The sequence below is a fragment of the Nymphaea colorata genome, chromosome 7, assembly GCF_008831285.2.
Source record: "Nymphaea colorata isolate Beijing-Zhang1983 chromosome 7, ASM883128v2, whole genome shotgun sequence".
NCBI lineage: Eukaryota > Viridiplantae > Streptophyta > Magnoliopsida > Nymphaeales > Nymphaeaceae > Nymphaea > Nymphaea colorata.
In genome coordinates, this window is record NC_045144.1 from 6,786,622 (window position 1) to 6,907,557 (window position 120,936).

General features: G+C 36.7%; 9 protein-coding genes across 16 annotated transcripts; 2 read left to right on the forward strand and 7 right to left on the reverse strand.

The window, feature by feature from the left end:
* Positions 1–14,375: 14,375 nt before the first annotated feature.
* Positions 14,376–17,315, reverse strand: LOC116257704 (receptor-like protein 54). The gene has a single exon (XM_031634659.1). It carries the CDS (start codon positions 17,313–17,315, stop codon positions 14,376–14,378), a length of 2,940 nt encoding a protein of 979 aa, XP_031490519.1.
* A 1,653-nt stretch (positions 17,316–18,968) lies between these two features.
* LOC116257705 (receptor-like protein 54) lies at positions 18,969–19,451 on the reverse strand. Its single transcript, XM_031634660.2, has one exon. The coding sequence runs from the start codon at positions 19,449–19,451 to the stop codon at positions 18,969–18,971; it is 483 nt and encodes a 160-aa protein (XP_031490520.2).
* Positions 19,452–28,229: 8,778 nt separating this feature from the next.
* On the reverse strand, positions 28,230–31,614 carry LOC116257315 (receptor-like protein 47). Its single transcript, XM_050078853.1, has one exon. The coding sequence runs from the start codon at positions 29,859–29,861 to the stop codon at positions 28,470–28,472; it is 1,392 nt and encodes a 463-aa protein (XP_049934810.1). The 5' UTR covers positions 29,862–31,614; the 3' UTR covers positions 28,230–28,469.
* LOC126410248 (receptor-like protein 43) lies at positions 29,910–31,378 on the reverse strand. Its single transcript, XM_050078841.1, has 2 exons — positions 30,270–31,378; positions 29,910–29,967 (listed from the first exon to the last, which is right to left on the reverse strand). The coding sequence occupies exons 1-2, from the start codon at positions 31,376–31,378 to the stop codon at positions 29,910–29,912; spliced, it is 1,167 nt and encodes a 388-aa protein (XP_049934798.1).
* Positions 31,615–42,215: 10,601 nt separating the features above from the next.
* Positions 42,216–45,611, reverse strand: LOC116257314 (receptor-like protein 7). Its single transcript, XM_031633931.2, has 2 exons — positions 45,593–45,611; positions 42,216–45,478 (listed from the first exon to the last, which is right to left on the reverse strand). Exon 2 carries the CDS (start codon positions 45,464–45,466, stop codon positions 42,761–42,763), a length of 2,706 nt encoding a protein of 901 aa, XP_031489791.1. The 5' UTR covers positions 45,467–45,478; positions 45,593–45,611; the 3' UTR covers positions 42,216–42,760.
* Positions 45,612–48,678: 3,067 nt separating this feature from the next.
* LOC116257927 (acyl-CoA-binding domain-containing protein 6-like) lies at positions 48,679–56,227 on the reverse strand. Its single transcript, XM_031634949.2, has 12 exons — positions 55,705–56,227; positions 55,418–55,567; positions 54,021–54,188; positions 53,136–53,288; positions 52,509–52,661; positions 52,185–52,346; positions 51,882–52,055; positions 51,705–51,785; positions 51,174–51,357; positions 50,858–51,074; positions 49,263–49,395; positions 48,679–49,097 (listed from the first exon to the last, which is right to left on the reverse strand). The coding sequence occupies exons 1-12, from the start codon at positions 55,910–55,912 to the stop codon at positions 49,018–49,020; spliced, it is 1,863 nt and encodes a 620-aa protein (XP_031490809.1). The 5' UTR covers positions 55,913–56,227; the 3' UTR covers positions 48,679–49,017.
* Positions 56,228–63,296: 7,069 nt separating this feature from the next.
* Positions 63,297–72,565, forward strand: LOC116257933 (cleavage stimulation factor subunit 50). Of its 2 annotated transcripts, XM_031634955.2 has the most exons (14): positions 63,297–63,939; positions 64,035–64,118; positions 64,218–64,345; positions 66,455–66,527; positions 66,780–66,863; positions 66,947–67,039; positions 69,082–69,152; positions 69,242–69,293; positions 69,413–69,470; positions 70,309–70,409; positions 70,537–70,691; positions 70,879–70,987; positions 72,056–72,112; positions 72,281–72,565. In XM_031634955.2, exons 1-14 carry the CDS (start codon positions 63,841–63,843, stop codon positions 72,434–72,436), a joined length of 1,320 nt encoding a protein of 439 aa, XP_031490815.1. In that variant the 5' UTR covers positions 63,297–63,840; the 3' UTR covers positions 72,437–72,565. The 2 variants fall into 2 exon arrangements, with proteins under 2 accessions (XP_031490815.1, XP_031490816.1); XM_031634956.2 differs by lacking the exons at positions 63,297–63,939; positions 64,035–64,118 and having other exon boundaries at positions 64,220–65,151.
* A 12,250-nt stretch (positions 72,566–84,815) lies between these two features.
* Positions 84,816–88,387, reverse strand: LOC116257302 (cytochrome P450 78A5-like). Its single transcript, XM_031633917.2, has 2 exons — positions 87,327–88,387; positions 84,816–85,795 (listed from the first exon to the last, which is right to left on the reverse strand). Exons 1-2 carry the CDS (start codon positions 88,281–88,283, stop codon positions 85,148–85,150), a joined length of 1,605 nt encoding a protein of 534 aa, XP_031489777.1. The 5' UTR covers positions 88,284–88,387; the 3' UTR covers positions 84,816–85,147.
* Positions 88,388–102,742: 14,355 nt separating this feature from the next.
* LOC116258013 (RHOMBOID-like protein 12, mitochondrial) lies at positions 102,743–112,111 on the forward strand. 7 transcript variants are annotated; one of them, XR_004173561.2, is made up of 10 exons: positions 102,744–103,147; positions 104,505–104,625; positions 106,853–106,972; positions 107,917–108,027; positions 108,342–108,380; positions 109,939–110,043; positions 110,121–110,162; positions 110,487–110,597; positions 111,228–111,322; positions 111,436–111,725. XR_004173561.2 is itself a non-coding variant. In XM_031635070.2 (9 exons), exons 1-8 carry the CDS (start codon positions 102,813–102,815, stop codon positions 110,574–110,576), a joined length of 963 nt encoding a protein of 320 aa, XP_031490930.1. In that variant the 5' UTR covers positions 102,744–102,812; the 3' UTR covers positions 110,577–110,597; positions 111,766–112,111. The 7 variants fall into 7 exon arrangements, 3 of the variants coding, with proteins under 3 accessions (XP_031490931.1, XP_031490930.1, XP_031490928.1); XR_004173564.2 differs by having other exon boundaries at positions 102,743–103,147; positions 110,436–110,597; positions 111,228–111,725; XR_007573948.1 differs by lacking the exons at positions 111,228–111,322; positions 111,436–111,725 and adding an exon at positions 110,834–111,160 and having other exon boundaries at positions 110,487–110,740.
* The last annotated feature ends 8,825 nt before the right edge of the window (positions 112,112–120,936 follow it).

Below are 120,936 nucleotides of genomic sequence, written 5' to 3' on the forward strand. Positions count from 1 at the left end.
ACTAATATGTTAAAAGTGAGGGATGTAAGTGAGTGGGATTTGAATGAGTTAAATACAGCTACAACCGCTGCCAGATTCTACTTGTTTTGACAGAAACTTGTGATTTTTCATTTAATTTTTTTTTTTTTTGCTATCATGGAGGCCATGGTGGGCTGCACCCTATATGAAGGTCAACAGATCAGGTTTAAATAGGATGTACCCTTAATTGTATTCATTTTTCTGGATATTCACAAATTCTGATTTGAATACAGATAAATGAAAATCATATCCAAGTCTGAAATCCAATTTCATAATCTAAATTATATCTGAATTTGACTTTATATTCATATCCAAATTTCAATTTTGAATCATAATGTGGTCGATTTTCAACATATAAGAACATTAGATTTGGGATATTTATTTAACATTAAAGTTGAACGATTCAGTCGGATATCCGATTAAAGTCAAGTAGATTGACATCTCTAGAACAAAACAAACGATTCTAAAAAAATGTAGCTCTCTGCGATGCCTCTATGGCTGTACTGAGACGGCCCCCTCTCTTCTTTTTACTATTCATAAGAAAATCCAACCCGAAACTCTCAGTGTATTCAATAACCGATACTTCATCTAGTTAGTTTCTTTTGGATTCATTCCCCTTTCTCCTTCTCTTATAGCAAATAAGTCAATAAAATTCGAGCAGATCTAAGTTTGGTTTCTTTGGTTGTGTGAAATTCGAAAGGACCTAAGCTTTGGTGTCTTTAGATTACTGAAATCTGAATTACATCCCCTCCAAATTAGCTTGATTTTAATAGAAACTATCACATGTTGATAGACATGACAACTTTTACTTACTTGGAAAAAAAAAAAGTTACCACAGGAAACAGCGCAGCAACGGGTGTTGGAAATATTATTATTCCAATAATTTTACCTTTCATATAAAATTTTCCCTAAAATTTGAGGAGAAACATCACCTACCTCCACCATCACATGGTATATTATAATTAATGTTCATAGACGCCCTAACTTTTTAGGAAGAGATGAAAGAGTATGTTACCGTTTCACTTGTCAAAACGACCCCTAAAGTGTTAATGAGAATGATCAAATTAATAGAGTACATGGAATAAATAACCCCCAGTTATAAAGGTTTTTGTGATGTAGTAAGAGCACCCGGCTGGGGTTGAAGACACGGCCACATTGCAAACGGATTATAGTTTCTATAAATTATTCTTACCAAAGAAAAAAAAAAAAGTTTTTACTCCAAGAACCGTTTCTATCTATGTGGGAGGATTCACACATATGTATGCCCGGACAACTGTCAGTCCTACATATCATTCAGCATTTTTTGGAAGCAACCACATATATATTATTTCATGTTACAAGGCCTGAGTTACATTTTGGTTGGGATGGTATGTATTTTTTAAATCGAAAGAGTTTGGCAACTGGTTTTTTATTTTTTGAGAGAATTTGATCTATACACATCATAAAATATAATTACGTATACACTTGAGTATAGATCTCTCTCTCTCTCTGGAATATATATATATATATATATATATATATATATATATATATATATATATATATATATATATATATATATATATATATATATATATATCATAAAATTCCTGACAAAATGATTGTACAACAAAATATGAATATTCTGTTATGTTTATAAATGCTAATTCAATATAAAGCATTGAAGTTGCTCACAAGAAAAAAAAAAAACTTATTTTTCTACAATTAAAAATTTGATGTCATAAGAGTCCTTCATTTTTTTTTATTACTATAAGAACATATTGAACTCAAAAAAAAGACTTAGTGTAAGATTCTCATCAAAACAATATTGAGATAATATTTATAAAGTTCGATATGCGAAAGAGCACAATCAGTTATGAAAACGACCGTTCGGCTTTGTATTAGTGGTATCAATCAATTTTGGGTGGTTTACTCTTTGTGTCTTATATATATATATATATATATATATATATATATATATATATATATATATATAGAGAGAGAGAGAGAGAGAGAGAGAGAGATGCTTCTGTTGTCATGAAAAGGTGTTCGGTCATAATTTTTTCATGCACTCAGGTGTGCACATATACCCACCTTTAGTCTGGAGTGTGAAATCGAGGGGCAGAGGGAGGGAGTCAAGATGGCATTAATGCATTAGTTACAGGGCATAATAAATGGTTTGGAACTTTTAAAAGATGTTTCTCTAGCTACTTGTATAAACTGTAGTGTTACAAACTAGTCATATACAAGCTTATTCCTATTGATTTCAAGCCTGAATATGAAGTTTTATTATTATATGCAAATCTAAGCCTGGATGAAGAGATGATCCAACAAATGGTCGAATCTTGAAATCGAACATGTGGGCTATAAATACAATGATAAATGGTGACAAAAAATAATCTATTTAAAAACATTAAAAATGCATTTATATTGTGTAGATGCAGCCTCAATCCCACATTGGTTATCCAAATCCAATAACAGTTGATTGGTTTTGGATTGGATATTACCCAATTGTAATCAAATATTACTAGGAAATGTCCTACCATGCTCAGTTTCCGAAAGGTTTTTGTCTGCTTTCAACAGCAAAAGGTATTTCAGAAGAGGAATGATTAAAATGTAAAATGTCTTAAACTGCTGGAACTTGGCAATTCTTGAGCTGGAAAAATATGTAATTGCATGCAAGTTAGAATGGCAAATCAAATAAATACATACTACCAGAAGGAAAACACAATTTCATTGGAAAGTTATGATTAGGTTAACATGGAAATAATTTTGCTAAATAAATTTATGAAAATGACGGTCTGTTTCCAAAGTGTTTTAATTTAGAATGATCAAGGTCAATGTTACTATAAAATGATGAAATGTGAAAGGCAAAAAATTTAATAAAAAAGTTAATGTCCTTTTGATTTTTCTCTTTTGTTACATGATTTTCTTCTGTCACGGTCAGACATTCTAAGGGTTTTGACATAATGGTTAGGAAAGCAACTGATAGGTGGCTAGTTACTGGTTCAAACTTTGTTAGTGTCTTCTCCTTAGGAGCACACGTACCAATACAAATAAGGGTATGAGTCATAAAATGACCTTGAAGGTTTTACACCATAAGCCAGTAGAGAAGTCTCTCAACCTGGGTTGGTTTCCACATTAAAAACTTGTATTTCATATTTTTTAGTTGTTAAGTTTGATCCCAACTGTCATAAAAAAAAAAAAAAAAAAGAAAGAAAAAAACATGGTGGTCTCAATTGGAAGAAGGCCGATCTATATTTTTACAGGGGTCAAAGTACATTTTTCTAAATCTAACAACGGCCAAATAAAAATTCTTTAAAGTTATAATTGTAAAATTTTGTTTTCACGAAATTTGAAAAGGATGTGGGGGTGAAGAAACTGCTTTATGAAAAGACAAAAATACCCCTAACAAAAATAAAAATGTGCAATTAAATGGATAAAATAAATCCTCCTTCTCACTTTCTTTCCGGCCTTTGCACTCCCAAATAAATAATATTGCAGTTAAAGAGAGGTGTGCATGTAACCTCTGTGGGTTAAGAGCACAACTTGATGCACATATGGAATGAAACTGGAGGAGGTTTTGGGCCATTTTTGAAATTTTTATAAAAAAAAAATATACTTCTTAGATTTTTAACATTTTCATAATTCATTTTTATCCTCATAAAAGGCTTCATTCTTACTATAACCAATGGCATTTTGGTCATCCCTGTGCGCAAAAACACCAGTGTGCACATTACCAGTTTTGTTGGTTAAAAGACATTGTAAAAAGTCAGGACACCCTTACTTCGCACAACGACACATATATTATTATTATTATGAACTTTTACACAAACTGCACATTTTTAACCCAAAACAAACCAATTCTTAAAAGAAAAAGGAAAAGAAAAAAAAAACAGCACACGCACAATTTTTAAAGTAACAAAATAATAAAACAAAGGGATAAAAAGACTCTACATAGACTAGACATCAAATTTGTTCTTTGAAAGGTGGAGATTGTGCAAAAATGGTCCATGGAATAAACTAGAAGGACTTGGCCCTACTAGGGAGCTGTAAGAAACATCTAACCGTTCCATATTAAGAAGATTGCATGAATTTGGGATCGGGCCACTAAAGTTACTGTTGCTGACATAGGTAATAAGGATAGAGTGAGGTAAAGATGGTAAGAAGCCACTGAAACTGTTTCCCAAAATATCAAGGTAAGTTAGTCTGAGTGAGGATGGTGAAAATTGAGGAGTCTGACAATCTAATATGACTTAGGTCCAAGGGAAATAAAGCTGTAAGATTTGCTATTGAGAAAGGATAAGATTTGCTATTGAGAAAGGAAGACTGCCGGACAGACTAGTATAAGAAAGATCCAATGAAGTTAGGTATCCAAGATTACCAATGGTGATGCTACTAAAAAATTAGCAAGAGAAAGTCTAAGAATTTTGAGGTTATTCTTTGGTAATTTGGTAGGTAATGAGCCCCTCACGAAATTATTGTCTTCACATCAAGAACCTTTTCAAGAGAGGAAGTTCAAAAATTTCATGTGGTAGGTGGCCGGACAAGTTGTTACCTTGTAAATATAAAGATTGAAGTTTACTTTCTGCGGGGGAAAATGACGGCATGAATTCTCCTTGTACATGAGTATATGACAGGTAAAGAGCTTGAAGATGTGGGAGCTTGAAAATATGAAGAGTGAGGCTTCCTTCAAGATCAAGTGAGTGAAAACCTACCACTGGAGAGACTGAGATGAGTCAAGTGGGTGAGCGGAGCAAGCTTTGAAGGCATGGTAGAGAAATAGAAGTCACTACCACTGAGGTCAAAGTGCTGGAGCAGGTGAAGATAAAAAAGAGCAGGAGGTATTCTTGATCCTATAATATCACTATTATAATTGGTAGCTTTACCAGGAAGTCCAAGGCCAATGATTTGTCCACTGTGAGGATCGCACGTGCTTACCAAGAGTAGTAGTAGTAGCAAATGTTCCATTGTGATTGATATAAGAGAGGGAACCAACATGGACAATACTGCATTGGTTAGAACACATGATTTCAATTGCTAAACTACCAATGAACATAAAATTACCAAAAGTGTTGTGATAGAAAACAGGAAGCTTTTCCTCTCTCTCTCTCTCCAACTCATTAAACCGTGTGTAGTACTGAAGTGTCTGATTGAGGCATGCATTTAGGGCCCGTTTGATGGGCGGGTGAAAGTTGGTGGGGAAGGGGAAATGTGTACGGGCGGGTGAAATTTCACCCGCCCATCAAACGCGGTGGAATTCCACCCGTTTAACCTAAAAGGGAGCGGGTGGAATTTCACCCGCTCGAAAGTCCGAGCTCCGAGCTTGGACTTTCGAGCGGGTGAAATTCCACCCGCTCGAAATGGACTCCTTTGCACTCCACTCGACCTCCCTCCGCAGGACATCGCAGCGCTCGACCTCACTCCGCTCGACCTCCCTCCGCAGGACCTCCCTCCGCAGCGCTGGACCTCCCTCCGCAGCTCCTCCACTGCGCCGTCGCGTCTCCGCCGGTAGGCTTTTTCCTTCGTCTCTTTGATTCCCTCCCTTTCCCCCTTTCTCTGATGCCCTAACATGTCGCTCCTTCCCCTCTGCCACAGATTCCGTCTGCCACAGTTACCTCTCTGCGCTGTCGCCTCTCTGCCACAGTTGTCGCTCCTTCCCTCTGCTACTGCTCGGTGAGTCTCTCTATCTCTCTTGCTTCTACCACAGTAACCACTCTGCGTCTGATTTGGGCATTTGGGCTTGTGGGATTACATTGAAATGTGAAAGGGGATTTTGCCATTCGCTTCTTCTCCCATTGAGGATCTTCGACGAGCTGCTGCCAATACTCTAACATTACAGTTTCAAACAACTATGCTTTCTTTCTTTCATTCTTAATATGTTTCATATAACTTCTTGGCACTCTGTCTTTATTCCAGAGGGCTTCGTGATGATAAATACACATATCCTTGGTGCCTGCAGCCATGCTTTTTGTTGTGAAATAGCATGAAATTACTTTGCTTTGCTTGCATGAAAAAAGACAATCCTGATTGTGCGTGTTGTTGTTTACATCTTGTGCCTGTATGTTTTCATCTAACATTAACATGGGTTGACCATCTAACAAAGTATGAAATCGTTCTATTCTTTTCTTGATGGGGCTTCAGAAAATGACTCCCTGCACTTCTTTGGGACCGCTTCTGGGTTGCCTTTCCTCATCATAGCAACAAATTCATCATAGTTGATCCTTCCATCCTGTTCACAAGAAGAAGCAGTTAAACTGTATCGAGGGCATCGTTATCATATGTCTGAGTTTAACACTCGGGGAGCACGCTCACCTAGAACTGAAGAAGAATTATTTAACCATAGGCATTCATCACTCCGAAATACATAGAAAGAACTTTCGGCATGTTGAAAGGTCGTTTTCCAATATTAAAAATGCAAGTCCAGTATCCATTCCAAAAGCAAGCTCAAATCATTCTTGCTACATGTGTATTGCACAACTTCATAATTGAACACAATCCAAACGCCGAGCAATTTGATGATGAAGATGCACCTTCAACTGATAACTTTGTCTTAAGCGAACCTGAAATTGCAAGCCAAACACATGAGCGAGGAAGCAACAATGCTATGAGAGCAGCTATTTCATCTCAAATGTTTACAGATTATCAATTGAATAGTAAGTTTACTTTCAATGTTCATAATTTGTTTTGTTTGATTGTTTGACATTTCTTCTGTTTTGAATAGGACAACGAAGATGACGCCTCGCCAAAAGTACTATGTGGTTTTCGAAGGTCGTGAGCGAGGCATATATGACAGTTGGGAGCGGTGCCAACCATTAGTCTATCGGTACAAGGGTGCCCTCTTCAGATCGTTTGATTCATTGAAAGTAGCTGAGTATCACATGCATGAGTATGTCCATAACAAGTATGGTGTGCAAGTATGTAGGCCTCCACTCATTGAAGATGACATCGCAGATGAAGATATAGAAGACACGAAGCTTGAAGAACGAAAGTGCAGCTACAAATGTTGGATTACTTCTTTTGCGATTCTCTTTTTTCTTTGTTGGATATGTACTCATTAAACTAATGTTTTTCTGGACAGTAGGGAATACACTTTTTTGTGGGATTGTACTCATTAAACTTATGTGGACATGTACTTTTGTGGGTACACCTTTTGTTCTTGTTATAAATTTTATTTCGACAACTACATTGCACTGTTGGATGTCATGGTTTGAACAGTGTTTTTTTTTTTAAAGATAAATGTGTTGTTCGTACCTTTTGCGTCTTGTTGTTTACTGGATGATAGGGATTATGTGCTCAACATGTTGTTCTTGTTGTTTTCTGTATAATATGGAATACACCATCAACATTCACACAAATTTACCACGTTAAATTCTTCTTATGTATCAAACAGGGTTAAATTTACCATGTTAAATTCTTCGTGTGCATCAAACAGGGTTAAATTCTCCGCGTTAAATTTCACCAGCCCATCAAACAGGGCCTCAGATTGGAAAAAGGAGAAATTTCATCCTGTAAATTTTTCCAGAAAAATTTACCATGGTAAATTTACCGCGTTAAATTTCACCCGCCCATCAAACGGGCCCTTAAGGAGGATGAATTGAGAGGTCATCTTTTAAGTCTTTGAAAGAGACAGAATCAAAAAGGTGAAAAAGTTGCTTTGTTGTTTAACGGTACAACAGGCAGAAACTTCAACTCTAGAGTGTTTGGTTTAATTGGAAATAAGCTCTGTGTCGTGCCCCTTAGGGTGTAGCATAGGTGGTTGGGCTAGAAGTACATTAAAGTGACTCATTCCTAGTTTGATTTCCGTCCATGCATGCCACATTCTTGTGCTAAATATGATTATCATGTGCATGGCCAATGCTTTTTGGTTTCAGATTCATAATATTAATTTGTTTATGAAAAAAGGATTATATTTAAAAAAAAAGCAAAAGAAAGTGATGAATTTTGGTTCAAATTCATATTTTTAAAGTTATTGAATGTCTCTGAGTTCATTGATCGTACGCAAAAGATTCAAATGAAATCTGAATTGCTTCCGATTGGACCGAAGTGTATAATTTGCAAGATTTCCTAAATCAAACTGCACAAAACTAGAAAAATTAAAAACAAAGATTAAAAAAACCCCCAAAAAAATTATTATAGGTGCTTCCGTTGAATTCTTGGATGTTGGAAGCTGATCCATACTGACTTTGAACGTTGTACGGTTTTTTAGGGAAAGTCCGCCTAATTGTAGGGAATGTTATCAGATCCCTTACCAGTGAAAAAAGTTTATATGATTTATCTGTATCCAAATTCAATAAGTTAAACTGATTTGCAAATTCTCAACCAAATTAGATCCAGCTTTAAAGATGTATTAAGAACTGAATTTGAAAATGAAAGGGTATTAGATATCGTATATTTGTTTAAAACTAAATATTAGTCGGATCGCTTGCATATTTATTGAAATCCAGATCTAAATTCAAATTCAATCGTATGTCATTTTATAAATTTGAATTTGAGCTAATTTCTTAAATTTTTTCTTTATCCCATTTTTTCTTTACACAGTTTGGTTAGTATCCGATCGATTTACTAACATTCCCATTTCATTACGCAACGTGGCGGAGAGACATAGAAAGAGGGATGTTTATTGCCACTTCATTTTATAACATATCTGGGTTGAAAAATAACACGCTTCAATTATTTTGTCTGCCCTTTAAAGAACATTTTACTGTCTCGTATTCGGATTTGAGATCATTTATATGCATAGATTTAAGGTCAGAACCTCCCATTCGCCTCAGATCTCAAGATAGCTGCGGATCCAAAAATCTTCTTTTTTTTTTCATATAGTGGTAAAATCTGGTGTTTATTTACATTGTAGGTTCCACCCGCATAAAAGAAATCTTAAATGAGCCATTGATTTGAGAACACACTGTTTCAATTTTTTATGACAGGTTCATTGGACACGTCTTAGTATGTATGAATTTGTTCCAAAAATTAAAGCAGGTTCAATGAAACAGTATGTAAAACATTCTATTAGTCAAACACCACTAAAAGTGGGTTTAAGTAACACCATTAAAAAAAGTTGGTAAGTACAATGTGAGTAATTGTTGACACATACCCACAAAAAAAATCATATTTTTATATTAATATTTTGGAAAATTTTCCTTCATTTACATAATGGTGGTGCTCCTTAAAAATTTAAATGTTTATAAATAATAGCCCTTAATTTTCTGGCTTGGTCGTCACACGCCTACGCCGAAGGGTGCTTTCATCTTTTGGAAATTCTTGTGGATATGGAATGAGCGGAAGATGCACGATCTGTGAAGATCCAATAGTTGCCGTCATGGAAGGGATTTAAGCACCGCCACTTTCTCTTTGCTCGAGTGATTGCAAATGACTTGTTACATTAATTTGAATGACTAAAACTGATTCAAAATCTGACAAGAGCATGTAGGATCCCAATTTTACATGTAGTTGGATCCGGATCGTTATCATGTCCTGAGTTCATATTCGGATTTGATGCCCAAACCCAACTGTGATTTCAACTTTTCTTTTTCCTTCACAAGATCTAAATAAATGCTGCTGGCCTTGGGTCAGTCATCAAATTTTTACTGACCCGTTGAGGGACTACGTACACTAACAAAGGAATACAAACTAAGAATTTTTGTGAAAATTCTGGTTAAGGAGCACATTTTAAGAACTGAATTCGAAAATGAATGGATATTAGATATATAGTACATTTGTTTAAAAGTAAATACTAGCCTGATCATTCGCATATTTATTGAAATCCAAATCTAAAATTGAATTCAATCAGATGTCATTTTATAAATTTGAATTTGAGCATGTTTCTTGATAGGTTGTTGATTTAAATTTTTCTTTATCCCTACAAAATAATTAAGAAGTCATTTCGCTACACAAATTATTAAGAGGTTGTTTCGCGCTAATAGAACAATTACATACCATTCGATGAACCTGCTCCAATTTTTTATGACAGGTTTATTGAATACGTTTTAGTATATTTTGAATTTGTTCTGAAAATTGAGGCATGTCCATTTAGTCAAGCAACCACTAAAAGTCTGTTTGAATAACAACACCCTTAAAATTCTGTTTCACTCAAACCAGGTTCCTAAGAAATTACACCATTTCCAAAAAGGAGTAAATAACATGCCCCTCTTTTCCTGAGTCATTTATTGAAAACATCGTTTCAATCTTATTAACGAAGTACAAAAACCAGTCGAATAATCAAGTGTTTATAGAACCCTATTTTCACAAAAAGTCACTTATTGGAAGTGTCATCCACCCACAACCTACTTACAAAAAGTGGGTAAGTACAATGTGAGCAATTGTTGACACATAACTAGAGAAAATTCATATTTTTATATTAATATTTTGGAAAAAAAAATTCTTCATATATATATATATATATAAGGAAAGAGAGGAAGGTACCGGGAGGGAAGGTAGCCAGTAGCAAGCAAGTGACAAAAAAAAATATTAGCCAACAAAAAAGTGGTGTCTAGACTCCATAACAGAGAAAGAGAAGGAAGGAGGAGAACCAAAAGTAGCCAGGTGAATGAGGCAAAAGAAGAAATGGGCCAAGTAGGTGAAAGTCGGCATGGCAAAGAAAATGTTGGGAGAAAAGCATATTTGGGCAAAAGATAAGAGAAAATGGGCTTGTCAGAAGTGGCTACATGCCATAACCAATAACAAAAAAGAAAAAGAAGTATTGTTGGAAGATCCCTAGAATTTGAGGGTCAGTCACCTCCCCAAACAAAACAAAGAAAGAAAGAGAGAGAGAAAGAGATGATAAAATAGAAAATACACATCATTTGTCTGTCCATCCCTACTAACTGTTGGGCTCTAATTATCAATTGATAATTTGGTAGAACCAAATGGCTCCATATATTTGGAAGTTTCACCTCTTTAGCTCACTTGCATTATTAAGGGGTTGTTTTGAGGCTGGAATTACATATAATTAAAATTCTCATTTTTATGAAATAAAAATTGTGCTATTGAATAAAAACAATTATTATGGAATTATAGGCTTATTATTCAATCAAAACTGCAAAATTGTGACTCTACCCTAGGGGTGGAATTACGATTCTAGAATTTTAGACTGTCTTTTGTTTCTCTTGGGCACATGTCATGATGGTTTTAATTCATAGATTCTATAATTTTAATTAAGACACATCATTTTCAATTATAGAATCAAAATTTCATAGTATCAAACACAAAGGGAAACTAGAACTAGAATTTTTCATTCCAATTCCAGCTTGAGGTGAAATATCGTTTCAGAATTTTTAATTTGAAGATGAAATTATGATACTAATATGTTAAAGTTATGGATGTAAATGAGTCAGGATTTGGATGAGCTAAATATAGCCACGACCGCTGCCAGATCCTACTTGTTTTGACATCAAGGGGCCAGGCCATAATCAGTTAGGGGCTTGGGCTGCAGCCTATATAGGAAGGTCAACAGATCAGGTTTAAATAGGATGTACCCTTAATTGTATTCATTTTTTTTGGATATTCCCAAATTCTTATTTGAATACAAAATAAAGAAAATCATATCCAACTCTGAAATCCAATTTCATTTTCAAAATTCGATCTGATTTTGATTTTTATATGCATATCCACATTCAAATTTCTAATCACAATGTGGTCGATTTTCAACATGTAAGAACATTGGATATGGGATATTTATTTAACATTAAATCTGAATCCGAATCTGAATCAGAAACCTGATTGGCTGTTATTTCTTAAGTCTAAATTCAATCTGATTTTTTAAACAGATATTAAATTTTTCATAGTATCCAATTTTTTTTGGGAACCATTCAGTCGGATATCCAATTAATTAAAGTCAAATAGATCGGCATCCCTAGCACAAAACGAAAGATTCAAAAAAAAAAAAAAAATTGTAGGGTCTATGCATGCCTACATGGCAGTACTGAGACAGCCCCCACCCCCAACCTCTTCTCTTTTTACTATTCATAAGAAAAATCAACCCGATGCTCTCATTGTATTCAACAACAGATACTTCTTTTAGTTTGTTTCTTTTGGATTCATTCCCCTTTCTCCTTCTCCTATAGCAAATAAGTCAATAAAATGCGTTTCTTTTGGATTCATTCCCCTTTCTCCTTCTCCTATAGCAAATAAGTCAATAAAATGCGAGCGGATCTAAGTTTGTTTTCATTTGGTTTCTTTGGTTCTGTGAAATTCGAAAGGACCTAAGTTTTGGTGTATTTAGTTTACTGAAACCTGAATTACATCCCTCCAAATTAGCCTAATTTTAATGAAAACTATCACATATTGATAGACTTGACAACTTTTACTAGGAAAAAAAATTACCACTGTAAACAACGCAGCAACGGGTGTAGGAAATATTATATTTCAATAATTTCACCTTTCATATAAATTTTTCCTTAAAATTTGAAGAGAAACATCGGATTTGCTATTCAGATAATATTCTAATTATGACATATAAAATTGGGCTGAAAACTTGATTTTGGATTAAGTAATGCTGAATTTTAATGTGAAAATTATGTCTCTACTGAATTTTACAAAAACCATCTTTACTCTAGTTTTGGTGTACTAAAAGAGGTCTGTCAAATATTTGGACGATTGCATATGACTCCTTAAGAGGCTGTTCGGATAATGAAATGGTAACATAAGGTCCCACAAACCGTAGACGAAGCTAGAAAATTCTGGTTAAGAGTTGCTAGTTACAAAATTTTAAACTTTTAAGGGGAATCAATATATAAATGGAAAAATTTTCTGTGAAGTATGAAACATGAAAAGAGAAATCTTTCGTGGGTATATGTGATAGTTTTTGAAGAAGGTTAATGAAATAGTATGTTACCGTTTCACTTGTCAAAACGACCCCTAAAGTGTTAATGAGAATGATCAAATTAATAGAGTACATGGAATAAATAACCCCCAGTTATAAAGGTTTTTGTGATGTAGTAAGAGCACCCGGCTGGGGTTGAAGACACGGCCACATTGCAAACGGATTATAGTTTCTATAAATTATTCTTACCAAAGAAAAAAAAAAAAAGTTTTTACTCCAAGAACCGTTTCTATCTATGTGGGAGGATTCACACATATGTATGCCCGGACAACTGTCAGTCCTATATATCATTCAGCATTTTTTGGGAAGCAATTTTATTAACTGTCAGTCCTATACACACACATACATTATTTCATGTTAAAAGGCTTGAATTACATTTTGGTTGGGATGGTATGTATTTTTTAAATCGAAAGAGTTTGGCGACAAGTTTTTAATTTTTTGAGAAAATCGAATCTATACAGATCATAAAATATAATTATGTATACACTTGAGTATAGATCAATCTCTTTCTCTCTCTCTCTCTCTCTCTCTCTCTCTCTATATATATATATATATATATATATATAGGGCACAAAGAGTAGACCACCGAAAATTGATTGATACCACTAATACAAAGCCAGATGGTCGTTTGCAAAACTGATTGTGCTCTTTCGCATAATCGAACCTTATAAATATTATCTCAATAATGTTTTGATGAGAATCTTACACTAAGTCATTTTTTGAGTTCAATATGTTCTTATAGTAATAAAAAAAATGGACTCTTATGACAACAAATTTTTAATTGTAGAAAATTAAGTTTTTTTTTTCTTATGAGCAATTTTACATGCTTTATATTGAATTAGCATGTATAAACATAACAGAATGTTCATATTTTGTTTCACAATCATTTTGTCAGGTATTTTAGGAGGTCTGGTTTCACACACACACACATATATATATATATATATATATATATATATATATATATATATATATATATATATATAGAGAGAGAGAGAGAGAGAGAGAACCCCATCTTGAGTAAAATTTCGACATGCTATATGCATCATGCTTTAAATGATCAAGATGGTACTATAAAATTATGTAAATTTGAAACGGCAATAGAAATTGATAAAAAGTTAATGTTATTTCTCAAAACTTCAGAAAGAAATTCTTGTAATTGATTAACAAAGAACCGGTCATTCACTGGTAGGAACGAAGAAAATAGTTGGTAGTTTAAACTTTATATTTTTGTGAACAGAAAGGACAATATTTAATGACCATTCTGGTTTAATAATAGAAAGGAAGGACAATATGCCACCGAAAAAAAAAAGAAGACAAGAAGTTTACAAATAGGAAATGATCACTTTGCTTAACACCACCATGAATTATACGAGAACGCGCAATGGCTTTACATTTAAAGATGGCTAAACACACTATAAAGTTGAGCTTTGTCAACCACCATGTTTTCCTGAACTTCTAATTGAGCGAGAGGCGCACTTGCAACAATTAAAAGGAAAAGTAGCTGCCTGAAAACCTTTGTCACTGTCACCGTGTTGCCTCTAGCTTTGCGTTTAGATTAAGCCCAAGGACAGTAGCACCTTCTCCAAAAGATATCGAAGCCCCTTCCATTATTCAGAAAAAATGAGAAGCTTATTGCTGTGCCAAAACCTACACCAAAACCTAGTGCCACCGATGTGTTCTTCCACATTCTCTCTTCATTTGCTTGCTTCAGTACAAGAAATGGAATAGATGTGGTGCTCTCATTGGCTTCACAGGCAAGCAAGAGTGGAGGGCCACAGAGACTTGGATTCCCTTCGAAGCTCCAATGATCGAAGGTGGAAAATTGTGGTGATTGAGGGATTCTTCCAGCAAGGTTGTTATATGAGAGATTCAGGTACTCAAGAAAATTCAGTTTAGAAAGTTCTTCTGGTATTTCACCTGAAAGGTGGTTATGAGATAGATCCAATGATTCCAGTTGTTGGAGGCCACCAAAATTCTTAGGAATTGACCCTTTAAGCTTGTTGTTCGAAATTCTTAGTGCTTGGAGCCATTTAAGGTCTCCAATCTCTTCAAGAATCTCACCCTCAAAGTAATTGTTGGAAAGGTCAATTGTGTTCATGAGGAACAAATTTTCATCTTGGTAACTTAATGTTTCTCCTTTGATTGTCATTGCCACTTCCCATTTTGTACCAAAATCATTAAGAAGAGCCACATCCCAAAGAGCATGGGAGATGTCGAAAGTCTTCATTGCATTGAGACTTAACAACAAGCTCATTGGAAATTTTCCACTAAATTGATTGGTGGAGATGTCAAGCATGAGCAGTCCTTGGAAAGCAGTCTTGTCAAAAGAGAAGTTAATAGCACCACTTAGAAAGTTGGAACTTAACACGAGAATGCTTAGTTTTGGCAGCTTCGAAAGCCATGAAGGGAAGTCACCACTTAATTTATTCTTCCCTAAATTTATGAACACAAGCCATTTGCAGTGACCAAGGGATTTAGGGATATGACCTTCTAACATGTTGTCACTTAAATCCAGTATATCCAATGAATCTCTTGCCTTGCCAGTAACCTCTGGGATTTGTCCTTGCAATTGATTGTTCTGGAGATGGACATTCGCCAAACTCATGTTAAAGATGCAAGTAGGTATCTGGCCGCTGAACTTGTTGTTTGAGAAGTCCACCACCCCAAGTTCAGTGAGGTTGCACAAGAAAGCTGGTATTTCTCCTGTCACACTATTATTCTTGATTGAAAAAGACTGCAAATAATTAAAAGATAGAGAATTTGGAAGGCTATTCAACATGTTATAGCTCAAATCAACTAAATCACCGTTGAGAACAGTCCCTGGTACAAAGCCTGTTATCATGTTGTGGGATATGTTCAAATAGCCGAAAGTATTTAACCATTGCGGAATTTCCTCAGTGATCCTGTTCTTCGAAAGGTCCAAACCATCCATGGGCATCTGGTGACGAAGGAATCGAGGGAACTGGTTGATATTGCACGAGGCCAAGCTCAAGTCTTGTAGTCTTGAAAACTTAAGAGTGGGGTTGTCAATGCCTACAGTCAAGTTATTTCGAGAAAGTGACAATGACCGAAGCTTTTTGAAGTTTGTAAAAATTCCAAGGTCGAGATAGCCATCAAATTTGTTGTTTGAAAGGTCAAGGTCTTCAAGCAGAGATTGGGCAAAAGATGGTCCTTGAAATAAACTAAAAGGAAAAGGCCCTACAAAGGAGTTGGAAGAAAGGTCCAATTTTTCTATATTAAGAAGATTGTATGAATTTGGGATCGGGCCACCAAAATTATTATTGTTGAGGTTGACAATACGAATAGAGTGAGGTAAAGATGGTAAGAGGCCACTGAAAGTGTTTTTAGAAAGGTCAAGGTAAGTTAGTCGAGTGAGGTTGGCAAACAATAAAGAGTCTATGCAACCTGACAATCTAGTCTGACTTAGATCCAGGTGAGTTAAATCTGTGAGGTTTGCTATTGAGAAAGGAAGACTGCCTGACAGATTGGTATAAGAAAGTTCTAACTGTACTAAGGATGTCAGATTAACAATCCAAACACGAAAAAGGTCTCCTAAGAGCTCAATGCCACCAAGATTAAGAATTTCGAGCTTACTTGTTGGTAATTTGGTAGGTAATGAAACCCTCAATAAGTCATTGCCTTCCACATCAAGAACCTTCAAGTGAGGAAGTTCAAAAATTTCAATCGGTAGGTGGCCGGACAAGTTGTTCTGACTAAGCCTTAAAGATTGAAGCTTGCTCTCTGAAGGGAAAAATGATGGCATTAATTCCCCTTGTAGCTCATTGTATGCTAGATCAAGAGCTTGAAGATGTGGGAGCATGAAAATATGAGGAGTGAGGCTTCCTTCAAGATCACAACCAACTAAACTAAGGGACCGTAGATTGGGCAATGCCGATGCTAAGTTGGCTCCCCACTCTTGCGAGTTGCGGAGATTGAATATGACAAAATTCAAGTGGAGGTATTTTAATTGCTTAAAGTTCCCCACGAAGCCTTCCAGATCCTCTTGTATTTCCAAGCCACCCAAAAGAGGGGAAAGGTCTAAAGCAACCAAATTAGACAAGTTTGAAATCTCGTATGGTACCTTGCCCGAAACCCAAGCTCTAGAGAGATTGAGATGAGTCAAGTGGGTGAGCTGACCCAGTTGTGAAGGTATGGTAGAACTATTGAAGTCACAACCACTGAGGTCAAGGTGCTGGAGCAGGTGGAGATCAAAAAGAGCAGGAGGTATTCTTGACCCTGCAATATCAATATCAATTGTAGCATCAAGTTCAAGGCCAATGATGTATCCAGTGTGGGAATCACACTCTACTCCCTCCCACAAGCAGCAGTCAGACTCATTTCCATTTCCACCCCATGAACTTAGCCTTCCATTGGATAGATGGAGATCCTCCTTGATACGCAACAGAATGGAGGCTTGACTGCTGAGGCACGAAGCACTTGCAACTCCGTCTACAGTGCTTACCAAGAGAAGCAGTAGTAGTAATAAACATCCCATTATCGTTGTTGTAATAGAGGGAACCAACATCGACAATCCTGCAGGTCTGCAACTTCTTCTTGTCTCACACACCATGGGCAACCTCCTCTGCAAGGAAATTAGAGATTGGTTAGAACACATGATTTCAATTGCTAAACTATCAATGAACAAAAAGTTACCAAAAGTGTTGTGATAGAAAACGGGAAGCCTCTCCTCTCTCTCTTTCCCTCTCTCTCTCCAACTGATTAAGCTGTGTGTATTTCTGAAGTGAGGCATGCATTTAAAGAGGATGAATTGAGAGGTCATCTTTTTAGTCTTTGAAAGAGACAGAATCAATGAGGTGAAAAGCTGCTTGGTTGTTTAACGGTGCAGCAGGCAGAAATTTCAACTCGAGTGTACATCAACGCGTCTAACATCACTATTGGTTTAGTTGGAAATAAGCTCTGTGCTGTGCTCCATGGAGTGTAGCATAGCTGCTTGGGTTAGAGGTACGTTAAATGACCCATTCCCAGTTTGATTTCCATCCGTGTACGCCACGCTCCTGTGCTAATTATGTTGATGATCATGTGGAAGCACTGTTCTAGTTGACACACATTAGACCAGCAGTAGGCACACAAGCAGCCAGGCATATGGGTTTCAGATTCACAATATTAACTTGTTTCTGCAAAAGGATTTTTTTTATAAAAAAAAAAAGCAAAAGAAAGTGATGATCGAATATTCACTGCACGAAATTAGAAAAATTAAAAAGCAAAGCTTAATAAAATAATAACTATTATTATTATAGGTGCCTCCGTTGAATTCTTGGTTGTCGGAAGCTGATCCACACTGAGTTCGAACGTTGTAAGGCTTTTTAGGGCACATCCGGGTAATTATGGGGAATTTATCAGATCCCATACAAGTGAAGAACAGTCTATATGATTTATCTGTATCCAAATTCACTATGTTAATATGATTTGTAAATTCTCAGCCAAATTAGATCCAGCTTTAAAGATGTATTAAGAACTGAATTTGAAAATGGATGAATATCAGATATAGTATATTTGTTTAAAACTAAATATTAGTCTGATCGATCGCATATTTATTGAAACCCAAATCTAAATTCAAAATCTATCAGATGTCATTTTATAAACTTGAATTTGAGTCAATTTCTTAATTTTTTCTTTACACAGTTTGGTCAGTATCCGATCGATTTTTTAAGTTCCCTACAAAATTGAAGCAGGTGAAATTGAATTAAGATGAAGAAATAATGATCATCACGGTAACAATATTCCCATTTCATTTTCAGCCAACGAGGGGGAGAGACATAGAAAGAGGGATGTTTATTGCCACTTTATTTTCTAACATATCTGGGTTGAAAAATAAGACGCTTCAATCATTTTGTTTGAAGGTGACAACATTTTACTGTATTGAATTTGAGATCATTTATATCCATAGACTTCTGTCACTCTCACCATCTAGCTTCTGCTATAAGCCTTCATGATCCTGCATCTAGATTAAGCCCAGGGCCAGTAACACCTTCTCCAAGAGATATCGAAGCTCCTTCCATTATTCAGAAAAAATGAGAAGCTTAATGTTGTGCCAAAACCTAGTGCCACCGATGCATACTTCCACATTCTCTCTTCATTTGCTTGCTTCAGTACAAGAACCAGAATCGATGTGGTGCTCTCATTGGCTTCACAGGGCAGCAAAAAATGGAGGGCCACAGAGACTTGGATTCCCTTCGAAGCTCCGATTATCGAAGGTGGAAAATTGTGTTGATTGAGGGATTCTTTCAGCAAGGTTGTTATATGACAGATTTAGGTACTCAAGAAAATTCAGTTTAGTAAGTTCTTCTGGTATTTCACCTGAAAAGTAGTTATGAGACAGATCCAATGATTCTAGTTGTTGGAGACCACCAAAGTTCTTAGGAATTGACCCTCTAAGCTTGTTGTTTGAAATTCTTAGTGCATGGAGCCATTTAAGGTCTCCAATCTCTTCAAGAATCTCACCCTCAAAGTAGTTGTTGGAAAGGTCAATTGTGGTCTTGAGGAACCAAATTTCATTTCGGTAACTTAATGTTTTTCCTTTGATTGTCATTGCCACTTCCCATGATGGACCAAAACCAAAAGCATGACCTATTATATCTGCATGAAAATGCCAGATCTTGGAAGTCGTCATTGCATTAAGACTTAACAACAAGCCCATTGGAAGTTTTCCGCTAAATTGGTTGGTGGAGATGTCAAGCAAGAGCAGTCTTTGGAAAGCACTCTTGTCAAAAGAGAAGTTAATATCACCACTTAGAAAGTTGGACCTTAACACAAGAATTCTTAGAAATTGCAGCTTTGAAAGCCATGAAGGGAAGTCACCACTTAATTTTATTTTCCCTAAATCTATGAAATGAAGCATATTGTACTGACCAAGGGATTTAGTGATATGACCTTCTAACCTGTTGTCACTTAAATCAAGTGCATTCAACGAACATCTTGTGTTGCCAATAAGCTCTGCTATTTGTCCCTGCAATTGATTGTTCTAGGGCTTGACTATCACCAAACTCAAGTTAAAGAAGCAAGTAGGTGTCTTGCGGCTTAATTTGTTGTTCGAGAAGTCAACCAAATAAATTTCAGTGAGGTTGCACAAGGAAGCTGGTATTTATCCTGTCACACTATTATTCTTGATTGAAAGAAACCACGAACCGTTAAAAGACTGAGAATTTGGAATGCCATTCAACATGTTATAGCTCAAATCAACTAAATAAGCGTTTAGAACAACCCCTGGCTTGATGCCTGTTATCATGTTGTGATATATGTTCAAACTAACAGAAACAGTTAACCATTTTGGAATTTTCCCAGTGATCATGTTCTCTGAGAGGTTTAAATCAACAATGGACTCATGGTAAAGAAGGAATCGGGGGAAGTGGTCGATGTTGCACGAGGCCAATTCCAAATATTCTAGACTCGGAAGCTTGAGGGGTGGGGTTGTCAACTACAGTCAAGTTATTTCCAAAAAGTGACAATGAGTTAAGCTTTTTGAAGTTTGGAAAAATTCCAAGGTCGAGGTATCCATCAAAGGACTTCAAGTGGAGATTGCACAAAAGATGGTTCCTGGAACAAACTTGGAGGAATTGCTCCTACCAGGGAGTTGTAAGAAAGGTCTAAGCTTTCCATATTAAGAAGATTAATTGAATTTGAGATCGGGCCACTAAAATTATTATTGTTGTGGTGGATAATACGGAGAGAGTGAGGTAAAGATGGTAAGAAGCCACTGAAACTGTTCTTAGAAAGGTCAAGGTAAGTTAGTCGAGTGAGGTTGGCAAATAATAAGGAGTCTATGTAACCTGACAATCTATTCTGACTTAGATCCATGTAAGTTAAAGCTGTGACATTTGCTATTGAGAAGGGAAGACTGCCTGACAGATTGGTATTAGAAAGATTCAATGAAATTAGGTGTCAAAAATTACCGAAATAATTTGGTAGGTGGCTGGGAAGACAGTTCCCACTTCTTTTGAGAGGGGCATTGTTTTGTAATTTTACTAGAAAATGTTTCAGGTTCCAGTTTTGTCCTTATTAAGGGGGGAGTCTTTGTATTTAATTAATAGAGGCATTTGGATCATATCTATTCCATAATGCATGGCCCCTTGTTAAAAACGGCATTGATTTTATCAAAATTGCAATACAAAAAAAATTATTATTCCAAACCCCGTAATTGTTGGAATATCTTTACTTTGGTACAGGTAATTTATTTTAATAAACTCAGTGCATTCAAAAAAATGAGGAAGAAAAATTACCTCCCACTGTGTAGCTCAGTTAGAGCCATGAATTCGGCATTCTCACCAGCACCCTTAATCAAGATAGTGCGTGGCTCGAGATAGCCCGTTCAAAATGTCGTCCCTGCTCGGACGGATTGAACCTTGTTAGTTTCATTTTTCTGAATAGTGACAAAAACAATACATTTAAAAGCATTAAAAACCCCAATAACAATAGATTGGTTTGGAATAGACATCACTCGATTATAATCAAATATTACAAGGAAACGACCTAACATGCTCAGTTTCTAAAGGTATTTATTTACATTGGACAGGAAAGTATTCTAGACAGGGAGTGATTAAAATGCAAAATTTCTTAAACTCTTAGAACTTCATATTTCTTGAGCTGCGCAAATATGTAACTACTGCATGCAGGTTGGCATGCAAACTGAAATAGTACATGCTACCAGAAAAGAAACAGAATTTTCTTTGGAAAATAATAATTAATTAGGTTGGCATCGGAGTAATTTTGCTAAATAAATTTATAAAAAGGATCAAGTGTTTCTGAAATATTTTAATTTTGAGATGCTATATGCATCATGCTTTAAATCATCAAGACGATTGCTATAAAATTATGGAAATTTGAAACGGCAATAGAAATTGATAAAAAGTTAATGTTATATCTCAAAACTTCAAAGAGAAATTCTTGCAATTGATTGACAAAGTACCGGTCATTCACTCGTAGGAACGAAGAAAATACTAGGTAGTTTTAACTTTATATTTTGGTAAATAGGAGTAGCTATATTTAATGACTCATTCTGGTTTTACAATAGAAATGAAGGACAATCACCTTTAGTTTTGTTTCACACTATGAACACATACAAGAACACTGAACACAAGAATCCTTGTATACTACATGAGAAAGCAATATGTCACCGAAAAAAAAGACAAGAAGTTTACAAATAGGAAATAATCCCTTTGCTTAACACCACCATAAATTATACGTCAACATGCAAAGGATTTTAAATTTAAACATGGCTAAACACACTATGAAGTTTAGCTTTGTCAATTACCAGGTTTTCCTGAACTTCTAATTGAGTAAGAGGCGCATTTATAACAATCAGAAGGAAAAGTAGCAGTTTGAAAACCTTTGTCACTCTCACCATGTTGCCTCTAGCTTCTGCTATAAGCCTTCATGATCCTGCTCCTAGATTAAGCCCAAGGCCAGTAGCACCTTCTCCAAAAGATATTGAAGCCCCTTCCATTATTCAGAAAAAATGACAAGCTTATTGCTGTGCCGAAACCTACACCAAAACCTAGTGCCACCGATGTGTACTTCCACATTCTCTCTTCGTTTGTTTGCTTCAGTACAAGAAAAGTTATCGATGTGCTGCTCTCACTGGCTTCACAGGGCAGCAAGAATGGATGACCACAGAGACTTGGATTCCCTTCGAAGCTCCAATCATCGAAGGTGGAAAAGTGTAGTCATTGAGGGATTCTTCCAGCAAGGTTGTTATATGACAGATTCGAGTACCCAAGAAAATTGGGTTTAGTAAGTTCTTCTGGTATTTTACCTGAAAGGTGGTTATGAGACAGATCCAGTGATTCTAGGTTTTGGAGGCCACCAAAGTTCTTAGGAATTGACCCTGTAAGCTTGTTGTTCAAAATTTTTAGTGCTTGGAGCCCTTTAAGGTCTCCAATCTCTTCAAGAATCTCACCTTCAAAGTCGTTGTTGGAAAGGTCAATTGTGTTCATGAGAAGCAAAATTTCATCATACGAGTCCCGCACAACAGGTGTCCTCTTTCCTTCAACGGATGCGACAGCGTGTCCGCGTGTCCTGAGCCTCTGAAGCACTAGTCGGGGTCAGGACACTGCCCAATCCTTCTCTGTTCACCTTTCTCAATCGTCTGAAAAACCTGAATCTTCATCAACTTCAAATCGCCAGTGTTTTCAGCTCCAAACTCCGATTTGGTCAAGTAGATATGCGTTGGAATTGTCTTTGTGTTGGCTATCTGCTCACCAATTTTTAGATTTTTTGGTGAGGGCACCATGGCGCAGTGGATTTTTGAATAAGAACCTGTTCTGAGGAGTACCCTGTGACTGAGAACCTAGTCTGGCGTGTGACTTTGGGGCTCAATGAATCTGGATAGGAGACAACACTGACAGCGAGCTTGGAGGCGTTGAATTCCTAAAGATGTCTTTTATTTTTTGGTCCAAGTTTCTTGAAGTTTGAACCACTCTATGAGAACAATTTTAGAAGAAGTAAAGGTCCCTGGAGCAGTAACAGCGAGTTTGGGTGACCAATGTGTCACTAATAGGTAAACTAAGTGTGGCAGGGTATAGCATAAGACCCCAGCAAACGGTGAGGATCTATCCGGGTGAGGCTCTCCAAGTTGGGAACTCAAGCAGGAGCTTGGTGCTAGAAGAGATTCCTTTTGTCTCTAGCCAAGAAGGAGGGAACCATGAAAGAAAGCACCATGAGCCGTATGTGGATATTTCACCAGCACGAGCAATGCAGCAGCTTTGTGAGAAAATCATTGAGGCCAACAACAGACTGCAAACAAAATGGAAGCAAGATAAAATCGCCACAGGTTCAACGGTTGAGAACGAGACCACAACCATGAGAGGGCCATTGTTGCCACAATCCTTCACTCCTCATTGTATGGCCAAGCCTAAGGAGGGTGGCAGTGGTACTTCAAAGAGCTTGTTGAATAGTCTACAAAGGGCAGCAACAGGAAAGATAGTCACGAGTTCGATAAGTGACCAAGGAGAGCGGGTCGAAGAGATTCCAAACTGTACAAAGAAGGAACTTGTCCCAACGTCTTGGAAGGGATCCAAAACCTTGGGTCTAGAGGACCCAAGGTTTATAGCTAAGTGAACCAAGATGTTTCTCATGTATATAAGCTTTATAATTAGGGCTTTTTAGGATGACCCTTGAATGAAGAATGAATTTATTTTCACTTAGGGCATCACTCTCTCTCTCATCCCTTCTCAACCAAGTCTACTAGTCTTCTCGGTGGCGGCCGGATTGATTTCTTCTCACCCTTGACCAGCGATGGCTGGTGTCTTTCTTCGATCCGACGGCGTCAATCATCCTCCCGTCCTCAATACTCTTTTCTTCTTCTCCCCAATCGACCAAAGGAACATCTGTTTCCCTGATCCTACGATAGAAGGAGAAGCTGTGGCAGATCACAAAGCTAAGACCAACCACCCTGCTGAGCGTGATCTTGGGTAGCGATAGCGCCTCGGCAGCGAGATCCTATCACCTTCTTAATAATCAGGCAATGAATTGTCAAGGCCACTTGTCATTATAATCGAGGAAAATTTGACTCCCCGACTCAAGAAGTTGTACGCAAACCCATCCTAAGTAGTTTCAATCCAGTGTAGGCAACACTGAACCTGGTCATTTTGACCAACTTACCCCTAACTCATTTGGATCTACAATCTCGATTCAAAGTATTGGATTCATACCATAAACCTTAGGTTGATCTAAACCATGACATTAACCCAAGCATAACTTATTTGGATTTGGATCCTAGGTATTGGATTCTGGATCCCAAGTATTATGTTTTGGATCTTTCATTATGTTTCTTAGAGCTCAGATTTCGGATCTCAAGTCTTAGATTTTGGATCTCAAATTTTATACTTTGGATTTTGAATCAGATCTCTCATACAAGTTTCGAATCATAAATCTCAAATTATGGGTTATGGATTTCACATTTTACACCCTAGATTTTGAATCTTAGATTTCAGATCTTAGATATTAGATTTTAAATCTTGAATCTTACATTAGGTTCCAAAATAAATGAGTATTTAGTCCTAATCCTAGGATCAATTCCTACGAAAACAAATGCAAATACAAAGTTTTAAACCATATAATCATCAGATTTGGACATATCCTTTCAGAAGTTAGATCTTAAGAGATCTTGTAACTCCCAAAAAAGTTTAGTCTCGCATCTAAGAGATTGTGAGGAATCTTTGGGGAACTTATAAAGAGAATTGTTAAGTAGTTGGTTGACCCGGTTCCTAGCCTTTTGAGGTTGAAAATAAAACTTCTAGGGACGGGTTTGGATTTGTTTGATTAGGAGCCGAGCCTAGCATAGATCTTATCGTTATAGTGATATTAGAGTACAACTCAATACTGAGAGCTAAGGTTCCACATGCTAGGACGTGTGTACTTTAAAAGGAGTGAATTGTAAAATCCCAAAAGTTAAATCTTATATTCAAGATTGTGAGAATTAGTGGGGAGCTTATAAAGGGATTGTTAAGTAGTTTAATGTTTTGGTTTTAAGTTCATAAATTACAAAAAAAAACCCAAGATTAAATGAGTTTGCTCCAGCTGAGTGAAGTTCGTGTAATTAACTTGGATTCCACTCAATTATAAGCTTAAAGTTTCAGCTAAGTTTGAGCTCCACTGGTTTATAAAGGAGTGAAACTCGAGTCAAGCTTAACCGAGAGAGTTAGAGTTGGCTCAACAAGTTAATTACAGAAAACATTATTTTTATTTTATTACCTAAACATAAAAACCAAGCTGTCACAAAATATGACTTTCAGATCATGATAATATCTTTTTCTAAAGGTGTCATCCAAACACGACCTACAATTCATATACCAAAAAAAAAAAAACCTGCCAAATCTTTGCTGAAAAGTCAAAAATATGAAACTCTAAAATCTAATATCTCAAGATCTCATATCATTTGATCGAATCCTAAATCTAAGGAGATCAAATCATATCAGAGTTCAAAATTTAGGGCGCCTGAGATCTCTGAGTCAAGGCCTCAATTTTGCTGCGAAGCCTGGTGTAATCAGAAAGACGCCATATTAGCTCTAGACTAACTTGGATGCATTTCCATGAATTAAACTCTTTTTAGATATGCAAATGATTCAGAGTTGGAATACTTAAATACTTTAATTGAGTGGTCGGATCCAATAAGACTACGTCTTAAATAAATTAATGCTATCAGCTTGCTCGGTCAGATCCATCTGTTCAGTGCCTCAGCCTGAAGATGTCGTGAAAATCACATGTAGAAATTCGAAGAAAATTTTTAATTTAAAGGCCTACTTTTTAGCGACAATTTCTTATATTGTCTTACTTTCCTGGATTCGTCCAGCGGAGGTCGTACTTATGCGAACACAAAAAAAAAAGGTTGTCAAATTAAATCATGCCATGTTAAAAGAGGTAAAACTTATGCTAGTGGAACAGTTAATTTTTCTCTTGCCCACAAAAAAAAATAAAAAAAGAAAAAGAAAAGTATATCACTGGTGGTAGAGTTGAAAGTTTTGGCTTCGTGGCAAGCTAATTAAAAAAAGTTTTAAACCCTTGAAAAGGGATTGGGGATTAAGGTTGCTTGTAGAATAAGTTAAACCAACTCAGGCTCCTTTCAAACTCGCTCGTAAAAACTCGGTTTAAATTTATGCTTGAAATGTTGAACGATTAAATGAGTCGAACTCAACTATAAATTTACGCTTGAATTGTTAAGCAAGTCGAAAGAAGTCGACTCATTTCAACTCAGCTTGGCTCAACTAGGGTCAATTGTTAAATGGTTGTTCATAGTTGAATTAGTTAAAAGAAACCAATTAAATGGGTTAACGAGTGAAAAGAAACAAGATAAGTTAGCTTAATGGAAGCCATTTACAAGAGTCTAGCTCAAGCTCGACATTGTATTGTCAAGTCGAGAGCTCGAGCCTATTGCATGGAGACTTTGACCCAAGTTCATGCTGAGTTCAAGCTCGAGCTGGCCCAACTCGAGCTTGACTAAGTTTGTGTGTGGCCCTATTAAAGATTGTTCTATGTAAATAAATAAATGATTCAGAGGCACCATTATATAAACATGCAAACTGTTGGGCCTCACCAATACATAAATTTATCAACTTTGTGGGACTGTGTGGCAACTGTCCACAGGCCAAATGTGACGGAGGGCCTTATCACCATTGTATATTTTAACTGAGAGAGTGCAATGGCAGTGATGAACTCTTAACTGAGAACTCTTAACAGTGCGGCCAGACCAAGAAACTCAAAAGGATATGACACATGATATTTGGTCCCTACAATAAATTTTCATTTATAACATTGTGTCGATTGTTATAAATAAAATACTAGCGTGGCTATCCAAGAAACAATGTATCTTGTTCAAATAAAATAGTGGATGAGCACTACAAACTATAGCTATTCCATCGTCAACCAATCCTTTCCTGCAAAATGCACAATTGATGAGCTATTAAATTTTAATACTTTTATTTAATTTGTGCCTACTTAGCTAAGCAACACTTTTTGCATAAAGGTACACCTATAACCTTAATTTGCTTAAGGAATAACCTTCTTTATAATCCGGCAATGGATTGTCAAGGCCACCCATCATTATAATGGAGGAAACATCGACTCCCTGACTCAAGAAGTTGTATGCAAACCCATGCTAAAGATTATAGTAATCCGGCTTTTATGCAGACAATCAATGCACCTCCAAGCAGTAAGCTTGGGTTTGGAATTTGCTTGGTCGACGAGTCTAACATCCTTGTAAATCTTTACTCTCTATCAGTGCCAACAACTGAGTTTTCCATAACCAGAAACTGTTATGGTTCAGTTTCAATGAAATAAAATTGGCTGTATTCAAGGTAAAGGGATATGGGTATGGTTAAGACGTTGATGGTGGAGAAGATGAAGAAGCCATTGACAAGAACGAAGTGGGCTAAGCTTCACTTCAGGGCTCTGATACCATAAAGAAATTGAGTGTAAAAAAAAAAAAGCTTTAACATGGTTCTGTATTCAGCTCCTATATCTGCCATGGTAAGAGCTCTCACCGCTCGATTATTCGTTCAATCACCAATGGAAAAATGAAAATATTATTTTTCTATATGCATCATGCTTTAAATCATCAAAATTTGAAATGGCAATAGAAATTGATAAAAAGTTAATGTTATTTCTCAAAACTTCAAACAGAAATTCTTGTACTAGATTAACAAAGTACCAGTCATTCTCATTCCTATGAACAAAAAAAATAGTGGGTAGTTTTGACTTTATATTTTGAGAAATAGAAGGATATATTTAATGGTTTATTCTGGTTTAACAATAGAAAGGGCAATCAATTTCATTTTTGCTTCACAGAATTCATAAAATATGAACACATACAAGAACACTGAGCACAAGAATTATCGTATACTACATGACAAAGCAATATGCCACTGAAAAAAAAGACAAGAACTTTACAGATAGGAAATGATCCCTTTGCTTAACACCACCATGAATTATACGTCAACATGCAATGGCTTGTACATTAAAAGATGGCTAAACACAATATAAAGTTGAGCTTTGTCAACCACCAAGTTTTCCTGAACTTCATTGAGCTAGAGAAGCACTTGCAACAATTAAAAGGAAAAGTAGCTGCCTGAAAACCTTTGTCACTCTTACCGTGTTGCCTCTAGCTTCTGCTATAAGCCTTCATGATTCTGCCCCTAGATTAAGCCCAAGGACAATAGCACCTTCTCCATAAGATATCGAAGCCCCTTCCATTATTCAGAAAAAGTGAGAAGCTTATTGTTGTGCCGAAACCTACACCAAAACCTAGTGCCACCGATGTGTACTTCCACATTCTCTCTTCATTTGCTTGCTTCAGTACAAGAAATGGAATAGATGTGGTGCTCTCATTGGCTTCACAGGGCAGCAAGAGTGGAGGGCCACAGAGACTTGGATTCCCTTCGAAGCTCCCAGCGTCAAAGGTGGAAAATTGTAGTGATTGAGGGATTCTTCCAACAAGGTTGTTATATGACAGATTCAGGTACTCAAGAAAATTCAGTTTAGTAAGTTCTTCTGGTATTTCACCTGAAAGGTGGTTATGAGACAGATCTAGTGATTCTAGTTGTTGGAGGCCACCAAAGTTCTTTGGAATTGACCCTCTAAGCTTGTTGTTCGAAATTCTTAGTGCTTGGAGCCATTTAAGGTCTCCAATCTCTTCAAGAATTTCACCCTCAAAGTAGTTGTTAGAAAGGTCAATTGTGTTCATGAAAAACCAAATTTCATCTTGATAACTTAATGTTGCTCCTTTGATTGTCATTCCCACTTCCCATGCTGTACCATAACCCAAAATATTATGAACCCCAACCATACGAGCATGCGATATGTCGAAAGTCTTCATTGCATTGAGGCTTAACAACAAGCTCATTGGAAGTTTTCCGCTAAATTGGTTGGTGGAGATGTCAAGCATGCATAGTCCTTGGAAAGGACTCTCTTCAAAAGAGAAGTTAATAGCACCACTTAGAAAGTTGGACCTTAACACAAGAATTCCTAGTTTTGGCAGCTTCGAAAGCCATGAAGGGAAGTCACCACTTAATTTATTTTTCCCTAGATTTATGAATGCAAGCCCTTCGCAGTGACCAAGCGATTTAGGGATAAGACCTTCTAACCTGTTTTCACTTAAATCAAGTGCTTGAAATGAATGTCTTATGTTGTCAGTCAACTCTGGAATTTGTCCTTGCAATTGATTGTTCTGGAGCTTGACTATCACCAAACTCAAGTTAAAGAAGCAAGTAGGTATCTGGCCGCTGAACTTGTTGTTTGAGAAGTCAACCAATCTAAGCTGAGTGATGTTGCACATGGAAGCCGGTATTTCTCCTGACACACTATTATTCTTGATTGAAAGGTACACCAAACCATTAAACGATAGAGAATTTGGAAAGCTATTCAACATGTTATAGCTCAAATCAACTACATAAGTACTCATAACAGCCCCTGGTTCAATGCCTGTTATCATGTTGTGGGATATGTTCAAATACACGGAAGTATTTAACCATTGTGGAATTTCCTCAGCGATCATGTTCTTCGAAGGAATCGGGGGAACTATTTGATGTTGCATGAGACCAAAGAAAAGCTTTGTAGACTTGGAAGCTTGAGGGTGGGGTTGTCAATGCCTACTGTCAAGTTTTTTCCAGAAAGTGACAATAACTGAAGCTTTTTGAAGTCTGCAAAAATTCCAAGGTTGAGGTAGCCATCAAATTTGTTGTTGAAAAGGTTAAGGTCTTCAAGTGGAGATTGTGCAAAAGATGGTTCTTGGAATAAACTAGGAGGAATTGCTCCTTCTAGGGAGTTGTAAGAAAGGTCTAAGCCTTCCACATTAGGAAGATTGACTGAATTTGGGATCGGGCCACTAAAATTATTATTGTTGAGGAAGACAATACGGAGAGAGTGAGGTAAAAATGGTAAGAGGCCACTAAAACTGTTTTTAGAAAGGTCAAGGTAAGCTAGTCGAGTGAGGTTGGCAAACAATAAGGTGTCTATGCAACCTGACAATCTAGTCTGACTTAGATCCAGGTGAGTTAAATCTGCAAGGTTTGCTATTGAGAAAGGAAGACTGCCTGACAGATTGGTATTAGAAAGTTCTAGCTCTACTAAGGATGTCAAATTAACAATCCAAACACGAAGAAGGTCTCCTAAGAACTCAATGCCACCAAGATTAAGAATTTCGAGCCTACTCATTGGTAATTTGGTAGGTAATGAAACCCTCAATAACTCATTGTATCCCACATCTAGAACCTTCAAGAGAGGAAGTCTAAAAATTTCATTTGGTAGGTGACCAGACAAGTCATTACCTTGTAGATGTAAGGATTGAAGCTTGCTCTCTGGGGGAAAAAATAACGGCATTAATTCCCCATGAAAATTATTGTTTGATAGATCAAGAGCTTGAAGATGTGGGAGCTTGAAAATATGTGGAGTGAGGATTCCTTCAAGATCACAAAATGCTAAACTAAGGGACCGTAGATTGGGCAATGCCAATGCTAAGTTGGCACCCCACTCTTGCAAGTTGCTGAGATTGAATCTGACATAATCCATGTGGAGGTACTTTAATTGCTTAAAGTTCTTCACGAAGCCTACCAGATCTTGTATTTCCAAGAGGCCGGTAGTATAAGAAAGGTCTAAAGCAACCAAATTAGACAAGCTTGAAATCTCGTCTGGTACCTTCCCTGAAAACCAAGCCCATGATAGATTGAGATGAGTCAAGTGGCTGAGCTGAGCGAGTTGTGAAGGTATGGTAGACATATTGAAGTCACAACCACTGAGGTCAAGGTGTTGGAGCTGGTGGAGATCAAAAAGAGCCGGAGGTATTCTCGATCCTGCAATATCACTGTTATCAATGGTAGCTTTACCAGGAAGTTCAAGGCCAATGATGTGTCCAGTGTGGGGATCACACTCAACTCCCTCCCATAAGCAGCAGTCAGACTCATTTCCACCCCATGAACTTAGCCTTCCATAGGATAGGTGGAGATTCTCCTTGATACTCAGCAGAATGGAAGCTTGACTGCTGAGGCACGAAGCACTTGCACCTCCATCTATAGTTCTTACGAAGAGAAGCAGTAGCAGTAGCAAACAGCCCATTATTGTTTTTGCAATAGAGGGAACCAACATCAACAATACATTTTGCAATAGAGGGAACCAACAACAACAATACACTGCAGGTCTGCAACTTCTTCCAGTCTCAAACACCATGGGTGACGTCCTCTGCAGAGAAATTAGAGATTGGTCAGGACACATGATTTCAATTGCTAAACTATCAATGAACATAAAATTACCGAAAGTGTTGTGATAGATGACAGGAAGCCACTCCTCTCTCTCTCTCTCTCTCTCCACTGAGTAAACCGTGTGTAGTACTGAAGTGTCTCATTGAGGCATGCATTTAAAGAGGATGACTGAGAGGTCATCTTTTAAGTCTTTGAAAGAGACAGGATCAATGAGGTGAAAAAGTTGCTTGGTTGTTTAACCGTACAGCAGGCAGAAGCTTCAACTCTAGCAGGCAGAAACTTCAACTCTAGAGTGTACATCAACACATCTAACATCACTGTTGTTTTGGCTGGAAATAATCTCTGTGCCGTGCCCTTTAGGGTGTAGCATAGCTGGTTGGGCTAGAAGTACGTTAAAGTGACCCATTCTTAATTTGATTTATGTTCTTGCACGGCAGGATCTTGTGCTAATTATGATTATCACGTGCATAGCCGATGCTTGTTGGTTTCGTAATATTAACTTGTTTTTGCAATTAAAAAAAAAGCGGCAAAAGAAAGTGACAATCGAATATCCATTGACTTCAATAATGTATCTCCCTCAGCTGGATATATATATATATATACATACACACATACATACATGCACACACGTACATAGAGGCAAAGCCAGGAATTTTTCATTTGGAAAAGAGGGATGAGGCTAATTATAGTTTCAAAATTTTAACGGGGGCTCAAACTCATTTTTTCAAAATTTTTATATAAGATATATAGAATTTTGTAAAATTTACATGTAAATTTAAAAAAAAAAAAAAGAGGGGGGCTCTGGCTCTTGTAGCCCTCCGTTACCTCCAACCCTACACATACACATATTCATAATATCTTCTTGTATATTATATATTTACTATTCAAATAACACCTTGTACAACAATTATGCAATTTATCTTTTGTTCTAACAATACCTTTTAAAACATGCAACTAACATGAGATAAGAATCCCATTTGCTCAAAAGAACAGTTTTTTTTTTCCATTGAAAGAGTTACATATCCTCTTTCTTCATGTAATGCGTCTGCACATTAATAATATAAGTGAAAAAATTGCTTTGTTAGTTATTCAAGTTAAGGAAAGACGAAAATGGGCATTTACGTGAAAAAAGACAATATAATTGAGACGATAAGCCATTTCACCAATTCTCAACAAGCTTTCTTCTTGCGAAATGCATCAAATCAAAGATTGGGCAATTTCTTTCTCAATATACAAAAGTATAAAATCTGCAAGTCGTTCATCTTCCGTTTTGTTATTTAACCATATTTTTATAAGTTCGATGGCAGAAATGCATGTTCTATAGTTGCAATGGAGAAATATCAGAAAATCTACTGAACTGAGATGAAATATCAGAACTGCTTTCAATTGGACAGAAGTATAATTTATATGATTTTTTTAATGAAACAGCACAAAATTAAAAATAATAATAATAAAAACCAAAAACTTATTAAGGTGTCGCCGTCTGAAAGTTGTAAGGCTTAACTGTTGCCCTGATTATGGGGAATGTCATCAGATGATTGAGATCTGAAAAGGGAGGGACAGAGAGAAATCGTAGACTACAGGGAAAAGAGGAAGGTGGATAGTGGAATGGGCGGATGTATACATCTGTGATGACCCAATGGCTGCAGTTATGGAAGGGGTTTAATCACCGACAAATTCTCTTTGGTGCAGATTTAGAGCCCTGGAGTCTAGTGGCGATGATCAGACTGCCGTCCAAGTGCCGGCACTTGCAAAAGAGAGACTGCTCTGCAAGGATGATGATCCTTGGGGTGTCAATTCTATCGACATACGGGAATGTATAAGAGCTCGACATCTGACCTATAATTTTAAAGTTGTCATACCTACAATTTTAAAGTTGTCATCTCCTTACTTATATCTACGTACCATACCCATGTGACTTAACCATTGCCCTTATGCTATTAATTACCCTTGGGCACTAAATTATTGTCGACCGATATTATCTGAATCTCATTTCACGATTTGAATCCAAATTTTGAACCAAATCCTGCCAATTTTCAAAATATATTTATTTAAAAGAAACAAGATATGTTCTAATCGAATTTGGACTCAGACTCAGACTTGGATTTTGATTTGAATGTCTAAAACTGATTCAAAATCTGACAAGTGCATGTAAGATCCCAATTTTACATGTAGTTGGATCGGGATCCTGATCATGTCCTGAGTTCATGTTCAGATTTGATGCCCAAACCCAACTATGATTTCAACCTTTTTTATTTCCTTCACAAGATCTAAATAAATGCTCCTGCTTTTGGGTCAGTCATCAAATTTTACTTTACTGACCCGTTGAGGCCCTGTGTACACTAGCAAAGGAATACAAACTAAGAGGCAGTACGCAACTGATAGTGCCAAATTTGGTTTCTTAGGTAGTGCCAAATTCTAACGGATCTAAGTTTTGGTGTATTTAAATTATTGAAGTCCAAAATTAGCCTAATTACAAGAGAAACTATCACATATTGATTGACGTGACAAATTTGATATGAAAAAAAAGTTGCCACAGCAAATAACGCAACAATGGACATAGGAAATACTATTAAAATAAGTTCACCTTTTTATATAATTTTTTCTTTGAAATTCAAAGAGAAATGTTGGATTTGCTGCTCCGTTATGTTCTATTTATGACACACAAAATTGGGCTGAAAGCTTGGCTTTGGATTAAGCAATACTGAATTTTAATGTGAAAATTAGGTTTCATGTTTGTTTAAGTTGAATTTTCGAACAAAATTAGCTTACAGTTATATTTTACAAAAAATCTATCTTTACCATATTTTTTGGTGTACTTACAAAGGTCTGTCCAATGCATATGCTAGTCACCAATTATAAAGGTTTTTGTGATGTAGCACTAACACCTGGTGGCGGGTGTTGAAGCTGCAGTCCAAGGGGCACGGCAGCAGCACTGCACAAAGTACCCGCAAGAGAAGGAGGAGGACGGCTACTGGGGTTGCTTCATACTGTATTAAGTATAAAGCAAAATCTTTCCTACTGCACCCAAAATTTTCTCTTTCCCTCCTTACTTGGGACTGCTCCTTTGGCCACAGGAGGTATTTGGATTAAAACACTTTCATAAAGCGCATGATGCAACCTGACTATATCTAAACTCTAGAAGTCTTATAGCGTAATGCTGCTGCAAACAAGTTCCGAAGAATTTAACATTATTCTGTAAAATTTACATCCTTGCAGTAATAAGTTGTAGATCGTTGAAGTACCTTTCCTAAGCGTAAAAGATGCCATAGATATAATATTTTCCCCTTGTTTCTCCCAGAGTCCAGACATGCATATTCCAGTTATGATGTCCATTAGATTATCTTATGATGTCCATTAGATTATCTTGTACCTCACTGCCTGCAGATTTGTGATGCAGTGGCATGCAGATCAGGTTAGATTGAACTTCTTTCTGCCATGGTTTAAAAATTGATATCAATCTAAGGATTTGTCTCATGGGGTCGGCATTAAGGAAACACCCTTGAATTGCAAAGTCTCACTGTCAAATAACAGAAGGAAGAGTTATAAAGAAAGAACAAGAACCATGAAAAAGGAATGCAGGACTTGCATAGATAAGAACAAAAGAACCTCATGGACCCCGAACAACACTCGATTGAATTGAATCGACAACAAATGATAAACGAGCCTTGATGAATTGCAAAATCTCACTGTCATGGCAGGCGACTGCAAATCCTCTATCTGGGTTTCAGCTTCATGAAAAGAGAAGAACAGCAGGGCAACGCCAGAGGCATAGCCGAACAGAATGGGAAGGTGGTTTTCCCCCAGAATGATGGACGAAGCATAGAGGAAGGGCTGTGGTCGGACGGTCTTCTGGCAGGCGACTGCAAGCTGGGCGATGGCTCGACGGGTACAATGAGGCTATCAATTAATACACATCGTTCGTTCTAAGGGAGAAGCAATGACAGAGCAGCCAGATATGCTTACCGTTTCGCTCCAAATGTCTGGCCCGGTGGAACTACATCCAGTGGGATGGAACTGTGCCTCGCAGCAGAGGAGGAAGGAGGGGGGCGGCCTAGGCAGTCGCCTCATTTTTTTAAAAAGTTTACATAAAAAAATAAAAAAATTAATTATTAATGTATTGTTTTTTTTATTCGGGTTTATTTTGATCCTATAACTTTCATAAGTTCGTAGTACGGAAAATTCTCGCTTTGATTGGAAAGAAAAAAACAAAAAAAAAAGACCCAGATGATGTACGGAACATGTTTCAATTTTTTTTCTAAAAAAATTTATATAAATTGTGGCATCCATGTAATGGGTTGTCGTGAAATATATATATATATATAAAAAAAGAGAGAGAGAACCTTTTGCTCCACATTAATATATGCCCGTAAGTTTATGGATATCTACTTTTGGCAGAGAGGAAGATCCCGATCAACAACACACAGTATCTTTCTATAGTTTCCTCTTCCCAATTTGCGCTAATGAGCTGTCTGTGACATTTTTCAACAACACAATAAATACAAAAAGATAACATCCAGCCACAAAGGCAGCGGACTGACTTCAATAATGTATCTCCTTCAGCTGGCCATCCATCCATTTGATAACATCGTGCATGCATGAGAGGCCCGAGATATCTACTTTTCTTGATCTTTTGGATTTTTTTATTTTCAAAAATTTTTAATTAAAAAAATATTTTTATAATACATTTACGGTACATTTGTGATACATGTATGGGTCAGCCCAACCAATACACCTTTTACAACATTGCAAAAATCATTGAGACATAGCGAGAGCAATCCATCTAGAGAGAGAAACACCACTTGTTCTAACGCACACATACTACAAAATAGGGGCTGCCACTTGCCTCTAAATTGTGTTATAAATGAGTTTACTATTTTGTTCCTTCCATAATTATTTTTTGACACTAAATTCATGACATTATGGCTCTTAGCCTAGGAAATGTTTTTTCAATCCATAAATTGGAATTGTTTGCCTGATATACAGAGAATTTAAAGCCCAATTTTCAGGGGAATCTATGCTCGTTTGCCTAGCAACCGCAGCCAGATTCTACTTGCTTTGACGGAAACTTGTGATTTTTTTTATTTTTAATTTTTTTTTTATTTTATTTTTTTGCTATCATGGGGCCAGGGCATAATGGGTGCCGAGATCTTCATCTCTTTTTTTTACTTCCACTAAGTCAGGCACGGGCTTGGGCTGCACTGTAGGACGGTCAACAGATCTGGTTTAATTGTATTAATTTTTTTTTTATTGACAAATTCTGATTTGAATACAAGTAAAAGAAAATCATATCCAAGTCTGAAATCCAATTTCATAATCTAAATTCCATCTGAATTTGGTTTTTATATTCATATCCAAATTAGAATATTGAATCATAATGTGATTGATTTTCAACATGTAAGAACACTGGATATCGGATATTTATTTAACATTAAATCTGAATCTGAAACCTGATCGGCTGTTATTTCTTAAATCCAAATTCAATCTGATTTTCTAATCAGATATTAAATTTCCTACCATATCCAATTTTTTTGGAAATATTCAGTTGGATATCCGATTAAAGTCAAATAGATTGACATCCCTAACACAAAACGAACTATCCTAAAAAAATGTGGGGTCTATATGGCGGTACTGAGACAGCCCCCAACCCGAACCTCTCTTCTTTTTGCGATTCATAAGAAAAATCCAACCCGAAAATCTCATTGTATTCAACAACAGATACTTCTTTTAGTTAGTTTCTTTTGGATTCATTCCCCTTTCTGCTTCTCCTATTGCAAATAAGTCACTAAAATTCGAGCGGATCTAAGTTTGGTTTCTTTGGTTGTGTGAAATTCGAAAGGATCTAATTTTTGGTGTATTTAGATTACTGAAATATGAATTACATCCCCTCCAAATTAGGTTAATTTGAATAGAAATTATCACATATTGATGGACATGACAACTTTTACTACTTGGAAAAAAAAAAGTTACCACAGCAAACAACGCAACAACGGGTGTAGGAAATATTATTATTCCAATAATTTCACCTTCATATAAATTTTCCCTTAAAATTTGAGGAGAAACATCGGATTTGCAGCAGATAGTATTCTAATTATGACATACAAACTTTGAACGAAAACTTGATTTTGAATTATGCAATGCTGAATTTAATGTGAAAATTATGCTTCATCTTTGTTTTATTTAGGTTTCGAAAAATTAGGTTCACAACTGAATTTTACAGAAACCATCGATATTTGGATGATTGCATGTGACTCCTTAAGGAGCTGTTGGGATAATGAAATGGTAACATAAGGTCCCACAAACCATGGACAAAGCTGGAAAATTCTGGTTAAGAGATGCTAGTTACAAGATTTTAAATTTTTAAGGGGAATCAATATATAACTGGAGAAATTTTCTATGAAGTATCAATTATGAAAAGAGAAATCTTTTGTGGGTTTACGTGGGCAATTGCCCACACAGTACCCACACCTACCTCTACCCATCACATGGTATCTTATAATTAATGTTCATAGACGCCCTAATTTTTAGGAAGAGATGAAATAGTATGTTACCGTTGCACTTGTCAAACAACCCCTAAAGTTTATGTACTTTTCAAATGGAACCAGTTTGGCAACTAGTTTTTTATTTTTTGAGAAAATGTGATCTATACACACCATAAAATATAATTACGTGTACACTTGAGTATAGATCTCTCTCTCTCTCTCTCTCTCTCTCTAGAGAATATATACATATAGGGCACAAAGAGTAGACCACCGAAAATTGATTGACACCACTAATACAAAGCCAAATGGTCGTTTGCATAACTGATTGTGCTCTTTTGCATAATCGAACCTTATAAATATTATCACAATAATGTTTGGATGATAATCTTACACTAAGTCATTTTTTGAGTTCAATATGTTCTTATAGTAATAAAAAGAATGAAGGACTCTGATGACATCAAATTTTTAATTGTAGAAAAATAAGTTTTTTTTTTCTTATGAGCAACTCCACATGGTTTATATTGAATTAGCATTTATAAACATAACAGAATATTCATATTTTGTTTCACAATCATTTTGTGAGGAATTTTAGGAGGTCTGGTTTCACATCTATATATACAGGGAGAGAGAGAGAGAGAGAATCAGGTTACCTAGATGCATCAGCAAATGTTATTTATTCTAATGTTTCTGCAGGGAAGTCACAATAAGTGGCACACCTTTTTGACGAAAATTTCAAGACTCTTTCTAACAAAACTAAATACAAACACCGAACAATAAAAGTAATGCATACCACAGGATTGGGAATGCACTGTACAGACTTCATTAATTCTAGTAAAGCAACTTCTGCTGCTTTACCATTAAAAAAACCTGGTGAAGAATCATATCTCACACCATTCGCTAAAACAGTTGATCTGAATATTAGCTCATGAGAAGGTCCCTCCTACACTGTTTCATAGGCAGGAGTTAAGATGTCTCCCTTTTGTGTGTACTCCTACAATCTATTTTTGAACACAGCAATTTGACACACCTGAAATGAAAAATACCAAGATTAAACGCAAAGGTCATTCTCCATCCAGGTTGGCATCTTCAAGCAATTAAGGTATCAAATAACAAAGTTTAAGTAACATTAAGCCTAAAAAAATGAAAATATGGGGCGGTCGTGGAACTAAAACAATGTTTTCAGATTTTGTCAACGGTCGACGGGTATATAAAGGATTAACGTTGTTTTCAAAATTTGTAAGAAAATACTGCACCTAATTATTTCAAAATTTGAACTTAAAGGATAAATATTTGATTCCAACCAAGGTGAAGAGAGGGGAGGGAGAAAGGAGGGTCCCCTGATCTCGAGGAGAGGAAGAGGGAGTGGGTTCATCGAAGGCAGGAGGAAGAACAACAACAACAACAAGTAGGGAGAGAGAGAGAGGGAAGGATAGTCTCTTTTTTCATGCTCATTGGTTAATCATCATGGAAGAGTTTTTGCTTTTTGGGTACAAGGAAGAAGAAGAAGAAAAGGTAGAAAGAGCTTTTTCTTTTCAATAAATCGTGGGCAACTATTTTTCCGGCCACTCAATGATGGTTCATTTTTTTCTTTTTGTTGGATGTATGTCAAGAGATGCAGGAACCCGGTATTGCTGGCGGTGGTGCCAACCCTGAGAGGTCGAAGGTGCGTGATGAGAACTTGCTAGCTGGAGTACGGAGGATACTCCTGCCGTCGTCCTATCCATGCATTCCTCTTAATGATATCAGCAACTTAGTGAGGGTATTTCTCTCTCTCTCTCTTTCTCTCTATCTGCTCTCTCCTACTTATGGAGGGTGAAGGGGCAACCTGAATCAACACTATTTTCAAACTTGAGGAAACTGACGGGAGGAGGCCTTTGGGAACCGAGACTGCTGGAACTGAGACTGTTGGGATGAGGTCTACTGAGACTGTTGGGATGAGGTCTACGGGAACGAGGACTGAAGGGAGGAGGCTTCCGCTAACCAGGACGAGGAGGGCTTAGGCGAGAGGTTTTAAGGAGGGGATAAGAGAGGAGCCGAATCCATCTCCCATGCCTGAGCCTATCATGAAAGAGGTCATAATTTTTTCATGCATTCAGGTGTGCACATATAACCACCTTTAGTCTGGAGTGTGAAATCGAGGGGCAGAGGGAGGGAGTCAAGATGGCATTAATGCAATAGTTACCGGGCATAATAAATGGTTTGAAATTTTTAAAAGATATGGCTTTAGCTACTTGTATAAACTAAAGTGTTACAAACTGGTCATATACAAGCTTATTACTATTAATTTCATGCCTGAATATGAAATTTTATTATTGGATGCAAATCTAAGCCTGGATGAAGAGATGATCCGACAATTGGTCGAATCTTGAAATGGAACATGCGGCTATAAATACAAGGATAAATGGTGACAAAAAATAATCTATTTAAAAACATTAAAAATGCATTTATATTGTGTACATGCAACCTCAACCCCACATTGGTTATCCAAATCCACTAACAGTCGATTGGTTTTGGATTGGGTATTACCCAATTGTAATCAAATATTACTAGGAAATGTCCTACCATGCTCAGTTTCTGAAAGGTTTTTATTTGCTTTCAACAGCAAAAAGTATTCCAGAAGAACTTGGTCCTACTAGGGAGGTGTAAGAAAGATCTAACTTGTTCCATATTAAGAAGATTGCATGAATTTGGGATCGGGCCACTAAAGTTACTGTTTCTGACATAGGCAATGCGGATAGGAAAAGATGGTAAGAAGCCCCTGAAACTGTTTCCCAAAATATCAAGGTAAGTTAGTCGAGTGAGGTTGGTGAAAATTAAGGAGCCTATGGAACCTGAAAATCTAGTGTGACTTAGATCCAGGTGAAATAAAGCTGTAAGATTTGCTATTGAGAAAGGATGATTGCCTGACAAAGTAGTATAAGAATGATCCAACGAAGTTAGGTGTCCAAGATTACCAATCGTGATGGGCAGGCTACTGGAAAAATTAGTAAGAGAAAGTCTAAGAATTTCGAGGTTACTCTTTGGTAATTTGGTAGGTAATCAGACCCTCACGAAATTATTCTCTTCCACATCAAGAACCTTTTCAAGAGGAGGAAGTTCTAAAATTTCTTGTGCTAGGTGGCCAAACAAGTGGTTAACTTGTAGATGTAAGGATTGAAGCTTGCTCTCTGGAGGGGAAAATGTCGGCATTAATTCCCCTTGCAGATAATTTTTTAGTAGAACCAGAGCTTGAAGATGTGCGAGCTTGAAAATATGAAGAGTGAGACTTCCTTCAAGATCACCATAAATTGGACAATGCCGATGCGAAGATGGCACCCCACTCTTAACGAGTTCTTGAGTTTGATATAAACATAATCTAAATGGTGGTATTTTAAATGCTTAAAGTTCTTCACCAAGCATTGCAGATCTTGTAGTTCCAATGATCCAGCATTGGAGATGTCTAATGTGACCAAGTTAGACATGCTTGAAATCTCGTTCGCTACCATGTTTGAAAACCAACCACTGGAGAGACTAAGATGAGTCAAGTGAGTGAGCTGAGCCAGTTGTGAAGGTATGGTAGAGAAATAGAAGACACAGCCACTGAGGTCAAGGTGCAGGAGCAGGTGGAGATCAAAAAGAGCCGGAGGTATTCTTGATCATGCAATATCATTATCAATGACAATGCAATATCATTATCAATGATAGCGGCAAGTTCAAGGCCAATGATTCGTCCACTATGAGGATCGCACTCAAATTACTGTATGCAGGTTGACATGCAAACTGAAATAGTGCACACTACCAGAAAGGAAACACAGTGTTCTTTGGAAAGTAATAATTAATTAGGTTGGCATCGGAGTAATTTTACTAAATAAATTTATAAAAAGGAACACGTGTTTCTGAAATATTTTAATTTCGACATGCTACATGAATGATGCTTTAAATGGTCAAGACAGTGATTTAAAATTATGGAAATTTGCAATGGCAATAGAAATTGATAAAAAGTTAATGTTATTTCCGAAAACTTCAAAAAGAAATTCTTGTAATTGATTAACAAAGTACCGGTCATTCACTCGTGGGAACGAAGAAAATAGTTGGTAGTTTTAACTTTATATTTTGGTGAATAGAAAGGACAATATTTAATGACCATTCTGGTTTAACAATAGAAAGGAAGGAATATCAATATGCCACCAAAAAAAAGACAAGAAGTTTACAAATAGGAAATGATTACTTTGCTTAACACCACCATGAATTATACGTCAACATGCAATGGCTTTTACATTTAATGATGGCAAAACACACTACAAAGTTGAGCTTTGTCAACTGTCACATTTCCCTGAACTTCTAATTGAGTCAGAGGCGCACCTGCATAAGAATGAAAAAGTAGCTGCCTGAAAACCTTTGTCACTCTCACCGTGTTGCCTCTAGCTTCGGCTATAAGCCTTCATGATCCTGCGTCTAGATTAAGCCCAACGCCAGTAGCACCTTCTCCAAAAGATATTGAAGCCCCTTCCATTATTTAGAAAAAATGAGAAGCTTATTGCTGTGCCGAAACCTACACCAAAACCTAGTGCCACCGATGTGTATTTCCACATCCGCTCTTCATTTGCTTCCCTTGGTTCAAAAGAAGGAATTGATCTGGTGCTGTTGTTGGCTTCACAGGGCAGCGAGAGTGGAGGGCCACCAAGTTTTGCATTCCCTTCGAAGCTCCCAGCGTCGAAGGTGGAAAATTGTAGTGATTGAGGGATTCTTCCAACAAGGTTGTTATATGACAGATTCAGCTACTCAAGAAAATTCAGTTTAGTAAGTTCTTCTGGTATTTCACCTGAAAGGTGGTTATGAGACAGATCTAGTGATTCTAGTTGTTGGAGGCCACCAAAGTTCTTTGGAATTGACCCTGTAAGCTTGTTGTTAGAAATTCTTAGTGCTTGGAGCCATTTAAGGTCTCCAATCCCTTCAAGAATTTCACCTTCAAAGTAGTTGTTAGAAAGGTCAATTGAGTTCATGAGGAACCAAATTTCAGCTTGGTAACTTAATGTTGCTCCTTTGACTGTCATTGCCACTTGCCATGCGGTACCAAAACCCATAGTAAGAACCCCATCCTTACGAGCAAGTGATATGCCGAAAGTCTTCATTGCATTGAGACTTAACAACAAGCTATTTGGAAGTTTTCCGCTAAATTGGTTGGTAGAGATGTCAAGCATGAGCAGTCCTTGGAAAGCACTCTCGTCAAAAGAGAAGTTAATATCACCACCAAGAAAGTTAGACCTTAACACAAGAATTCTTAGTTTTGGCAGCTTTGAAAGCCATGAAGGGAAGTCACCACTTAATTTATTTTTCCCTAAATTTATGAATGCAAGCACTTCGCAGTGACCAAGGGATTTAGGGATATGACCTTCTAACTTGTTTTCACTTAAATCGAGTACTTGCAAAAAATCTCTTGTGTTGTCAGTAACCTCTGGGATTTGTCCTTGCAACTGATTGTTCTGGAGCTTCACTATCACCAAACTCAAGTTAAAGAGGCAAGCAGGTATCCGGCCACTGAACTTGTTGTTTGATAAGTCAACCAACCAAAGTTTAGTGAGGTTGCACAAGGAAGCTGGTATTTCTCCGGTCACACTATTATTCTTGATTGAAAGATACATCAAACCATCAAAAGACTCAGAACTTAGAAAGCTATTCAACATATTATAACTCAAATCAATAGCTAGAACGTCGAGAACAACCCCTGTCTCGATGCCTGTTATCATGTTGCCAGATATGTTCAAAGTCCTAGAAACATTTAACCATTTTGGAATTTTCCCAGTGATCATGTTCTGTGAGAGGTCCAAATCAACAATGGACTTGTGATAACAAAGAAATCGAGGGAACTGGTTGATGTTGCACGAGGCCAAGCTCAAATATTCTAGACTTGGAAGCTTGAGGGTGGGGTTGTCAATGCCTACAGTCAAATTATTTCCAGAAAGTGACAATGAGGAAAGCTTTTTGAAGTTTGCAAAAATTCCAAGGTCGAGGTAGCCATCAAATTTGTTGTTTGAAAGGTCAAGGGATTCAAGTGGAGATTGTGCAAAAGATGGTTCTTGAAATAAACTAGAAGGAAATGTTCCTACAAAGGAGTTGTAAGAAAGGTCCAACCTTTCCATATTAAGAAGATTGATTGAATTTGGGATCGGGCCACTAAAATGATTGTTGTTGAGTTTGACATCACAGAGAGAGTGGGGTAAAGATGGTAAGAAGCCACTGAAACTGTTTTTAGAAAGGTCAAGGTAAGTTAGTCGAGTGAGGTTGGCAAACAATAAGGAGTTTATGCAACTTGACAATCTAGTTTGACTTAGGTCTAGGTGAGTTAAAGCTATGAGATTTGCTATTGAAAAAGGAAGACTACCTGACAGATTGGTGTTAGAAAGTTTTAACTCTACTAAGGATGTGAGATTAACAATCCAAGCACGAAGAACGTCTCCTAAGAACTCAATGCCACCAAGATTAAGAATTTTGAGCTTGCTCGATGGTAATTTGGTTGGTAATGGAACCCTCAATAACTCATTGTCTCCCACATCAAGAACCTTCAAGAGAGGAAGTTCAAAAATTTCATTTGGTAGGAGGCCGGACAAGTTGTTCTGACGTAGAATTAAAGATTGAAGCTTGCTCTCTGGGGGGAAAAATGACTGCATTAATTCCCCATGAAAAGTATTGTTTGATAGATCAAGAGCTTGAAGATGTGGGAGCATGAAAATATGTGGAGTGAGGCTTCCTTCAATATTACAACAAGCTAAACTAAGGGACTGTAGATTCGGCAGTGCGGATGCTAAGTTGGCTCCCCACTCCTGCGAGTTGTTGAGATTACATATGACATAATCCAAGTGGAGGTATTTTAGTTGCTTGAAGTTCTTCACGAAGCCTTCCAGATCATGTATTTCCAAGAGGCCGCTATCGGAAAGGTCTAAAGCAACTAAATTAGACAAGCTTGAAATCTCGTTTGGTACCTCGCCGAAAAACCAATTACTAGAGAGATTGAGATGAGTCAAGTGGGTGAGCTGAGCAAGTTGTGAAGGCATGATAGACATACCGAAGTCACAACCACTGAGGTCAAGGTGCTGGAGCAGGTGGAGATCAAAAAGAGCCGGAGGTATTATTGATCCTGCAATATCACTATTCCACTTGCTCCCATCAACCATATCATTACCGAGAAGTTCAAGGCCAATGGTGTATCCAGTGCGGGAATCACACTCAACTCCCTCCCACGAGCAGCAGTCAGACTCATTTGCACCCCATGAACTTAGCCTTCCATTGGATAGGTAGAGATCCTCCTTGATACGCAGCAGAATGGAGGCTTGACTGCTGAGGCACGAAGCACTTGCACCTCCATCTACACTGCTTACCAAGAGAAGTAGTACCAGTAGCAAACATCTCATTATTATTGCTGTAATATAGAGAATCAACATTGAGAATGCTGCAGGTCTGCAACTTCTTCTAGTCTGAAACACCATGGGAGATGTCCTCTGCAGAGAAATTAGACATTGGTTAGAACTCCTGACTTCAATTGGCAAACTATCGATGAACATAAAGTTACTAAAAGTGTTGTGAAAGAAAAAAGAAAACCTGTATACACTTACACACACACTCTTTCTCTCCCTCCCCAAACTAATTAATCTGTGCATAGTGCACCACCTCCTGGAGGCATGCATTTAAACAGGATGAATTGAGAGGTCATCTTTTAAGTCTTTGAAAGAGACGGAATCAAAGAGGTGAAAAAGTTGCTTTGTTGTTTAACGGTACAACAGGCAGAAACTTCAACTTTAGAGTGTTTGGTTTAGTTGGAAATAAGCTCTTTGTCGTACCCCTTAGGGTGTAGCATAGCTGGTTGGGCTAGAAGTACATTAAAGTGACTCATTCCTAGTTTGATTTCCGTCCATGCATGCGACATTCTTGTGTTAAATATGATTATCATGTGCATCGCCAATGCTTTTTGGTTTCAGATTCATAATATTAATTTGTTTCGAATTCTGCAAAAGGATTTTTTTTAAAAAAAAGGCAAAAGAAAGTGACGTTCGAATATCCATTGACGATGAATTTTGGTTCGAATCCAGATTTTCAAAGTTATTAAATGTCTCTGAATTTATTGATTGTATGTTCGGAATATCCATGAACTGAAACGAAATCTGAATTGCTTTCGATTGGACCGAAGTGTAACTTGCAAGATTTCCTAAATCGAACTGCTCAAAATTACAAAAAATAAAAATCAAAGATTAATAAAAACCGAAAAAAAAATATTATAGGGGCCTCCGTTGAATTATTGGATGTTGGAAGCTGATCCACACAGAGTTTGAACATTGTAAGGCTTTTTTAGGGAATGTCCACCTAATTATGCGGAATGTTATCAGATCCCATACAGGTGAAGAAAAGTCTATATGGTTTATCTGTATCCAAATTCACTATGTTAATCTGATATGTAAATTCTTAACCAAATTCGATCCAGCTTCGAAGATGTATTAAGTGAATTTGAAAATGAATGGATATTAGATATAGTATATTTGTTTAAAACTAAATATTAGTCTGATCGACTGCATATTTATTGAAATCCAAATCTAATTCAAATTCAATCAGATGTCATTTTATAAATTTGAATTTGAGCCAATTTCTTAATTGGATGTTGATTGGTTTTTTTTCTTTATCCCATTTTTTCTTTACACAGTTGAGGTTAGTATCAGGTCGATTTACTGACATCCCAACAAAATTATTATGAGGTCGTTTTCGCTACACAAATTATTAAGAGGTTGCTTCGCTGATAGAACAGTTCCATACTATTTGATGAACTTGCTTCAATTTTTTATGACAAGTTCATTGATATGCTCCGCTCTTAAAGATCGAGATGTCAATTGAATTTATTATTTACCATGTACCCCAAATTTCCTTCCTCCTTGGTACTTTTTTTTTTTGACCTATTGATATTCTAAATGAAACAGCACAAAATTAGAAATTTAAAAAAATAATAATAATAACCAAAAAAATATTAAGTTGTCGCTGCTTGAAAGTTGTAAGGCTTAACTGTTGCCCTCATCAGATGATTGAGATCTGAAAAGGGAGAGACAGAGAGGAATCGTAGACTACAGGGAAAAGAGGAGGGTGGATATGGAATGAGCGAAAGGTGCAGGATGTATACATGTGTGAAGACCCAATGGTTGCGGTTAAGGAAGGGATTTAAGCACCGCCACATTCTCTTTGGTGTATACAGCTAATGGCGATGATCAGATGTTACGCGCTCTCGCCGTCCAAGTGCCGGCACTTGCAAAAGAGAGACTGCTCTGCAAGGATGATGATCCTTGGGGTGTCAATTCCATCGACATATGGGAATGTATAAGAGCTCGACATCTGACTGAAGACTGGACGAATTATATCTGCTCTCGTCTTCGCATTTTCCATGCATGGGAGACTGAGAAGGTTGGATTTCTGCTTCCAATCGTTGCCCGAAAGAAGAGGAGACCACAATCCGTATGTTTTTCCATTGCCCCAAGCCATATGGTGGATAATTTAATAAGGTGCCCGTATTAGTGTTGCCATAACCATACTGTAATTGGGTACTTGGGCACATCTGAATACTTTTAAAACTTGAAGTTCATCCAAACCGTTTAATTTTACTTGATCAACCTTTTTCCAACTCAATTTTCCTTCCAGTTTTAGAGATATTGTTCATTTAAAATAACTTGTTTATTTAAATATTGATTCCATTTTAATTTTCTTTATTATTTTTCATATATATATAATCATACCTACAATTGTAAAATTGTCATGTCCGTACCTATATCTCCATACCATACCCACTTAACCACTGCCCCTATGCTATTAAGTAGCCTTGGGCACTAAATTATTATCAACTTATATTATCTGAATCTGATTTCACGATTTGAATCCCAATTTTGAACGAAATCCTGGCAATTTTCAAAATATAAGAATATTGGATATAGCATATTTATTTAAAAGAAACAAGATATGTTCTAATCGAATTTGGACTCAGACTCGGACTTGGATTTTGATTTGAATGACTAAAACTGATTCAAAATGTGACAAGAGCATGTAAGATCCCAATTTTACATGTAGTTGGATCGGGATCCTTATCATGTCCTGGGTTCATATTGGGATTTGATGCCCAAACCCAACTATGATTTCAACTTTTCTTTTTCCTTCACAAGATCTAAATAAAACAAGACCTACTTTTAGTGAGCAGATCTAAATAAAACAAACCCTGAATGCAGAATCTGTTATTACAATAACAAATTAAAAATAAGTTATAAAATAACTTGAGATGGTTAAAATCTGCTCTTTTGACAATGCATGAGCGTTCAAGACTGCACAAATAACTACAAGCATGTTTGGGTTACACTTAAATGTCGTTTTGAAAACATTGTTTGACTCGAGAACAGAGTTTAAGGTGTGTTTGGGTAATTGCCTAAACTGGGTTTGCATAAAACCCAGTTTTCCCAAACGATTATTTTCAGAAAGGAGTGAACAACCTAGCCCTCCTCCTCCTGCTTATTTGCAGAAATCATCGTTTTTTTCTCGTCGTCCAACAACACAAACCGGCGGCCGGTCCTCGGAAGCTTGTTAAAACATCAGGTTGTGATTCTCACAAACGTCGTTCGGTGGCAATAAATACATGTCTAAACGAACGCGGTGGCAATAAATACATGTCTAACGAAGGCGGTGGCAATAAATATCAATTGATTGATGCACAAGTTGAAGTAACCTCCACAGTGCCTTCTCACTTATCAGAAATCTAGACCTGATACATACATAACATAAGGGAGCTGAAGGAGTAAATTCCTAATTCAGATTAAGCATCTACCATGCACTTGAAATCGCACACTGCTGGTCAGCAAACCCGGACAAAAACTGAACCAGCTTTCAGCTGCTACCCAAAACTCTCAGTATTTTGATCTGTTCCTATATAATAATCAGTATTAACTCATGGGCACAAACTTTTGTTTTACTTTTGATACTAGTTAATTCCTATTGCTGGTTGTCAGTCTCTTAATGCGGGCCCTCAGCATGAGCCAGCAAGTTGTTGACCATCATCATGCATCGGCAGAGCTTTTTCAGCAACTGGTCCGAGGACATCGACACCTATGAAAATGATTAATATCGTCATGCACAGCGATCCAAACACAAATTTGTATTTTCTAGTTGAAAGTGAAACTTCTTCCTCCGCATTAACAGGAGAATGCCGGAGCAGGTCTTCTTAGTCTAACATGAACCATGCACTTCATGAGAACTTTCAACTCTGCGTACCTTGTGCCATGGATGTAATAGATTCTTCTTCAGGTAGTGTAAGGCCATGTGAATGAACTTCTTCTACAGCAGGTGCAGCTTCAGGCTTTGGAGCCCCAGAAAGCACTTGGGTTGTCTCACTATCATATGAGGCCTGGGAAAGACAGGTTCAGTGTTGAAATAATCCAATGAAGGAAAAATCAACAGCCAATAGTCAAAGAAATATAAGCGTAGTCAAAGAAATATAAGCTGAAATAAATACTCTTCGAAAATCCCTTGAAATGAAAAACTTGAGGAGTTAATCATGATGCTGACCCTTGATACTTATTCCCACTCAGGAAGCTCCTGATTTTGCTTACCAAAGCTAATTTCAACGTAACAATATTCTATCTAAGACTCCTACCACATTTTTATGGAAAGCATATAGATATAAAAAGCACAGTTTCTAGCAACTACATTATTCTATTGTTTTTAACAAAGATAGCTAGTCTAAGATTAGACCATGGGACAGGAAAACCAAAAAATGTCAGCAGGGTGGACTAATTAAAGGAAAGAACAAACATGCCAAGTACATAAAATGTAGACTTCTTTCAAATAAAATTTTCGCAGGTAGATGACTTTGTTCATGTCTATCCTTTTTCTCCAATAAGAGTAGGTCATGTTTCCCATGGGTCCTAGAAGATTAGATACCCGAGAGGGTTCGCATAATTTGGAGCAGGTTATATATTATGGCACCTAACAAATGGTGTGTTATGAGGTAGAAACAACCAAAATGTCTTTAAAAGGGCAGAAGTAACATATACAAGAATTCACCTTATGAAAATCATCAAAATGACCTTATGGTAAAATGTGGGAACATGTCATATTAACGGCATAACTTAGAAAGTGACTTATGAGTCCCATAAACGCCTGTCCTTGCATATTAATTTGCAGGTGGGTCCTATCAAGTACTGTGGGGCACGCCAACAGCATTATATTATTTATACAGGGGCCCACAGTTAGATCCTCTTGAAAAAATCACAAAAAAAATATTTAATGTTTGGGAAAATAACAAATCACTGCTCAAATCTTGAAAGTTAGTAAATAAGTGTTCAACTTTTGAAATAAATTGTCAAAGAGGTGCCTCTACTTAACGAAAACATTAATTTTTGATGTAGGATGGCAAAAATACCGTTTCTGAAAATAAAAATATATTCTTCAACCAAGGAAATAATGATTCTTTGTGGGAGGTATTTTTACTATTTTAAATAAAAAATGATGTTGTTTTAGTGTGTAACTTTTCTAAAAAAATTCAAGAAAATTTAGGGAGTTGTTTATCCAAATGTCAAATATCTTTTTTGTATTTTCTATACCCTCTCTCAATACCAGGGTGCATGTATAATATCTAAAAAGATCCCATTATCACCAGTAAGAAATAAGTGAAATACATCAAAGATCCTTTAATTAGTTCACCAGTAATTCAAAATATTATTAACTCAAACACAAAGCAATATAGAGCGGAAACTAACATAGTGATAAAATTTTCTAGCTCAGGCCCAGCATGCATGTTGGTCAGTCATGCTGTGCCTTTAAACAATACATTGAAAACTAAAGACAGAAGAACCTACAACACCCACCAAGTTTTTATGACGGATGGCCACACTAGGAGTTGAATCATCAGAAAGTGAAGGATCAGCTTCTCCTGACAACTCTGGTGTAGCTGATTTATTGGCATTAGGTGGTGCATCTGATTTCGTATTCTCGGACTCTTGCTTGAAACTGCCATCAGACTTTGTCTTTGCTTTGCTGATATCATTTCCCTCTACAGCAGGACATTCCTTTGACATTCTTCTCCTAAAAGAAAGACCGATCATGTCAAATTACTGAAAGGAAGATAAATCACCCAGATACTTCAATGAATTTCTCTAGAACAAATGCAGCACACAAACTCACCTACTAACCCGGGCATGTACATCATATATGAAGCTTGGTGTATATGAAAACAATATGCCCCGTAAAGATTTTCCATCAATGCTGGTTTGAATTGCATACCCACAATGGAGAATATCTATGACAGTCGCTTCAAACAACTTTTCTTCAGCAGGCTTAGATACTGAAAGTGAATGAGCATCAGTGCCTGCATTAAGAAATATTTGAATAAACCTCAAAGCCTTGTTGTTTGCCACTACAAAGAAAGAAATAGCAGTCACCCGAACAGGAAAAGCATATCAAGCTGAGCTGCTTTGTTTCCCGTTCTGAAAAGTTAACTATCAAAACCCTGTGACTCTACGTGCTGACAAGCAATAGTTAACAAATTCAGGTCAAACTAATTCCTAGTAATAGAAAAATCTCATGGAAATTGAAGCTGTAGGAAACAGAAAATGCAATGCAGAAGATCTGTAAGTGTGAAATCTATCCTTATCCCTGCGTGAAGATCATAAGTAGACCGATTAAAAACCAAAAGAGATAAGAATTGTTAGATACCGGATATGGGATCATAGGTCGGATCCATCGGACTGACCCGATAACCTCCATGCTTTGAGATGCCCAACTCAAGCAACTTCCCTAGTTCACATGTTTCAAGGAAGAGAAAGTGAATTATATGCTACTACATGGTCAAAAAGCATGTCAGGTCTATACTGGTTAAGGTTGGCTGCTTACCAGTTTCACCATGCTTCAAATAAGGGAATGAATGATACCCATCAGGCATTTTATCAAGCTTGGGTACAAAATTTGAAGAATTAAGATGGTGTTCTTGGCGCTTTCGCTTCAACTCTTTTCTTAGAGAAAGCTTTTCCAGCCTATGCTCATGTTGACCATTTTCCATCAGCATATCTGAATTTTTGGAAGGAAATGACAAGCAACAAAAAAGAAGGATACCTGAGAATGAACAGTATGACAGAAGATAAAATAGCAAAGGAACTGTAAAAAAAAGTAGACCAAGCCAGAAGTTAATAGTTAAACCTGTGTATAGATAGTACATATCATCAAGGGCCTCGAGTTTTTCATTGCATCCTCCTATGAAGACAAGAACGCCCTTCCACAGATCCACACAATCTCCAGCTACAGAAAACCGAGCAGAAGGCCCCTGGCATGCATTTGAAATTTTGCTCCAAATACCTGTATCTGCAAATGGAAGTGGAATAACCAGAAAATAATTGCATCTGGCCTCGTAAAAATACTCCATTTCAGGCTCCACTATGGCACAAATTAGAAGAAATATAGAGAAGGAACAAAGCAAAAGTATGCACATACACCAACATAGGATGCCAGTGAGCCAAAACATACCTACATTCAGTATATGAAGGTCATCATAAAGTGTCCGATCGTGAGTAAATCCCCCAAATACAAACAAGTATTTTCCCAGTGCTACAGTGCAATGACCAGCACGAGGAGCTAAAACCTGGCCAGAAGTATTTAACTCCTTCCAAACAAGAGTATCTGTCAAAAATTGTAACATCAGTGCAACTCGAACATTTAGTCATGTATAACATAGTATCAACTAAATTGTTTTCCTCATCAGGAAGAAATCCGTTAGCATTTCTCCAGCGAAAGGCAGCCCCATATATGCATTATGACTTGTGTAGGCTCTTCAATTAACTCAGCTGATGCTTCACATAATAAAACTGACGGTTTGCTTCATAATCGAGATTCTTTAGTATAAATTGTCAGATGTTGACAATTTTGGGTTTTGAGTTAACCTTCAGGAACCTTATCAGATCCAAAGCTCGACACAGTGAGGCATGATAAGGTCCACACTAGGTGAACATACCTGTAGTTTTCAACGTCTCACGTCTTCCTCAGATTAGGAGTAAAATCAGTAGTTGCTTTGCTCATAAGGTCCACTGAAATGCTTTAAATTATGTGTTTTCTCTATATTTTATTAAGTCAGTTCATTTAAAGAAGAATTGTCACCTGCATCCAATATGTAGACATCGGACAAGTAACAGTCAGATGCATCTTCACCACCAAGCACCACAACTTTGTTCTTCCAAGATGAACATGTATGGCTGTCTCGAGCAGAAGGTGGACTTCCAGTTGTCACAGCACGTTTCCAGACTAGAGTCTCTATAGGATGAAGTGCCAAGTTAGAGATCAGATAAACTGTTTTTCAGAATAATCATATGATTGTCATGATGCATGTCATATAGTATGCAGCAAAAATCCTAATACTTCCTGAAAAGTAACATCTGATGGCTGTTTAGTTTGAACAAAAGTTTTCAAAGATTCAAAAGATTGGTTTTTGTGTGGCTGCTTAAAACAGCATGAAGAACAGCTCCAACATTCTTGAAAAAATATGGTATATAACTATATATGAATACAAACAATTCAATTTTAGATTCTCCAATAGAGATATCAGATGCCAGAAAAGACCTTAGCATTCTTTTGGTATATTAATAATGAACCATTTATAGGAGCTTGTAAGGTGTAGAATGACTCAGAAGTGCTCCCTTGAAATTGATGGTAACCACATTTAAAAACGTTAAGGGATAATCACTCAATTAAATATTTGCATCATACTGAAAAAATCCATTATTAACCACAAAACTCATAACAAATGTCAAGCGTGCATGAATCAGACCACCAAATATTTCAGCACCAAATTTATAAAAAAAAAAACAATATTAATATTCCAAAACCAGATGGAACAATTTCCCCGGAGAGAAAAGGCAGCAACATGATACTGTGAACAAGCTACACATTAACCACTTCATTGAAAGGTGATAGAATCATAGAACAATCTGTAACATAAAATCTGGTATGTAACTAGACAGCAATGTTTGTTATCAGCATATTTACCAGTATCCAGTATGTATAGGTTATTATAGTATATCTCTTCATCCTCCTCGAAAGACTTCCCACAGCCTCCAAATATAAAAAGATGCCTTCCAACAAGTGTTGCACTGTGCCCTTCTCGTGCTTCTGGCCCATCACCGCTTACAATTGGTTGAGTCCATGTATTTGTAGCTACAAATGAAATAACATGGTCAAAAAACTCAAAGTACAACACAATGGGACAGCCTCATTAAGCAAGTTAAAAGTTTTAGAGCTCAATAATCTAACAAAGGAATTCATGCACTTGTTTGAAGTTAAGCATATCACTTATCAACCTTGGACATGCACTAAAACATTCAGATACACATGGCAAAGCTCCAAATTGCTAATTCAACAAAAGAAAGTTGGTAATAACATTTTAACTTTTAAGTAACTATTAACACTCAATTTAAGCTGCAAAATACATTTACCAAGAAACAAGGTAATTCTAAGTTTCTCACAAACAATAACTGCAACAAGGTAATTCTAACAAGTAATAACTGGAAGCCTTCAGTTTGGTCTACAGATTTTTGCAGTAAGAAGAACACTATTTTGTATCTACTGTGCAAAGTCATAAATATATGGTCAAGGCAGAAACAGAACCCCAGTGGCATCCATACCTGTCGTTTGTGCCAGGTCCACATGTAGCCTAAAGCATCAGATACAAAAGTATAAAAGGATATAAAAATATAAAAGGACTTCACAGTTTGATGCAAACGTGGATCCAGATAGTTTTGTGAAAGAAACAGCGAAGTGTAGTTTGAAAGATACAAGGAATGGTGCTTCCACAAACTAACGGGAAAAAGTTGATTGACTATATACCTGACTCTGTTTATAACATACGTACGTACGTAGGTAGGTACCTGCCTGACTCTGTTTATAACATACGTACGTATGTAGGTAGGTAAGGACGCAGAATAGCTTGATTCGATGTTCCAGCTTGAACATTTAAATAATTACTACATTTTTTTTTTCTACGCCAACTTTTCCCCTTCCTTTCTGGTGTCGAGGATTATTGACATGGCACTTCATCGTAACACAAAAATAGAACAGAAGCACTGCGGTTATTCGTTGATTATATAAAGATGCAAGCTGAAGAAGCTAATTGGTTGCAGGCAATCTTGAATATACCAAGCTCAGATATTAGAAAAGGAATCAACGAAGGAAAATACCGGCTTCAGATTTTTACAACGACATTATGTTATCCACAAAAAAAAAAGAGAGAAAAGAAAAGGAAACCACATTGTTTTCGTCACGACATTTGCAACCGGTGTAAGAAAAGGAAATGGAATAAATCGAGAAACCAACATACTGGCATCAAGAACAAGCAAGTATAAGAAAAGAAGATGGGCTAAATCGATGAAAGGAGAAAACCAACATACAGGTATCAAGAACATGCAAATCGTTCAACGGATTCTGCCCGTCTGTGCCCCCAAACACAAAGAGCTTGTTCCCCACAGTCGTGCAACTGTGGCTGTCCCTTGGCAATGGTGGCACCCCCTTCACCATAGGCTTGCTCCATGTCTGCTTAACTACAGGAAAAGACAGAGTCAAAACCTACCAAGTTTCAAATTTTTCATCACATTCTCAAAAAACCAACGTCACCAGAGCATCACAAGGTTAAATTTTTAAGTGACTAACAGAAAACTAGAAAAGGAGTGGTACCCACTTGTGTCGAACACATGAACTTCATTGGTCTGGCAATTGTCCTTCCCATAACCACCAAACACGTATAAAAACCTTCCTCCTTTGATAGAGTTGCATGTGTGGCCCCATCTTTTGCCAGGGCCCAGGATGCCCCCTCTCCTGCCTGGTGATTTCTTTCCTTCCAGGCCTTCTTTAGATCTGATCAGCACATTAACCCTCTCCCACCTCATTCTCTTTCACTATTAGAAAATACCCACTTTGATTTTTCTATTCCCTCTTTTGCTTGTTATTTTGTACAATGGTCTTTCCCTTTCGTCTGTAACCCGAAGCACATCAACAACCATTAGCCATGGAAAATCAAGATTTTTCACCTGATAAAAGCACAGTCTTTCACTACGTTTAGGATTCTGCCTAACTGTGAGATAAATATTTGTATCTTTTGAAGAAGAAAATGTAGGCGGTCAGGCAAACCAGAAGCATGAAGAAGAAGGGTGAGAAAATCTAGAAGTAGGGACAGAAGGCGGTAAGAAAAAGATTACAACGGATTCATGCGATCATCTGTATGAGCTCATTAATGTTCCAAGGCTTCCACGTATTAATTAACACATTGGTTACAGTCGTACCAGGAAAAAGGAAAACCCATTATTGCTTTTGCTGGTTCTTCTCTTTATCATATTTGAAAATATGTTTCGTATAGTTGCGCTGCTTTTTCCTTTAATAGGCCTCCAATCTTACCCACCCTCTTTTTGTAACAGAACTTCGGAAAGAAATTGGCTTTAGATGCACCTCGTAGTTGCTTGACTGATTTGAAGTTTTCAGTCCTAAAATCAGATTAACGGTCTAGATTTAAAGATGGCTGGACTCCGCTTGATGAGTTGATGGTTCGTCGGTTGGGTCCACTGGGCTTGGTCAAATGAGGGATAGCTTTACAAAAAGTAAGTCCAGTTAAATTTCAAAGCCTTTTACAGGCTTGACTATGAGTCTATGGTTTTGGGCGCAGTTTTGAAGGATAAGAACCTTCTTTAAGTTACAATTTTGAGAACTGCTTTGAATTGGGTTCTAGGGAGAGTTTATATTATTAACTTGTTTAAGCATGAGAAGTCCATGTTATCTGACAACTTGTAAGGTTTTTAATTAAATGACTTCTCTTTTTCTCGCGCATCAGGTACTTTTGTTAAATTGTTTTTGTACCTTTTAAACTCGATTTTTTCTTTGTTAAAAAGTTTAAAACGGTATTTCAAGATAGTTGTAATAATACTTGAGAAAAAAAAGGGTTTCGATCGAAACCCTTCTTTCATCTTCAGTCTTCACACTTCAGGGTGGCGGGCAACTTCTCCCTCTCTGGCGGCAGACGACTTCTCCCTCTGGCCTCTGCGATGGCGGGCGATTACTTCCTCTCCAATGGCGGATGACTACTTCCTCTCCAGCGGTAGCAGCCGATTACTTTCTCTCCATCGGCAGCAGGCGACTACTCCAACTCCGGCAACATTTCACAGTTCCCAGATAGAACCGTCCGTTGGCACTGTTTTCCCTTGTTCACCCCTCCCTCCAGCGATAGCAGCCCGCCTGGCCCTGTCCGACGGCGAGAGAAGCCCCATTCTGCCCCGCCCTGTCCGGCGGCAATAGAAGCCCCCGCGACCCGCCTTGCATTGCCCCTGTCCTCCCCTCCCTCCGGCGAGAGCATCTCCCGCCGCCGTTGGACCTTGCGTCGTCTGAGCCCGCCCCGCAATATCCGCCCAGCCCTGTTTGCATATGTCCTCCCCTCCCTCTGACTAGAGCAGCCTCCGCTGTCGTCCCCTCTGTGTATTAGCTAGGCACAGTTGCACGTATTCATCATTCATGTATTAATCTGAGCAGCGAAAAAATGCATAGATGAATGAATGTAATTTATGTGATGGATTTATTATTCATGTGCTCCTATTATTTTTTATATACGTAGATAACGAACCAGTAGATTTGATTAACGTTTTTGACATTATCTTAAGAATACTATATACTTCAAAAAAATTCAGTCACGACGCATCAGGTAGCATTATTCTGCATCACATGGCTTCACAGGATCTGTGTATCTCTTCGCATCAATGCAATATTGACGAGTGTTAACAATATTGTTCGCATCAATACAATATTGACGACCTGCTTTTCGAGAATCTCACCTATTTTATGGGAAAATGGCCAAAACGTAGCGCCATGATTAAGATTCACGCGTCCGCAGAAGCTCTGCGGCGCATCTACAATGGGAGTACAACACGGGCATGTCGCGTTTAATATCTATCTCTCTCTCTTCAATGAAGACAAGGGTGCTGGTGACACAGTATGACAAGCCAACCCAACTTGCGGTCAACACAGATCTTTGCTTTTTGCAGGTGAATAATGATGACAGAGCTCTTGAGCATGCATTTGCAGAGAAGAAATCAGCAGAACGATCAAAAAGATCTTGCAGCTGAGATGATTAGACTGTAAAGGCACGGTGGCAGTTGCCCGAGCGCATGTAGGGCCACCTAGCTTCTCTCTTTAGCCTTTTTGCTTCTCTCTCAGACACTCTTTCTCTCTCGATTTGGATTCTTATTCTTAGCTGCCGTTGCATAAATAGAGTGGCCTTATTATTCTCTCTTTCTCTTTTTATATATAATAGATATATTTATATTATGATGAGGGCAGTTTTCAATATCACAGATTAGAGCAAAACTCTCCTATATTTGTCTGTTTTCTCTCTGTCTTATTTTTTCTCTCGCTTGTTCTCTTGTTCCCTTCTCAGCTTTTTCTGCTCGCTGCTACTCTTGGTGCTCCAATCGTTCCTTGCGTACAATCTAGAGAGACTACTGGTGAACGTGCTGGGAAGCCTGAAGGACTCGCGTACATCAGAAATCCCGACAATGATTCCTTCGTTTTGGCTCATATTTTCAATTTTCTCTCCTGAGTTTTCTCTCCTCCAATGGAGGATTCTGAGGTTGGTCTTGTGCAGAACCATCTTTGACTCCAGTGATTGACAGCCAAACACAACAACATGCCCACGACAGAATAAAAGAGATCTTTTCTTTTTTTTTCCTTCTCTCTTCTTTCCTTGTGCTTAGTGGGTTCTAGCAGTTGAGCAGCCATCTCTGGTGGCAAAAATTTGTTCCAAAAAATTGGTTCCATGAACTCTACATCTCATGATTCTACCGTTCAGAATTGTGTCCAACGTTTGCTAGCTAGAAAGGGAAGGGATTTTAAAGACTTGGATTTCCATCCCCGTACTGTAGGCAATAGTGGGATTCCAACATTTCAAACACGCCCTACGCTCCAAGTTTGCCAAACACAACATGGTGATATCTCAAAGTAACTCGTCCACATAAATCAAACACAATGCCAACTTGAAAAAATAGCCTTGTATTCATTGTTCCACCTATTCCAGAATTAAGATTTTGGTGTTAACTGTCCCAAAATCTTAATCCTGGAACATGAACCACTACCCTGGTGAAATGTGGATGCATGGAGTGAATTCAGAACAGTGGGAGCATTTTCACAAATTTAATTAATGGTATTTTTCATTTGTCAAAGTATAATGAAATGGCTTCGATAATCGATATGGAAGCGTCGCCAAAACTGCGCTTCCACATCGATTAGACCGTCCTGTCATAAAAGGATGTTCTTCCTCCCTGCCATGAAGAATCTTCAAATTGTGAGGAAAGGCTCAATTGAAGAGAAAAAAGGATCTAATGTACTGCCAACGCCAAAAGACCATCTCATATATGTCCCGACACTAGAGTTGAGTTTGTTTCACATCTGATCTCAGATTGAATTTAAATTCGGACCTCCTTTCATCGACTTTAAATTCATGGTATTTAACATGTAAGGGACCTCCCTTCATCCCACTTTGAATTCATGGTTTTTAAGTATAACATGATCTATATTACCGTGATCCACTTAATTTGTTACCATTATAATATAACTTATACATATACATATATCAATAAATAAGAGAGACAGAATCAGGTCACTCTATTCATTCATTTATTTATGCAACGGTAGCTAAGAATCCAAAATGGAGAGAGAGGGAGAGAGAGTTAAGAAGAAATAGAAGGGGAATGTTATTGGTGGTTTTTAATTGGTTCTCTTTGCTTTTGGGAAATTTTGTGATCACCTTTGGACGTGGTTGAATTTGTATTTTTTGGTGGGACCCTAGGTTCGAGGTTCGAGTGAATACCACTAGTGGTTTCACTCTTGGGCTTCGACCCAAGGTTTGGCGAATCTCAATCTACCTCCTAGTAGTTTCAGTTTCAACCTTAAAAAGGCTAAGAATCAAGACAATCATTTCATTAATAATCTCATTTATAAGTTCTTGAAGATCTCTCACAATTTTCAATATGGGACTAAACTTTTGAGTTGTTACAATAACAACTCATTTGTAGAAATTGTAAAGACTCGTCATCAAGATTAATTGTATTGTATGTTTGATTGACATAAGTGATAAAGACACTTGCATAGCTTGATGAGTTCTGTCGTTTGTTTGGTATATCTTGGTCTTTAAGAAAATGCTTCCTTTTTCCTTTGGATGTAGGGAAAATGAAGGATTGACGTGAAAATCATATATACGTTCAAATATTCACAACTCACAATAAGCTTGAGTTATAAATGGCAAATCTTTGTTCCATTTCTGTTCTAACTGATCAAGCACTGACGTAAACAAATTTAGTTTCCTGAAATAAGTAAAAATGGGTCTTACCATATTTTTAGAAGCTTAATCAATAACCTGGTTTTTGTCATCCAAACAAAACCAGGTTTAAAGAGTTAAAACCTGGTTTGGATATTGTCATCCAAACAGACAAACCTGGTTTTCACAAAACTTGGATTTCACAAAACCTGGATTTTTCATAACCAGGCTTTAAGGGGATATCATCCAAATGCCCCCTAAACTTTTTGGCTTGAATTTTAAATTTTTAGTAACAGATTTTTTTTTTATTGAAGCGTACCTTAGTAGATTAAATTGATTGAAAAATTCGTGCATAAATCGATATATAAAATCGTTTAATTAATTAATTAGATAAAATAGGTAGCTTCACTAAATAAAGCTTGGGTTTCATTCTAAATTTAGAATCTTTATATTATTTTGAAACATCTTTCAATTCTTCTTTTCTGTAAATATTTATCAAAAATTAGTTTGTTGATTGAATATTTAAGATTTTGGTCAGCATTAAAATGTTTTTTTATTAATCAGACAATAGTTTCTTTGATAAATAATTTTTATAGTTTTCGTATTTTTTTATATTAAATTGGTATGTTCAGCGTTAGTTTTTATATTTTTTAAACAATAACGAATTTTCTTCAGTAAATATAGTATGTATTTTTTATCACATATATCATTTCATATTGAGAATCCTTAACTTAAGCGGGTATATATTATTCAGTAATAAACAAATACATTGTTCAAATGAAACTTAATTAAAATTTTAACAAGACAAACATATAATGATTTTAAGTTTCAAATAGTGTTTGTAGCAACAATTAGGTTATTATTATTATTATTTAAAATTATTTATATTATAATAGCTCATATTAAGTTAGTAAAATATTAGTTTGTACCAAGCTACTATCTTCAGTTTTTTAATTATTTGACTAATTTTTTATGAGTTATGCATTTTTTTCATATTAGACATATTTTTTAATGTTGATTTTGTATTTCTAAAAATAATAATTTTTACATAGATTTTTGCTGTTTAAAGTGCCATTTATTTCCTGTTAGACAAGTATACTGTTTAAGAAACCGGCTTAGTTCATCAGGTTAATTATAATGTTTGTTTGATTACATAAAGCTTATTTAATTATACAAAATAACTAATAAATGATTCAAATAAAATTATTTCTTAAACTTTTTGTTGTTTTCTATGAAAATTTAGGACTGATATATTTAATGTGATGTCAACATTTTTTATTAATTGATTATTTAGAATGTCTTCGGGTGAGGAAGATGTTAACAACCCATCACTCAACAAGACCCAAAGGAGGGTCTTAGCTTGTGAACCAGAGTGACACACTCCCATCTTTTAAAGTTTAAAGAAGTAGCATCAATGAAAATCAAATAGGCGATGCACCTTTTACGTGTGCGCTTGCACAACCAGCTGTGCAATGCCCCTTGAGGTGATTTAATAAAATGCTTTGCTTAATGCCTTTTATATACAAATTTCAAATGAAAGAAAAAATCCTAGTTATACTGATTTTGAATAAAAAATAGTGTTTGTGGCAATTACTTGGTTGCTGAATGTTATTAAATTTGTTTATATAATACAACCTCTATATGGTTATGAAAATTGATAAGTTTTCATATGTCCCACTTAGATTTTCGCAAAATCTTGATCTGTATATTAAACTTGCAATTTTTTTATTCTTTTAATTTATTAATTAATCTTGTTTCTAAAATACTAGTTTTTTTATATTAATGCTATTTTTATACTGTTAGTTCTCAACTATAAACAGTTTGCTGTTTTATACTGTTTCATTTATGTTTTGTAGACCATTATTTTCCTTTTTATTTTGATTAACTAATATAATATTCTTGTAGTTTATTTGATCCCAACAATCCAATTGCTTAATGGAGTACACTTGTTTAATTAACTAGTAAAATTCTGTTTACATAACAAAAAATATATTGAAATATCAAATTTGTATCTCAAATATTAATTATTCTTTTACAAATAAGTTTGTTTTATATTATGTTAAGGTTATTCAAAAAATAGTAGTTTTGTAATTCTCATTAAAGTTTTTATATAATATTAGCTATTTGTTTTAAATAAGTTAAATTTTGTTGAGTTTGTGTGGTTCATATTCTAATTAAAATTAACTCGGTTTCTAATGGAAAAAGAACCAACGACTTCATCGTATATCATTTGGTTTTGAACTTTGATATGCAATTTACATTATTTTATTAACAACACCTTAAAGTTAAAAAAAAAAAACACACCACACCGTGGTAACCAATCAATATCGGACATTACTTGCCCGGTACATAAACTCGGGATCAGTTCTGATATTAATTGAGAGAGTCAAAATATATAAACTCGGATCAGATATCACTTATTGGAGCCGGATATCTAAGTTCACAAAATAATTAATTATCTTATCAGATATTTTTTTAGATCTGAATCCATTTCAAAAACCGATCTAGGTTCATAAATTTATGACGTAACTTTCGCTCCATTTCAAACGTAAGATTTTCAGGTTTTAAACAAAAAAAATTGAGATAAATTCATCAAACTCAGTAACATAATATTTCATATCTATTCCCTAACAAAATCTAAGAGGAAGAAGGTAGGCTTCAGTCTCTCACAAATGAAAATCTAAAATATATCTAAATTTTATTTCAAATTCACATCTAAAATTGATTTTTATTTTCTCATTCCTATCCATATCAACTCAATTTAGAACCGACACACTAAAAAAAAGATTAGATATAAATATTTATTTAAAACTAAATTCAGATTTTAATCTCAGCCTGGATATTTTTTAAACCAAAATGCAAACCCTTTCTCGATCGGATCAATTTTTAATCGTATGTTAAATTTTTTCCTATGTCCGTTTTTCCTTTTTGTGAAATAATTGAGTCGAATCCAATTCAATGGACATCCATGTCCATGGCATTGGCACTCCTTCAGGGGAACAGAAATGCGGTCGAGGATGACCGTTCATCCTTTTAACCTATATCTTGTTACAGGAATTCACGTTGACTCGACTCAAATCCGGCACCGGTTCGTGTTCCTCAGCCTAAAAATGATTTGCCGCCAAAAATTCGGGCGGCGGTGAGAAACGGTCGTCTGGAAAACGTTCAAAATTGAGGTTTAGGGTTTTGGAGATCTTCCTCCTGACATCAGGTTTAAGAGCTTTTTTTGAAAATTCGGAAGACCTCGGATAGGATTTTGTAGACTTTCCTCCTGAAAGTTCAGAAAACATTAGGCTTGGGGTTTTAGGGATCTACAGTTGAAAATTCTGTAATAATTGAGTTAGGGTTGTGGAGATCTTCCTTTGACAATCCTTGAGGAAATTAGGGTTTGGTTCTAGAGATCTTTCTTGTGACAATTGCTAGGGGATTGGGGGTCCGGGGTTTGGGTATATGCCTTTTGGAGATCAGGATTAGGGTTTAGTTGTTCAAATTGTTCCATATTCGTTTCTGGTTTGCTCGTCGGCGATGGAGACGGGTTTGGAGCAGACGTTACAGGACGGGAAGCTCTTTCGACAAGTAAACGCCTTCATTGTCGCCCACCTCCGCGAGCACAACCTCAACCAGGCAATTCTCTCTCTCTCTCTCTTCCTCTGTGCAAGAAAGTGAGAGGAAGTCATTTTCCTTTCTGCGTCTTTATGCCCGATGTGTCTTCCTTTCAGGCGGCCACTGCCGTTGCCACGGCGACGATGACTCCTTTGGACGTGGAGATCCCTTCCAACAAACTTCTCTTTCTAGTGTCAAAGGTTACGGTTCTCGAATGTGCTAAAGGAGGATCACTTTGTTTAGTCTTCTCTTTCCTTTTGGCTTGGGACTCGAAGGTGAAATTTCTGAGTGTTTTACAGGGTCTTCAGGTGGAGAAAGATGAACTGTCGAGGGGGATATCTCCGGCATGTTTGGCGGATCCTTCAGCAGCAATCTCTGCTGGTTATGGATCTGCACCTGCTCCCCCGAGGAGTTCTCTCGATTTCAGGTCCGGATATGGGATTTCTTCCACCACGATGCCTTTCTTCTTTTGTTTTTTGATCCCTATCCTGAATATGGGATTTCTTCCACCATGGTGCCTTTCTTTCTTTTGTTTGTTGCTCCCTATCCTGGACCAGTTTTTTTGCATCCAATAGTGAATTTTCTGTATTATGTGATGACTATTCATCTCTTTGATGAACACATTCTGATAATGATCATGAGGATGGTGATGTTGGAAACCATAAAATGTATTGATCTTTGTATACTTTTTTCCTTCCTTTGTGAAGCTGGCATTTGGCCTGGGCGGGGGTTATAATTAGAAAAATTGATCAACACTGTGAAATTCTGGCCCATCCAGCTACTTTTCAACGGGAAGAATATGGTGTTACAATGTCCAGTCAGATGTATGTGGTATAGGCTGACTTCCATCACTCAACGTCAAAACAGAAGTGTGTTAATTTGTTTAGTTCCAGATCCAGTTACATTGGATTCTGATACACTTTTGTCTCAAAGAAGCTGGGATTCTGATTCAAGATATCCTTGGATCTGAAGTTTCTGGTGGCTTCCAGGACCTTGCTGCCACATTATTGTTCACCTGCCTCTGCAGTTACTTGGATCTGAGATCTGATGCCATTAAACACAACCTTGAGTAAAAATAGATGTTTGTGAACACATCTGCTGTTGGTTAATGGGCTTCAGTGAAGAACATTCTTTTTCATAATGGAGGAGCTTTTTAAGGGCCTCACAAATGCAGTTTCTCATTCCAAATACTTCAATCACCTATTTATCAGTATTACTTCCAAATTCAAGAAGGTGACTATCATAGTTAACATATCTTTTATTTCAAAAGTAGATCTTTAAATGATTTCTGCAGAGTTCAGACTTGTTGAGTTAGTTGTCTTACTTTTTGTTCTGCTCAAGTAAGGTGTGTATGATGCCATGCTGACTTGATTATTTCTTCCTTGTTCTGTGTGTAGCCTATCGTGTACCAAATGCTTGTTATTTGTATGTAATCATTTTTCAGGTTGCTCAGATACTATTTTGCGTGATTGCTGGCTGCATCAGTTCCAAAATACTGGGGTGCATATATTTATTTTACCAAAATTCCTGTGTTGGTATCCCCTTCCAGCATTTTCATTTTTTTTGGGGACAAATCTAAGCATATGGATGGGCTTGGAATGTCCAGAATGTATGAATGAAACAATAATGATTTTCCAATGTGTAGATAGGATTTTATAACCCACAAAGCGTAGGTGTGTTGATTTTGAAATCTTATAAATTTATGATATCTGATCTACACAAGAAGAATCACAATGTCCTTGATTCTTACATTTTTGTACATTAAAGATATTTATATGGTTATATTTATCATAAAAAAAAGTTAAAAGTGCCGGATAGGCTGAAGGCACTCCAGGCAGTAGATGTAACATATCACTGAATGTAAGCCCCAGTCTATGTATGCTTGAATGTGTGTGTGTGTGTGTGTGTGAGAGAGAGAGAGAGAGAGAGAGAGAGAGAGAGAGAGAGAGAGAGAACAATTGAATACCCTAAACCTCTTATAGTTGTATTTTTGTTTCCATAAATTTTTAATGCAAAATGCGATAACTGGTCCTGGTCAATGTTGATCCAAGTTGATTATGAGACAAAATGGCCTAGTGCACACCAAACTGCTTTGACTGCAAGTTCCTAGTCCAGCGAGCACTCAAATATGGTTAAAAATGGTTGGTTGCGGTTGACATCCAAACTGCAGCTGTCTTTGGTGACTCCCATTTGCCATACCCATGCTCCCATTGCATCTTGACCCAAGCTTACTCTTTTGGCAGGTACAAATGACATGGATTAGATACTATAAATATTCTCTCATAACCTGGGACTGTCATGATAATAGAGATCTTAACGATAGTGTACAAAAAAGCATGCTATTGTTGAGAATGCATCTTTATGCCTTTGATTGCATCCTTTATTCTATTATTATGCGTGTTTCATGACCATAACTGAAATATGTTTAATTAACACCTGAGCATGCAAATACATCTACTTCTAAGAATTTGTCTTATCATTATTCCTTTGAGATAGGTTGTTCTGAATGCTTACTTAGACTGTTCTGCTAAATCAGTGCTGCACTGGATACAAAAGGTTCTTCAAAGAGCTTTCCAAAGCATGAAACACGACATGTATCAGAACATAAGGTAAATATGTGAAAGAAGATGAATGTTACTTTGGTTTGAAAAATTGTTAAACATCTGATGCATAATGTGGCTTCCTCATTGTAGTCTATTTAATACTCAATGTCTTCTAGAAGACATTATGGCTGAATTTATGCTGCCTTATAAGCCACTCCACTTTTGATTTACCTTTTGATAGTGATCGTTGATGGGTTAGATTCACGGTCTTAGCTTATGCATGGGCCTTAACACTATCCTTTTTGTTATATACTGTAGAATGTTGCAAGATGTGCAAGATTTAGTCCTGATGGACGGTTTTTTGCAACCGGAAGTGCAGACACATCAATTAAACTTTTTGAGGTCAGTGACTTTCTTGAGGAGGGAAATCTTATTCTCTTATTTTTTTTTGTAATTCAAATGAATTGCTTTTGTTTGTACCATAGGTTTCAAAGGTCAAGCAGATGATGCTGCCAGATTCAAGTTCAAGGGATGGTCCTGTTCGGCCAGTTATACGAACATTCTATGATCACTTGCAAGTATTTCCCTCGAAATCCTGGGGTGGCTTCCTCTTGGATAGGGTTGAATGATAAAATTGGTCTTCTAGTTTCATGATCCATGTTTTCATGCTCATGTATTTATATTCTCCTATTTGTGGTGGCCTTTCCCAATGACCCTTAAGCACTTCCTTTAGTTGAAGTCTTAACGAGGCTAGAAATTCCCTGCAGCTTTATTTGCACCTTGCTTCATACTGATGGGTATTTCTTGGAGGCTCATATGAAATATGACGATGGTTGTTGGCATATTTTCATTTCTTTCAATAAATAATATTTGTTGAGTGTGAGCATTTTATGTGAATAAACATGCAATGCTTGTTGGTGCCTTTTTTAAGCAGGTTAACAACATATGCATGGAATGTGCCATCATATTGGTTGAACTTCCAAATCACTTTGAGTGGCATAAACTGTAGGAAAATACTGAAGGACAGTCTTAAGGGATTGTTTTAGGTACAAGGTGACTTAGGTTTCACAGTTGATGTAGTGCAAGAATGTGATCAATGGTTCTATTTTGTTGTGAAGCTGATGAAGGGTCATGCTTTCATGGGTTAAACTTAGCTTTGAGGATGATTTATTTTCATGCTTCCATCATTGCATCTGCCCTTGCAATTGTGCTACTGATAAGACACAGTCTGCTGGAGGGAACTTGGACGGTACTTAGAAGTAGCCATAGGCAGGTCACTCTTTATATTTTCACTTTTTTGTTGTATTAAAGGTGGATAGTTGTTCCTGTTAATTATGTATGTGGTATTTGGCTTTTCAGATAAGCTGAATGATTTTACTTGGCTAGTGGTGTAAGTCATTGTCTAATAACATGTAGCAAGAAGGGCCACTTTAGGGAGGAAATGGACTCTACTGTCCTTGTGCCAAAAATCCTAGGCGTGTTTGGATGACACCCCCTAGAAAGTTTCTTTGCAATCACTAGTTTTGTGAAAAATAGTTTTTTAATCATTTTTTACAATTTTGTTAATAACCTAGGGATGGGGGAGAGGAGCAGATATTCAATCCCCTTTGAGAACCAGGTTTTGTCAAAACTGTGTTTTTCTCAAACCCAGTATTGATGTCAACCCAAGCACTCTAAAAATGTGGTTCTGCCTCCAGAACAGCATTTTGGAGTGTCATCCAAACATTCTGGCGGAATCTTACTTGTCTGGTGAATTTTTGTTGCCAACTTAAGCTAATTATAGTGGTTGGTCCTCATTATTTGCAAGTTTAGGTGAGAAGGTTATGTATTTCTGGTGTTTGGAGTAAAGCACTCACATTTTTTTGGTCATTTCATGGACATCTCAGCTTCCTGTTAATAAGATTATTCATCTTCTGTTTTCTACTTTGTCAATATTTTGTGCTTGCATGCTTGCATACATAAATCTCATTATGAGCTTTTCTTTGTTTTCTATCTACAAGGTCCATGGTGATTTGCCTTGATGACAACTCGAAGGTTTTATTAGTAATGAAAACCTTTTTTGCTGGATAATTTTGTCTTGGACTATGGCATGTTCATCTATGGACATATGTTCTCCTAAAACAGCAGAAATTTCTCATGATGCAAATTTTCATACTTGTTGATCTTTGTGGAAGCTTGTTGGATGATTGATTATAATTTAATTAATCTCTATCTTAAAATTGCGTTGTGCTTTGAATATAGGCAAGCTGTCCAATGCTTGATGAAGGTCAATTGTCAAGAAGTACTTTTCAGGTTCAGAAAATCTTAGGGCTTAAAATTCCTGCTAGATGCACATGAAAACGAGTATTCAATAGAGCTGGCTCTATATTAATTGAGTAATTGGCGTATTCATGGTATAGAAGATAAGTTTTGTGGGTAGTGGAGCTCTAGGAAGAAAATGGATGTATGGTTGAAATGAAAGTATGCAATTTCTGGTTTATTTGATGCTACAGGCTGTCTATCATATATTTATATGTGTGCAGTTTTCCCCTCTTGGAAGTTTTCTATCTACAGTCTGATGCATTAGGATTTCATTAAGTATTCTCTTGATCATCTAATTTCCCGTTCTGTTCACCTGCAGCCTATCAATGACTTGGATTTTCATCCTCAGAATATGGTCCTAATATCTGGGGCCAAGGATCATACAATAAAGTACTTTTAGCTTTCTTTCATAGATGGTTTCCTTCGTTAATTAGTTACATCATCAAGATAAATGTGGAGCTCTAATAGTTCTTTTTCAGGTTTTTTGATTTTTCAAAAACCACGGCAAAGAGAGCTGTCAGGGTTATTCAGGTTTGAGCTGTCTTCACCTCTTAAGATGTTGGTTAGTTAGGCGTCAAGGAAACAGATGCCTATGTTGGACTTTGTTCTAAAGATTTTTCTCTCACATTCTTTTTGTGATGTGGACTTAGGACACCCATAATGTGCGTTCTGTATCATTTCATCCTTCAGGGGATTTTCTTTTGGCAGGTAGTTATGTCCTCCACTGAATTGTGTCCTTGTATTTCAGTTTGTTAATTCCATGTTATTGGTGAAACCAGGACAAAATTTCTAGTGCCTGGCCTAACATGTTTCAGCATATGAGATCTGAAACAGAGTGAAATGTAAAAGGAATATGATAAATGATCACAAGGACCTCATTTTCCGTGATTTGTGCTGTTTGCTTTTGCTTTGGACATGCAATTCTCTGCTTCAAAGTTCAAACATGTCAACATTTTTAAAATGGTGAGCCTTTTTGGTAGAACTTAATGAAGAGAAAGAGGTCTTATTTCTTCAGATGTAATCATAATTAACCACAAGATCTTTCTGCTGTTGTCTTAATGCATATTGTTTTTGCATCTTTGCACCTTTTGGAGTTGTTTAATTTGGAGTCACACAAAGAATGATTTTCCTGCCAATAATTTGATGAGAACAAAATTATGCATACACTAGATAATGGTGGTTATGATTACTGATTTGTAATATTAACTGGATAGTAGAGCTTACCAGTACATTCTTGTGCAAGTTAATCTTTTAAAAGGTTCATCTAGATATTCATATGCACATTTAAACTCAAAATTCTCATCTGGAAATTGAATTGAGATGCAGCTGAGGTGGTTGTATGATGTTATCTTGTGAAAGAGGGTACAGTAAATAGGAAAAAATTCTTAGCCACTTTACAACTTCTATACTGCTTCATTTTCATCTTTGTGGGAACAATGAATCAAAATTTGGGTTTCAGTTCCTTTGCTATCTTGATGTCATCTTATTCTTGAATCTCCAGAGATGTAGTCGGGTCCTTTGGTATTGATATAGGTGTATTCTGCAGGTACAGATCACCACATTGCACATTTGTATGACATCAACACGTTCCAATGTTATTTGACGGGAAATGCCCAAGACATGAATTCTGGTGCTGCTATCAATCAGGTAATTAGTTGTTTCACTGAAATCTAGTTGAAAGTGAGCTAGGACATTTGCTCAATCATCTGTTGTTCAATATGGTCTATGTGGATTGCACAAATGAACACTCAATATACTGCATTTGGGACTGTAGGTCCGCTACTCCTCTAATGGTGGAATGTATGTGACAGCTTCAAAAGATGGCTGTATTCGAATATGGGATGGTGTAACTGCTGAGTGTGTACGTTCGATTGTAGGTGCACATGGGTCAGCAGAGGCCACAAGTGCGAGCTTTACCAAGGACCAAAGGCAAGTTTTGACTCACAAATGATTTACTTAGAATCTCAGTTTAGGTTATGGATTAGTTTTAAAACTATTGACTAGCTTGGTGGATGCATGCTTAAAGCCTTAAACTATCCTTCGTTGAAATTGGTTTCGCAATTTTGCAGTTGGTTATGTTTTCTATTCTTGTTAATTCCTCAATTTAAATGATTAGGTATGTCCTTTCCTGTGGGAAGGATTCTACGGTGAAGTTGTGGGAAGTGGGAACTGGCAGAGCTGTCAAGCAATATATTGGAGCAACACACACACAGCTGCGTTGCCAGGTTGGTCATTTTCTATTGATGGGATTTCTCTTTCTTTTTTTATTATTGTGGATAATGTATGTATAACCTATGTCACATAGGTACGGGTAGGGGTGCTGGTACGGGTACTGGTTCGGCCTATTTTCAAAAAACTTGGGTACGGGGGTACGTGTGTGTGTGTATATATATATATATATATAAACATAAAATAGGAATTCAAAGAAAATAACGCATTCATGATTCAAAATTTATAGTTTCTAAAGAAGAAACTATTGAAAAAAATATGAAAACACAGCTTTGTATGTGTTTCCTGAGTGTAAATGGTGTAAAGAACAAAACTGAAATCATAAATTTTGGATAAGAAAGGACTCGGTCAACTTTGATCGAGTCTTAAATTGGACGGATACAGTCCTGGGTACGTTGACCGTACCTGGTACTGTTTGACCGATACCCAAGAGGTACCCAGGACAGTACCAGTACCAGCACCAGCACCAGTGTCGTACCTGGCCGGTATGGGTACGCTGCCTTTACAGCAGTACCCATGTGACAATGTGTATAACAGTTAGTAGCAAGCTGAGTATTCTGGCTTGTGTTTCAGCCTATTCGTTGACATTCTTGAAGATATGTTACCTCAACGAATCAAGTTTCTCTCGAACATGACCTTTCTTATGTGTCATACCCTTCTAAGTTAGACAATCTGCCTCCGAGTGTATTTTGACATGACCTTGATCATGCTGTCCAGTAATTAGTTAGGGCTTTCTTGTTTGATGAAAAGGGTTATCTGATGAAAACAAGTTAATCAGTTCAAGAAGCATGTCCTAGAAATTGGTGGGGCTGTATTTCTCTTAACATGAAATGAGCTGGACTTAGATATCCTGGTATGTGCCGTGGTATATCTTAATGGATTGTTTTGACGTAGCTGTCTGGTGGTTGTTTTCATGTTTTCATGTCATCTTCGACATATCTTTCTCATTTAGCTTTGATCAATCCATAATCTCTTTATCATTTTAGGAGGCCATATAGGTTTAATGACTCACGTAAAGTTGTTTTGGTGTAAGTTGCTAAGAATTGATATCCTTTTATATGCAGGCCGTTTTTAATGAAACAGAGGAGTTCGTTTTGTCAGTTGATGAGCCAAACAATGAGGTTCGTATGTTGGGCATGATGATGCTTAAGCAGGAATATGATAGAGCTTACGAATTTAACATTTTACTCCTTTGTTTTCTTGGATGTTATGAACTGATTAAATTTAAGACCTTTTAGCACCTGTTTCAGTAATTGTCTAAACTTGTTACAATTGATCTGGAATTGCAGATTGTAATATGGGATGCTTTGACCTCTGAGAAAGTGGCAAGGTGGCCATCTAATCACATTGGTGCTCCACGGTGGCTAGAGCACTCGCCAGCAGAGGCAGCCTTTGTTTCATGTGGGACTGATAGGTCAGTTCGGTTCTGGAAAGAAATCCTGTGAAAAACAGTTCCATGTTTGCAGGGAATATCAATTTAATGAATCTGATCCAGGTTCCTGTACTATGTTATTTTTCTGTCAAATTAACTATTAAATTAAGTATGATTTGAAAATTTTGAGCAAATGATGACATTTCTTCTTGTTCTTTTGTGATGTGAAGCCAACAAGGATTTAGTGCAGATGTGTTCACCAGAAATTTTGAACAATTGATAGGTTGGGGTTACACATTTCAGTTGGATTTAACTGTGTGGTTTGACAACACCATAAACTGTGCCTATTTCATAGTTAAAAAACTTGATATTTCAAAGTGATGGAAACAGTGGACTTTGGATTTATAAACAAGCATCTATTGAGAAAATTTGACATCCTACTTGCTAGATGCATGTCAGTTCTATTGAAGGATAAAATGCATCCTTGCACATCTGCAGCAGATAGGATTCTTGTAGGGAAGTGAATAGCCTTGACCTTTTTGCTTCAGTCGAAGGCTTGTTGAAACGTGTCTTCCAGTATGTTTCTATAAATTCCGAAAATATAGCTGGTCGATCAGATAGCGTAACCTAAACTTGGTCTTGTTGATATAATATGCGCAATACGCAGGAACGCATGTTATCCTCTTAACTGTAACATTTCTTTCTTGCTTCGATGGGCCAGTCGGATTTGGGTGGCATGATGCCAGTCCAGGCCAAGATATGCACCCAATGTTTGCATACCAGAATCTGCCCGTCGGTAGCATATTTCAAACATGAGACTCTTTCAGTCTGCCGTGCTTCTTATGATCTTATCCATTGTGTCTCAACCATACTAATTGGACATTTATCTGCTGTACTTAAAACTAGCTTGAGGTTGGGAAGTGGCTTAAGGCACTGCAGCTAGAACATGAAGGTTTCATGAAAAATCTGAACTACCTTGTTTTCTTTGGAAGTAGCGTAACATATCCTTCATTATGTCTGGCTTTTGTTGGAACGAAGCACAAAATTGATGAGAACTGTGAGATTAATTTTGCCCTGCAGCAAAAGAGCAATTAATTGAACCGAGTGGGTTTCGATTCTTTTGGTACGTTTGTCGAGTCACTAAGCCCTTCTATTTCAGACTAATTTCTGCTATAGTGAGCAAACCTAGGTGTGTTATTATAAATCAGTTGAATGTTAAAGTGGTCTCAACCGTATTTATAGACCATTTCCGATGCAAACTTGCGGGAAGTATAGACCCTTATTGGCCAATACATGGAAGAATATACGAGAGTAAACTAATTATATGGATCCAACTATCTGTGCTTTGAAGAACTAGTTTTCTTTGTTCATGTCCCTATACTCAAATATATGTTTACATGTTCAACACGCATGTTTTTTTTAATCTTTAGTTCATATTTTTCCAAAACCGCTATCACTATTAGTTTGTGACCCGACTGGTATGGGCAGTTGCCGACACCAGCCCTACAATTTTTTATTTTAACTTTTATATGGGTGCTTTCAAATATTTACTTCTCCGTATATACAGGTGCCTCTTAGATAAAAACTTTTGGCCCATTCCATTGGAGAGAGAGAGAGAGAGAGGTTGGTAAAATAAAAAAAACTTTGTCAGTGACTTCGAACTCTAAGCTGAATGCTAGTTGTACTTCTTTCTCACAAGCAGCGGGGCCTCTGCAGCTTTAGTAATTGGAAGCACAGCGACATGCAGCCATTGATCGGCCTTGCGAGTGCTTCGAGAAAAGGAAAGATCCGCAAATCAAATAGAATGTATGTGCTGGAATGCATGAGGCCAAGGGCCCAAGGCTTTAGCTGAAAGATTTTATTTAAAGGCCAAACATTTTATATCCTAAATCTAAAACCGGCCATCAAATTTTCCAATTTCCTCTCGACTTTGGCAGTTTACAGCACGTTTGGTTCAAGAGTATACAAGATTATTGGAAAAGGTTGCAAGTGTGAGACTTGAGCATGGGACTTGCATGTTCGGGCCTAAATGACCAGAATGTCCCTCATGTTTAAAAAGGCAAACCTCTTGTAATAAAGGCAAAAATGAAAATAAAGAAAAGTTTGAGATATCTCTCACTTTTTAAAATGATCAAAATACCCTCCACACAAAGATTCTGAGAGATCAAACATACTGGCAGGTGTTTGGGTCCGAACATTCACCATGCCCCAAGAAATAAATTCCCTCAAGAGAAAGGAAAGGAATAGCTAGTATTTGGTTCATTTGGTTGTGCCATGATTTGAAATTATGTGCAAAAAATGGCTTCTGTATAGCAATTCTCTAACATTCTCTTTGAGAGGAAAAGATCTGTCAGCTCTTGTCTCTTTCTAGCTCTCTCTCTCTCTCATCTCTATCACCCCCCCTTTACAGTACAACTTATTCATCCAACGGACTGAAAGGAACATGAGGTGACAATGAGGATATGAAGGAGCTTCAATTGGAGGCAAAGGGAATAAAAATACAAATCTTCTAACTTTCCAATAAAAAATAATGGCAAAAGCAAAGATGCTCCTGATCATGCTTTTCTTTCTGCACAGTTTGGTTTTGTTGTTTCTTGAGGAGAGAATATGTGTCAAATGTGAAGGCACATCAGCCAGGATTGTGAAAGATAGAGGTAGGATATTCCCATTTCTTTTGTTTTAAAGGGGTTTAGGGGGAGAAAGGAAACCAGCTTTTCCTAGGTTCCAAATATTCTTTAAAGATTTTGATTCTCATGAGCCTAGAATCCTACACCAACAATTATAAGGGATTTCATTTAAGGGCAACCCACTGCCTTAATTTCAATAAACCGACTGATAACTTTTTGAAAATGCTCTTGTAAATCATGTCCATATATGAGCTTTTCTTATACATGTCAAAGTTCATTATACTGGGAAATAGATTCTCATATTGTTCTTAAAAAGTGAAAAATTAAGAAAGGAAGTCTTTACTTCCATTTAACTGAATCTAATGAAGGAAAACAGAAACTTCAATCATAATCCTAGTGACGGGCACTTTGTTTGAGAACTGCAGGAAAAGCTTTTAGTCCATTTTAAGATATTCATGAGCACTTGGCCTTGTTTTCCCGATTTTTTGAAATTGAGGTGAAAAACTAAAGAACAGCCCTTAAATGAGAAAAAATTCATTCGTTTCAATTTCTTCTTTTTTTGTGTGAGCACCAACTTAACTAGTGGCATATACATCATTTGGACAAACTCTTGTTGGAACATTGAGATCCACCACCATCATCCTCAATATTCCTCAAACAAAGGGAATATAGAAGTTTATGTGCTTTTCTCTTTCAATTCCAAAATGATGTTCTCGTATCAAATCATTTGTGGAGAGGCCAGCTTTCAAGGGCACAAAAAACCACCTCCAACCAACTTGGGATCTTGTTCCCCTTTCTTTAGGACAAAGACAATTTCATTTGAGGGCTTTATGCCCTCGGCAAGCGATGGGACTCCTAGTCATGCGACAAAATCTCTCAGTTTTCCATGTCTAGGGATGTCTTGTTTGATAGGTTGGGATATATATAGGTTGTATATGAGATTTAAGAAACGCATATGACAGGTGTTCCCAATTTTTGGAAAATGTTGGGTTCTATTTTGGAATGGATAAGCAAAAGGCAGGTCTTAATCAAGAAAGTTCCAATGAGATCACCCCACCACAAAACTTAATTTCTACTATTTTTTAAATTCTTGGCTTAACTAGGGACAACCTTTTACCTTTATTGTAGAAAGCAGCCATGCATTTTTAAATTCTAGATAGGGGATCATGTTTTTATAAAAAATTCCTTTAGTGCAATCATTGGGGGTTGAAGTTATAGACATCTGAAGGCAAGAATAGAAAGTAAATTAATTATACTTGCATTATATCCCTTCACTGTAAATCAAGTTAGAACCTTGCTCGTAATTTAGTTAGCAAATTTGAAAACACATAAGGCCTTGGTCAAAATTAAGAAAGAAAAGAGTGGATCTTATGCTTGAAAACCTTTGGTTATTTGTTTGTCATGCAAAGACAATAAAATTTCCTTCTTAACTCCAAGTCATATGCAATTGATATATCTATTTCTGCCTTTGGAATTTGTAATCCATTCTGATCATACTTGAAATTTTGTGACCAATCTTCCTTTCTTTTAGTTTAATAGACAAAGCCGTGGACCTTTATATTTGGTGAACAACAACACACCTCAGTTGTATGAACACTTCTGTCCCAATTAGTTTTCAGTCTTTCGAAGAACCATAACAGCAACAAACTTTTGAGAATAACATAAAAAAGCAAAAGAGCATAACACATGAACTCCATGACATTTCTAATGACATTATAACTAATGAGGGAACCTCTTGAAGAATATAACAAAGTTAATGATCAAGTTAAAATATAATTAAGAATAAGCAAGTTGGCAGTTTAAAATGCAAGATGAGACCAGATGAAGAATGCAACATGAGTTTTTGTCGGAAGGCCGAAGACGTCACGAGCTCGATTCCTGCTGAGATCAAATTTGCAATAGGCATGAAGTAACATTGTCCGTCCAACATGTCGGTCCAGCCCACTAACTTGAGCTTATTATTAAAGGGATGTGTTAAAAAGGGTCGAATCATTGAACTCAGCTTTTTTAACTTGTTATTCTCTGAATGGAAAGAACTACATGGATGTGATCTCCATGAGGAGTAGAAATGTATGGACAGATATGCAAAAAGATGTTCTTCAACTGTGCAGGTAACTTTTTATAACTTTTTAAAAGCCAAAAGTCCGGACTCTTCTGGCTTATATCAAAGTGTAATTTGTTCCACTAAAAGTCATGCCAATACAGTATGTTTTGTGAATGACAGCTCACAAGTGCTAATTCCAACCATAGGATTCCAAAAAACTTAAAAAAAGTGCATTCACTCACTCTCACTCTCTCTCTACACACACACACACACACAACACATCAATCACGACAATATATCTTGTTAATTTGACTGGGTTCTTTCTTTGACGATCTTAAGAATCACAACTATTGCGTGTATCTATTTCTTCTATATATATATATATATATATATATATATATATATATATATAATGATAATCATGGAGCTATATGAGTCAGGCTAACTAATTAAAAATCTTTGTATGAATGCATTTATATATTTGCATATTAGTGCTTTCCTTTAACTCAAAATTTACATAGTAGTGGCCTTCACAAAAATCTTTTGGCTCTAAGATCAGATTTTAACTTACAATTTTTAGTGATGACTTCTCTGTAATAATTTTGTTCATTAATTGTTAATTCATCATTGAGCAATCGAAACCAAGAGCGATTGACTCTGATGCAACTCTTCTGGAGAAGGGCAATAAACTTAAATCAAGATTGATGCCTGGGTGAGGAACGCTTTCTCTAAGCCCCGGCCAGCTTCCCCCAAGTCAAGTAAGTATGAAAAAAGAGAACCAGAACTCAAACTCAAGAAGGTGAGCTCTCACTTTAAGTGTAAACCAAAACCAAGAATCCAAAAGCTTAATGTTAAACATTAACTAGGTGACTATTTGGTGTGTTTGATTGCCTTTAGTCTAAGCCTAAAGATTTAAGAACCATAGGTTTAAAAACAGACCTTCCCCTCTTGGATCCAAAATGTGACCTTTTCTCCATGCAAAAAGGCAAATAAAGAATGTTAACTTTGACCTAGGATCCTTAGTTTGATAAACCATTAATTTACCATGGATCATTTAATACATCAACAAAAGCATGTCCCATTAGATCTACATCACATCCATGAATTTCATAATTAAATGCCCTCTATGTTCTTAACATATATAAAACTATTGATTCGGATGGGACATAGCTATTATCATAACTGACTATTTTAAATCATTTTAACTTTTTACTTGAAATTGTATTTGAATATGAAATATACAGAATCATATCTAAATTTTTACATGCAATCAACCAACTACTTGTAAGTTATCTAAAAAAGCCTTGTCCTATATCTGCATCTAACTATTAATTGGAAATGAACTTTTCTTATGGGATCCGACTTACATCGTCAATTCAAATTAGAACGAATGTTGAATTATATATATCTGAATCATTTCAACAAGCCTACATAAAACAATGATCACTTTCTTTCTTTGCAAAGACTAAAGGCTGATTGGAAAATATGAAAAAGATACAAGTTTCTCATTTATTAAAATTATTGACTGTGAGGCATACATATTGAAGGCAGTCCTTTCATCTTCCATCCACATCTTTATGACCAATATACTCATTTTAAAATGTGTGGTTGCACAGTCTTCAATCAAATTGAGCCATACAAATAAACAATCAATATCAATTGAAGATTCTAACCCAACCTACATGTGTATTTGATATAAATGTAAGGAGTGGACATGATTTGAAGTTAATAAACTATAACTTTTACTGAAAAATCTGATAAAGAACTACATTGGTAAGAAATTGTGTATACATAATCAATTCTTGCATTCCAGTTGTTGTACAAAATAACAAAAAGAGTTCACATTAAGGATTCAAAACTTATGAACCTTTTTGAAATTATAATGAAAAAGTAAGCCTCCAAAATTTGGGCATTTATTCTATGAAATTGTTTAGACTTAACCATGAATTAAAATCTCCAAAGTAACTTGAAACATCAGCAAGCAGTTGTGGGGAGAGAGAGAGAGAGAGAGAGAGCAACTTCAAAGTTAAAGGAAAAGTTAAACAAGCAAAAGATATTACATGATCAAAAAGTTAAGAACAAGGAGAGAGAATCTGAAGGCAATCCAGTATCAGGAAATGAAGGAAGAGGATGAAAGAGTGGAAAGGAAATGCCAAGAAACATGTGCATGATGAGAAACAACAGCAGATACAGAACACCATCATCGTCATCAGTGTTCAAGGAGGCCAAAAAGTAAAAAAAAAAAGGATAAAAAGGTGGAACAACAGTTGTTGGGTACATGCGAAGAACCAAACAGTCAATGACATGACGACACCCACCACAATTCTGCAATTTAAAATTGTACAGAGCAGCAAGATAGCATGCTATTGATAGAATTCACATAATTTGAAGAAGGAACAACAAAAAAAGTATTGAATTATTCAGTACTAGTACTAAATGTGCTGCCAAAAACGATCATGAGATTCCAAATTGGCACAAAAAAGAATATAAAACATTCACACAACTGTAATCATGGAAAAGAAATCATCAATCTCTAAAACAAGATAGTAGAAATATATGAAAATGGTAGCAGTCCAAAATACAGTTTTTTCTTTATTAATTGAAAAATTGTTTTCTTTGTGATTCTTTATAAGGGGTTTACCAATGTAGTAACTCCTATAAGTTTTGCTCACAAAGCTTCCCCCAACCGACATGTATTGCTTTGGGGGGGTGGGGGTGGAGTTTTTGTCTCCACAGGAAGATTTCATTTCTTTTTTCCGTTTACTTTTTTGAGTCATAAAAAATGTATTTGTTGACAATTTATTATAGATTTTCAAGACTTTGTCTCTTATTATCAAAGTTTTCTATTTTGACATGAAGAGAGGAAGATTAATTTCTTGGTGATGAAAGCCTACTTCAGAGTTCATGCTATTTCAAAGAAAATTTAATTTCATTACTTTCTATTGAATCATGAGCGCCCAACTCCTGTTTGTGGCATTTATTATGTGGGAAGAAAATTCCAAGTTGTTCTGGACTATGTGGCGAAAAAAGCACATGATTTGGAGGTGAAAAAGTGAGAGAGCAATAAAAAGTGTGTAAAGCAAAAGTTTTGATCGTTGTTTTTATTTTTATTTTTTATTTCTTAGCTCGCTATTCTTCCTTGCTCCTTTGATTGGCACGTGGAAAAAAGATGATCTTTATGGGGTATTTGGTTTGTGAAAATGTTCTTCCAGTTCTTGCATTCCATTTAATCATAAAATGACAAGTTAAACTTTGTCATATATACATATAAAATCAAACATGATATTAAAGAGGGCAAGCCATTGGCAATGCCCCTCATATGTATGTATATACACATAAGATCGTTGATTATATTATTAGATACAAACATGTGTGATATACAAATAAAAATTGTCGAAGATAATGGAAGACAACAACATCAAAAGCAAACACAAGACTTAATGTAGAAAACTCACAAATTTGGAATTTAGAAAAAAAGTCACATGCAATACCTCAAGTCTATTACAAGGAGCAAAACAGTAGTTCAAAAGAGTTAAGTACTACTTTAACCCTCAAAATAACACAACCAAAGGGATAAGTCACTCTTGTAAGTCCATATTGTGATGGCCCCAAGTGGTTGAGTGGTTAGGCATGTAGCAACTTGTCGGTAGTTTATTCATTCTCGTGGGTGTTAAGTTCCTATACTACAAGCAAAAGCAAACGTGCCAGATACTATAGTTAAGACATGTATCGGGTCATACACCTACCTAGATCCCAAGGTAACAATGGACCTTTGGGTAGGAGGGTCACTTACACAGTGGGGTTCTCTCACGCTCACAAAGAATCCTACAAATAAAAAAGGTGGAATATTGTTGACACTTTGAGAATGAATTCAACAAGTGGAAAACCTTAAGATGCACTGTTAGTGCATGGAGCTGCATGTCCTATAGACTATTTTTCTGTTTCAAAGAAATGGAGGTGCCAGCTAGTGCCTTTTCCCTTTCAGCTAGATGCCTAGAGTAATTCCTTCACCCCTTCACCATTTGGAGTACTTCAAATCTCTTAAGGGCTGACCATTGTGAAATGAAGGATATCAATGAAATATCTTTTATTTTTAAGAGTTGAAGTTAAAAAAAACTAGAAGGTCTTTTGCTTTTATAAGAATCATGTATCTAAAAGATAAAATAATTCAATATACAAAATTATAAGGCAGTTAATACCATATATCAAAAGGTTACATCATTAACCTAATCATGTTTCCTAAAATGCTAAAAGAAAAAAGGGTTAATACCATATGTACCTTATTCTCATGCTGTTGGTTGTCTTATGTTCTTAGTGATGTGCATCAGGTTAGATACATGTTTTTAGCTGGCTTAATATGTTGCCTTTAGTTAGCACTGAATAGTATTAGAAGGTTGTCAAAAAAATTTTGCAGTATCTAAAGTACAAAGAACTTTATTATCATGGTTGTGAGATGGACATGGCGAGTTGTGCTAATGTTGATTAGAGTGGAGAAGCGAATTCACACCTACATATGGGTTTGCTAAATAGAAGTGCTATGTCATGCATGATATAGCAAAAAAAAAAAAAAAAAAACTTGTGTTTCATTGTCAACCACCAAAGAAAAATTCATGGATGATTCAATAGTTATATGGGAAATATTTGGCTTACAATGTTCTTCAAACACTATGAGCTTTCTTCACACACAATACTATATTTGACTATTTATAGTGATATTCAAACACATTTGTGAAAAATCTCAAGTTTTATGCCATAACAAAATATATAAATATATATATGACACTATGTAAAAATATGGTTGTTTTAGAATATACATCTTCATAGACAATTATCACAGACCCATTTACTAAACTTATTTAAAAAAAAAAAATCTGTAGAACATGTAAAATTACAAGATATAAGGCCAATAGATTTCTTTATATGTTTTTTAAATTCTTTAATCGACATGTCACATAGTTATGTGATGATGACCAACAAAATAAGGTAATAAAAATCTTTGAATGGTCAACTTACTTTTTGAAGAGGACTTGAATTTCAGTAAACGTACCACAAGTATGTATGTAAATTTGAATTGTTTGTATTCATACAATGTTTTACACATACTACATATGTTGTATTAACTACAATTTGTTGACCAAAGTATCAAGAAACAAGAGATAAAACACGTTTCTTCGTTGTATAAATTTTTAAAAACATTAAAATCTAGGCCTCCTTATGTAATAATTGTTCTTAAGGAAAAGAGATAAGCTATTGTTGCTAATTTAGTTTGAAATCTTCTAAAAATGAGATATGTCTAGGAAAACAATCAACTTTGATTTGAAAGACATAAGTAGACAATAAAAATCATTTGTTATCTTATAAGTGTTCATATTTATCATCTAATGTAAATTATAAATATTAAATATGATAAGAAGGCTCTAGTGAGGTATATTCTTATGCTTGTTAGGTGGTACGATGTGATGTCCTAGCTAATGGTTGGCTAAAATTTTCCATAGAAAAAATGACTTTCCTAACTTCTTATGCTGAGATAGGTACAAAGAAAAAAAAAAGCACAAGGTTCTCAACTTTGTTAATGGTTTTGCCTTCTCTAGGATTAGGCAATATCTACACTAAACAAAGCTATCTTTAGGTAGGAGGAAGGTGAACAACTGTTCATATTTGCCTCTAAGTGGAGGAGTCTATCATCAATCTGTCAGGTTCGCTCAATTTGGCAGCATGGTTTATCTATCCTTTTCTTTTGGAAATTTTTATGAAATATTTTGCATTTACAATTCCCTTCCTTGATCCATCTTACTCCAGCTTTTTGCTTCTGTAGCAATTCATCATCTTTCAATGATTCCTCAAGCTCTCTACTTTTAGATAACATAATAAGCTAATGCATCTTGATCCACAAGTTAAGAACCAAGAATGAGTGACATTCAATATTTCACTGTTAAGCTTTGGATTCTTCAAGGAAATGTAGCCCCACTCGTGGCAGTGCACTCAGCACTCAGCCAGACTTACTCTAATTGCTTGCAATTTTCCCAATATCCTAATAATCTTACAACCATGTGTTTTTTATTTCTATTTCCCTCTCTTCTTGCTTGAACCAAACCAATTCTAAATTACAGAAAACATAAAAAAAGTACAACACATGCTTACTCAAGTGAACTCTACTTTTTCAAATCCATCCCTTTTTTGATGTATAAATTAAACCTACATTCCTTTCCCAAAAGTTGTTTGATGGAAATGCTGTCATTCGAGGAACTTTTGGAAAACCTACATGCATGTGAAATTCCCTCATTCCCCACTTGAAACAAATGGGTTTTTAGGAATATCTTCTACCAACTATAAAGAATCACTTTGCTTGAAAGGGCACCAGGTCTCCAAATCCATCCCCATCTATCAAAAATTACTGAAAACATCTTAATAAAAACAAGCACATAGTGTTCATAAAGTACCATGTGTTTTGGCACCCCCCCCCTCCCCCCCACCACAAAAAAAAAAAAAGGGAAAGAGAGTCTAGAATCGCCCAAATTGTTACATATTACACATACATATTCATTTGGTAATATGCATTCTCAAAAGTTGGTCTTAATCTAATAACCATGCACAGCCCATTTAATGGTTATGCTTTAACATATTTGTACGTAAGGAGTTTGGACAATATGAGAAAGCTCAATTTTCTTGGTTAGTGGTACCCATACTGGATCTCTTTGTGGCCTCTTGCAAGGATGCCGTTGCCTACATGGTGATGTTGAAAGTTCATGGGGGAACTTTCGTAGTTCATGGATGGGGTTTAAGGATCTTCCACCTTAGACTTCTTGATGCATGAAGCTTACTTTAACTGATGTGTGGCAAAATGTCATTAAAAAGTATCAACGGCATTATCTACACTGACGTTTTGTGCAAATGTGGGTAAAAGTTTTATTGACGTTTTTGCTATCTTTACTAACATTGATCTGATTTTTAGTAAAGACCTATTTTTTTTTCTCTAGACTATAAACATAGTATGTTCTTATCACCCAGCCTTATGAAGACAACATCATAAAAGATCAAATGTTAAAATTGCCAAATTTAAACTTCTGAGTGAGCAGCAGGTTCATCCCTACCTTTCGGAAGAAACCTGAAGACCTGTCATGCTCTTACCTCTAGGTCCTGAGTTACGTCGGTGTTAGCAATAGAAATGATACACCTGTCAACTTAGATGTCATGCCCAACATCCTTAAGACGTAGGAACATGTACTCATGGGAATCAAAATAGAGACTTGCTATTAACAGACATCTAACCTGACTAACTATGCTATGCCCCTTGTAGTAGTCAAATTTAAACTTTGATTCAAGATCTTTTGCTTGAACCCTGCAAATCCCCCTTTACCAGTTGCCTGCTCATAATTAATGTGCGGTTGCCTGTATGTTAAGCTAGTGCAATGTTTCCTCCATGGGAAAAGGTAATGTTATTAGTTTTGTAAATCTATGAATGATGGGGAATTCAAATCCTTTTCCAAACACCAATTTCACAGATTATGTCTACTAGTTTACTCCTTCCACTCTGTTTTCCTCATTCATGAGGTTGACCTTAGTTTACATCATGAAAGATTGGTTTTAATAGCTAACTTAGTTCGTCCTTCAGTATTACAAATAAGGACCAAGTTAAGAGAAATATCAGAGGGTCTCATCCTCCTAGGCTTGGATGTGCTTAACATAGTAAATTAATTAATCACCAAGATTAAGACCAAGTTGGTGCAAAGATTCATGACATCCAGTACCAACCTTCTGAAAACAGAGCAAGAAAGAAGAAATTAGTGCAAACCATGACAACTAACATATATTTATAGATTTTGTGCATAGAGGTATACAGAGGAAAACCATACCACAACAGACATCAGAAGCAGCCCCTCGGAGGGAGACAAAACCCTACCAGCTAGCCCTCACAAATGGCTACTACAGCAAGCATTATTTACAGAGAAGTAGAAAATTCAAAAGCAGAGCCGAGTAAGCTGGAAAAAGAAGAAAAAGAGAAAACTGTCTATCGACTCTATTCGCAGCAAAATCAAGAGGAGCCATCTCTCCTGTCACTTCCATGAGGGGAAGAGAACAAAAAAGCAGGCCACCATTTTTTAACGCTCTCAGATTAAGCAGAGACACCACCTACGGCAGCAGTCCTCCTGGGTTTCGCCCTACAAACCAGAGGATTCTCCATCTCCAATGACATGCGCAGCCGTTCTCCGAGATCGACGGCCTCCGGCGATAGCCCGGCGGCCGACGCCGGGAGCCACTCGAAGTTCTGAAGCAGTTGAGCTAGCCAGAGCTGAACGCTGGCCAGTCCCATGGCCTTCCCTGGACAGACCCGCCGGCCTGCTCCGAAGGGAGCCAACCTCAGATCAGAGCCTAGAACGCTTACTTCCTCGCCGACCATGAACCTCTGGGGGTCGAATTCCTTAGGCCTCTCCCAGATTGTCTCGTCGTGGGTGATTGCCCACATGTTCACCATGGCCGTCGTGCCGGCCGGAATCCGGTGGCCGCCGACGTCGACGTCGTGAATGGCCAGCCTGGCCCAGGAGAGGAGCGGACCAGGAGGGTGCATCCTGAGTCCTTCCTTGACAATGGCTTGGAGGTAAGTGAGCTTAGGGAGGTCCGAGTCCTCCACCCCGCTGGCCGAGCCAACCACCGAGTCTATCTCCGACTGGGCTCGTCTCTGTACATCAGGGTGCAGCACCATTCGAGCCAGGATCCACTCGAGGAGGATGGCCACTGTATCGGTACCACGGAAGATCATCTCCTGCCCCAGCCGAAATTACAGTGAGAGAGAGATACATATAAAGAGCAAAATCACTTGAAATTTAACTTACTCCATAGTGTTTGAAGAAGAACTATTCTTGGTAGTAAAATTTTTTACTACCAGTAATAGTTTTTCTTAAAACTATTACTACGGAATTCAAAACCAGCAGCTACCTGTTCAAGAGTGGTAGCTCTTGCAACATTGGGGAAAAATGTGTCTTTAAATGGACGGAGAAGTGAAAATTTCAAGAAAAGCAAGCTGCCCACTACGGCCATGGCCCCAAAAACTAAAGCTAAAACAGAACAAGTCGTTTTCCCGAGGGAATATTGATGGAAAATGTACACAAGACAACGATAAAGGCTCTCAAGCATTTGGCTGGTTGGGCTTGTTTTAAGCAGAAATAAGGTTCCAGATTTGATACCCGAGGCATCCCATCTTTTCCACAAGGCCCTATTTGGTTATAGTTAGGAAAAACTTTTCCTAGGAATGTGAAGCTTTACCATGTTGCAGTGAACCTTTCTGAGATTTCACTTGTCGTTTTACTAAACCAAAGGGTTTAAGTCTTTTGCAAGTTACTTTGGTTTAAGTCTTCTGCAAATTAACTCATCTAGGACACATGTTTGGTTTCCCTAATTTTATTGGAACTCACCTTGCCTGAGAAAACTTTCCCTGCTTTTTCTCTTATCAATGGCAAGACTTTTTCCTTGAAAACTTTCTGCCAAAGTCAAAACAGTGTTTCAAAACTTCAGATCTAAAAGTCATCTGATTGGATCTGATATGACATGATTTTGCTGATGTGACAAAAGATCCAAATTAGAATCCATGGTTCATGGGACTAAGTATGTACCTATGATCCTCACTTGAAATCTTGTTCTGTTTTTTTGCATTTAGAAAAGGTCGGGGGTTTAAGATCGGAGTAGGGGAAGTCTGATCTTAACTTTATGAGTCTCAAACCCTGAGGATTTTTAAAAGTCTGGATTTGGCAAGAGAAGGGTAATCTCCTATTAGAACACAAGAAATGAAAACAAAACTGGCCAAAAGACTGAACATTATCCAAGAATATCGAAAAGGAAAGAAGATAACTCTATCTCGCATGCGAAATATAAAATGAACTAGCTCGTCTGGCAGCAAGCGTTAAGGAAGAATCTCCCGTCACCTTTCATCGGGTTGTACAATGAAAACATCGTTTCTCAGCCAAGCGAAGGGCCACTTGATACAAAGCATCATTTTCAGTACAAGTTCTTGAAAAGGACTCGCTGGAACAAGCACTCACAAAGTAGAAGAGAATCAAACCGACCCATGCAAATTAAAAGTAAGCATTATAATTAAAATATAAAGGGATAATAGGGGAAAAATCCCATTTCAGCAAAAGAAATTACTTTAATTTATAGGGGAAATGATCAAAATTTGAAAAAATGGTCTTAGATTCTTAAAAGAAATACCCAATTAAGTTTACAGAACTTAAAAAAAAAAAAATTATGAGAAAGGCAATGAGACGAGAGGAAAAGAAAAAAACTGGATAATTACGTACCCAAAGAACCGCTATCATATCAGAATCTTCAAGCTTATTCTCTCCTTCCAAACTGAGCAGTGCGTCCACAAAATCACCATCATTGCCACCACCATTTTCCGCCATTATCTTCTTCTCTCTGTGCTCCTCTATGATCTTTCCGACGAATGCGTTTACCCGAGAAACCAAGTTCCGGCAGCGCCGCCTCACCCTTTGAAGGTCCAGGCACCTCAGGAAGGGAAGGTGGTCTCCCCAGTTCAGCACTCCCAGCAGCTCATACCCTTCTCTGACCATCTCCGCCAGCTGGGCCCCGTCGGCGGAGAAGTCGTACGAACGACCGAAGACCATCTCCATGACGTGGTTCAGAGACCCCAGGTGCAGGATCCTCTTCACCTTCACCACGCCGCTTGTCTCCATTGAGGCCAGAATTTGCGCTACCATCTTCTCGCCGACGGCCCGGCGCGTTCCGGCGGCGGCGTCCATCCTCCGCCGACTGAAGAGGTGCGACGCGGCAACTCGGCGGAGTTTGCGCCAATAGTCACCGTAGGGAGCGAAACCCATGGCCCGGTGGAAGAGGAGCTCGTAAGCGGACTCCTTTACCGGCCTGTCGGCGAATGCGTGGCTGCAGAGAATGTCCTTGGCGGTGTCCGGCGAACTGCAGATGACGACGCGGGTGAGGCCGAGGCTGAGGGGCATAAGGTCGAGTGCGGAGAGTGAGCGCGCGGCAGCCGAGAGCCAGCGGTGGGGGGTGGCAGATGCCATGGCAGGGAGGCAGCCGAGGAGTGGAAGGCCGGCGGGGCCACGGAGGAGGGGAGGGCGGCAGAGAATCCAAGCGAGGCCTCCATGGGGAAGGAGGGCGACGAACAAGAGGCAGAGAGCGAGGGCGACGAAAGAAGAAGGAAGTGGTAGCGGGGAGGCTGCGAGGGAAACAGGAAGAGCAAGCAGCCACCAACTGGGCTCTCTGCTGGAATAACCCATTGCAACTACGCAGCAGCAGAAGAGAAGAGAGAGAGTGAAAAGGAGAGAAAGAGAGAGGGCGGGGGTGGCGGTTCTTTTGGAAGCGGAAGTAGAAGCGGCGCGGACTGGTTATCTGTGGAGTGCATGGTAGTACGTAACCGTTGCTTTTATAGTTAAGTCACGCCGGTACCGTACATCTTAAAAATGTAGGTGTAAACATGGAATAAATTATTTATTATTAATTTATAATAATAATAAATAATAATATATATGAAAAATTATTTCTAAATCATAAAATTATTAAATATCAAAATCAAAATTGCAATTTTCTCATTTTTTTTTTGTTAATAAGAAGGTTAGGTTCGGGGTCGGAGGGGCTGGGCGAAGCGCTCCGTTAGTCCGTTGTTCACTAAGGGTATTCCTATAACTATTTTGGTTTTGGGTAAATTGAATTGGACCAGAATCCAAATCGAAACTCTATCGCTCGAAGAGGAAGCCCCACGGGTTCCCCTTCCTTGTCTTCCTCTTCCTCGTCTTCCTCTCTATCTCCCTCTTTGTGGCCCTCTCAATCTCTCATTCCCCAGGTGAGCATCGACACAAAGAAGAAGAAGGAATGAGCAGTAGCGACGGCGGCGATTTGGGTAACTAGCTCTTCCTCCCGTCCTCACCTCTCTTCCTCCCTCTCCCAACTGTTTCCCCCTCGCTCGAGCCCTCTATAACTATATAATTTTGGTGCCCAAACATAAACCAAGCGACTTAAATCCATATCCAGCATATGTATCAATGTCCTTTTTATCAGATGCTCTCAAGAATCTTGCTTTTTGGCAATAAAGGTTAGGATAAAAAAGGTGATTTTAGTGTCTGTTCTTCGTTTCTCAAAGCTAACTTATTTCACCTTGGTGGGTCTTTGTCAGTCTAATTCCATCTCAAACTTGAATTTATAATTAAATTTCGAAACAGAACAAACCCAAAAAATTGTGTCCTTTCAACCAATTCTCCATTGCTTTTCGGGGTGGAGCAAGTGGGAGCCCACTTCCGCTGTCTATGGGCACACAGAGGGGACCCCCTCCCCCCTTCCTGCCCATCCGCTTTCTCCGCCGCCGTTGGTAATGGGGAAGGGTGGCGGCGGAGCCCACTCTTCTAGGCGCCTACCCACGAGCCCCTAGGGTCTGACACTACCTGCACAGGAGCAAAGCTAGGATTTTCTTCAAGGCGTATTAAACGGTTCAACAAACTTATCCAGGTAGGACCAAACTAAACTCAAATCTAAAAAATACGTTACACAACTAAAAATTTTCAATTTTTGTAATGTTATTTTTTTCTTTTTTGAATTAATTGGGGTTGAGCCATGGCTTAGGTGGCCCCTTTCCCTCCGCCCCTACACCTACACCTGCCTATAGTGCCTACTTGGCCTTTTATAGGCAATCCGGATAAGATCCAACCCGACAGATCCAATACTGTAGCCCGATACATCACTGGTGTCTTCAACGTGGGTCCTTGGGTTTGAATCTGAATTGCACCCGCCCCATTCTCGATCGGGTTGAGAATTCCCAGTTCTCATCAATTACACAGACCATAAAAGGTTTCAGATTTATCTGGATCTGGAACTCTCTATCCTGATCCAGAGTGTGGATGAGATGAACTCGTAGGGAGGGAATGGATCTTCCGAAAGCAGGCTTTTACGACTCCATAAAGAATCAAACATTTAAGTAGGAAAGAAGATTTTTTTTTCGTGAAAAAAAGTCGGATCTAGAGAGGTCTGACTTTTTTTGAGGGGATGTTTTTCTCAATTCAACGAAGAAACACTTGTAAAATTCCTTGTATTTGATGCTACGGGGAAAATTCCTTGTATTTGATACCCGTTTAGATTAAAATTTTATTTTTTTAATTTTTTTGTTTTAAAAATATATATCTATTATTATTAAATACATTTTATATTTTAAAAATTTATTTTATAATTAAAAAATATTTTTTAATTTCAAATGGATCCGACCCGACCTTATGTTGTTTCTTATAGGAGCTAATGCAATCCAAGCTTGAGCTCACATGAGACCGAGAAAAAGGATCACATTCGAGTTTCAATTTCTCAAAATATATTTTTTTTGCCAAAAACTGATGGCAATACAATAAATTTAAGGGAAAAAATCACGTGAAAAAATAATGTCTACATGCAGTCATTTATTGTCCTGATTAAAAAGCTTTTCAACTAGTCACACTTGGATGTGGCTAGTCTACTTTGTGTCAGATTGAATTCACAATCTAAATATTTTCCAATAGGAGGATCTCACACTAGCAAATAGCACTAATTAAAGTGAAGTGAAGTGAACATGCAATAGACAAAGCAGTTGAAATTTGTGATGAAGTCTAAAATCTAAATGTTGGTAATGTGAGTGTCGGTGCTGTATATGTGAGTGTGTGTAAAGTGAGCTTGTATGTACATGGTACACACATAAAAGATGCTTATGTAATTCAGTTGGAATATTACATCTTTTAATATTAGTTTACATAATTTTTGCCATTGTTTTTCTCTCCGTCGTCCATCATGATGCATCGGAGACCTTCATGAATGATGTGGCATCGGAGGCCTTCATGAATGAGGTGGGTGACTTTGGGACTTTGTGAAACCAATGTCCTCATTATTTCTAAAGTATGCATTGTATCTGCAGATTTGAACTGTCTGCGTTACAATATATAACCAGGATTTGTATCGTGAAATTTCATTCAAAGCAGTGTGCAACACTTGAACAAATATATTAGAGAAAGTGTGTCCATATAAAGAAATCGGCTCATCTAACTGCTACTTTATGCTACATTAATTTGAAATGACATTAAACAGAATTAAGTTAGTAACTAATGCACATTTTGTTGCCATTCCAAAGGACCCCCGACTAATTAGGGAAATGGTGTATGGAGGCCACGCATCACTTCATATATAATATGCATACAATATTCATTTGTTGTTAAAAGCAACAAGAAGTACTAACTTAACCTAGAGCAGCTAGACTTAGTGCAACTTACTCTAGCTTGCATGAATTTATTAATTGATTAATGCTAGAAATGAAAGCACTTGTATTAAAAGCTCAGAATCACAGCTTTTGTGTTTGGAGGAATGACGCAGCTAGTGAGGTAAAACAGAGACACATCAGTTGCTGGTTGGAAGGCCTAGAATCAAAGACGTTCAGTGGTTTATGGTGCATGAAATCAAAAGGGAAGGGATCTTTTACCGCATCATTTGGTCTTTTGATGTAAAGACAATGTTCTAAAGACCACCCTATTCTAGTTTTAAAATGGGCACTTCACATCATAGGCTCATGCAATTGACATGACCACTGTCATGAATGATGCATTAAATATTCTTTATAGTGCTTGGTTTAATATCATATCGAGATAAATAATTCCCAAGACAATGATAGGATATATTCATGTTGGAGAATCATTGCTGATCTTTTTTAATCGCTTTGCTGAAAAGAACATGTATATATGTTCTTGTCATAAACAGCAATTAGGGCATCTCTTAGTTCCAAATTAAGAAGATTGCTTGTTCAGTACTGTCCTCCCAAATCCCATAAAATAATGAACACGAGGACTTAGTGATGGTGAGGATGAAGATTGCTTCAAAGATTGTTTGAATAAAAAACTCTTATCAGTTAGATGGCATTTTCACACCGTTTAGATCAGAGGCCACTTTTCCAATTCTCTCGTTCATCATACATATCGTGTTTGTTATAACAGCTTTTTTGTTAAATAGGAAAATTTTGATACAATGAGTTAGGTTACCAAGAAAATGCTGTTCATAAGTTCATCCTATGAAACACTATATGTGTGATTTACCATATTCACTTCTTTTCATGCATGCATTTTGTGCAGTATCAGGCAGGTGAACTAATGAGACCTGCTCAATATAAAGTTCGTAAGGAAAAAAGGGACAAAAAAATGTTGAAATAAAGTTGGTAATAGAAAAAAGAAGAGGAAGGAAATTAAGGTTGGTTAAATGGACTGAAGAGTTAAGAATCTTTGTAAGATAACGATCTCAACCAAGGCAGTGTGATCAATCATTTGCTATAGAAAAAGGGATTAAGGAGAAGGAGACTCAAACTTGTTATTGATGGGCACTAAGAGGTCGTTTGGAAGCAAACATACTTTGTGAGTGTTTCATGAATCTGACCTACAGGTAAAGATAGATTCGAGAACAATTACTCTAGCGCTCCATGAATCTTCCCTAAATTTTGATGCAGATTCATGAAACACTCACATGGTATTCCTGATGCCAAACAACTTCTAATAATAGTTTATAACAACCCGAACTTTGTTAATCATTCCAAAAACCTTTAGACCCTTCAAATGCATAGTACGATATTGTGGGGTACCCAATATGTCATAAACCAATACATGGAGTTTTGTGTGGGAAACTGCCTGCATAGGCTCCATATAGTTCAGCCACAGCCAAAGAGTTGGTTCAAGAAAATTAATTAGGCATTAGGATGAGATATCATGAGTTTTAAAACATATTCGGTGCTACCACTCTTGTTCCGGGCCTTGCTAGCATGATCCATAGCTGGTTTATTTGGGTTATATTCATAATTACTTTTTAAACCAATTTATAAATCATTTTTATATTTTTTTAATAAAAAGGCTGATACAAGCCTATACTTAATGTGTGTTTGTATGGGTGTGTATTATGTTGATATAATGTCCATTATTTCACCGTACAATCATATCCGTTTTTTTAATAATAAAGGTGTAGGGCCTAACCCTATCACCCATATACGGGAAAATGGAGCTCCATGAGATAGAAAGGAGTTCTTAGATAACCGCAGTTATAAGTTCAGTTCTAATGGTCAAATATGACTCAGTTGGAAGGTTTAGTTACTATACTCACGATCATTTCATGATGTCGGCTTCTGTCGTTTTTTGTTGTATATATATCTTGTATTTGAGGTGTGGATAGGGTGGTGTGGTTACTTAAATCCCAATTATCTTTTCGTTTTTCCATGGGCGACCAAATCTTACCCTTCTAGTTTTTAGAACTCTACCGGTGTTGTAAGACTGGTTGGACATTTTCTCAGTTTACTATATATATATATATATATACACTACCGTAATTGATAGTTTTGATTTCATATTTAAAGAGTACCAGTGTAAACTCTTCCTCTTTATATCTTTATATATAAAGGAGCTAAACTCCTTCAGTCAACTTGAAGTCAACTTGAGCTTTGTCAAATCATAACCACCTGACTCATTGCATTGAGTGGATGTGATTAAACTCACTGCCCTATGCAATACATCAGGTTGTGTGTTGTAAAAAGTTGGTGGATTTCTCTGCCCACACACATTGTCTCTCTTTGTACGTGTTGTATGTGTATATTTTTACTTTCTTTTTTTACTAGCATCTTCTAGATTTTAATAAAAAGAGTTGGTGTGATGGCTTGGGTCCAATGGGTCCAATGTTGTTAGGCAGTCAGTCTTCTTGAATCAACCTCTTATGTTATAAAAGGAGTTGAAACACTCTAGTGCATTGAGGCGACATCTAGAGATACCAAAGGCAGAGCAGAACCCTAGTGGGATAGGAGGAGGGGTGTGAAAGGCTTCGGCCTTCACTAGCTTTGGTGGTGGGATCTCCTCCCGCTCACCTAAAGGAAGAGTTAACACACTTGAAAACCAGTCCTATTTTACTCAATTTTTGTATATCTTGTATGGAAAGAGATGGGAAGCGTTTTCATTGTTTTACACTCTTTGTTTTCTTGAAATAATAATCAAGTTAATATAGTTACTTTGCATTATGTAACTATGAGTCTAAAACCTTTAATTACACTTAGAACCAATGGAGGAGCCATAACTTTTTAGTTGACCTAGGACACCAATATATAGTGACCCAATTTTAGGTCCTTAAGAAATAAAAAAAACTGAGGGGCACCAATATGTAATAAACTAAAGTATGTGAGGGCACCCGTATATAAATAAGCTAAATATAGCACCTGGTTGTGCATGCTAGTATTTAGAAGAAGATCATTTCAGAAGCCATATTTGGTTGTTGTCTGAAGATTATTTTAGCTAAAACATAGTTGAACTTCTTTTATCATTTGAAGGCCATTTATTAATTAGTTTCGTATTTAAAATAAACCTTCTTCAACTAACTCTTGTACAAATGTGATGGACATTTTAATCATTTAGTATTAGTCTATACTTTTTTTTCTTATTTTTCTCTCAACTATACATCTGTTTTAGATGGACAGTCTCGTTGGATGATTCTGAATGCTCATAGTTATCATTTTTTTTTTCTCTCTCTCTCTCTTTATATACATGTATATATGTGTGTGTAAAACAACGTTGAGAGAAAAATAAAGAAAAAGAGTATGAACTAATAATAAATGATTAAAATGTCCATCACATTTTTCTCTTTGCTTTTCTCTTAACTATCCATTATAATGAATCAAATAATTATGATCTTAACTATCCATTATAATGAATCAAATAATTATGATTATATGGCTGGGTGAGTCTCAAAAGCTAGTGTTACCTTGTATATATATATATATATATATATATATATATATAAAAGCGCCTATATATAGTTGGGAGGCTGAACATGTATAAAAATCAGGCATGTTTAGAAAACCTAGAGAGAGAAAAGGGCGACAGATAAAGTAATGCATGTGGACGAGGAGCGCACATATGTGCCGAAACGTGCATGCATGTGCTCTTGTAATCAACAAAAGGACTGTCGTCAACCAGATTTACCTAATGTTGCTCCCACCGACATGTACGTGCTTCTTTTTCTTTTATTCTTTTAGGAAATCTGATTGTCCACACAACAGCCCCCAAAGTCCTTACATTAGATCCCTCCTTTTAATTAATTAAGTTCCCCCCAAATCTTGGACTTCCATCTCTATGTGCATTTGTTTTCTTCAACTTCTTTTCGGAAACTGGAATTTAATAGCATTTTAGATCATGTTGGCATGTGAAGAGAGCACATGCAACTGATTAAAGAGTGTAGGATTTGTACATGATTTATAAATGTAATAGTCAAATCAGTGGGCCACAAAGGAGATCCTTAGAAAATAATTCCTATTAGCATGTTGACTGGAAGAAGATTTCTCTCCGAAGAAGCCTTGAATTGTGACTGCATTATGATGAGAAAGCTCGGTCTGGGACTTGAGTTTTCAACTTAATATTTAAAAGATTTTCCGCTTTATACCAACATGAACAAAGTTGCATTTGTCCGTAATTGATGGTTGCTTGATGTGAATTTTCTATGTTTGGTATTGGATTTTTCAAGGAATCAAGCATTTATGTTGGTAGTTTGGTCAGTCTGACTTCAAGTTTATGCATCAATTTCCTCGTGTTCGTCTCCTCTAAGTGGCTTAATTGGATCTTTGAAGGATTCATCGTTAGACAGAAAGAAAAAGAAAGGACATCCAGTTAGGTTTATGTTGGCATCTGTTTCATTTGGAATCAGGGGTGGAGTTAGGAATTTTTATTAAAAATAGCGGAACTATATTTTCAAAATTTTAACGAAATATATATAAATAATCAAATAATCGAAAGTACTCATATGCCCATGCCAGTCCACATGTAGCTCCATTATTGATTGGAATCTGGCAAAGAAGATAATCTCTGTTTACTAATCCAATTTGGATTAATCAGATCTGCAGTGGTGCTTCTTATGAAGGCAGTCGATCCAAATTTAAATGCATGTAAAAGAGAGAGACTGGAGTCTTTTCCCTCTCCCCTTTATGCGCCCCGCTGCACCCCGGCGCCGGCCTAGTACTGTCTCGTTGAGTCACTCCCTCATCTCTTAGGTTCTCCCCCATCAGGCTTCGGCCATTCTCTCTGGTCTGGCCTCTTACTAGTGAAAAATGGCCACGGCCCGCCGTCGCTTACGGTCGGAACCTCTGGTCTGGCCTCCGGCCTCCGCGGCTCCGCCCTGTGCAAACTATGCATGTATCTTAGAATGCTCTACCTCTCTGCCGTCGTTCAGTAATACATACTAAATGAGAGAGAGAAAGAGAGAGAGAGAGAGAAAATGGTCGTAGGTCCGGGACAAAAACAGGACCCTTTTTGCTAAAAATATATTTTAAATAAAGTATAAATATTCTAATATGTTTATAAAAAACACTTTGATTTACGACATGCTTGGGAAGTTGTTTTTATGAAAAACGTTGAATTGTTTATTATGAAAATGTTGATGATATGGGAGCTAATCATTTTTGCTTATTATAAAAACACTATTAAAAACCACAAAATGATCAACTTAATATATATTTAGCTTTAATCTATCTTTAAGATCATATTTGTAATGTTAGATCTCAGAAAAAAAAAACACTTAAAACATCATATTTAATTTAAAGGGCTCGATTGTCCTTGACCTATTGGTCTGGTTTCTACCATATATATATATATATATATATATATCACCAAGCCTCTTAATTAAGGGGCTGACCGAATTAGGCTGTGGGTCGTATTCACAACCCCGACAAGCCCCTTAAGAGGCCCAACCCAACTGGGCCTCGCTTGATGCTCACCCTTAGCATATTTTATCTAATTTGACTCATTTGTTGTTTGATATGACCTATGAAGAGGTGTAGACAAATGAATATTTTTAGATTTTAGGCAACAACTTTTAATCTTTTATCTCTCTATGGAAGTCGTATTAGTGTCGACTTGATCCTTCTTAACATTAACAACAGTGCCCACTTGACCATCCTTAACGTGAATATGAGGAACACGGCCTTCTTAATTTAAGACAGGTTTTACATGGCAGCTCATGCACAAGAAAATGGTGGAATAACTACAAAAATGGTAGAGATTGGGTCTAAGCACAACATGGCAACATCATATCCTGTTATGACACATAAGGATGCACGAACTATTGAATCCACTGAAAAAAACCTTAAGGTGAAACTAAAATTTATAAACTAAACGTCTAATAAAGAATTCAAGTCTCCCACCATTTTATTGAAAATAGATTTGAAGACAGTATTCATAATAAGCTATCACAAAGCAGAACCATTAATGTTTGATGTTGAATGAGTTTTCACGATGCGGTATACAATTGAGCACAATTGACAAGGCAATATTCTAATATGCAAGGGTGAGACCAACTATATATTACATGTGGATCTTATGCAAGGTGAGACAAATTGTATGACACATGTGGATCTTATGATAAGCTAATGTTGCTACAAAGAAGAAAATGCTCCATCAACACTTGAGAATGGAGATAAAGTTTGAATAATGAGTATGAGTATTGGCAAGTAATGTTAGAACACATTAATGAATTTGTAGGTTTTTCTATACTTATGTCTCCTTTCTTCAACTCACATTTTGTAAAAGTACCATAGCTACAACTTTAGTTAAGCAAAAAAACGATACTATACACGAATGCACGTTTCTAGAGACAGTACAGTTAATTACTTGAAGCTATCGTCGAAGATGCTAGAGAATCAGTTTGTGGTTTTAAATTATGTAACATGAATCAAATGATACAAGTCTGTTTGTTCAGCAAAATGTTGTTCATGTAGTAAATCATTTGGTTTGCTTAGTGTAAAAAATGTCTTTAATAAAAACACAAAACAAAGGCATATTAATTGCTTAAGCAATGAAGCTTAATCTACAATTAATATTATTATTTTTTTAATTAAGCTATAGATATTATTTGAAATATGCCTTCTAGATTGGTCTCAATTGTTCAATTAATATGTTGTTGATGGTCAAAACTTCAAGAATTTATCAAACACAAAACTAAAGTGTTGCCTTAATTAGCTAGTTTAAGGTGATCATCGTGCATTATCTGTTTTGTGGTGTCATTGTTAAAATTGATTATAATGCTCAATACTTGTAATTGCACTTATGTAAGACACCAAGACAAAAAATTTTGAGAAGAGAATTACTACAACCAAATCTCATTATTGCCAATCAAGTCCTTATTTCAGAAAAAAAAAATTGACTCATATATTGAATCTATAGAATATGCATTAGACTTGATATGTTTGTATACTAAGCATATTTTGATAATGACAATCAAATTGTGTGATGAATAAAGTATAAAACCTAAATCCATGATAGATTGAACCTATAAATAAAGTTATCTTCTTTCGACAAAGCATACGTGCTAGTAAGATTCACCATTTTGGTGTTGGAGGTATACTTCATTGTCAATTCAAGCATATCTCACTTTCTAGTTGTGTACTAAATTTCTTGATAGATCTAAATTCTTATCATTCATTCTGTTAAGTTGAAAACAATATCTTTTTGTGCATAAAATATCATTGCACCAAGAAAATCATGCAATTATTCTCATTTTTTATGATAAAATTCTTGGCTTAGCTGGAAGAATAAGTTCATTCATGAATTTTAAGTCAAAAGTTGTACAATCAATATTATCTGCATAGATTGATGAAATCATTAAGATATTTAGCTTGTCAGAATAAGACAAATTGTTTCAGGCAAAAGGTGTGAATTATATGGAAAAAAAATTCTTATGCAAGCAGGATCTCTTACAAATTGCATTATTTAATTTAAGAGTATTGGGAAAATGCTTTCTTGGCATCCAATTTTCTAATTTTCTATCTTTCAATTGTGGCTCCAACGAATAAAAGTCTAATATCTTAGGTCAATAATAAATATATAAAAAAGTGGTCATAAAAAACTTGATTGATTGCTTAATTTAAGTCATAAAATTTATGAATAATGGTCAGATCAAAAATATCAATTAGATTGATTTCAACTAGCATGACATTGATGCATAATAAAGATAAGACTAAAGCAAACACAAAATTTGAGTGTTTCATGCCTTAAACTATTCTACTTATCGTGCATCATATTTGGTAATGTGGTGTTCATTTCCCTTGCTCAAATTAATTGTGGAATGTTTGTCTAGAAATATCTTGATGTCATACTTTGAGGGTAAAATGTGTTTATAATAAAGAATTGTTATATCTAGCAACACTATCAGGTCATATATTGGGTCTATAGCAAATATGCTAGATTACATTGGCATATTGCACGTATTTTGATAATGACAATTATAAAAAGAAAGATAATGTGTTGGGCCCAAATCAATGAGATATGATTGTGCCAATAGGATTACTTTTTGTAATGAGGCATCTAATGTTGGTAAACTAAAATAAACTTTTAGGTTTTGAAATTACATGCCACTTTAAATTGGAGTTTGTTCATTCTTTGCATGGATTCTCCTGATAGTCTAGATTCATACAATCGATTCTTGTGAAACAAAAGATTGCACAAGAACTTCAAGAATTTAATTTCTCTTCTTTCAACTATGGCAACAATGAGCACAAGTTTGATATTTTTGAATGGACAATGAATGAGAAAAGGAAAAAGAATTAAAACCATTGGCTCCATTTAATTACACATCATATTTAAGATGCCGCCAAATTAAAAACATATGTTTCCATGTTAATGAATTTCAATAGGACCAATTGAATTGTGTGGCCAACATTTATGATAGAACTGTATTTATAAATAAAATGATCTTATAATGAGGTAAAGATTGATGAGATCCACTATTTGGGGGTTGAAGAAACAATTGCCTTAAATCAAAAAGTCATTCTATTTTTTACATCAAACATTTACTTAATAGATCTAAAATGAACTAAAATAGTCAAAAATAATTTTTGGCAGTGAAAAAAATTTGCTTCATCAAGTGGTTGTAACAACATGCAATTTGTATCAATAATACTAGAATCCTACCATAATTATTATTTTGTATCTCTGACTTAACCATTTCACCACAAAGAGTAGTTGTTTCTAACATAAGTTTTATATTGTTAAATGTATTGTTGATACATATTGTTGATACATTATCCAGCCTAAACATTTTTAGTATTAAAAAAACCTGAAAATTCAAAAATATGACCATATGCCATATAACTATGCTCTTTCAATCATTTTGAGTGACTATCACCATTAGCAAAGAACACACCCAAAAAATGCCTTGAAACGGAGGTGGTCTACCATGAAAGTATTCCTTGCCTTAAGGGTTCACTCTCTCCATGTATAGCGTTGCTTGTACTTATATTCCTTTCTATCAATTCACGTACTTTCATTTCGTGTTTCACTTCTTTCAAGCCAATAAAAAGGTAGCATTTGAAGTTGCCAATTCTTGATTAAAATTAATTAACCTTCACTTAATATTAGACAATTTTGCTCAACTCAAGTAACTCCAATCACTTGACCAACTCTATGAAGATGCTGGAATACCTTCTCTCTAATAACTTGTGAACCTGGAGTTTCTTCAAGTGATATAACATGCCTCAAACTTATCTTGGTGACATCTTGTGACATATATTGTTACAAAAGGTCAATGAGTCATAAATTGATTAGAGCAGGAACGTCAATATTTTCACCCAATAACTTAACATATAAACTAGGTGTAGCCTTAATAGTTTGGGTAGATCCTGACCGTTGCCAAATGATTGATCCGTAGTTTACCCAATATTTAGCTAGACCCACACTGCTGTCACTATAAATACATGCTAATAAGTTGTCAGCATCGTATTTTTATACATGGTTAGCATATTCGATATAGTCAACTCTTGCATGACAAGGTTTCCATTGTAACTATCATCAACATTCATACCATTTATTGGTGCACACACACACACATATATATAAACCATTGTAACTATCATCAACATTCATACCATTTATTGGTGCGTGCGCGCACACACACACACACACACATATATATATATATATATATATTGTGAATTCTTTGTTGGAGAGGATAGTCATAAAAGAAAAATGAAAGAAGGGAAGGACAGGGGGAGAAAAGTAGGTGAAAGAGTGAGATGTACCATAAGCCATCTATAAAACTGTGTTTAAATATTAATGTACCATAAACCAAATGTAAGAAAACATTAACAATTGCTATACCATAAAACATAGCTAGTGCTTCCTTTGCATGACTTTTTTAGTGAACATTTTCAAAATATTTTGTCATCCATTTGATTTCAATCCCTCCTCTCTCTCTCTCTCTCTCTCTCTCTCTCTCTCTCTCTCTCTCTCTCATATATATATATATATATATATATCCTTCACATACACACATGCATAGCGGTTCAGCAAGATGCTTGGTTTAGGTTGGCGTCGGGTGAAAGCTCTCATTCCTTAATCGTTAAGTTGCCTTGGATTGCATGCAAGCTGGAGCAGAGATATATGGTATCTCTAGTGAAGAGAGACTCCACTGGACTCTGCCACTAAGCCCAACTCATTGTCTATCTCTCCATAGGAAAGAACAAATCCACAATGCAACTATATGTTAGAAAATTTTGTTCCGACTATCCCTGCACAATATTTCTTCTTGTTCATAGTCAGCCTAAGCTGAGCATGCTTTTCTATGAAATGTTCCACGTACTAACTCACACTTAGATGTGAATGGTTTATATTTGAATCCATTATGGAAAAAAACCCAAGTCCATTTAGTTAAATTTGTGGCCCGATGATGGACATGATTGATACTATGGCTATATAACGTAGTGGTTGGCATATACATGTTGTCACATGAACATCTATTTTCTACCCTCGCAGAATTATTGCAATTTCCTTGAAAGGAGACTCTTGGATGTGGATGAGAACAATGATGGAGAAAGCAAAGAGAGCGATGAGGTGGAAAGGAGGGATATGAAAACGACGACTGTAATTTCCAGCATATGCAGGATGAAATATGTTCCACTACTAAGTAGGGAAAATGCATAGAGGAGAGACAAATATATGTGGGAAATACCTATCCATATTGAATTGTGGATTCATCAATGATACAACATGAAGCTTTTCATGAACGGTTCACCATTGTCATCCCTGCTTAGGATGGCAATATCTTCTTCAGATATCCAACCAAACCGATCCGAAAAATTGGATATGGAAAAAAATTTACTATCCAATTGAGAAATAAGATTGAATTCAGATTTAATAAATGACATTCGATCAGATTCAGATTCAAATAGACATAAATTTTCGATCGGGTCGGATACAGATTCAGATTGGACAAATATTCTATATCTAATGCTATTAAAATTTGAAAATTGGCAAAATCCGGTTTAAAATTCGAATTTAGATATAAATATAAAAATTAGATTGAGATTGTAAAATTGGATTTTGGATTCGGATTTAAATATGACTTATTTATTCGAATTCAAATTCGAATCAGAATTTGAATCCGAAATATGTGAATATTAAGGATATATCCAATCTGAATTGATCCGTTGAAATCCCTATCTCAAAGTACCTCGCTCGGATGAATTATCCACGACAATTTTTTCATCCATGGTTCTCCAAGAAATATTATCTACGGAAATGTTATCTACGGAGAAAGTATGCCAACGTGGAGCGAAAAGAAGAGCGAGTTCGAGAAGCGATATTTCCGTAAATACCCCTACCTCTGGAACCTGTACGTGGGAGAAGAAGAGGGGTTCTCTCGTCATTGGGGAACGAAAAGAGGGAAAAAATTCGATTTCAAGAGAAGTAAGAGTCGACTTCAGCTTCTCTTTCGTCTTCTCCTTCGTCGGAAGCCAAAGAGCAAGAGGAAAAATGAAGAGGCTTGTTCTCGCTGGAACCCTGAAGCGTGTTGGGAAGTCGTCGTCGGAAGTTCTGCTCTTCCGGAACTATCTGTCTCCGAGTCCCGCGGATATCCGGGTTTCTCCCGGTAACTTTCCGCCTCTTCTGGCCAGAACCGATGGGATCTCTGGGGCCATCTCTAGGAATTTCGCCGGCTTTCGCCCACATAATCCTAGCCCCGCTTCTGGATTCTCCTTTTCCGGCAGGTTTCTGAAGGACGGGATCCCGGCGGCGGTAGTTCGCTCCTTTGGAGTGAGTTCATCGAGGTCTTTCATGAGTCGAGCATATGGATCCTGGAGAAATTATCGGTAATGTAGTAAAAGCATTTTCTTGATCTTTGGTGTTCTTTCAGTAGTTCAGTTATTCTGAGTATTTGAGTTCTTTTTCCTAATGTAGGTTTTTACGGTGTTATAGAGGGTGTAAAACTAGCTAAAAATTTTTCTACAAACATTTAGCATTATCGAATTTATTTGCCGAGTAAATAATCATACGAGGTGAATCACATAAGCGACGAGGAGGATGAAACAGCTATAGCTGATCTCATAAAATAAGTAGATGTAACGGCCTATGTATCGGAATTGCATTAATGTCTGGCTCCCTAGGTTATTTCGTCACTGAATCTGAATTTCGTCTGGTTTTCTTGTAACACGACCAATATAAGTAAAGCTGGGGAGTTGGTTTCAACTTTCTGCCTGAGGTCACTAAATATTTTTGGTGGTTTTGTGGCTAAGAAGTATAATTTGATGGCATTGGGTTTTATTTCTATAAATTCCTTACATTCAACGACGACCAGGATGTGAACTTTCCAAATCCGTATGAAAGGAACAAAAAGAAAGCCAGATTTTAGGTGTGGCCGGTGAAGTTCTTCCCATGTGCCTTTGAAATTGATTGCCATGGAAATTAAGTTTAGGTATGTCGGGTATGTGCAAAGAACACTTAGATCCATTCGGAATTTGTGTAAAATTATGGGGAAGTTACTGCTGCAGCCTCTTTTGAGAACCATCAGATTTTTAAGGTAATGTCGTATAATCAAGAACTAAAAAAATCAGATTATGTGGGCAACATGTTGGCTGTAGTTGAGCTTTCCGTGAGCACCTACTTACGGGTGATATTGCACAATCGCTTCCTGGAATTGGTAGTGCTTCTACAAATGTTTGTGTCTCAATTGTTGTTGTCAGTATGGTTTCTCTTCATAGCAGTTGATGGGCAACCAACATTTGATGATTTTCAGCTACGGCAAATTACATCTCTTGTATCTTCGCATGGGTGGAGAATTTCACAGGCACTGCATAGTATTCGTGGTCATCAACAAAAATTTGTTTGTGTAACTATCAAACAGATGAAATTTTCCAAGTTATATAAACTTCTAATTATTCTGACGGTTTCTAACAAAAGGTGCGACTGCAGCAAATGGTTTCTGGAAAGCTAGAAGCTATCTTTAAAGTTTTCACAGAAACAGCTATGACTGATGGTTCTTTTTATTTATTGTGCTTTTGTAAAATGTGGAACAGGCTAAATTGGCATTTTTTTTCCATTTTTTATAAGTGAAAATTCAGAACAAGCCAAGATGGTACAGCGATTTGTTTTTAAAACCTTTATCTGTTTTAAGTTACCTTCACCTTACACTGGGTTTTTTCTTCTTAAGCATTTTTCTAATTGTTCCAGGGGTTCAACCATCTTGTCATTTGACACTGGAGGAGCTGCTGTAGGACTAATTGCTGCCAATGTTGCTGTTTATTTTTTATGGCGGATCATGGGTCCTGATTTTATGAAGAATAATTTCATGGTAGCCTTTGTACTTTGTAGTGCTTTACTACCACCATCATCATGCTTTCATGCACATTTTGTCACAAACATTTGTTTCCGAAAGTTTCATGAAGAATCTTTTGTCAACCCAATCAAATAGTTAGGTAAGGAAATCTTGGGAATGATAATGGGTGACTAGTTAACACAATTTGGATTTGACTTGGTAGCAATTAATCGCCGGCCACCTAGAAACTTGCTACATGGTGTTTTTTTTTGGTGGATTGCCATAAGACCAAGCTTTTCTGTTCATGAGTTCATTCTCTTTATGTAACTTACTGTAGGCTAAAAATCTTAGAGGAGAAGTCCCTTGGACCAGTCACAATCAGTAAGTTGTCAGTCCAAGGCAAAGTTACAACTTACAAATATGGGTAATATAAACAAAAATTAGGTGGGAGGCCGAAGTAACGACTGAGACACCTTAAGATTCTAACAAGCAGGAACAATTTAACAAAAGGGAATGGAAGAAGAAATGCTTTTCCACTACAGGAAAAAGTGAGATCCTTCAAAAGCATTTTTTTGCCCTTCCAAAATGCAGTTTTTGGGAACCGTGCTTCTCTACCTTCTACTGTTCCCCAAATGTCCTTGACTCCTTGCTACTTCAAGCGCAAGTGTTTTCAGCTTTTGTTATAAAAGTGAGACTATTACAATATGAAATGAAGATACAAAGGAAGTTAACTTCCTTTCATGTCAGACAGCTTCCTCTATGAAAAATTTATCTATTCCAGATATTGTGTTGTTAGCTTGCTTAGGTTCTAAATTTCTAATCTGGGATGCCTGCACGATTCCAAGAAGACACTAGACAAGAGGGGAAGAGGTATTTGGGAAATGTCCCCTAATTCAAGGGGAATGTCATGCACTTAATCCAAAAATCTACGAAAGATCATGACACCCCTCTAGCAATGGCTGCAATGCTGCAAGGGATTTATATACATGGGAGTCAGGTTGGGGGTCGACTGACTGAAGTCACTGAACTTCAACTAGGCTTAAAGATGGTCCAGACCAAGCCCAAAAGAGGGAAGGAATCAGGGGCTCACACCCTAACACTTACATTATTAACCTCTAAGGCCCTAGGGCTAATAACCACCTCCTTCAAATCACCTTGTCCTCGAGGTGACAATGATGGAAATTGGTTCTATTATTCTGTATGTTCTTTGCTTCTTGCTGAGTGGCTTTAGCATTTTCTGCATTGACACACTCAATCAACCATTCTGTGGCCAATCTACTACCACCTTTCTCCAAACCAGGCCAAGTCAGTGGAAGGGTTCTTTTTGGTCCTACATGGCTTCTGAGATGCTTTGTAGCCAAAAGCACTAGATGCACAGTCAGTGCTGTGCAAGCAAACTATTGCTTCGAAAATGCCCTGAGAAGATGCTACCTCAATCACTTGCAAGGGCATCCCATGGAACTTGCGAACATTCTCCTGAATGTTTTGGTGTTGTATAGGTGCAATAAACTTATAAAATTGGTATATTTTGACAGTCAATTCACCATGACCTGGATGCCTGATTGACCTTTTGGTTTGAGTGTACCCTCCACAAAATCCAAGCAAGCATCATTCTAGACATTGTCAGAAATACATATAAGTTGCAACAGGCTGAGGGCTTTAAAGTTTCATATTTGTGATGCTAGCAAATGCCACACCTTGCTGGACATATGGATGAACCTTCTTTTCAATGCTTGACCTGTAGACGAGTGATTTCAACCTTCTATAACTTCTCCCTAGACCTGCATGCCCCCTCCTTGGAGACATAAAAATTCTTTAAAATATCTGGAATTAATGTTGCTGGATACATATGCCCTTTACAATATCTTATTTGCTCTGGCACACAATAATTGAGCACACTGTGAAGCTATTGCAGAAATCTCTCTTTAAGTTGCTTGATGTCTATAGGTTGCTTCTTTTTGCCTATGACCTGTTCCCATAAGTGTAGCTGGAATGCATGCATTGCTAAGCGTTAGTACATTCTCACTTTCTAGAAGAAAGTGTAAGCTGCAGCTTAAGTAATGTTAATGTTTCTAACTACAGAATGCAGTCTAAAGTATATTGACAAGTTTTAATGAAATTGTCTGTAAGCATAGTCTTATTCCTGTGTCTTTTATCAATCTATTTTGATTTCCTGCATAATATAACATGGAGTTTGTGCTTTTTATGGTGAGTGTGTAGTTGCCTTCAAAATATTGTTCTTGTTTTTTGGGTCTACCCACAGATTTCAGTGGAGAACTTGAGGAATGGTCGCTTGCATACATTGGTGACTTCTGCTTTCAGTCATGTAGAGCTTGGGCACCTTTTTTCAAACATGATAGGCCTTTACTTTTTTGGCACATCAGTAAGACCTTAAACCTCCACTTGATTTTTAGTTCTGCTTTCTGTTTTTGTAGTTCCAAAGTGTCATGCGTCCTTCCATATCCAACAATTGCTAGAAAGAGCTAAAAAGAAGATTATAGGCCTCTATTGTAAATAGTTAAATCTTGTTGGAAATCAATTACATAGTGGTATGTATTATTGTAAGTAATATGTATTAATTCCTATTGTAGTGGATAACCCTGCTTATTGGTTGATATTCAATTGCTGTCTCCATAAACCATTAAATGACATTTAGTATGTAGGTCCAACTAAATTTTTACTAAATTGAGTTATTTGTACCTAAATTGAGTTGGCATGTGAATCCAAGAGTATCCCAACGGGAGGTCCATCACACCAAAGAATGATTGAAAAAGTACACTTTTGCTGCTTTTGCATCTCAATGGAGACATGGCAGTGATAGTGATCGCATAATAAAGACATTTTTGCTGATTTTTTCCCTATTTCTTCAAACAAGAGAAATGCTTTTAATCAAATGGGAAACCAGCATTTTGAATTGAGGTACTTTATCAACTAAGGATGAATGAATTTGGTTATAACTTGTGCTCCTCTTTGCTCACTCTTACTATCATTAAGTACTATGATTAGAACCATGGATGAAGAAATGCAGTTGAGGAAAAGATACTGTCTTCCATGTGTCTTTTTTTATACAAATTACCTTCAAGTATGAAGCTCCTGTTTTCTCAAACCATGACCTAGAAAACTTGTTTTTTCTTTTGTAATGATTCTTGGTAAAGAATTGATTACTGGGAATATTATCTATCTAAAGAGCATCACAGTACTAGTTTCAACAAGTTACTGGAAGTTTTCTCAATTTTCTGTTAGTAAATTTAATGTATGTTCTCCTTATCTTAGTGATGCTGCCAGCAATCATTTGCTGACATTTTGTTTTCCTTTTATCTTGATCAGATTGAAAGATTGCTTGGACCTAGGTTTCTGCTGAACCTCTATATAGCAGGTGCTGTCTGTGGCTCAGTGTGCTTTTTGGCTCACAAATTCTTCATGGTTCGAAACTCCAAGGTATTCACATGAGCATGGGACAATTTATGTGCCATCCTCAATCAGTGTTTAAGTTTTCCAACTAGGAGAAAGGAGGTCTCAATTAGCCAAGTGTCTTGGCAACATAAATTATAGAAGTCATGTAGCTTTGCGATAGCCCAGCTATGCTCCAGAGACCAGAATGAATCTGGTTTGCTCGTGTACATCTTATCCTGTTATATGATGCTTAAAATGGTGCTACATGGGCTTCAATCTACATTTATGTTTTAAAAATCTAAGTAGTTTTACCATTGTGACAGCCTTTTTATCTGATCCATCTTTATTTGTCTTTTCAGGGCATATCATCAAAATATTGGAGATATACTACTGGACTGGTAATTTTCTCAGTCTCTACTTCAAAGTTCAAAATGCATAAAGGGATCCCTGTTGGCATCAAGAGAAAAGGGAACTAGTTGTTTGACATTGCTATTAGCTGAGAGTTAGGAAGTGGCATATGCATTTAACACAAGACCATTAATTACTTTAGCTGCAGCCATAGCCAGGCATAGTTGAGTGTGCTCTTGACACTACTGCTTCCTTGGAGACCCTCTGATCTGGGGCTTCTTGAGTGATTTCCTGTCTGCACCTTTGTTCCGCCAGATGGCAACAGTAGATCAGTGAACTTGGCTCAATGATTAGAGCTTCACGCTCTAAACCCCATGGAAGAACGCAGCGAAAGCAAAATTGAATGATGAACAACAAAAGAATGAACGAAGAAAACTCATGAATCTTAATCAAGGTAATTTAATCTTAACAAGGAACTAATTACAAAGGGGAAAATGTGACCCTTAAATAGGGTCTCAAGTACCGAAGCAGTTTAGATCTTACAATAAATCTGGATCCAAATAAATAGACACTAAATGAGTAAATGAACGCCTCATAAAAGAAAAAGCTAAAATAACTAAACAAATCCAACAAATCCTCTAGTGCGTCAGAACTGCAGTTTGATTTTCAGTTGGAGAAAAACCTGGTTTTGATTCTTTTGAAATTCCCAGACTCGCAGTCAAGGATCTACATGCAGTCATTTATTGTCCTGATTAAAAAGCTTTTCAACTAGTCACACTTGGATGTGGCTAGTCTACTTTGTGTCAGATTGAATTCACAATCTAAATATTTTCCAATAGGAGGATCTCACACTAGCAAATAGCACTGATTAAAGTGAAGTGAACAAGCAATAGACAAAGCAGTTGAAATTTGTGATGAAGTCTAAAATCTAAATGTTAGTAATGTGAGTGTAGGTGCTGTATATGTGAGTGTGTGTAAAGTGAGCTTGTATGTACATGGTACATACATAAAAGATGCTTATGTAATTCAGTTGGAGTATTACATCGAAAACTGACATTCCAAATACTTCTGTTCTCGGTCAGCTCAGGTGCAGCAACCTATTTTGGGGAGTGGGACATACCTCTAAATGTTCTTATTGAAATCTTCATCCTAAATACATATTAATAGTAACATCAGTTTATGTATAGCTCATGCTGGTCTATGTCCGTTATTTCTCTTATTCTGATGCAATTGATGTAGACATGATGTTGGGATTTGGGTTTCACAAAATGATGCATCCTCATTTTTTCAGCAGTTCTATGACCAAGAAGGCTAATTCTGCCTGAATTGTTTAGCTTAACTGCTAAGCCATGCCACATGTACATGGTGGATATGAGTGGGGATGTCCTAGACTAGAATACAGCATTTTAGACACATGGCCATTATATTATTATCTCCAGTAGTTTTTGAATAGTTGGACACAGATCTTTTATGATTTGAATATAAACACTTATTTGCTTTCTGTTCTTCAAAAGATAAATTCAGTCAAGTGCAGGGTCATACTGTATCTATTTCACAAGCAGCAGAGGGCATGGTTTCTTTCTAAGCTGCATATCTTTTTGTCTACAGGGAGCTAGTGGGTCCGTCAATGCTATCATCCTACTCGACATATTTCTCTTTCCTCGGGCCGTGCATTATATTCAATTTGTTATTCCAGTACCTGCAATGCTTCTGGTTAGCAAGCACACAAGCTTATGTTTGGATGAAGATTGCATTTATTAGTCATTAAAGTTCAATGTGTTGTTTTCCAGGGAGCTTTCTTGATTGGCGGTGACCTATTGAGAGTTTATCAGGTAAAGATGCATTTCACTGTTGCCTGCACTAAGAAAGTAAAATTATCTTTTTCCCCATAAACAAGAAGGTGCACACATGTACACACATGCTCATGACACAGGGTGCTTTACAAGTATCTTGTTGCTAATGCTGCTTCTTATTCTATGAAGTATGAACATTCTTGTAAACAAATCTCTCACTCTGTGTGTGTGTGTGTGTGTGCACATTTGTGATTTGTGTACATGTGCTTGCTTTGGCATGTACTGGGTACTGATTTACCTTTGTTTATGCAGTTTCCACAGATAAGTGTTCCTTTGAAGCTTTTCTCATATGTTGATTGACAGGGAGATCCTCACATATCGGGCTCAGCACACCTTGGTGGTGCTCTAGTTGCTGCATTAGCATGGGCAAGGATCAGGAAGCGCTGGTTTTGAATTGATATTTCCTTTTTTCTGGTAAGTGTTGTTTCATATTAAACCACGATACCATAATCTTAACATTCATTTTGGTGTGAGAGGATAAAGAGGGTGGTCACAAAGCACTCAGGCAACTAGCAAAAAGTTGAAGCCTAGAAATGTCCACTTATCCTTGAGCTCAGGTACAAGCCTGCTTTCTCACAGTGGTTATGCTGTTATTGTGAGCAAGTAGTTCTGGAGTATTTTAGCTGATCCCAACAGCCACTGTGCTATAGCAGGCCAATCTACAGTAAAGTAATGCTGTTACTGTGAGCAAGTACTTGTGAAGTATTTGAAATTTTGAGTTGATCCCAACAGTCAATCTGATGTAGCACACCAATCTACGCTATGGCAACTGAAGCTGCGCAGACAGATCTGAGTCACATTTACTTACCAAAACCAGGCCCATTAATGTTCACCTGAACATTTATCTCATTTTCATTTTCTTTGTTGGTTAGCACTTGTTAATTTCTAGACAATTGACTCTGTGTGTAGCTGGAGAACTCGTGCTTATGTAGCATGGCTTTTATATGGAGCATAACCAAAACAAATGGCTTAAACCATTTTCTTCATTATAAGAGCAGAAAAACTGACCTTTCTAAAGCTAGGAGCCTCGTTTCCTTTTGCCAGATTGTTGGACATGCATCCTTTCTTTTGGCTGGACTTGGATAAAATCATGATCAATTTGGGTGAAATCTGAAGGTTTTGTGCGGTCCTGACGAAAGGTTCTTGGCTTCAGTTCTCCTGTACTCCAGAACAGATCCAGTTCCCACTTTTTCTATCTTTATTTTCTTTTTCTATGCTAACATCATTTTATCTGCATTGGCATTGATCACAGCTGTAGATTGGAGTGCTTCTATCTTGTTTCATTCCTCTATTTTTGGTTTTTGAGGGCTAACCATCCAGTTTGATGCAACACATTTACGTAAACTTGCTGACAGAATACGAGAATTTTCAGTCCTCCGTTTTGTAAATCATGTTCTATATTATACCTTTGAATATTATGATGTTGATATGCAAGGGATACTCGTTTGTACTTTGTACCCATAAGTGAAACAGTCTTTACTTGCATTAGCAATTAACTTGCCTTCCAAAAAACTGAAATACACTGAAAGATTCTTGTTTTAAGTTTCTTAATATTTCTGCCTTGTTTGTTTCTGTGTCTTAGGCTTTTCTGTGAACTGATTGATACCGTTCTCTGGAGTAATCATGCCAGACTCAGGCCTACGCACAGACCTGATCAGAACCCTCGCAGACCTAGCAATGGCTGGGCTCAACTAAAACGCCCTTGCACTTCCACGTAAGTTTGCGTCCTCATGCCTGGCTGTTCTGTGTCACGGGTATGTCTACTGGATTGCTACACCCGGATAGCATCCACGCAGTCTATTCTGCATAGCTTATCCAAGTACTGACTTGATTCAGCTCATTTTAGTTCAGTATATTTCATCTAAGCAACCTAAAAGCTACGTTTGAGATTGAAACAATCCAATATTGACTATGTATGCATGATAACAACTCTTCGACAACCGTAGCAACTCTCTCTTTCTTCGACTGCATTAAATTAAGAGATTGCATTTCATGCACAGAGGGCCAGGGGTGTCTCAACTCTCAGGCTTTGTTTCTAACGTTGTTAGGATCTGATGTTTTGTTGCATAATAACTAGATCTTGTCTTCTAAACATGACAACTAACCACAATGCTATCTCTCATATGTGTGTGTGTGTGTGTGTACACACACACACACATGATAATAGACAGATCAAAACCACAATATTACCTTTTACCCAAATTTCCAAAATTATAACATATACATCATAGGTTAACATAAAGATGGGTAGGTCCCAACAAGAATGCAAGAGCATCATGAAAGCCAAACTAATGGTGTATGAATTTCAACAAAGAAAGCTGATATGGGTCCAAGTGGACAAAAGGGTGGACAAAAGAGAAAGAAAGATAACAGAATGAAAAGGAAAGGTAGCAAATGAGTCTTATCTTATATGATCTTTCAAGTTCTTGAAAATTGGTGCTGAGTACTTTTCAGCCGAAATCGCCACTTGAATGCTGAAACTGTTGAATTATTTGCAATGTCCCTGTTAAAAATCAAAAGGTGGTTGTACGACTCTGGAAATTCTTGTAAATGGACAAACAAGTTGGAGAGATGAAGGCTATGTGATGTGATGAAGACTGCAAGATCTAGTAGAGTGGTTCAAGGGAAGAGACAAACAGTTCAAGCTTGGACAAAAAAATAACATCATAGTCAAATTTCTTTTACTTACATCCTTGAAAAAGAGAGCCATTCCATGATTGCAAAATTGACGTTCATGAAAAGGATGCCACAAGAGAGCCATTTTGTGATTGCAAATTTGGCACTCTCCAGAGCATGGTGGAGTCAGTTCTCAGCATTATTTAGCAAACAAGAGGTGATTAGGAGTCAGAACGAGCATGCTCTATGGTCCCCGAAAGAATCTTGCTCGCTTTTCATTTAATCTGGTCATAGATGTCTTTGGTGTCGCTAATTATGCTTCAGATTAGAATGATTTAATGAAAAAACAAACATTAATTCGTATAATCAAGTACTTTTTTTAGTACTATGATATTACTAGCGAAACAATGAAGGTTTTTTTTTTGTTAATGTTTGGAACTTGCTAGATGGATGTGCAAAAGCCTCTGCAAGCTATCAAGAAAGCAGTTTCTTCCACTCAATATTTCCTTTGACACAGATGCACGAAGCAAAACTACGTAGTCGTTTAAATATTTGCTCCTTCCAGGCTAAGTTTTAGTGCGATATAGGTAACGAACGATGAGAGAGATTTAGAACAGCCCGAAATATTATTTTGAACGTATGCCCATTCATAAATTATTTGAAACACAATGTTGTCCTGTAGATGTAAGATAAATGTAAATATACAGTTTGCCGCACAAGCCATGGTGGTAGAGTATTATAGTCACACACAAGCAAGTTCAAACAGATCCGAGTCCGGTTCACTCTATATATCTTTTCTTTCCCGAAGTTTGAGTTTTCAAATTGGTTGTCAACTTGGGAACACAAACAAGAGTTTAGAGTATGTTTGATTCTATTCCCAAAATTTCAGGATGGTAGAATGCGGTACTCTTAGAATATGGGGTTCCAAACGCAATCAAACACGATGTTGGGGCTGCAAATGGCTCCGATGGTGAGATGTTCTATAATACACTTTTTTAACTCGAGTGTCGTACAACACTCTTTGTAGTATAAATAAGTAGCACCATGTGAATCGAAATACAATCAAACATCGTAAACACGATGTTGGGGGTGCAAATGGGCCTGTCTAGGGATAACTAAACATGTGGAGTTCAATATATGTGTGGAACAGTAAAGGAGAGAACCATTAGAACATATTCAATCCATTTGCAACCTTCGAAAAGGTTGTCCAGAACATGATTGAGGAAGGCATGTGCAGTTTTGAACTGTTACAGCGATCGTGGGCGCAATAGATGCAGACCTGTATTGTCCGGTCATGCTTTCCAGGGCGGATCATAATTTATTCATATGAAAGAAAGATTGGTTAATGACGAGAATAAGAAGCTTCAGTCACATCATCGCACCTGACTCAACCATGTGCCGACCAAATTCTCAGACAAGGTTGTTTCTTCGATCTTTTTCATTTTTCAGAGATGTCGCTTTGACAAAAATAAAGCAAATTATGCGGTCGATAATATGTCTTATATATATATATATATATATATATATATATATATATATATATATATATATATATATATATATATATAAGAACACATGAAAGGGATGTGATCTTCTCTAAACCATGCAAGGAAAGGAAGAAAAAGTACGTAAAACATAGATTTCGTCAATAGTGCTTGGTGATCTACGGTGCAGCCATTTCCTGCAAAAGTTAACTTTATCAGGCCAAGTTTTTGGAGGTCTCACCAAATGGCCTCAACTTGGGACGCTCTAAATTGCTGACAGACGACATGAACAACACCAGAATATCATCAATATTTAAGTTAATGGCTTTGTGCTTAGTGGATGGAAGAAGCAAATTATATTGCCAGTAGTGTGATTGCTTACATGATCAGCTTCTTAATCCACTGAAGCAATTGCTTCTAATGTGTCAGCAACGTTTGAAAATCGTCATTTTTAAATGTGAATAAAACCACTTCCTGTGTGCTAGATAAACAGAAAAACGACAAGCATTTTCAGCATTCTCCAAACAAATCCAACCATGAAATAGCCTGTCTAGGCGACTGTAAATCTTTATTAGAAACATCATTTAAGCAGCAAGACTATATAAATTTTATCCGTAGTCACAAATAACGTTTGGAGTTTTAAACGGTGAGGTTTTTCTTGGGTATAATATGACAGATTTGAAAAAAAAGAAAAAGAAAAAATGCTTTTTTTAAATTAAAAAAAAAAACTAAAAAAAGGAAAAAATAAAATAAGTGAAAAAATAATAACACAAACATCAAATGATAAGGAGATTTCCAACAAATAAAAATAAAAAATGAAAAAAAAAACTGTTTGGCATTAAAAAAGTGAAAAAAATGAAAAAAAAGTGGGAAAAACGTATTAAAACGTATTTTTTTAACGTTTTTTTCAAAAAAAAGTGTTTTTTTAGTTTTAAATAGCATTTCATTTTCTCATGTTTTTTTCTCGTTTTTTTTCGAAAATGACGTGTTTTTTGTGACTATGAATTTTTATCCAACTTAGGATATGTTAGAACAGAACCTGTAACATGGTTTTAGTATCAGATCTATATAGATTTTTAACGCTTTCTGATGACTTGTTAATATGAATCGTAGCCACAGAAAACACGTTTTATTCATGTTTTATTCACATTCTTCATGGTTTTCCTCCCTTTTTTTCATTTTTTATATTTTCACAGTTTTGTATTGTTTTTTCCGGTGTTTAGTTACCAGATATTTATTTTCATCCATTCATGGCCACCTTTATTTTTCTTGTCGAAAGATTAGTTGTTTTAAAATTTTCGGAATTTTTCTCTTTTTTTTCATCAAAAAACAACTTTTTTCATTTTATATTCATACTAAACGTCACCGTTTAAAACCCAAAACAGTATTTGTGGTTATGAATTATAAGCCCGTTTTTGTATGCATGTTACATGACAGTGGGTCTAACTGTAGGTATTTGATGCAATTCAGGTGACTACTTAACATTAAATACAAATCCAGGATCCTGCAAATACAAGTGGTGGAATTACTCAGCACATAATATTAAGCAAATCTGCGGGCAATAATTCTCTATGGTTCAACATCAAGCAACCTGCTGCTTTTCGCCTCAATGATTTGTAAGACCATTAATTCTCAATCCATTTCACATATGAAAATCAAAGTTGGTAGACGCTGATCTCATTGAAAACATTAAAATTAGTCATCCACATTACAGATGTGGCTGCTTCTTTAACAGAGTTTGAAGCAAACCACTGGATTACTGAAATTACAAGGCAGTTTTCTTGCGTATTGAGACTTCGGAACATTTATGATTGTTTAATTATTATGGATGACTTTATGATTGGTGGGACTATAATATTCTCGTGGTGTAATATATAAAAGGATAATATGACAAACGGTCAACTTTTTTTTTTGTTCTTATTTCAAAGAAACATCAAAAGAAAGAGGGGCGTATTAAGGCTTGAATATGATGATGTGGTGAAAGTTTTATTAGGCATAAAATTTATCAAGGGGGTCATTCATATTTGAAACATGATTAATTTACGAAAAACAACAGCATTCTCTCGTATTGTTTTGTGTTGATGTTAGACCCATCGAGAACTATTTATCATGACTACCAGATTAATATCCTACTTTCGTGAAGCAAAATGATATTTGAGTATGAGATCATGGAAGTTAAACGCTCTTATTTAGTGGGGAAATCCCAATCAGACTGTCGATATTTTGCAAATGAAGACAACGACTCAAAAATATGATGTAGAAGAACAGTTTATGCCTTTCATATATTAAATAAATCTGTTTCCAGTTTCCACCCAATTAGCACCAATTTAATACAGTTATCGCCCAATGAATAAGACAAATTATATATATTTCAATGCACAAAAAATGAAGCAGTCCAATTAAAATAATCCAACAAAAAAGATAAACACAGTAACTTTAACATAAAATAAGAAATAACTATAGTAGAGAATATGAAATGTTTATAATAGCCCAACAGTTGCCAATAATCAAACAAATTGCAGATAAAAGGGGGAAAAAATCATCTAACAATGAGTGATAACCATTTAACAACAAAACTCTTTTCAGTTTGCTCTAATCTTTATATAAAAAAAGTAAATATTAATAATATGGAAAGCAAAAATGGTCAAGTTAAAAACTCTTTCCTCTTTCTTTCTCATTCCCTTTTTCCTCTGTTGCACTTAAATGTTTAGAAGAAGATCAGGAGCACCGCTTCTCTCTTTGTGTTTCAAAAAGGAAAACCCTCAAAGGAATGACTGCCACTGTGCCCACCCCCCTTCCCCCTTTTGAGGCTTCCTTTTCAAATTTGGCCGGTTTAGTACCAAAAATAATTGTGCACTTAAAGAGGCAAGTATAGTACTATAGGCCATGAACTGCATGCCTTTGTTGAGTTTAATCTATGCTATGTACAGCTGTCATCAGAGAATACGAATGAAAGCGCAACAGTTGAATTACAATGTTAAAGAAAATAATTTGCATCCAACTAGTCTCAAAACAGAGAAAAAATATAGAAGGCTCTTAATATTAAATGAACATCGAGCAATGAAAGGAAAAGAGAGAAAAAAAAACAAATTGTTCTCCATGTATTGTAAGAAAGTCTACCAACAAAAAGTTGTCTATTTAGAACTGGAAAACAAGAACTGCTTAATTAAGGAGTACCCAGAAACATATCTGACTTACTTGTCACAACTGAGAATCAGATTCAAATTCTTCAGTGTTTTACTAACTAACAAAATGTTACCACTGAAGTGACATCATGTTTATCTTTTGCCCTATTAAGCTATCAAAGCAAGTAGTCTTGGATTAACGACATGATGTATGGAGCTTTCAACCATGTCAGACATTAACGTGACAAGTTTAACTGTTGGCCCAACTACGCATGGGATCCTATAATATTCATTCTACAGCATTCACCATACGAAAAAGATTCTGAACCGCTCTATTTGTTTGTCAAAAGGACAAATAATTGCCAGCCAGCCATGGTTTCTAATGGCCATTTTTGTCTCCAACGTTGAAGGTAAAGGAAAATAGTCCTTTGTTGACAGGAAAAGCAGTCCAACCTTGCATATTCTTTCTCTTGCTTCCAATCTTAAGCCTATGAATAAGATTACAAAGACTCATCCCAAATGTTAATATTTGTCCAGACGAGGAGTTTGCGCTCTTCATTTAGCTTTGGTTGCTATTGTAGAGTTTTTTACGCTTCACGTTTATCTTTATCTCTGCCAGTTGATGCCTATTCACATATCCTGGTGTTGCATCTAAAAACATATATGGAAAAAATAAAATAAAAAAATCCTCCGTTTCAGGGTGACAGACCATAGTGCCGAGCCACGTAAAGACCTCTATGCATGATTTTTGTGTGTTGCACTCTGGTGTAACTTATTGTGTTGATACCATATGACATAAAACAGAGTTGGGTTTTTCCTTTCCCATGTTCAATATCCACTAGATTATGGTGGAACAACTAAGCAATAGTGGTAGGATTTGTATGCATGGCAACACAACTCAGACCACCCAGGTAAGCATACAAACCCAGATTTACAATTACCAAAGTCAATATTCCACTAAATGTTGCACCAGCTCCAAGAAGCATAGCGTAGCTGGTTGGCATGAGTTTGAGCTAATGATACGTCCTTAGTTTGATTTTCGTAAGTACTACTCGTTTGGGCTGTCAGCGACATTCAAGTTGAAGGGTACCAGTTTTACTGCAGACCACCCAAGTGACAAAGCACCCATGGATTCCGGGGCAGGGGGGAAAGAGGTTGCCTTGCCTCTTGCGAACCACCACTAGCACCCAATCACTATTTGGTTTGGGCTATAAAGAAATTAAATGTAAATTTTAAAAAATTTCACTTGTCTAATATAAAAATTTTGAAAATGATATTTCGGTCATTGTCAAAATTTAGAAACTTTAATTCAGCAAAATTTCTGCCTTTGCCCCTAGTTCTTAAGCGGCAAATCTCGGCCAAGGTGTATGCATGAGAAGAAATAAGTATTGTGAAATAGAAATTCTATATTCGTGCAAATGACTCTGTTGATAGATCCTGCTAAACATATGCTAGTACTGTTTGTGACAGAGGCTAGTTCAAACTCAATATCTTGGTAAGGCAAGATAAAATTTGGTCATCTAGTCAAGTTATGACCAAACATAGCATCGTACGTCACTACCACTTGTGAGCTAATTTGGATTAGACGTACCGAAAATAAATGAAAAATGACATTGCTACAAAAACTATACATCTACAGTTAATCAAATTACTATTCATAGTATAGCTAACACACTTTTTCATGGATAGATCATGAAGCATATTGAAATCAATTCTCATCAGTTTCTAAATAGTAAAATTGCTATATAGTCTGCACAGGAAGTGATAGCGACGATCAATCGATTGATGTATTCGCAGAAGTCAAAAAAGAAGCACGGATGCAACAAATTCTAGACAAATTCGATTTCGACGAAGTCTACCACCCTCAACTTGAAGGGATTATTGCAAGATAAAGCATTGTCGTGACAAGATTCTCATCGCATCACGTCCTTTATCAAGGGCAAGCGTTATATATTAACAATTTATTAATGTTAACAATGTTGACTTTATGGGATCATGTTTCCCGTGGTTCCTTCTTCTGATCAAATTGCATTTCTCTGGAGTTTCAGCTATAAATTTGCTTATAAACGCGAATGATTCTTTTCCTCCACAATTGTGGATATAAAAGATAGTTATGGTAAAACCAGATCGATTTAGACAAAATATGTGGCCCTTATATTGTTTATGCAAATGGTTTTTTCAATATATAATTGTAAAGGACTAAACAACTTTTGAACCACTCTTGTCCACTAGAGGAGCCAGAAATTTTGATTGGATGCAGCAGTAACTCAATAACACAAATGTTAATGAACTTTGTGAGGCTAGCAGCCTAGCACCAATATGTGGCTCCGGCACTGGTGTTGTCAATGTATTTTGGCTCTGTTGCTTGAACTATCTAGTTATCTTAGTGAGCACTTGCACTGTAAAGACAACGGGGATGAAGAATTGAATCCATGAAGAAGGAGCCAAATTCAAGCCTGACCTTCTCAGATTGTATAGGAAAGAAAATTAACTTTAGGGAGCAGACCATCACCCTCCACTTTGTCTTGGAAAGCATAATTTCCTAGTTATTTGAGCTCACTCTTGCTTATAGTTAATTCAAATTCTTTTCATTTATGTAAGCGAACACACTTACGACACGTTTAAATTTATCAGCTTAATTCAGTTCATTGTGCTACCATAAGTTGCCTCCTTGTGGTATTTAGGACACCTAGCCACAAATGAGCTAGAGCATAGTTCAATATCTAAATGATCATCAATATCCTAGTAGTTAGAAAACGCTTGGATCATAATAACAAATTTTCTTATGTAGTTATTCTGTCATGAACACAAGTTAACTAATCTTGACGTACTAGTTTTGCACCTTCTTATTCATATTTACGTCTGTATATCAAGTATACACTTGTGCCAATAATTTTTTGAAAAACCAATTAAAATATCTCAAGCTTTTCCACTACAAAGATTTTCATGGATCAAGATCTTTAAATAAGGCCTTGACGGCATATAGTTTAGCAAAAAATCACTTTCTTTGCATACTTCGTTGGAACTCCATGAACTAATATAGCATTTTCTGAGCACAGGCACCTAGGTTGCTATTGTTTGGCAAGGGCATGCTTCATCTTAAGTCTCCATGATTCAGGTTGCTAGGATCACCTAATGGATTATGGATCTTAAAGGGCATAACATAGCTGGCCGAGGTTATAAACTAGACACGAAGACCTCAAATTACTAGGTACATAATACTGTATCCTCAGAAGACCCTAATGCAGCCCTGGACATTAGATGCAAGAGAAAGGAAGAGAAGAGGGTCGGCTCTTGTGCACCCAAACTACCTTTGTGCATGCATTATGTAGCTACGCTGGTGGTAATCTACTTTCATGTAGTACATGAAGCTGTAATGTTTAAATATTTGCATTCTGGGAACCAACTGGCTTGTTTTAACTGTGGCCATGATCAACAAATATGTGCAAATATGATAGATGAGTTGTGGAAGCAAGCTGGTTCTTATTGTAGAAGATTGTGGAAAAGCAGCAGCAAGCCGACTTATCC

Bases quoted from the DNA above. Each gene is read 5' to 3' on its own strand.
- LOC116257704 (XM_031634659.1), bottom strand. From the start codon at position 17,315: ATGGGATGTTTATTACTACTACTGCTTCTCTTGGTAAGCACTGTAGAC.
- LOC116257705 (XM_031634660.2), bottom strand. From the start codon at position 19,451: ATGACGACTTCCAAGATCTGGCATTTTCATGCAGATATAATAGGTCAT.
- LOC116257315 (XM_050078853.1), bottom strand. From the start codon at position 29,861: ATGCAACATCAAATAGTTCCCCCGATTCCTTCGAAGAACATGATCGCT.
- LOC126410248 (XM_050078841.1), bottom strand. From the start codon at position 31,378: ATGGGCTGTTTGCTACTGCTACTGCTTCTCTTCGTAAGAACTATAGAT. The intron at 29,968-30,269 runs GTTTGCCAACCT...GAATTTTTGCAG, and splicing joins GGTTGCATAGACACCTTATT to ACTTCAAAAAGCTTCAGTTA.
- LOC116257314 (XM_031633931.2), bottom strand. From the start codon at position 45,466: ATGGTGTTTCAGACTAGAAGAAGTTGCAGACCTGCAGCATTCTCAATG.
- LOC116257927 (XM_031634949.2), bottom strand. From the start codon at position 55,912: ATGAGGTGGGAGAGGGTTAATGTGCTGATCAGATCTAAAGAAGGCCTG. The intron at 55,568-55,704 runs GTGGGTACCACT...CTTTTCCTGTAG, and splicing joins AGTTCATGTGTTCGACACAA to TTAAGCAGACATGGAGCAAG. The intron at 51,358-51,704 runs GTATCTAACAAT...TTCTTAATGCAG, and splicing joins GACCTATGATCCCATATCCG to GCACTGATGCTCATTCACTT.
- LOC116257933 (XM_031634955.2), top strand. From the start codon at position 63,841: ATGGAGACGGGTTTGGAGCAGACGTTACAGGACGGGAAGCTCTTTCGA. The intron at 67,040-69,081 runs GTATTTCCCTCG...GTTCACCTGCAG, and splicing joins CATTCTATGATCACTTGCAA to CCTATCAATGACTTGGATTT. The intron at 70,988-72,055 runs GTTGGTCATTTT...TTTTATATGCAG, and splicing joins ACACACAGCTGCGTTGCCAG to GCCGTTTTTAATGAAACAGA.
- LOC116257302 (XM_031633917.2), bottom strand. From the start codon at position 88,283: ATGGGTTATTCCAGCAGAGAGCCCAGTTGGTGGCTGCTTGCTCTTCCT. The intron at 85,796-87,326 runs GTACGTAATTAT...CGGCTGGGGCAG, and splicing joins ATATGATAGCGGTTCTTTGG to GAGATGATCTTCCGTGGTAC.
- LOC116258013 (XM_031635070.2), top strand. From the start codon at position 102,813: ATGAAGAGGCTTGTTCTCGCTGGAACCCTGAAGCGTGTTGGGAAGTCG. The intron at 106,973-107,916 runs GTAAGACCTTAA...TATCTTGATCAG, and splicing joins TTTACTTTTTTGGCACATCA to ATTGAAAGATTGCTTGGACC. The intron at 108,028-108,341 runs GTATTCACATGA...TTGTCTTTTCAG, and splicing joins TCATGGTTCGAAACTCCAAG to GGCATATCATCAAAATATTG.